The sequence below is a fragment of the Bolinopsis microptera genome, chromosome 11 (genome assembly GCF_026151205.1).
Source record: "Bolinopsis microptera isolate Bmic1 chromosome 11, MBARI_Bmic_1.0, whole genome shotgun sequence".
Lineage (NCBI taxonomy): Eukaryota > Metazoa > Ctenophora > Tentaculata > Lobata > Bolinopsidae > Bolinopsis > Bolinopsis microptera.
In genome coordinates, this window is record NC_087082.1 from 1,532,696 (window position 1) to 1,676,874 (window position 144,179).

The 144,179-nt window shown below is 39.7% G+C and overlaps 7 protein-coding genes and 2 long non-coding RNA genes across 11 annotated transcripts in view; all 9 read left to right on the forward strand.

Annotated features, from left to right (window-relative positions):
• Window positions 1-3,699: 3,699 nt before the first annotated feature.
• LOC134822643 (ras-related protein Rab-10-like) lies at window positions 3,700-12,704 on the forward strand. Its single transcript, XM_063833811.1, has 8 exons — window positions 3,700-3,839; window positions 8,173-8,253; window positions 9,028-9,149; window positions 9,758-9,835; window positions 10,251-10,337; window positions 11,140-11,205; window positions 11,709-11,753; window positions 12,358-12,704. Exons 1-8 carry the CDS (start codon window positions 3,755-3,757, stop codon window positions 12,430-12,432), a joined length of 639 nt encoding a protein of 212 aa, XP_063689881.1. The 5' UTR covers window positions 3,700-3,754; the 3' UTR covers window positions 12,433-12,704.
• Window positions 12,705-22,701: 9,997 nt separating this feature from the next.
• On the forward strand, window positions 22,702-44,896 carry LOC134823148 (uncharacterized). The gene is made up of 7 exons (XM_063834496.1): window positions 22,702-23,606; window positions 28,190-28,410; window positions 29,051-29,146; window positions 29,445-29,523; window positions 29,851-29,984; window positions 42,102-42,215; window positions 43,618-44,896. Exons 1-7 carry the CDS (start codon window positions 22,871-22,873, stop codon window positions 43,747-43,749), a joined length of 1,512 nt encoding a protein of 503 aa, XP_063690566.1. The 5' UTR covers window positions 22,702-22,870; the 3' UTR covers window positions 43,750-44,896.
• A 363-nt stretch (window positions 44,897-45,259) lies between these two features.
• On the forward strand, window positions 45,260-82,163 carry LOC134822976 (uncharacterized). The gene is made up of 4 exons (XR_010161244.1): window positions 45,260-45,482; window positions 58,766-58,835; window positions 80,880-81,075; window positions 81,419-82,163. It is a non-coding gene; the product is annotated as an uncharacterized LOC134822976 (long non-coding RNA).
• A 7,429-nt stretch (window positions 82,164-89,592) lies between these two features.
• Window positions 89,593-94,154, forward strand: LOC134823134 (uncharacterized). Its single transcript, XM_063834480.1, has 3 exons — window positions 89,593-90,421; window positions 91,435-92,281; window positions 94,118-94,154. The coding sequence occupies exons 1-3, from the start codon at window positions 89,593-89,595 to the stop codon at window positions 94,152-94,154; spliced, it is 1,713 nt and encodes a 570-aa protein (XP_063690550.1).
• A 1,675-nt stretch (window positions 94,155-95,829) lies between these two features.
• LOC134823135 (dynamin-1-like protein) lies at window positions 95,830-96,816 on the forward strand. Its single transcript, XM_063834481.1, has one exon. It carries the CDS (start codon window positions 95,830-95,832, stop codon window positions 96,814-96,816), a length of 987 nt encoding a protein of 328 aa, XP_063690551.1.
• Window positions 96,817-97,489: 673 nt separating this feature from the next.
• LOC134822967 (uncharacterized) lies at window positions 97,490-101,845 on the forward strand. Its single transcript, XR_010161242.1, has 2 exons — window positions 97,490-97,591; window positions 101,244-101,845. It is a non-coding gene; the product is annotated as an uncharacterized LOC134822967 (long non-coding RNA).
• Window positions 101,846-102,031: 186 nt separating this feature from the next.
• Window positions 102,032-144,179, forward strand: part of LOC134822752 (uncharacterized) — a 210,675-nt gene continuing 168,527 nt past the window's right edge. The window contains exons 1-3 of one of the 3 annotated variants that reach the window (XM_063833991.1): window positions 102,032-102,166; window positions 102,486-103,474; window positions 103,505-104,745. In XM_063833991.1, coding sequence (XP_063690061.1) covers window positions 102,063-102,166; window positions 102,486-103,474; window positions 103,505-104,166 — 1,755 coding nt within the window. In that variant the 5' untranslated portion in view covers window positions 102,032-102,062 and the 3' untranslated portion in view covers window positions 104,167-104,745. Of the gene's footprint in view, window positions 102,167-102,485; window positions 104,746-144,179 lie in introns of those variants that run through there. The other 2 variants (XR_010161219.1, XM_063833990.1) reach the window with 2 other exon arrangements.
• LOC134822760 (nuclear inhibitor of protein phosphatase 1-like) lies at window positions 105,084-111,823 on the forward strand. Its single transcript, XM_063834005.1, has 8 exons — window positions 105,084-105,216; window positions 105,488-105,585; window positions 105,736-105,852; window positions 106,018-106,197; window positions 106,495-106,727; window positions 110,453-110,574; window positions 111,136-111,224; window positions 111,405-111,823. Exons 1-8 carry the CDS (start codon window positions 105,128-105,130, stop codon window positions 111,500-111,502), a joined length of 1,026 nt encoding a protein of 341 aa, XP_063690075.1. The 5' UTR covers window positions 105,084-105,127; the 3' UTR covers window positions 111,503-111,823.
• Window positions 129,990-132,191, forward strand: LOC134822767 (nuclear inhibitor of protein phosphatase 1-like). The gene is made up of 3 exons (XM_063834014.1): window positions 129,990-130,802; window positions 131,500-131,588; window positions 131,775-132,191. The coding sequence occupies exons 1-3, from the start codon at window positions 130,753-130,755 to the stop codon at window positions 131,870-131,872; spliced, it is 237 nt and encodes a 78-aa protein (XP_063690084.1). The 5' UTR covers window positions 129,990-130,752; the 3' UTR covers window positions 131,873-132,191.

The following is a 144,179-nucleotide window of genomic DNA, read 5'->3' on the forward strand; positions in this document are numbered from 1 at the left end:
TATATTTTATTTATTTGTTTTCACTTCTACACGTTTAGGCAGTTGCTCTTGTGACCAGAGTTTTAGAGTTATATATATATATATACGGTCAAACTGAACAGTTTGGGGGAGCAGAAAATTATATAGTAAATGGGAATGTACAGTAAATCAGGATCTTTCTATTCGATTCCCGTCAAGTCACAGGGTTTCTTTCCACAAAGTATCTATATTATATTTTAAACTTGACGAAATCCCCTGGTAACGGGGACCATAAACCGACCCTTCTTTGTAGTCAATTTCAGCTCACGATTTTTAGCAGGGTTGTAGAAAAAGGAAACACATCTGTTAAAGCATTCTTAGAATTTTGATTTAGGCTTTATATTTTTTATAATTAACGTCGGGGTGAGGTAAAATGGTAAAATGAAGGTAAAATGAATGTTAGAATTATGGCGTAATTTTATCGAAGGTTTACCGCGCCGTTGCTTAGCAACAGCAAGAGATTGCATGTGTGCGAGCAACCACAAATTAGCAACGCGAGTCATGCTTTGTGATATTGATACGTTATGACTGGCTTACATTCTCTATGACTATTCCTAACTAAAGCGTATATTATTGCCCACGTTAAGGGGCCTGTTAATAATTTATTAAATTATTAGCTATTTTAGATTTAATAATAATATTCCTAACTTTGGTTGTTAAATAGATATTTTCAGGGAATCCGAATACTTGTATCGTTTCCGTCGTATTGTAAAACAAAATCCATAATTGCTACAGTACAGAGCTATAAAGTGATGAAGAGAAATTAAAAAATAACTGATTTTTAAAAATTTCCTCGAACAAAGCTTTCGACTAGCGGGTCTCTAGTTGGTAATAGTTGCCAAGCACTCAATTTCCAGTAAGGGGTAATTAAGGGAAGTAACAAGCCTGACGAGCTTGCTTGACATCAAGGACCCATTTATAATCTGTATTTCAAAAGATCACTTGAAAAGGAAGAGGTATGGTAAATCAGCAGCTAGTCAATGAAATAAGAAATTCAGTGATACACAAAATTTGATTAGTGTAAAAAAGTAATTGTTTTAATATATATAGCTTTTTATAACAAATGTGTAATTTGATTCAATAAAGTCTGTTATGATCTATCTAAATTGATATTGTTGTTAAAGGTTTAATATTACCGGAACAAGGAAAATGCTACCACTACCAAGTGCTAGTCCCGCTGCTATGAAAAAGAACATAACCATACTAGCTCTTCCCTGATTTTCTTTGTCCTGAAAATATCCTGGTGCATAGGTGAGATTTAGATTCACTAAATATCCACCAGTGAATGCAGTGATGAAACATATGACAGAGGGTACAACATCTGAAGTAAACCAAACTGGAATGGTTCTCGGCTGAATATTGGTCATCAAAGTAAGAGGAATGAGCACCAATCTTGCCAACGAAGCCCACACCATCATTTCTTTTTTGGGCCAGTTAACAAATTCTGTAAGTATTTTGCCAAAGTTGTCTCCTATTGTCCAAACTAGGTAGATGGTGACTGGCAGGAAGAACTTGTCTGTCCAGTCTGTACCTGTTTTAGGATCCACTGACTTGAGGTTAGTCAGAGTTGCAGGAAACACCAGGAGACTGCTTACTGTTACAAGCAATCCTGCTATGCACTGCGTCTGAATGACTTTAGCAATCTCTTTTAAGGACAGGACCTCTGTGTTTTCTGTGTTTTCATCCCGATCCCCCTTGTACTTCGTTTTTATGGTTCTTTCTTTAACCAGATCCAGGTTTAAGAAATAAATTGTCAGCGTGGTTCCTCCAACCAAGGTGAGTATTGTCATTACCATGAAGTAATAGAAAGCAGCACTGACCACATCAATTCCTGGGAAGGCTAAGGTCGAGAGTGCTACAGCGCTGCCAACAAGTCCAGCCAACCCCTTTCCCACATAATACGTTTTCAGTATGCCAGCTTCTATCATAGTACACAAGATGGAGTGAGAACTAGTTATCAAACCATGGCATGCTGCATTAATTGAGTACATAATCATAACTAAAATAAAAAACTCTTCAGGCCAGGAATCAGTGTTGATCTTTGCAAGTGCTGTTACCACAATTAGTGGAGCAGAAAATGCTACAGTAGCTACCAAAACAAGTTTTCTAGCAGAAAATCTTTGGGTCAAAAAGAACATTAAGAAGCTTCCCAATAAGTTTGAAAACACAGCACTGGCTTGGAGAAATAGAGAAAAGTTATTCTCGAAATAAGTCCCTGCTAATTTCTTCCTAAAAAAACCTTCTGCATTTAGGAGAATGTTCCAAGGCAGAAGAGAAAGGATTCCAAGTAGAAGAAAGATCAGCTTTATCCTCAAGATTCCTGCTTTTTCATCTTGTTCATCAACTAACTCAATGGCATCTATCTTATTGACGTCGGTTGGTGATTCTGATTCTGACAACACCCCAAGGACGACTGGTTGCAGCTCTATAACCCTCCCTTCCTTTGTTTCCGTTTCCAGCATTCTTCTATACGAAATAGTGGTTAAATAGGTTAAAGTGATGGAATTATCTTAAAATGATCGAAATAACGAAAATAAGTTTGATTTTAAGATAACATTTCACTGCTTGACTGCAGCTGCTCTCATCCCTTGCTCTCATGAAAAGTTGCTTTTCTAGTTTTGAAACTCTCATCAATATTCACCTCCCAAATATCCTAGAATCTCTGTAGTATCTCAGGTCCGGAATTTTCAAATCAATGCAATAGACATTAGACACTTAAGAATAAATTTCAAAAAACGTCAAAAGGTGGGGATTTGCAGAGTTCCTACATTGGACAGCCGAAATCGTGGAAACACTGTGTTTTAAGTTAAAACTAGGAGCATGAACTAACGATAACAAATGAAACTAACGCCAACGGTGGTTGCCCAAGTTTCATGAGCCCAATTCTCAATAGAATATTAGATTAGTCACTCCTTAAGGGTGAGTGGTAAATACAGGATCGAATGTACCTTGTAATCAACTGATCCTCTTTTTTGCCTAATAACTTACAGCAGTCTGATGAAAAAGTCATGGCTAACCATGATTGGAAGAATCGGGCTAATCTTTTAAACGGAAATTAAGCCGAATCTGGCAAATGAAAATTAAATAATTGGTGTTGGGCTAGATACAGGTAGGCTTTGTCATTATAAATATACGTCACATTGAAAGTTAGTGAAGGGTCATGCTCCGCTGTGACCATGTGTGATGTGTCCTCTTAATCTCATTGCTAGGAGAAGTGGAATGTGCTAGTTCCAGTTGAAATATACAACACAGTATATTATTTTTCTATCTTAAATAGTATGTGTAATGGGCAATTATATCCAAATGAGATGGTTAATGATTATTTGCGTACAAACTATACAACAAAATCAATCGATATTATTTAGGTATCTAGATGCTATCGCAGTATCTCTTAACATTATTAATTTAGGTATAAACCTGGAGATAAGAAGCTACTTTTAAGCTTTTTCTCGATTTCGGTCTTCGATATTTTATTCACAAAATACAAGTACAATTAAAGTATCGTGTACAAGAGATACAAATCGTCTTCTGAGATAATGACGAAACGACACTATCCAAGTATTAAATAACGGACATAATTTCATTGATAATAGCCCATTAAAATTAAATTTAAAGTAATCTTCACACTTTACGATTTGAGATGTAACCTTTCGTTGATTATATCCTGATAATATCTAATCTAGAATACTCAGTTTAGGATGTGAGATGATTCCTGCGTGTTGCAGCCTCAGTGGACATGATCAGTGAGTCGTACTACAGCGAGACCAAACTCATCAACGAAAAGAGGACTCATGATCATTTCTTCAAACTTCTCCTCATTGGTAAGATTTCAATTAATTTTTACAGCAACTTGGGTCAAGATTTATTTGATATGATTTTTTTAAAACAAGGTTTTCTAGATAAATTGGTGCGGTTTAAACAAATAAAAGATTCGGCGGCCATTTTCCAAACTAGTTCTGGCGTGAAGATTATCCTCAAATGTCGCCCAGAATGTTGCAACTTGCAGTACTACAATATACGAAATCTCGAGACTCTGTTAAAGTTTTGATATCTGGACTGGTTGTCACAAAATCATAACCAACTTGCAAAAAAAAGAGCTAATTATAGCTGATTGCTCCTTCACAAATTAATCTGTAGATGTTTTATGCCGTACTGATGTGAACACTGTGAACACTGTGTATCCCAATGGATGTGATCTTAATAATAAGCAAAGTCTCTCCATTGATCTGATCTGCTATCTACCGAAGTACCGAGCTATGAGTTTTAAATGCGGACCAAACTATTGTACAGCTATCTTGAACCCATTATATTAGTACTCACGTGTCATTTTGTGACAAACCCTCTCTCTTCTGATAAATGCCTTTATAGTTTATACCCTAGAATTTACAGGTAATTACATAATTGTTACACACGATCTAAAATTTGTTATGAACAGTAAAGATGGATGGGCCGAAAGTCTTGTCATTAAATATACATTTTTGTGGTTTGATAATTTACCGCTATGTATCGGCAGTACATGTTCTTATCTTTCAAAAGTTAAAGGTATTAGGACATGTGTTATAGATTGTTACTGATCGCACATTCTTCTAGAACTTTCCATAGGACATATTATATAATAACAACATATTATATAATACCAACACAGCCTTTTAAGATGCGAAATTTCTACACCCACGAAGAAACTAGAAAGACACACTCGATATCACAAGCTGAGTTACAGCCTCTTAATCAACCAAAACCCCGATTACAAAATATTGAGTTCAAATGGTGCACGAGATGGTTAGCAAAGTTCCTGTGAAGAAATTTGTGCCGAACAGATTTGCTATATGTGTATATAATGGGTCCCTAGAACTCTCAATTCACAGAGCAGTAGAACCCTCATATCTATAATAAGCAATAAGAACAGACGTCCTCAAAGCACGTAATTCTAAGATTAAGAAGAGAGATTTTAGCACCTTTAACATTTTAATTCTTGGGAATTTAATAATTTAGCCGTCTCTCTTCTCCTCTAGATGTCTAAACCCGTGCAAGACGTAATGGATTGTTCTTTCCTATTATTTACATCTTGGATTATATCCTGTTCTACTATAACTATGTATTATGATCATTCCAATCAGTCAATAAGTTTCACAAGACCAAAGTTTTGGCCCGCAACATGAAATACTGGGTGCTGAAATACCGGTAGTATCCAAGAAGAATAAAAACCATTATTGTGCAGTTAGTAGTAAGATAATGGGAATATTGATATTACCTGGAGCCTGGAGGGGGATATTTAAAACATATAAGTGATACGAAAGGATTTTATCAAGGATTTTATTAGCAGGAGCTTTCAAAATACTTGTGTAAATCGTCTTCAGCTCATATTGATATTAATCACACAATGCTCACGGAACCCTGTATAATTGAACACTTCCTCTCTCCTCCTCCCTTTTACTCTACCCTGTGTTGAGTGTGTGTCTTGGAAACAGACCAATGTCAGCCAAGTATGTAAATATCTTATTTCTGTGTAAATCTCTGAAATTCATCAAGAATGCCGTTTTCTGGCCGCCGAAAATAGTTGCAGAGAAGAGCAAACTGCTTTCAAATAAAAACCGCTCATGAATTTGATTTTGGCAGAGTTAGAAGGGCAATCAGTCACAATGGGGGATGCAATGATTAATGTCAGTATTCGAAATTTATGCAATACTGACATGGTCATTAATGATCATTAATGGTCATTAATGGTCATTTCATCCCCCACCTCCGTTACAATTTCTCTTAGAAATTTGCTGGTTGTGTTTGTGCTTAATATAACCAGCAAACCAAACGAAATACAATTGAACAACAATTAGTAACAGTACGTGCAGCGTACTTATATTGATTTACCAACACTGGTATTTTGTCAGGTAATAAATTCTGTACGTGACGTCGTCTAAGTGTTATTTTGGAATTTTTCAAAAGACCCACCCCCTTCAGCTTCGCGGTACTAACTGTTGAGAATTCACGGTACTAACTGTGTCTTGGTATATAAAATAAGATACCCACCCAAAATTGCTTTAAACAGCTCATTAAACATGACTTTTTAGTTTTAAAAGGATCCGATATTGAATGTAAACAATAAAACTAACAGTTGAGATATCTATGCTTAATTGAAATATACAGATTATACAATGCTAGCGGGCTGAAACATGCTGGGCCTTTTTAGTAGCAGGCTGCGCGTGCCCGCTGTAGCAAAAGAGCCCGCTGGTGGATATAAAGCTCGCATGGACACAACCGTTCAAAAGGTCATTATATTGGTGGTGATGGTATGTACTGAAACATGTTTGTACTACATGACACATCATCCAAGAACCAGTAGTTGAAATACATTTTAAAATAAATTAAACACTGCGAGTGGAAAAGTCAACAAAGGCCACTTTTTAAAATTATACAAAAGATCAATCACATTCTGTTTAATAAATAATACCCTTATTTACTAACTGTTTTTGGGCAAATTAGACCTAAGACCCACTATTTAGTACCATTTACTAACTGCTTTTGGGAAATGCGCAGCAGACCCACCACTTAGTACAAAAGTACTAACTGTGTTCTAGAAGAAAATATCATCCACCACCCCAACGTCACGTACAGTACTAAGCGCGCGATCCCCCCCCCCCCCCCCCCCCGCTAATTTCAAGCATTGCACTAGGGTTTACCCTTCAATTTAATAGAGCCGTTGTTGTTCAATTGTATTTCGTTTGGTTTCCTGTTATTAATTAATCATTTGAACACAACCAGCAATGAAATAATTATACAAATTTACTCAATACTGCTATGATACTACTATGAATTATGATAGTACTAGAACCGATTATAAGGAAGAGCGTATAAAAATCCAATAAGAACAAATAACATACCATGAAAATCAGCAGAGCATGAAATTGAAGGAAGATGTAAAATAACTGTCTAGTAAGCTAGTGAGCTAGTGTTATCCCGGCACTGGTATTCTTGTAACCGCGTGAAACCTACCATTGTTTCACATCATGGAATATTTCAACACTTTGAAATGTTGCAGGGTGATTGTCATGAAATAGAAATAGAAACGTATCTCTGTCACTGTTACTAGGTGGTTATATAATATATAATTATAACCTTTCACTTGAGGAACATCTTATTAATGATAGCATCTGATATTTCCTGATAGTATCTGATATCACCTGATAATGTCTGATATCACTGGGTTTAAAAAAAAGTTTACACTTCTTTCCTCTTAATAATACCTGCGACCCAGCCCTGCGAAACCGGATAAACTTTACAGAATTCCTCCCTGTCAAATACCTAAATATACAACAGCATGTAACTATCGCCTACTGTTACTGCTAATACCATACATTGCCAGACACATTATACCAGTATGCAATATGTTATACAGTCTAGGTATGCAGGAGATTTGCACCTGCGGTATTATCACATGAATATTGTGCCGGATACACCCAGCTCCATATTTAAAGCAGAGTAGCATGTGTCACGTGACTACCTACACAAACATATGGTGTGAGGGTGACGTGTTGGAGCGGTGGTAGGGTATTTTTTATTTCTTAACTCCTACGTACAAGTGTTGATTACTTATAGTGAGGGAATATATTAATTATTAATTCTGTATGATTTATTTAGGAGAAATATTTAAGTTTGTGATGATGCTTCATGCTGTCGTTATTGCGAATTTGAGGAGGGGTCAAAGTTAATAATCTACGGGGTTTTGTTAAAAGAAGATACCCTGTCCCTGTCCCTGTCCCTGTCCCTGTCCCTGTCCCTGTCCCTGTCCCTGTCCCTGTCCCTGTCCCTGTCCCTGTCCCTGTCCCTGTCCCTGTCCCTGTCCCTGTCCCTGTCCCTGTCCCTGTCCCTGTCCCTGTCCCTGTCCCTGTCCCTGTCCCTGTCCCTGTCCCTGTCCCTGTCCCTGTCCCTGTCCCTGTCCCTGTCCCTGTCCCTGTCCCTGTCCCTGTCCCTGTCCCTGTCCCTGTCCCTGTCCCTGTCCCTGTCCCTGTCCCTGTCCCTGTCCCTGTCCCTGTCCCTATCCCTCTCAAGATACCTCTACCTCTACCTCTACCTCTACCTCTACCTCTACCTCTGCCTCTACCTCTGCCTCTACCTCTACCTCTCCTTCTCACAGGCAAATAAACCAGGAATTTATTTCAGGTGACAGCGGAGTAGGTAAGACTTGTGTGCTCTACCGGTTCAGTGATGAGGCGTTCTACAGCGATTTCATGCCAACCATAGGTTAGTATAATAACACAACTTATTTCAATATTAATCAACTAATCAAGCTCAATTTAAATAATAGCAATTCCCGAAATTTTATATTTTAAATCATGGTATACAGGAAAAACGGTGGCATCAATTTCGCCATTAATTTGCGGCGAAGATCACAAAATGGTGCAAATTTGTCTTGGACAAAAACTAAGATTATCCCCACCCTTAGTAATTAGTATCATCACAATGAATCATTAGAATATGGTAAATATGTCCTTGTAATTGTGTGTTGTGCTGGTTTCAGAAAACTTATCAAAACTAGCTTAGACAATATCTCTAAATATAAACACAATGTTCTCAACGAAACAATTCAGGCGATGCAGAGTTCTCATGACACAGTTATCATAGGACATCACCACATTTGAATTGTAACATGAAATTTAAGGCTACAGTATCGCCTCTGGAAACTCCCAGGAATTGAAATCGTATTTTGAGATTCTAAAATCTCACACCCAAAAAAGTGTATAACCGGCAGAAAAACAAAATGCCCAGTTTGGCTGAAATATACACCAATGAAATCCAGTGAAACCAACCTAAAGAGAAAATATCTAAAGTTGAAATTGTATTTTTTTTTCAATTGTTTTTGTTCATTTTGTTGCAACCACCCTACCTCTAATATAAGTATTGACTTTAAGATAACACATATTATCTGTTATCTCAGGTATTGATTTTAAGATAACACCCACTATCTGTTATCTCAGGTATTGACTTCAAGATAACACATATTATTTGTTATCTCAGGTATTGACTTTAAGATAAAGACAGTAGAGCTGTATGGTAAGAGGATTAGACTGCAGCTCTGGGATACCAGCGGTCAAGAGAAGTTCAGAACAATAACACACTCCTATTACCGGGGCGCTCTGGTCAGTGTCATTAGTTAATTAATTAATTAGATAATTAGGGGTTAATTAGTAACATGGTTGTTAATCAGGTAATCAATTGTTAATAAGTTAATTAGTTTTTTTATTGGATGATTAGTTGAAGGATCAGACTGTAGGTCTGGGATACCAGACTGGAGCCAGATTGGTATGTACCGAGTATCTGGTACTCATCGGGAGGGAAATATAATTAATACTCTTCAACTAATTGAAAAGATAAGATCCAAAACGTGGCAATTATGATCCACAAATTGTGAAATATTTTTTTAAAAGAAGTACCGAGATAAGGTTATTAGATTAGAGTTGCGTGAGCCACCTGGGAATTCTAGTTCAGTACTGGTTTCTTATCAAGTACAGCTGATACCGTACAAGTTGTTACTTAGCTGGCTGGCTGTGGAGCACATACCAGGCATACCGGTGCTTATTTAACAGCTGTTTCTAGGCAAATATGTGAAATAATCGATAAAAACAGTTAATATTTCACGATCGATTGGCAATGTATTCGGTGTATGTTCACGTACACGTCTTTTTATTATTTATAACCAGTTACCATGACAACTAACCTTGCTAACACTCCCTCTCTCTCTTTGCAGGGTATATTCGTAGTGTATGATATAACGTGTAGACGATCCTTTGACAATCTTGATTTCTGGGTCTCCAACATCAAGGAAGTTAGTGTAGTTGTAAATTTTGGGGTTGTTACGTGATCATTTGGGGGCTGTTGTGCGATTTGTGAAGTGATAGTTTGACATAAATTGCTTATCAACGGCTTAAATTAGACGGATGAACATTGATATGAACATTGATATGAATATTGAATAACTAATTATTACTTATAATACCAGATAGCTGCTGCGCAAAATGAGCTATTTTGTCACTTTATAGTTCTGTTAATTTTAAGGAATAATTTTAGTTAAAAGTTTAACACTGCCAATGACATGAATCTCCTCTAATTATATTATGTTATGTATCCGTTTCAACGCCGAGAAGAGCAGTTACTTTAATAAAAGATATAACAAAGAAAATAATTATATTATTTATCATGTTTTTGAATCTGTTTCTGAAATAACAGAGGTGTGTTTTCAGCACGGTTCAGATTCAGCAGTGTTGTGTATTGTGGGTAACAAGTGTGACGCAGATACAAGACAAGTCACACTGGAAGAGGGACTCAAAGTAAGCCTATTTTTACGGCATTTTGTAATTAAGTTCGAACTTTGGAGCCACCCTATCATATTTAATTTATAAATTAGATCGAATTGTTATTGAGAATATTGTCTCATCTTGTTGGACTGTCAGCTATATACCACTACAGCTGTGAGAAAATGAATACAATTACTTGTGACAAGTCATGAATATTTGACGCGAGTGTAAACATGAAGTATCGCGGCTATGTGAAAGTATTTGGTTGCACCTTGTGAAATTTCACATCCTATTGCTACAACTTGCTACAACTTGCTACATTCTTGTCAAACGATCAGACACTTGTCACCACGCATGCCACACTCACATTTGTATTGGTGTACGTCAGCAAGGACTCGAAAGTTTCTTAAAATTGGTGTACTCAAGTATCAATTTCGGGTTGTGACCTGATTTCTGAGCGCAGAACTGGACAAGTTCGTCTTGTATACTGCATTTATAAATGCGTTATATACACACGAGTATGACGTTATTTTGAAATTAAACGTGTCTAAAGTAATTGCATTTCTTTTTAATCCTACCTCGACGACGTTGCATAATACAATCCTGTGTGTATTTCTGTCAACTGTATTTTTGCCGTATGAAATAGAGATACATGTAGATAAAAGTTACACACGCCATTTAGTATGTGTTGACTAATTTTACCAAAAGTCACAAATTTTCTGGAAGCCAAATACACGATCAATAACGAACATGTTATTTAATTAAAATTTGATTGTATCTTAGAATTTAAACTATGCCATCCCAAATGGAATCGATGCATTTTGTTTACTTTCAGTACGCACAGAAGCACAACTGCAACTTCTTCGAAACAAGCGCGCTAACAGACATCAACATCGACCAGGTTACTTTCGTTATTTAGTTTAGTTACTGATACAGATTTACTTATTATCTATCAGCTTTACTTACTATCTACATCGATTTAGTCTGTAATGTCTTGGGCTCTTGTTCAAATGACGTTATTTAAAGCGAATCATTAAGTTAGATTGTGTATGCAGATCATATTGGATTTACATGTTATTCGCCGGCTAACTGTTTAATGTCATAGTTTTATCTAATTCTTAGCTAGCGGCACTCTTTGAGGTTTTGATTAGTATAGAAATCAAATTTAATGACCCTCTGTGAATAACAGTCTGTACATTCTATTTAGTAGTTTCTTGATGATTGGCCTTGATCCAGTAGTGTCTATATCCGCCTATTCATCCCTGTGTGGCCACTAATTGTTTGATTGTTTACAATCGCTTAACTGTGCTTCAAGGTCATTAAGTCGGTGCTTCAAGGTCATTAAGTCATGATCATCTTTTCATTTATTAAGGTGCGATCTGGTCACAAATGGAATAATTTCAGGCATTCCAGTACATGACGGAAGCCGTTCTTCAAACAGCAAGCAAGGTGAGAAGTAAAGACTGGTTAGTAACTTGTGTAAATACACAAACTTGATTTGCTATCAAACTAATTAGTCAATCAACAGATTCGCTATACATCCGCAAAATATCTTTCGATTTTTGATAACATAAACGTACGCGGCAGAACAACTTTTGTTATATGTGACGCGCATAAAACGCGCATTTGATTGCGCGCTGTAAATCTTGCTGAATTTTAGCGGGCCCACGTGCGTGAACTAAAAGTCGGTAACTTGGCTTCCCGTCAATGCAATACAGCGGGAAACCTCGGAGCTCTTGCCGTAATTCAATTTTCAATTAGTGACTATGTGTTCTCAACTCTGCAAGTGAAACATCGATCCGACTCAACTGACCGGCGCTATTAACGCTCTTGAAAATAGCACGGGCTTCTTTGACAATCGCCAAATAAACGCATTGCACACCTTAATACCACTCATAGCAGAGAAATTCCTGAAATCTGATTCTTATCGACTGGTGATATTGTCCTAGTCACCGCAGCACATTGTTCCAAAGCAAGGACATGTGTAAGAGGCAACAAAAAACAGCTCGTGCACCAAAATCAGCAACAAACTCAGCCAATCTCACATTTTCAGAACCAAGCCAGCCACAGAGATAGCCGGATCATGTTATCCGGAACCAAGAAGAAGCAAGAGTGCTGTTCCGGTTAACTGGCGAAGATTAACCAGCTATGATACGATCAATTACTGATGAACGTTGCGGTGATTCCACTATGAGTACAAGTTCGCAGCAGAGCATTACACGATAACAATCCTAACGATCGTAAATTTCGCCGGTGATTCATTGAGATCTGTTGTAGGTTACTGTTTTCTGAGTTGTTGTAAGTTAAATTAAAGTATATTCAAAGTTAAATTGTATATGAGATCATATATGTCGAGTGCGTTCTTTTTTTGAACAGCGTTGTACTTATCATACTTTAAAATATTTGATGTTGAATAATGATAATTTCGCATTAAAATTTATGACTTATAAATGATTATATATGAATTATATTTATTCGTTTTCGTTTTGTACATTTCTGTAACATTCGCTGCTCGTCGCGGTTCGTATTTGCCGAATTTAAAATTTACATGACGGTCACATTTTGGAATACAATATAACGTTTCATAATTTTATACATGAAGATTGTATTTTGTATAATTGGTTTTTTAAACATTGGAGTTGTTTTATTCTATTGTGTCGTGGTATATTGTGAATGTAGTGATGGCTGAACATCAGAAACATTAAGCTAGCCAAAACAAACTTATCCTGCTATTTTAAAACTATTAGCATGGAAATTTATCATTAACATGATTTTTACTTTCCCCCGTAAACACTCACTAAGTTTCCTCTAATAGAGTGGAAGTTGGTACTGCGATCTTTAAGGCGTTAATTCAATAATATTATGCCTGTAGAATCTATTACGTAGTAATAATGGATAATATCTTCTTGTTGGTCGACAGTGTGATACCCCATTTTCAGGGCTTCTTGGGGGAACAAAAGTGCACCGTTATTGAGGATTCCCAGGCTATCAAGACAATATGAATTGACTACAATCTGCCAATCTCATATTTAAACTTACATTTGAGACAATGGTTGACTCGCCATGAACCAATATTCCCTCCCTCCCTTGATCCTCTGCCGGACTTATGAGATCTGTCGAGACTACACTTAAGAAACTACCAGTTGGTTGAGCTAGCTCACAGCATTCTGTAGAATACAACGGACTCTGCTTTACAAATACCATGTGTGACAGTAGTTTGCAGATTAGCCTCTTAATCAGATACTGTCACAATTCAAAGTACCAGCCTCCAGCTATCACCGGTGCCAGAGGGGCCACTTTACTCCAGAAATCAAATAGGAGCGCCAGCGTCCTGTTTGTTGCGGTTGACTTCACGAAATCTTAGAGTCACTTGTATCGCCAAAGAATGAGCGATGAAGATGGTGTTTCGGATGCTTTTCAGCACACTTAGTACAGAGAATCCTGTAGCATGTAGAAATACTGGGATGTAAGCGCAGGGTTGAGTGATTCCATGTTTTAATGAATGCTACTGATGCTAATTCTAGGTTAAAGAACGGACTTCACCCACTGTCAGTGTCAATCCTAAATCCACATGCCTGTTTTACATTATAATTGGATAGTATTAATATCATATCACTATCAGCATAAAAGCTATCATTAACTGTAACTGCTGGTTTGTTCCGCACCTGATATGATCTCACCTTACAAATTGAAACCGATTCTGCTGAAATTTCGCTTCAGACTCTCACGGGGCCTATCCTTTACTCCGCTTGGGACTCCAACCTCTAATGTATGTGAAGCATGCTCAGCTGCCTTCGCACCGCCTCGTTTGCGGTCACCTTGCCCAGATACGGCTCACTTTGCCTCTTCTTTCAGCACTGAAAACGTGACCAGAGCCCTCTGAGTCCTGAAACATAATGAATGCCGAGTTCTTTGGAGTCAACCTGGTCTGGAATTCGAAGTTTCACTCTATGCGATCATTTACGCACATGCTCACCGCACATAGGAAGCTATATAACGGGATATTTATCATTATGCATCAATCTTCGGGCGTAATAGACTTACAACTAAGTATAAGTTGGTTGATTAATCCAGGGTGCTAATAATAAATGGATAGCTGCGTGAAAGTCACGTCTTTCAGCGAGCATTGAGACAGCACCTTTAGAGAATATCAGCTGGTAAGTATATCTACCGTGCGGTTAACTTAAAGGATCTGCCACCGAGCACGCGGTATTTTTGAGGAATTAGTAGTGAAACGTGTATAACAAAAAGCTTAGTATAGAAGTGCTGTGGAAGTGTTAATAGTATCTATATCTGAAGTAGTGCCTTTAAACTTAGAGCTACGATCGTGTAGCGTTACCTAATTCACACTTTTGAATCAAGTTATACCTATTGTTGTTGGACTTCTTATTGTGCTCCGTACCAGGTGCAGCAGTGGCAACTCCGGCGGGTTCAGTTTAATACTGCTGGTAACTCGTTCATCCTTACTCAGTTTGTAGCTAGATATGATCTTGTAACTCCTAATACCTCCCTCAGTTTGTAGCTAGATATGATCTTGTAACTCCTAATACCTCCCTCAGTTTGTAGCTAGATATGATCTTGTAACTCCTAATACCTCCCTCAGTTTGTAGCTAGATATTATCTTGTAACTCCTAATACCTCCCTCAGTTTGTAGCTAGATATGATCTTGTAACTCCTAATACCTCCCTCAGTTTGTAGCTAGATATGATCTTGTAACTCCTAATACCTCCCTCAGTTTGTAGCTAGATATGATCTTGTAACTCCTAATACCTCCCTCAGTTTGTAGCTAGATATGATCTTGTAACTCCTAATACCTCCCTCAGTTTGTAGCTAGATATGATCTTGTAACTCCTAATACCTCCCTCAGTTTGTAGCTAGATATGATCTTGTAACTCCTAATACCTCCCTCAGTTTGTAGCTAGATATGATCTTGTAACTCCTAATACCTCCCTCAGTTTGTAGCTAGATATGATCTTGTAACTCCTAATACCTCCCTCAGTTTGTAGCTAGATATGATCTTGTAACTCCTAATACCTCCCTCAGTTTGTAGCTAGATATGATCTTGTAACTCCTAATACCTCCCTCAGTTTGTAGCTAGATATGATCTTGTAACTCCTAATACCTCCCTCAGTTTGTAGCTAGATATGATCTTGTAACTCCTAATACCTCCCTCAGTTTGTAGCTAGATATGATCTTGTAACTCCTAATACCTCCCTCAGTTTGTAGCTAGATATGATCTTGTAACTCCTAATACCTCCCTCAGTTTGTAGCTAGATATGATCTTGTAACTCCTAATACCTCCCTCAGTTTGTAGCTAGATATGATCTTGTAACTCCTAATACCTCCCTCAGTTTGTAGCTAGATATGATCTTGTAACTCCTAATACCTCCCTCAGTTTGTAGCTAGATATGATCTTGTAACTCCTAATACCTCCCTCAGTTTGCAGCTAGATATGATCTTGTAACTCCTAATACCTCCCTCAGTTTGTAGCTAGATATGATCTTGTAACTCCTAATACCTCCCTCAGTTTGCAGCTAGATATGATCTTGTAACTCCTAATACCTCCCTCAGTTTGTAGCTAGATATGATCTTGTAACTCCTAATACATCCCTCAGTTTGTAGCTAGATATGATCTTGTAACTCCTAATACCTCCCTCAGTTTGTAGCTAGATATGATCTTGTAACTCCTAATACCTCCCTCAGTTTGTAGCTAGATATGATCTTGTAACTCCTAATACCTCCCTCAGTTTGTAGCTAGATATGATCTTGTAACTCCTAATACCTCCCTCAGTTTGTAGCTAGATATGATCTTGTAACTCCTAATACCTCCCTCAGTTTGTAGCTAGATATGATCTTGTAACTCCTAATACCTCCCTTAGTTTGTAGCTAGATATGATCTTGTAACTCCTAATACCTCCCTCAGTTTGTAGCTAGATATGATCTTGTAACTCCTAATACCTCCCTCAGTTTGTAGCTAGATATGATCTTGTAACTCCTAATACCTTACTCAGTTTGTAGCTAGATATGATCTTGTAACTCCTAATACCTCCCTCAGTTTGTAGCTAGATATGATCTTGTAACTCCTAATACCTCCCTCAGTTTGTAGCTAGATATGATCTTGTAACTCCTAATACCTCCCTCAGTTTGTAGCTAGATATGATCTTGTAACTCCTAATACCTCCCTCAGTTTGTAGCTAGATATGATCTTGTAACTCCTAATACCTTACTCAGTTTGTAGCTAGATATGATCTTGTAACTCCTAATACCTTACTCAGTTTGTAGCTAGATATGATCTTGTAACTCCTAATACCTCCCTCAGTTTGTAGCTAGATATGATCTTGTAACTCCTAATACCTTACTCAGTTTGTAGCTAGATATGATCTTGTAACTCCTAATACCTTACTCAGTTTGTAGCTAGATATGATCTTGTAACTCCTAATACCTTACTAATACCTTAAAATACAAATACTCCGATAAAAGAATGGCAAAAGTACACTAATTATTTACTGTAATTGATTTGAGTTTAACATGTAACGGGGTGGATTCACCATGTTTATGTCTTGCCGGTGACTGTCGCGGATTTATTCGACGGAAAACAATATAAAATCTTCCCGGTAAATAAGTTTTGACTTTGAGTATTTGGATTAATATCTGAATTAACCAGTCTTGGAAAGAAAGATGGTAGCAGTGAATCGGGCACTCTAAATCCGGGTTCCACTTAAGTTCTAAATTTGTATTATTACTACCATGCAGTATCAGCGGTAGTTATTTTAACCGCAGATTCTAACCCCATCTTCAGTTTCCTGAATCGTTCACTCTTCTTTCTGCTGGTCATCTAGCAGGTACAAACCTCTCAATCAAAGGATTATTAATTTAGGGTGGCTTCACTGCTCACAAGCTATACAGCCCTCGTGATGGTGTTGCTGGTAAATACCGGGATACAGTGCCATATTATAAAGGAGGGGGTCGTGTTAAAACCAAGTTTTGGTGACGGTGACCCTCCGAACGCTGGATCACGTTTACCAACTTTAATGATTCACGTGTGTTTAATAAACCGTGACACAGGTGCTTGATGGCGGCTGTAAATCAACCATATCCCCTCAACCGTCATGTCTTTGGTAGGGTACATGTTACTATGGTAACTAGTAGTGTAACTATGGTAACATGTACTGATTCAGTTAGATAGACACAACCGACAAAGTGACAATGGTCTACTTCATACCAGGTGTCTAGAAGTAGATACGATTGGATAATATCTAATGCGCATATTGATATTTGTTCGTTTCTTTTATTGACGGAGTGGGAGTTGAATAAATCTTTATCGTTCATATAGTGCGTCATGAATTTAAAGTGATCAGCGCTCCTTGAAATTATAGCTGCAAGAAAACGCTAAACCTCCCCGATAATTTGCTTCCTGTCATCGAGGGATCTAACATTGAAGATTTGAAGGGTATAACGGCCACCGATAATTAATCATTCATTAATTTTCAACTAATCTTTAATCTTTGATTCGACATAATTTTGATTTTTAACAGCTTCTCCGAGATTTTCTTAGCGCACTGCTATGTATTCCGGTCTGGAGAACCTATAATTCCGGTCTACGAGCTCTATAAACACATTTCATTCTCCACAACACTCGGCCAATGGGGAGCGTCTATCTATTGTAATTATTCCGAAGCGTCCCCTGAAGCTAAATCATCAGAGTGAATTGCTGAGATTCTGCCCTCTGGCCTGTCAATTACTGCGACTTCCCCACAACTGTATACGTTAGTTGCAGTCGGCTTGGCTCCAGGATCCAACAGTCCGCTATTCCGATACTTGGACCCGCACAATCCCGACACCTGATCCAGGTAGGAAACGGACTGCTCTTTTGAAATGAGAGGGCTAATGTGTCAGTGAGAATATGTTGTACACGTGCACGCAGTGGATAGTGATACGCAATTGATCATCTCGTGTCACCTTCTCTTTTGTGATGCGATCATCCGATCATCTTCAGGGCTAGCAACAATTCGCTGCACCCCGTTTACCGAGGTCTTCACGGTGAAAGTTGTCCGGGAGAGATCAGGGAGGTATGCCGCAACGTCGCTCATCGCTCATTATTCTCAGAGTTAGACTGCAAAAAAAGCTTGGTCTCAACGCTTTCGAGTTAATAATGTTTGAAGTTATTATTATCATGGCATACGAGTTGTGTTATTAACAGAATTACTGCTAGATTTCTCCAGTACCGGTCCTCTACCGCAGATTCCCGCTTTTGGCAGTTACACAAATTTTAATCTAAATAATCTTAACGGTAACTCGCGGTTTATGGTATTGTCGGATTTAGAAAATAGATCCATAAAATTCGTAGCATCAAATAGGAGACCTTCAGACTTGCATTATGTCGTGTTATCATAAGTGAAATGTTGATCATACCTCTTCCACAGTGGTTGCTCTAGAAATACAGACAATTTTTCTGATATTTTCGATCGAATTCGAAAGAGTGGTTGTATAATTAGAGCGTAGCTGCAGGCGAAGGTTCACAAAGTTAATGAACTCGCCAAGAAATCTTCAAAACGTGGACATTTTCTAATTTCTTCATATTTATTTTAGGAAGGCTCCGTTGAACCCACCAAGCAATATTGTTACCTTATCGGCGCTTTTGTAAATAAGGAGCGGACAAAGAAATAGAAATAATTTCAGTTGTAGATAGATAATTAATATAACTATGTAATGATACAATGTTGAATAGCTTTTAATATCCTCAGCCGGGTTACAAGACAAAGAAATGGAAATAATTTCAGTTCTAAATGGATAATTAATGTAACTATCTAATGATATAATATTGAATGGGCATATTTTCGATATTAAGTCCTAAACACTGGGGGTCGTCGTAAATGTAGTTTCATCTGTGCGCTTCTTCGTTGTTTGATTAAAGTTTAAACTGCTTTTCGCAACCAAAAACATTTTAATTACGACTAATCACCGTATCCGGTGACTTGAAATTCTCAAAAAATGGCCAAAATTTTAGTTGAGCTATTCGCCCTGTTCTGCTAGGCTCATGATAAAGTGATAAGGACCATATCGTTTTTATTCGCTCACAGATTCGTCCGTCCAAAAAAGGGGCCAACTCACCAACTGGAGAGTTCAACAGGTTAGACTCTAGAAGTCGAAGTCTCACTGTAGGAAAGATATCTGTATAATCCAGTAGCTCATTATGTAGCGGTCTGTGATACCCTGACCATATCACAAGAAACCTCACTTTTCATCTTGTGTAACGAACATTATAGCTGCTCCCGGAACCAAGCCCCAATCATAATTGGAAATCACTGCCTCACTTCTTCCTACCTACTCTGAAATATCAAGAGATTAACTGACATTTTAACCGTAGCTCTAATCATAATTGTGAATCCCTACCCCAATTTTATTCTGCTTGATGAGCTCTAATCACAATTGGGAATCGCTACCTCACTTTGTAACTTCTCGGAAATCTGAAGAACTTAAATGTTACTTGAACCATAGTTTTAATGATAATTGGGAATCATTGCCTCACTTTTCATTCTCTGATGAGCACCTCTGATACTGATACCTTAATCTTAACTATTGTTGAGAATCACTGCCTCACTTCTTCCAGCCCCTACACAAAAGCGTGCGCACGCCTGCCCTGAAGTGGGATTATTTCATGCGGGGGGCTTTTGTCCGCGCACAATGTTTTGAATATCACCTAAAGTTATCTGTCCATCATGCGATTCTATTTCTAAAACCACCCTCCAACTAATCTGTGTTATAGTCACGTGTTCTGAACACACGTACTTTCACCCCCTGATCTGACTAACACACCAGCGGGGCTAGCGAAATGATTTCTAATTAAAGTGGAGGCCTTCTTCCTCATGAAGACAATATATCCCAACATTCGGCAGTAAACTATGGCCGGGTTACCTCCGCAAGACCTTACTTTAAGCTCAGTTCGAGGTTAAGCTGTTTTGCGACAGAACCGTGGGTTGACTGACTGAGAGAGCACACATATTCTGAGTGCGACAATATACGGGGAGCCTTACCCCGTTGTTAATGATTAAAGTTGTACCGATTAGTTGGGGAAGTAGCCGTGAAGCTAGCCGTGCCAGGAGCTGGCTGGCTCCCCAGAGCCAACTCCAACAATACGTGTGAAATTTCTAACATTCTATCATTTGTAAACCTCCTCGCCAATGATAACGAGCAGTCCGACATGAGTGCTGGAGGACATATCACCATCTTTGGGCAGTATTTATGCAGCGCACTTGTCTGAGAGCATTTTCAAAGTCATCTGTCATACGAAAATAATTCATATTTCTTTGTCAAAAATCACGAGTTTTGTCAAAACGTGTGGATATAAGTATAAGCGAGAATAGAATGGAACTGAATGACAAGAAGGGAATGTGTGACTGTGATACCCTTACCTTCGCCAGCTAGGACCCTTTTACAGGAACATGTTAACTTCAGTGAACGAGTTACATTAATAATATACCGCTGAGATTGTAAAGTGATGTTACGGGAACCTGCATGCGCCGATGAAATTCATGCATATTGAAATTGCGAAAGGTGGTTGAAGAGCAAAGGTTTATTTAAATATGACGACATAATGATTAGGTACACGTTGTTTTAGAAAGTAAAGTATGAATAGTTCCCGCCATTTTGTCAAATTCTATTCGTCCACATATCATCAGATTTCCAAAAGTAGCAGTACTATAAGTATAAAACAATGATGAGGTGCCCGGCATGGCGCTGGGCTGACAGTGACACAGTCAGTTGACTTCTCGCACGTACCACCCTGCTGACAAGGCCCTGACGTTAAACCGCAGCTAACAACAATCTGAGTACTGAATACTGAATCATACTCCTGGATAAACCGTTATGATGGCACTTCCATCGTCTGATCCGCGAGTCCTCTGGGAGTCCTCTGCAACCCGTGCTGGGTTGGTTTATGGCAGGTTACCGAGCGTTGGTGACAGCGGGTTGATGGGGGACGGGCCGGACTGGCGTACCTCGGGGACTAAGGATCGGGGTAAGCTGCTTGATCTGAGTCTGACACGTCCGGATTGTTAAAAACAGCCCGGTCCGTGAATTGAAACGTGAGGTAGTGAGCGTGCGTCTTTGTGTTTCATTATTAAAATGAACTCCGGCCGGAGGAGCGCTAGTTTTTGTGATGAGAGATATTCGTGTTGAGATTCCCGTGATCCAAGGATCGCTTTAATTACTCATAGCTGGCATAAATCGTGTAACTGCAATGATTGCCGTTTATGGATACCGACAAGGACAATTCTAAATGTCAAAAGCGGCACCTTTGTCCCGCTCAATCAGCGAGTCGGTTGAGTAGTGAGTTTATTTGTAAACAACTATTAAATCATAGCTGTACCAGTAACCTAATTACCCTCCAAAATTTAGCTGAATATCGAGTAGTGGTGTGATTGTACTTCGATCCGACAGAGAGAGATGTCGTAAACAAAAGTATGACAGAGTCTGAGGTGAAGTCATGATGTTCACTTAAAGCGTGTGTGTGATCAGTCTAACAGATTTTTATCTTTATATCCAGCCATCCATCTCTAAAGAATGCCACAAGTGCACTAAAGAAGCTTCTTGGCATTGCACTTAATTGCCAGATGCACTACATGTTTTAGTTTTACGGAACGTATCACGGGAGAGAATTAGTACGGGAATCATCATCTGTACTACAATAAAGTGAAAATACAGAGAGTCCCTCTAAAGAGTGCACGTGTGGCGGAAGCAAACAATAGTGTATTGAAGTGCAGGGCTTAGTAAAAGTGTAGAAACCCACCGCATGCTAGGTCGTGCACTTTTTCTTTTGATACTGTGCCGATGTAGTCCTACCCCACTCATCATTGCTTATTTCTGTGCACTTTCTGGTTCTGGTAATGTTAAGCAGATGTTTCATGTGGCCTGCTGTTGGTCATTTTGTTGATGATTTGTGAGGTCTTGCGATGAATCTTATCGAAAACGTGTCGCCACTTCTCATTTTGAACATGATCGCATCCGACTCGAATTTAAATCAATATAATTTTATGCAGTTCCATGATAAAAGTCCGGAGTACCTATCACTGCTTTTCTTCAGGCCTGCTAATCGATGGAACAATTGTTAGGCTTCTGATTCGATCATTGGTCACGTGATGCAATCACCCCGTCCAAATTAGTTTCCTGTCGAGCGATTTATAGTTCCCGGCAAAACGGTCTAATAAGCAGATCGGCCCTGCAAATATGCTCTCGCGCGCGCTCACCAGCACACAGTTACAAATTATCGTTCAATTAACGCATCACGTGGAGCGTGAGACGCGCACACGTGACATGTAACGTGATTCTCTAGTACTCGGCTACCAGTCTAGCGTTGCTGTGCTACGTCACGCAATAATTAACCAATCACCGTCCTCATACACTTTCAAATTCAGCAGCCTAAAGAAACCGGATAGCGCACAGTTGTCTTAGAAGCCTTTGGGTTGCTTTACTTAACAACACTGTTATTTTTGCTTGCAAACTATGCAAATTGTTTAGTTGGTTGGCTCCTAACGTTGGCAATAGAGTGTTAACTTGTCAAGTATAACATGAACGGCATTATGATAGAGTCTACACCAACCGAGACCATTCCCAAGTTCGAGACGTCCTCCTCTTGCAATGGAGGAACATACTATCCCTCAATGTACACCTCTCCCGAGCTCCAGCTCCAGGGGGCTTATCCTTCTCATCTGCAGAGCATGTTGCCCTCCCACAACCATCCAAACACCTACGGACTGATGTCGTATAACCAGAGCACCTCGCCTTACCACCACATGAACATGCCGGGGATGGTATCCCCTCTCTCCACCGTCCATTTGTCCTCCTCGCTCCAGCAGCTCAGCTATCCCGCCTCTCTTCAACAGAGCTCTATAGCCTCCCACGGCTATCCTACTTCCATCTCTGAGCCGAGCCCCATGTCCGTTACTGACTACCTGACGCCCATGAAACGCCCCCCTTCTTCGCTCTCCGATCCGGACAACGGGAGTATTCGACCTCCCGCCAAGCGGGCTGCTCAGATCTGTTTGAAGTGTCATCAGCCGAGGAAAGGACACGTCTGTCCCTTCAAAACTCGCACACCTCCAAAAACATACAGAGAGTTTCCTGTGGGCCAGGGGGATAAAGTGATCACGTGTTGCCCGAATTGCGGGATTCCCCTTTACTCAGGGAGCAAGTTCTGTCACAAATGCGGGTCAGTGAACGCTGTGAGCGGCCAAACAGCTCTGTCTCTCTTCACTACTCAGAGGGTCCCAAAACTTTCTCCCGAGGAAGCTCAGCAACTTGCCGGTTAGTTAGAAACTCCTCTTATCGAGTTAACACGACTCCCAAGTGTAATGAATTTATTTTTACGATACATCCTCTGTACTTTGGTATTTTAATTCCACTATCTTTACTTTCTATATTTTTACCCACATTTCTATATTTTTGCCCACATTTTTATGGCTTTTATTATTTTCACCGCAAGCCCTCCCTTTGTTTCAGTAACGTATCCGAATATTTTCCCACAAAATAGACTGTCGATAAATTACCACGGCTTTGCTCAGCAGTTCCTTTTTTCCCCACGTTGTCGCCAAAAAAATCGTGTATTAAATTTGATAATTCGTCCGCTGACTCCCCATAGTGCAGCTCTCAGACCAGATATCTCTCTCGTTTATACATAATCTCCCTCTCCTCCAGAAGTACAAGATATATAAAATGTACAATGTCACTGTTGTTAAAATAGAAGCCCAATAACGGAATTACTTCACTTATACTTGGAGCGTGTGGACGGGGTTCACCTGATTCAGGCCAGAGCCTCGTCAGTCAGCTGACCCCCGCTCCCACTTTGAATCCAACTTTTAGTCGATCTGGAGACCACCAAACTTTCAAGATTAACTGGAAATGGTTTTGGCTGTGTAGGGATTGATAGCGGGGTGAAGCTGTATAACTAGGATCGTGTTAGGGAGATAGGTGGTGGAGCTAGTAGGAGTTGTATGTAAGCGTGTGGATTGTGTGGAAGTGTGGTCGTTACAACAGACGCTAGCCTGGGGAATCCAACTTGTTTTCAATCTCTGTGTGCCTTAATTGCGGGGCTCATGTTACCTAGCAGTCAATGTACAATAATTGAACACATGATATATTGTCGGGGCCATCACATTATTCAATATACAGATATCTCTAATTTTTGGCCTTAGTAAACGCGGTGTATCTGCTCAAATCGTGCCTCAGCTCTGTAATTCCCCCGTGATATGCCGTACGCTAAGTCGCAATATTGCCACGTTCGACTAGAAAACTGGAATGAAATTTCCCGTTTTAGACAAAATCTCAAGATCTGACCGTTTGAGATAATCGGTTTCGGGCTGGCTTCTTTTCGTTATTTCGTCTAAGATGAGCAAATTTTTTAGACTCTCACGACCGATTTAATGGTTATTATATTCTTCAAATGCATATTTTTACCACTGCCGTATCCAATTTCACGTATTCTTATCTGAATCGCTGGATAATACTGCTATTTTGGCTGCTAGCCGGTCCGGATAATTTAGACCGAAAAGCTAACTTTGATATACCGGGAGAAAACCACGTTGTCGGCCCCCGTTATAGCGCCCAGTGCTTTGTCTCAATCCAACAGACAGCTTGCCCCTCCTAATTAGGGTCTCACGTTTTCGAACATCGCCCTACCATCATTGTCAATCCAATTCCTGAATTATTACACATTAAATGAGAATTGACGGGATGATTTTCGCATTGTGTTTTTTCCATTTTTCTTGAAGAGCGAGTGCCTCACGGGGACGGTAATTAGTTTAGAATGAAGTGGCACACTTGTCAAGGAGGCCCACTGGTCCTGTGCTAAACTAATCCACCCCTTAATTATGTGATCTCCAGCAAAAATCAATTGATCACGAAAATTAGAGCAGAGCTGGGTGTTTGTTCACGGGCCACTGCTGGGAGGGATGAGCTGCTGAGCGCAGTTAATGCACTGCAACAGCAGCCAAGTATAAAATTCGTTTACAACTTGACCAGCTTTAATTTGTCTGAAAAAAGATTCTCCCTCTCTCTCTCTCTCTCGCTGTGCAGCGACACGAGCGGCCGTATACCCACATGTGACATTTCTCTAGATGCTCGATACCATGAATAATATTATATCCCTACACACACTCTCTCTCTTTCACCGTATCATAATATTACGTTTCAATGTCTGCCCTTCAAAAACTGTTAAAAAAGCACAACATCTAGGGCTCGTCCCTGGGTGTCCTGCTGTTGGAAAGGTTTTAAAAAGCTGAACCGGGCTGCTGACCCAGATCAAAATAACAGGGGGAGTGGGGGAATGACTGTAACCGTCAAAACACGGTCTCACAAGATCACCTGATCATGTCTGTACCTGGTCTGTGGTAGGTAGGGAGGCGGTTATCATCATGTGTCTTCAGTTTACACTCTCAGTTTAAAAAACTTAAAGGTGAGAGATATAACAGTTACCCGGGGAAGAGATGGAACCCAGAATAAGAAAGTCCCGGGAAGCTAGAACCTGTGGTGGGGAGCAGGAATGTGGAGGTATGTGTTACCGGCAGTGGGCCTAGTTTTACAACCAGGGGCACACACACACACAGCTCGTCATGATTTTACACGAAAAGTTAGATGTGTTTGAAACACATTATTTTATCTGTGAGGAGTTGGGCCGGGCCAGAGAGGAGCTTGTTAGATCCCAATTAGACTGGACGCTCCATCTTAAGTATTAGGTTGCTCCTCCCCTCGGTGGCTCCACGAGGTTTGAGAGATAGAGAAATCCACCGTTCTAGAGAGAGAGAGAGAGAGAGAGGATATTTATATCAGGAGATTGAGAGTCGAATTGTGGGTTTATAAACTGTCTTTTTTTAATCTAAGGGCAATGTCTGGAAACAATGCGATTTGGTTTTGAAGTGTATCGTGATAGGGTTGCTAGGCGGGGGGAGTTTGAAGCCCTACCATGGTAACAACTTCTGCTTCTGAAAATTGAGCGGAATAACTGCAGGGCTCCTGGAAACTAATGAGATTTGGCTTTTGAGTTTTCTGTATCCAAAAAATAACCATCGAATTTTGATGTCTTCAAAGCTTTACTTCTAACATTCTCCTCAAATCTGTGGGATGAGTAGCTTGCCAATAACTCCCTGAATGTCATTTGACTCCTGTCAGATTGGATCTTGGTTTCGACACATTCTAACGAGATTACGATCAGTAGCCCCGATATGAGTAAATAGTTCGTAGATCAATCTCAATTAACACTTTGGTCTCCAACATTGATAAGGCAGCCACTGATTGAGCAAGTCATCGTCTACACAACCAGTTTGAGCCATACTGTTAGGAAAGTTGATATCTTGCCAGAAAAGTCTGTCCTAACCTCAAGAGAGATTTAGGAGAAAACAGGTATCATTATCAGCACAAAATAAAGTAGAATCAAACCGAACGGGGGCCACACACGACACAAACAGAAACACACAACAAACACTTTACCAGTGAGGAAATAATACCCTGAGCAAAGCCAACACAACCCACCCTACAACAACAACAAAACACACACTTAACTAACTCTCGGAGAAAAGTTAGAGTGGGTATAAATGCTGTATTTGCTCAGTCTAAATTTATATACCGCTGTGGCTGCTGCTGCTGCTGCTGCTGCTGCTGTCCGTAGAGTCTTCACTAAATGTTTGACATGACTGTCCGGGGTTTACAGGGCCGATAACCCCATTTAGTGACCTGCTCCGAGATCCACCCGTGTGGAATTAGTGGGACGTCAATAACTGTAGTTAAGGGGGGTACCGGAGCCTGGGGAGGATGTCGTAGTGGTGTGAGTTATACCGCCCCGGTCCTGACTAACTTGTTCACTGAGATATTTGGGCAGTAATTCTGCTCGTCCTCCACTAACCCTTGTTACAGGAAATCTTAGTAAATGTACTCTCTCTAACAGTGAATACTGATCAGCTCTAATATGTAAAGCATGATATATTTATATAGCGCCCGTACATTTGTATGTCGACAGGCTTTACTTACTTTCTCCAGACCGACTAATTTTTAAGCCAGGTAGCCCGGCCAATCCCTGACCACCTTGAAGACATGTGGGACTGCTGAGTCAGACACCATGGAGACCCGGTCTCTAATGTTAAGGGATTTCCTTGGATTTGTGACCTCATTTCAAAAATTTCTCCGCGAGCTTGGGAGCTTTCGTCCTGATTTGTTAAACGAACAATGAAGGTGTTTTGTACCGGCCACTCCTCCTCTCGTCTTATTATCTTTTTCGGGATGTTCAAACCCCAAGAGGGCAGCTTTATTGGAAAATTTCTTTACTCTAAATCAAGGTTCATCTTACTGTAGCTAAATATACCATATATATTTCTCGGAATCCTTCACCCACACCACATGGTATTTCCCGAGAGCGTTTGTTTTCTCTTTTTTGTACGGTTTGAAACCTTATCAGGCGTACCTTTCTAATTCCCCTTTCCCAGTTTCTAATTCTTGATACTTTGTTTCTCTAATTCCTGTGATTCTCTGTATTACAGCTCAAATCCCTCACTTCCCCCGGCTCTTAAGCTTGTGTAATTGGTGTAGTGTAATATTATCCCGTAATCCGGTCCCAACCCCTGCACTTAACCTCTCTATCTTGAGGCTTTCTACCCCGTATTCTCTGCTACTAATTATAATTAAAGACGATTTTATGAGATAATATCTCCATTGTATCGAGTAGAGACAGGCAGTGCACTGGACACTGCGACAATTACGAGAAAATTAATCCTGTGTGACGAAGATAATGACACACAAGCTGCTGTGTGAATGCAAACTGAACCGCAATTAATTTGAGAACTTTCTCTAATCCTGTAGCTGAGATATAATGCTTTTAATCTAAACACCCCTTCCTCCCTCAGCGAAAGTCCGGCAAAAAGAACTGGATCTAGCCCGGAATTCTGAGCTCCACAAGCAGTTACAGTGTAGAGAATGGCAGTTGAGAGCAACCTGCGAGAACATCGCTCCACCCTGCTTCAGGACCCTAGTGGTAGGGGGAGCCCACACCCTGTTCGACCTCTCTGGAACCTTGGCTGAGGCATTCGGATGGAGCATCGCTCAGTACAACTATCGCAGTGGACAGGTGAGAGTCGGTTAGAGTGGGAGAAGTTGGGGAAATGTCACGGAAGTAAAGTTTGTGGGGATGCATGTTATGGAATTTTGAAATTTTGAATAATTTCTCTCCTTATATGTTATATGTCAACTTGAAAGTTGTTGAAATTTGGCAGATTAACCCCCGCTGATTACGGTGAATCGTTGTGTATGTTGCCGACACATCCACATCTAAAATAAATTACAAACATCGCCAGCCCTGAAAAGTTACCATACCAATTTTAGAATTAGTAGCTTACTTATTTCCTTTAGTTTTTACAATTACCAGTTGTGATACTATCTATTCTGTATAACCACGCCATCTATTAATAGCGGTGTATTGAAAGGAACTTTTACGACTCTTTCACGTAATTAATGATGAAATAAGGCGAATTTTGGCCCTGTTTTTCTAGACTTTCCGTACCTTTCTGGGTACTCAATGACGGCTAAAGGCGGTAAAAATCAATTACCTCATAATTATTGCCCTAAATATTGTGGACATGTTGAGACCACCGTCTTCAATTAAAGCTCAGAAGAGTTGGCATGATATACATGATTATTCGTAATCATCGTAATATTTCAAACACTGTATTACGTGGGAGGCATGATTTTAAACAGACATTTCAATTCAGGGTACCATTATCCCGGGATCCTATTTCGTGACCTCGGACGGACTGACAGTGGGTGGGGCTCGACATAAGCCCTGTTTACTTGAGCGAAAAGTGAAGGTTTGTTATACTAAACTAATGTTTTATACAGGTGTTATTTGTACCACATTGCATGTTAACATTAACCATGTTTTTATTAAGTTTGTTAAATTGTAGTGAAGAATGCCAGGTCAGCTGTAGCAGGCACACTGTGTGTTGGCCACACTGCCAGATCTATAGAACATACTATCCATGATAATATAACATGATATAATATTCTGACCTCAGACTATCACCGGGCAATAATGTCTGATATTCTGATATATTCTGATACCACTTTTTTACCTGACACACTGTTAAAACGTTAAACCTTCTACAGGTAGTCCATCTGTTCCCTACAACAAACGATTGGGCCGTCTGGAAGCTGGGCGATTGGTCTTTCAACATACAAGTTGACGGTAGGACTTCTCCTCAAACCCCCCCTTTACTTTACTTTGTCCTATCATAGTGCCCTCTTTTGGGGTTTTACCCGAACCTAATTTGGGCCTGATCCAAGACCTACAAGTCTGTTAATTGGCGGGACCTTGTTGCTAAAACCCTATCAGCAACTAAATTACAGATTGAGCTGATGCCGCTTACTTCCCCACATGATGATAAACTTAATAAAATGCTAATATTATGCCAGATCCATTTCAAAAGTAACCGCATTTTTATGGCTGGTTTCAAACTAAAACCGCACTCAAACCCTACTCAAACCTCAACTAATCCCGCTGTATACTGCCCAGGTATCACGAAGTATAAACACGGTAAACTGCCCATGCCCCGCTGTGTGGACGGGGAGCGATCTCTGCTGCCCCTCACCATTTGCCCCACTCCACAAGCTCTCAAAGAAGTCCACAAACTACTTGCCGACCCCACAGTAAGCTCTCTATTTCTCTCTTTCTCTACATTTTTTACATGTTCCCAAGTTCCCCTTATTTACATATTTTTGTTATTTTATAAGCTCTAAATTTGATATTTACATCATTTTTAGATGTTTGCATCATAGCTCACCAGGATCGATGGCAGCAGAAATGTCGTGACCTTTTCATGATTAAAAGTAAAGTTAATTTGACGGTGAACTTTCTCACATACTGCCATGCTTTTACCGTCACTTGTAAGACACCCTCATTCTATTAGGCCAGCTCACTTTACCATGACCAATCATCCATGGAGACACAAACAATGTTATTATTACCGGAACACATCTCACTCACCTCTCAGTGGGAATCGGAATAAAAATTTGAAAAGTTTTCAATGCGTGTCAGACAGGTTATGATGTGACACACTGTAGTATGAGTGTGAAAACTGGTTGATATTTACACGTATCTCAGCTAGTGTCTCTCACCAGAAGGAGAAGGAGTCGTACTGTGGTAGGAGTCCACTCTCACTCGCATCTCCCTCACTAGATCTCAAATTACAAATGTGGAAAATGGGAAATGAGTGTGTGTGTGATTTGGTTGTTCATGTTGGGATCACCAGGGAGATGGTGTGTGTGATGGGTACTACACGTGTAGAGAACAGGGGTCAATGTAGCGACAAAGAGAGGCGAGAAAAAACAACAAAGCAATATTTCAACTCTCACTACACGTGACTCAAAGAGTTGGATTGGAATGCAAGGAGTTTTATTATAAATTCTATTGTTAGGGTATGATAAAATCAACAGAGCGTAGCACACAAAAGATGAGATGTTATAATTGAATAGATTTAGCATTTTATGTGTGTAATTCACCATTACATATATTTACTTGATGGACCTGCAGCAGGAGTGTCACCACGCCACTCACACAGCTATCGAATTATTTGAAATATTTTAAAATGTTGTAGAATATAGGAACGGTAATAAAGTGCACCGGTGCCCCATACCAGGATATCATTATCAGCTTCACATCCACTCACCAGATGCACATATAATATTCCCTCTAAAACCCTTCAACTCTGAATTTCCCATAGCCGCTGCCGATTGATAACATAACTTTCTTAAACACTGAAGTGGGCCTATAATTTGACAATTTTAATTCTCTCGACACCTCAAATTAAAATGTCAACACCCTAATTAGTGTACGAATATTTTGTTTGTAACTCTTTCCCTTACAGTCAGGTCCATTTATAGACGACCCACCAAAATGTAGCAATAATATACCCTCTCCTGCCCTGTCCTGTCCTGTCTCACTTACCGGGATCAACACTTAATGTTGCTCTGTGACCCAGGCATCGTTAATGGGCACATAATTGAGAAATAATAGCCACATAATTGACAGTTTATCGGTGGATGATTAAAGGGTTATGAGGGAGACTCTGCAGGGTTTGTTGTCATTCTTGTTAGAACACACTTAATCCCATCATCACGTGTCACTCATCTCATCTCGCTACATAAATTGTTTCAAATCTCTCTCTCAAATCTGTTTAAAAGCAGCTAAGTTGCATCTACCTGTATTGTTCCGGCACTGTGTCTTCCGAGTGTAATCCACCCTCTTCTCTGCTGTGCTCCATTGTTCCGAGTGTAATCCACCCTCTTCTCTCCTGCTGCTCTATTGTTCCGAGTGTAATCCACCCTCTTCTCTGCTGTGCTCTATTGTTCCGAGTGTAATCCACCCTCTTCTCTGCTTCTCCATTGTCTGACAACACGCGTCCAGCTACTCACACGTTTTTACATGAAGTGGAATTGTTTTTAGACACGAGTTAACCACAGACCAACAAGCATCCGACAAGCTTCTCGTCATTACTCATTATCGAGACACCATCACCTGTCTGATATCCAGGCTTCTCATTGGTCGGTTGGTGGGATTGTTGGATCTGGTTGGACGGTGGTGGGATTGTGGATTCTGGTTGGTTGCTGGTTCGTGTAGATAAACGTGATGTTTTAGTCGTCCAGCCCTACTATTAGTACTTATCAAACAAAATATAACTGTCATTATATGTAACTGATTAAATAATATTTGATTTCAATACACATATTTTTTGTCATAGCATGCAGGATTAAACTTGTATGAACTTGTATGTACATCGTACAATAGCTGAGATTTCTCCACTCACACCAGTAATCACAAGTAGGAACCTGAACTGAAGTTGTTCAAGGAACCCGAAATAAAGTTGGTCCCCCTCCAAGTCCCTCAATCCATACCAGTGTTACAACACATCAGTTACCACCCTGGTCAACAGTACCACCACACTCACATTCACACTCCGTCCTGGCACCATGTACCCAGGAAAGGGGGGCTGTGCTAGCCGGGGCTGGTAATCAAGACGTGTGCCCTTCCAGGATACACTTGTTAACCAAGCCCTATTATAAGTACTCGTATACTAGTATACTACTACTCCTCCTATTTTAGGGCATTAACCAAGTATAACATAGTTTTAAGTAGATCGTGGCCAGGTTAGACCGCAGCTGCAAGTAGAGTTGGAATTTTTTGAACCGCAACTAGAATCTTAAATTCACCTTCATCGCCATAGCAATGTCTGTGAAAGATTCACCTCATCGCCATAGCAATGTCTGTGAAAGGCACCGCTGGTATCGCGGCAAGACGTAAGTTACAGGCTTTATTCCATTATTTGTCATGATCCCAGTACTCGTATCCAAGTACTAGACCGACTATGACATCACTTTTCCTCGAGCACCAGCCGTCTCATTTCATTCCCAGACAAACGAACATTATGTTCCATCCTATATCTGTCAAAATACCTGAAACAATATGTTCGGAATATTACCCTCCTAGACAGCATCCAGGATTGATAATAAAACGAGAGGAGATCCCTGATCATAGAGATAAAATACACATTTCACTCTGAGTATAAAAAGAACAATAATTACATAGGTTATTGCCAGTGTCTGCTTCTGAAATGAGAGACCCAGCGGAACTGTTACTTCTCTCTGCTTTCTTTTCAAATCCTCTTTGAGACACCTCCCGATTATCCCACCTGATGACGGATTGTCCTCTAACAGTCGCCTCACCTCTGGTTTCACTGTTTTGTGTCTCTCTAAAACTCGGCCCTTTCTTTTGAACTGTGTCCCGTGGTAGTTAGCCTTGTAAAGGTTTCTAGTGGATAATATAAGTTATAAGCGGGATTGTAACTCCCTTAATTCTCCTTAATCCAGTGCCAATAAAATGGCATTTGTCTGGCAGAGTAGATCAGGGTGATTGCCCAATAATCCCCCTAAATGTTGCACTCAAAGAGGTGCTGTTCCCCTCTATTTTGTGGTGCAGTAGGCCTGAAGAGGATTGTGCGTGGTGGTGAGTTAGTGGTTGGTGGTGGAGATATTGTCTTGGTTCCAGTTCCACATGTCCTGGTAACTTGTCCCCAAATCGGGCTAAACCAAGTTGCAATCTTGTGTTAAAATGGTGTAGTTAGTGCACGAGGTGGCACTCTAACCGTCCGGCCCTTTTCGGGCACCTCCATCTCGCACCGAGGCTACTCGGCCGAATTAACCAAGAATTACAAACAATATCATCCGCTCTAAGTCTTGTCTACTTCACTCTAAACTGCATATGGTTCTCTAACTATCGGACTCCTCCAATAGGGCAACGAACGCGCGAAACACGTGGGCTGACGAGGTTGGTCACGTGAATGGGACCAGCCAATGGTGGAGCTGCATTTGTCATTTTAGCGAGCTTTTCTTCAAAACCGTATTAGTTGTTTGACCTGCGTACCTGCGGAACACATTGTGTCAAATTAGATCGGCTGTGGCTCCCATTGAGGAGGAGGAGGAACTTATTGAAATAATAACCCACCTTTTACTGGGGCTTTTCTTCGGGGAGGTGATGGAATATATACCGAACAAATGAGAATATAGGAGAAAACGAGAATATAATCCGTCTACTAAAATTGCTTCTGTAATGTTGCAGTTGTGATGTTCCACACTCCATAGTAGATCCGAACTTAAGTGAGTAATTAAGACGAATAGTCCCTAACTAGAGGTGCGTTTTAGGAGAAAACGTCCCCGGTTGTCATGAGGACACCGGTTAAAACGGTCCAACTAAAAAAGAGGCGAGGCCCAAGTTGCGCAACATAAGGGAGGTAGCGTGAGGCAAGATAAACCCGTAAAACAAAGCCAGTGAGGTTACACAAGGTGTGGCATAGGGACAAGGAATCACAAGGCAGGCTTGTTCTAAAACTGCGGGAAGGCATAAGATAAAGCAAGAACAGAAGCACACACAACGGCAAAGGTGGGAGCTAGCAGTACATAATGTTATATCCGGGGGGTACGTACCACTGAATTATAAGTTAACGTGTTAGAGGTCTTCACTCTCTCCGGACCGAGAGGGAGAATGATACCTCCATCCCTCGTTGTAGGCACTAATCCCGGACTAGCAGGTAGCCAGACTCTGTTTAAAAGGGGGGGGTGTCACGTCCGTCTATGTCCGCTTGTCTCATAGAATCAAAAAAGGACAGGACATAGGCGGACATAGGCGGACATAGGCGGACATAGGCGGACATAGGCGGACATAGACGGACATAGGCGGACATAGGCGGACATTAATGGACACCTAAATTGCTAAATAAAATGTTCAATTTTTGCTGTTATAGGGGGATCATGTTTTTTGTCCGTTCGGTACCCTATATTTTCAAAACGGACAAAAAATAGAGCGGACAAAAACGGACAAAAATGGACAAAAACGGGAAAAAATGGAAATAACATTTAGATGCTTCCTCCTCCTACTCTTCCTCCTCCTCCCCCTGGGTCTTCCTGATCTTCCTCAGTCCTCTTCCTCCTCCCCTCCTCAGTCCTCCTCCTACTCCTCCTCCTCGTCCTCAGTCCTCCTCATCAGTCCTCAACAGTCCTCCTCCTCCCCAGTCCTCCTCCTGGGTCCTCCTCCTCTTCATCCTCCTCCTCTTCCTCCTCAGTCCTCAGTCCTCCTCAGTCCTCCTCCTCATCCTCAGTCCTCCCCCAGTCCCCCTCCTCCTCCTCCTATTCAGTCCTCCTCCTCCTCCTTCTCAGTCCTCCTCAGTCCTCCTCCTCCTCCTCCTCCTCTTCCCTCTCAGTCATTCTCCTCAGCCATCCTCCTCAGTCCTCCTCAGTCCTCCTCCTCAGTCCTCCTCCTCCTGGGTCCTCCTCCTCCTCTTCATCCTCCTCCTCTTACTCCTCGGTCCTCAGTCCTCCTCCTCCTGGGTCCTCCTCCTCATCCTTCTCATCAGTCCTCCTCCTCCTGGGTCCTCTCCCAGTCCCCCTCCTTCTCCTCCTCCTATTCAGTCCTCCTCCTCCTCCTCCTCCTCAGTTCTCCTCAGTATTGAGGTTTAATGATGATATGGAATTTGAATTCTATATAAATTTACACTATGTGGTTGGGGCATTTTGCATAGTAAATATGGTTACTACTCCTATATATCATATTATTTGATTGGTATTCGATTTCTGATTATTTCTTATGAATATGATTATTATATCTCAATTTGGCTTTAGGTAGGGTGCCCCGCTAAAAGAACTGGATTCTTCCAGGAAGCATCCCGTGCACAGACCTTGGTCTACATAATATATATTAAATTATTAACCATTCATTCTGTATGTGCACGAAAATTTATTTCAATCAATCCTCCTTCTCATTTCTCCTAAGTCCTCCTCCTGAGTCCTCCTCCTCTTCCTTCTGAGTCCTCCTCCTGAGTCCTCCTCCTCCTCCCTCTCAGTCATCCTCCTCAGTCATCCTCCTCAGCCATCCTCCCCAGCCATCCTCCTCAGCCATCCTCCTCAGTACTCCTCAGTCCTCCTCCTTCTCAGTCATCGTCAGTCCTCCTCCTCAGTCCTCCTCCTCCTCCTGGGTCCTCCTCCTCCTCCTGGGTCCTCCTGGGTCTTCCTGATCCTCCCCAGTCCTCTTCCTCCTCCCCTCCTCAGTCCTCCTCCTACTCTTCCTCCTCGTCCTCAGTCATCCTCATCAGTCCTCAACAGTTCTCCTCCTCCCCAGTCCTCCTCCTCCTCCTGGGGCCTTTTCCTGGGTCCTCCTCCTGGGTCCTCCTCCTCCTGGGTCCTCCTTCTCCTCCCCTCCTCAGTCCTCCTCCTACTCTTCCTCCTCGTCCTCAGTCATCCTCAGATCAGTCCTCAACAGTTCTCCTCCTCCCCAGTCCTCCTCCTCCTCCTGGGGCCTTTTCCTGGGTCCTCCTCCTGGGTCCTCCTCCTCCTGGGTCCTCCTCCTCCTGGGTCCTCCTTCTCCTCCTCAGTCCTTCTCCTCCTCCTCCTCCTCCTCAGTCCTCTTCCTCCTCTTCCTCCTCCTCCTCCCTCTCAGTCATCCTCCTCAGCCATCCTCCTCAGTCCTCCTCCTCCTCCTGGGTCCTCCTCCTCCTCCTGGGGCCTTTTCCTGGGTCCTCCTCCTGGGTCCTCCTCCTCCTGGGTCCTCCTTCTCCTCTTCAGTCCTTCTCCTCCTCCTCCTCCTCAGTCCTCTTCCTCCTCTTCCTCCTCCTCCTCCCTCTCAGTCATCCTCCTCAGCCATCCTCCTCAGTCCTCCTCCTCCTCCTGGGTCCTCCTCCTCCTCCTGGGTCCTCCTGGGTCTTCCTGATCCTCCCCAGTCCTCTTCCTCCTCCCCTCCTCAGTCCTCCTCCTACTCTTCCTCCTCGTCCTCAGTCATCCTCATCAGTCCTCAACAGTTCTCCTCCTCCCCAGTCCTCCTCCTCCTCCTGGGGCCTTTTCCTGGGTCCTCCTCCTGGGTCCTCCTCCTCCTGGGTCCTCCTCCTCCTGGGTCCTCCTTCTCCTCCTCAGTCCTTCTCCTCCTCCTCCTCAGTCCTCTTCCTCCTCTTCCTCCTCCTCCTCCCTCTCAGTCATCCTCCTCAGCCATCCTCCTCAGTCCTCCTCCTCCTCCTCGGTCCTCCTCCTCCTCCTCCTCCTGGGTCCTCCTGGGTCTTCCTGATCCTCCCCAGTCCTCTTCCTCCTCCCCTCCTCAGTCCTCCTCCTACTCTTCCTCCTCGTCCTCAGTCATCCTCATCAGTCCTCAACAGTTCTCCTCCTCCCCAGTCCTCCTCCTCCTCCTGGGGCCTTTTCCTGGGTCCTCCTCCTGGGTCCTCCTCCTCCTGGGTCCTCCTCCTCCTGGGTCCTCCTTCTCCTCCTCAGTCCTTCTCCTCCCCTCCTCAGTCCTCCTCCTACTCTTCCTCCTCGTCCTCAGTCATCCTCATCAGTCCTCAACAGTTCTCCTCCTCCCCAGTCCTCCTCCTCCTCCTGGGGCCTTTTCCTGGGTCCTCCTCCTGGGTCCTCCTCCTCCTGGGTCCTCCTCCTCCTGGGTCCTCCTTCTCCTCCTCAGTCCTTCTCCTCCTCCTCCTCAGTCCTCTTCCTCCTCTTCCTCCTCCTCCCTCTCAGTCATCCTCCTCAGCCATCCTCCTCAGCCATCCTCCTCAGTCCTCCTCCTTCTCAGTCCTCCTCAGTCCTCCTCCTCAGTCCTCCTCCTCAGCCATCCTTCGCAGCCATCCTCCTCAGTACTCTTCAGTACTCTTCAGTCCTCAAAATCTTTGTCCGCTAATGTCCACCAATGTCCGCTAATGTCCACCAATGTCCATCCAAGTCCGCCAATGTCCGTCCGGGTCCGCCAATGTCCGTCCGAGTCCGCCAATGTCCGTCCGAGTCCGCCAATGTCCGTCCGAGTCCGCCAATGTCCGTCCGTGTCCGCCAATGTCCCAAAAAACACGTCCGTTGTCTCATAGAATCCAAAAAGGACAGGACATAGGCGGACATAGACGGACATGACACCCCCCCCCTTAAAACCTGCCAATTATTTTCTATCACACTTAACAAGTTTCTTTACTCAAGAACCTGTGTGTGCTGTAGAATATTCTGCTATTTTGCTTTCCTCCTCCCTCTCTTTTAGTTTAATGTACGGTTCTTGAAGCTCTCTCTCTCTTTCTCTCTCTTCTCAGTCCGACTGAGATGTGCACTTTCTGGTTTGTATTGCCAATCTGTATGGGGCCGCGCATTAGAGCTGATTACTTGAGTTAATTGATTCAGTAATCCGGGTTACTGAGCACCCATACGGCTTGTTCAGAGTTCTGACAATGTATGGGATATAATAACCCTATTGTGCTACCAAGCTTCCCCTAAACTCAGAGTAGATATTGTACCACGAGTCTCCGAGCCCAGAGTAGATATTGTACCACGAGTCTCCGAGCCCAGAGTAGATATTGTACCACGAGTCTCCGAGCCCAGAGTAGATATTGTACCACGAGTCTCCGAGCCCAGAGTAGATATTGTACCACGAGTCTCCGAGCCCAGAGTAGATATTGTACCACGAGTCTCCGAGCCCAGAGTAGATATTGTACCACGAGTCTCCGAGCCCAGAGTAGATATTGTACCACGAGTCTCCGAGCCCAGAGTAGATATTGTTCCACGACTATCAGGCTTAATCCGAATGTGTACCCGACTTAATCCGAATATGTACCCGACTTAATCTGGACATATACCCGGCTAGATCCGCTATTCCTCCTGACTTCCTCTACTTAGCTTTCAGAACGAATCCACATATTATCAGACTGAATTTATCCACAAATCTGCCTGACTTAATCAAGCCAGATTCTCGTTTTTCGGGAGAGTTCATGACACTCATCAAGCGTTATTAATTGACGGGAAAGTTTTTAGGGTTTTAATCAAAATTTCGGCATTCCTTTTAGAATGCCAGAAGAAGGATGAGTGTGTGCGCTGACCTTTTGATATTGAAAGACTTCGCTCGGCGGCGAAGAGGACGTTTTCCCTGATCTCCGGTCGGGGTTCAACCTTCATAGATCAATGTATAGACTTTCTGTCAGGGTAGTCATGTGCAGGAACCAGTTGTCAGCTTCATTGAGAATGGAGCTCGGGAGATGACGGATATAGAATTGGGTGAATGAGTTGGCTCTATTTGGTAGGGGAGAAAGTGGGGAAGGAAATGACAGGACCGGAAATTCACGGTTCCCATTTGATGACCGAACCAACATTTTTGCAGCCATTAAATTGCTCCTTTTGCGAATTATATTGACTGGATTGCCTACAGTGAATAATCATCATCCTGGTTCATTTATGATAAGTGATAATCATTGACAGGGGATGGATATGACTAGTTATTTGGATAGTAGAAGTGGTTTTTGTAATGGGAGTCACGATATCAGAGACGATATTGAGCTCCTTCTATTTTTGGTGATATCACTGCTATTTTAACTCCAAAAAAGTCACGTAAAGTTCTGTAGAATCTTGGCCGAACCCCGAACTTGATCAACCCCGGTCAAAACCAGTCGAGACTAAGAACGAGTCGATAAAATATTTTGATCTTGTTTTTTAGAGCGTGATCTAGTGAATGTTGATAAAAGCTGTGATAACGGTGCTAGGAGGTGATGAAGGATAGGATCAGGGAGTGTGAAATGAGGGGTCGACAGTAAACTGTATCGTATCTGGGTCTCCTTTGTGGAGTTGCAGAGTGGTAGGAGCACATTCTTCTATCCAGTTATACGGCTGTGTGTTTTTAACAGTTCCTGTCTGGCCTGTCCCGATGGGTTGGGGAATGGTGGGATGAGTCTCCCTCCCTCCCCCTCTCTCTCTCCCCCTCTCTCTCCAGTGGCTGGAGGGTGAGTCCTCTAGCCCGCACACCTCCGCCAGATGCCACGACCACCCTCACGTTTTACGCTGCAACGCCAGCACATCCCCTCACTGCCTCCTTTCAACATAGCTTGCTGTCATGTGACACGCTGGTCACGTGTGGAGTCCTCGTTGGCATGGCGACCTCCAAGCCACGTGACGCTGGTATCAAACAGGCAAATTTCAGCTCGAATCACGGTGTTTTATACATGTGTTCCCCACCAGCTGTAGCTTCTTTTTAGGAGGTTTTCACACCTCAAGTGAAAATGAGTTTTTAAATTAATCCCGAACTTACAGCTAAATTAAGCCCTTTCATTTATAATTAAGACTCGGATTAAAATGCGAATACATATGTCCAGTGCGTCTCTCTCAGTGCTTAACAATCTAAAATTCTATGATTTTATTCTCGGAGCTGCTTACCCGCTCTCAGAGAAAGCGAATTTTTGAAAAACATCCAAAGATCATCGTACCAAGCACGGGCGAGGATGTTGTCCATACCCTCCTACACTTCTGTTGAGGATGTTGTCCATACCCTCCTACACTTCTGTTCACAGCTTAAACTCCCCCCACCGTTCTGGTCTACAATCTCTTAATCCAAAAACTAAACCTCCGTCCTCATATCCGGTCGGATGTTGACAGTAACACTGGCGAAAGTAACACCCTAGTTTTTTGCCTTTCATCGTTACTGCCCATGACAAGCTCTCTGTCAACTGACCTGCTCGGGTGATCACGTGGGTGCTATTCCTGGCACTGGGGGAGCTGGCTTATACTCTATCATATGATCGAGAGTAAGGATCCAGTGGGAGGTTGTGGCCGGGCTTGTAGCTTAGCTGATGATAGCTGCCAATCAATACTTGATACGGTCAGCGCCAGGTCGTCCTGCATGTACAAGCTCTGAGAGCCGGTACTCTGCCGGCTGTAGAGAGGCAGTACGGGATACATATCAATCACATACAGCAGCAGCTGAGCTTATTTATATAAAACCTGTCCGTCTTCCCGGGTGTCCGGGTGTCCGGGTGTCCGGGTTTTATTATAGAGCAAGCTTCATCCTCCACAGAAAGGGCAGCTTGGTAATTCTCTCGCGGGGAGAGAGAATATAAGTATATATATATTTATATATAATATTATATAATTAAAACTTATTCAATGTGTCGATTTAGGGAGGTTGTTGACAGTTTTTCGTTGACACTGCCCTAGCTTAGTGTCGTGGAGATACATGGAAAATAGAGCTGGCAGGATAACTCGGGCTTGTGTCGGTGAGAGAAGGGTGAAGTGAGGGCAGTTAGAGGGCGATAAGTGTCTGATGATAAGTTGGAGCCCTTTTAAATGAGCACTATCACTAGCTGGCATGAGGACTTGTTGGAGATGCCCGTAAAACATGATCTTGTGAAGGTATCTTTGGGTTTTTAGTTTGGGTTTTGGTTTGGAGTCCGTCGCTTCAGGGCCTGTAGTACCAGGTTCTCAACAGTTATCAGATATAGAAATGTAGGTTGAAAAGTGGAAGTGTTACTGCCCTGACAGTGGTGCAGGGATATAGAGATAGAACTGCAAGTGTCATTGTTATCCTGGTGGGTAGAGCTAGTTTTAACAATAACAACAACTCTCTGTGGACGACATCCAGGCAGCACCCCTGACTCTAACACTAGAGGAACACGCTCGGAAAATTGTCACCTGTTTTAACTTCGTCTTCACAGCTGTTTAAAACAAGCCCCTGCAGGGTCGCGATTCTGCTGTTGCCAGGTATTGCCCACGTGATCCAACGTGAAGGGAAACACGTTGGGAAGTGCTGGGTAGAGCATGTGAAATGCACGCTCGTAGTGAGAGCTGCTGTCTGTGAGGATATTTTGAGGATTCCCACCACCCAGAGCAGCGGAATTTAAAACTTAAATTTGGGCAAGATTTTTGTGTGCCGACAGTTAAGACACTTGTTATAATTTCCCGCGAAAAATTATCGATATTATGTCAAGTATAAATCGTTGACTTAGCCGGATATTTAATAATGGTCAAATATTTTGCCGACCGATGATGAAATTTGGCAAATTTGGCATTGTATCACGGTAATGATTAATGAGGAAATATCACACCTCCCCCATACGAACTTGACGAACGGTTCAAAAACTTCGCACTTTAAGAACACCCATTATCCAAAATATTATCTCCCGTACTAAATCATTCCATCACTCCATTCATGGGCCACTTTCCCGCCATTTAACCAAAATTCACGGCTCCACAGCTTATCATTTGATCATCATGATGGAGTATAAGTGGTCATGGGGTCTAGAATGACATCAACTAATCGTGTAACACATGCATCTTCATAAAGTGTAAGGGGACTTCTTGGCTGAAAATAGAAATACCCTCTTCAGCTCTCCCTGGATCTAGAAACTCATTATCTGATATCAGAACCCCTTATCATTTGATACAGGAGTGATTGGTTCTTACATGTTACCGGGCACCATTGATGATAACATCCCCTTTTTTCAGCATCCCAGACACCAAGAAATGTTGGAGCACACGACGTTATCTGAAAATACTGCCTACAATCCGGATCAGTTCGACATGAACCTCCTCAACACTACCTTCAAAGGCGACAGACAGGTAACTCTAATGTTTCTTTTACCCTTTTTTCCTCGTTAACCACGTCTCAATTGGCTCCTTTCCCCTTATTTTCTTTTCCTTTTTGACCTAATATCCGCCTTTATTTCTGCTAGATCCCTTAAAACTCATGGCTTCGCCGTTGTGCAGATCAATTATAGATCAATAATCAATATACGTGTACCGTTTTCTTTTAGCTCATTTACCTACTTATCGGTTAAGAGCGTGCTTCAACTCATAATGAAATCATTGTCTGACCCTGGTTAATGTACATGCGCACATTATGTAATGGTCCACGGACTTCAAGTAGAATGGGTCGGCAGCCAACCTCACAGGTCACTTCTCCTCCTTCTTCTCTCGTTACCCCATTAATTATCATTAACAAGCTTAGTCCGACAAGGTCCCCTGCCTCTCGGCATAAAGGAGAGGTTTTCTTTGACAAAAGCTTCTTCCCGGACCGTTATGGAGGCCAGTGAGCAGTATTTAAGCTGCCGAATGGACCGTTTAGCTTGGCCGTGATGACAATACATTGTATGCTTGCATTGTACTGTAAAGCTCCCGAGACGGAGATAAATGGTATCACGTGACGGGCTGCTGACTGTTCATTACTCCCCCAGCACTCCAGTACTCCACTTATCAGACCAGAGGAGGGTGGTCAGGTGACCGTGTAATTGGGAGGCTCAGAGGATGTTTAGGACTCACTATTTGTAAACAAGCGGCTTGCTCTATTACACGGGGTTATTGTAGTGTCCGGCCCTTCAGCTTGCTTGGCAGCAGCCTTCAGTCGGACCTTGTTAACCAATTAGATCTATAAAGCAAGGGATGGAGCAGGTCATGCGCCCGCTCCCTCTCCACCCCTGGCACTGAGCACTCCTCAAATTATATGTGATCCTACAGATTTGGCAGGACGCGGGCGCTGCTCTCTACAGAGCTGCAGCTGCCAGCATCCACTAATCAGAGCACCATTACTGCGACTCTGCTTCCGTGATTTGCTGGAACTCTGAAGTGAGAAGCTATTCAAATAACAAAACAGGGATTGTAGGGTCTCATGTTTCGTCACTTCCTCTACGGCCAGGAATTAGCAAGTCATTTTGAAACGATACAGCATTTGACAGGCCGCTTCCCCACTACCCAATCCTGAAAACCGCTTGACAATTCTGCAATTTTTGTGAAACCTCTGATTATCCATAATAATGCTGGAGGATGTTAAAAGATTTGGTTGTGTGTTAAAAAATGAAAGCTTGGTTTTAAAATTAACCTCTCTCACTGGCTTCCCAATGACAAAGAAGTTTTAAGAGAACCAGAATAGTGCCCCAAGTAGCACTACTCAGTAGGTAACTACTTCTTACTCCTTTATCAAACTATCATGTGACTGTAATATTTCTTAACCGACCTCATGTTTCAGCTCCAGCTGTGGGTCAGCGCTAACACCAGTAAAGAGGAGTACAACCAAATCGTGTGCAACTGCTTGCGGAGGCCATTCTTCATTGATGGCAAATGCACGTGCGAGCGTTACTGCAGATGCCAGAGAGTGTAACGGTGAGGTGCGCGACTCCTCGTCGCACGTGCAACTTACTACATTCCACTGAACACTTCAACAAGATTGAGATTAGATGAGAGTTCAAGTTTAGGTGAAAGATGCGATACTCGAGCCGATTATTCTAGAACAAAATGGACTCCTACCATAAAGATGATAATATGTTGTAGTAGAGGAAATAGCTCGAATAATAATATAATGATGAGACATTTGAAATTTTTAAGGGATGACTCGACTTCTTTCATCAGATGAATTTAACGTTGCAAGGCAATAATATATATTTGGTTTACTTTTATAACTTTCACGTTATAAATTATATTTAAGCTAGCAACTCAAGTACTTACTGTGTAAATATGCGAATTCAATCTTTAAGAATTAATCCGTTTAAGTTGATATATTACTTTTGTTTTGAGATACACTTTCTGGGCTATTTCATTATAATAACCCCGAACGAAAGCAAGATTATCTTTTCGAAATTTATTTCTTTAAAATTTGGATGTATTAGAGGCTCTCTCCTAAAATATATTACCAGATCTAGTGAAGCTTAATTTAATTCCTTCTTATAGTTCTTATTTAAAATCAAGAAATTCTGTATTCTATGGAATGTGGATGTTCTAATTAGTTAGTTTGTTGAGTATTTAAATTGAATTTTATGAATTTCACGTACCAAAAATTTTATCCGAAAGTTTTAACGCTCATTTGTTTTTAGAAATAGTAGAAATAGGTCTAGTTTTCTGAGAATTGTGACCCTACGTTTCCAAGGCCAAATCTGCAGAAATGAAGAGATTAAATCTGCATTAAAATCTCCATGCTTTTTAGTCATTATCAAAATGATGACCGATTTATCTAGGGTAAATTCTCGCTCCTAATATTATATTTGCCTAAGAGATTAACTTTATTAGAATTTAGAACCGAACAACTTTAACCCTAACAGTTCTAACATATTGAATCGATGATTTTAATAACTTTATGAATTAGAACACCTTAACTTATATATTGTTATATTATTATTAATATTATCACGATTATCATTATTTTAGATACATTCCCAGAATTTGAGCTTGTTATATTCATATTATTTGATTGACTGTAACTAAGACGTAGCAGTTTTATAAGTTGTAGTAATGAACAATATATTAATTCAAATAAAAATCCACTTGTATCATTTTGAGTTATTATAACTTGGCCTAATAAACGTTCTCCGCAAATAATGAACTCGAAATGTCTTGTGTCATGAGGCCTGTAAAACGCTTGTTAAATATTTAAAATCTTATAAAGAAAATTCCTCACTTTTAACATGATATGACATGTCAATTATATCGCTTGAATTTTACAGTTATTTAGGCAAGAGATTCTTAGAATGTGTTAAAAATCCAACCACTGCTGTTGTTGGCACATTATTCGAATAATTCACTGCAGCTCTATTGAAATATACAGGCGGCACACTGTGCAGCAGCACACTTTTACCAGCCCACAACACTGTAATAGGTACACTAAAAATCATTGTTATAGGTAGGAGTACATGTCTGCTGCTCTGTGCTGGAAAGTGATAATGACGGAATAACATGCAGGAGAGCTCGAGCAGCTGGAGGAGAATTACCTCTCATTCTCCAGGAGGAACATTGTCCCTCTCTCTCCAGAGCCCACTTGATAGGGGGTACAAGTGGCGGAGTGTTACCGACCACACTGACAGGGCAATCTCTCTCTGTCTGACCTGAAGTAGACGGGACAAGGTTCGTGTCCTATTCTAATCAGGGGGTTGTCGCCTCCCCCCACTCACTAGCTCCCCCAATGTTACATAATACATGTGCATAATTTTAGAAATTTATTGTTAAATTGTTGGTGGTGGTGCGGTGAAAGGTATGGGGTTTGACCGGTGAAGTCGCGTGCCAGAAAGTTACTAAGCCGATCAATTGAAGTGCTAATCTGGGGTCAAGATAAGGAGAGCTGCTTTTAACACAGCATATTAGGTGGATATTCATCTCGGTAATCCAATAAGCGATTGTCCTAGGACAAATAGCCGCACAGTCCCAAATCTAGACGATCCTCGGTAAAAATTAGCGCATTCCCCCTTCTATGGGCACTCTTTTGGTCGGTCCTCCGTGATTTTATCGCAGCTCGGTTGGTAGTCTTGACACCAAGTCCCTCTAAGCTCCGTGTCTGTCCTCCGTTCAGCCAGTAGGGAACCAGTATTTAGATCAGCTGACCCCGAATCAGCCAATGTGGTGCCTTCAATTTGTTGACCATTCACAACCAATTTAAACCTTGTCTCTTTCGACCTAAGAACTAGACGATAGCAAATGTTTTGGGATTTGATTGCATTTAATCACCTATTAATATTAGGGCTGATAAGAAATTTGTCAAATATGTGATCCGGGTTTTTGAGTATTCGTTGGCCTGTGAAACCCAAATCGGATTTGGTGTCCTAATTGGACCATCATGTGAAAACGTGCCTCGCAATTATCTGAGTACTGCAAGTCCCCCAAATCGGTAACATGCTCCTGTTTTCCTGTCATCTCTAAAAATAAAGTTAGTTTGGAATTCATTTCAAAAACAAGTAATTGTACTCCTAGCCTAGGGCTCACAACACTAATGAATGACCTGAACCTCTTTATAATCGACACAGTGTATCTCTAAGTTAAACTGGAATTATAATGTGTGGTGGTATACCGGAAGAAGAGTTAACCTCAAATTTTGTAAACCCTAAAACTGTACTAGCATCCCACCGGCTGAAACCCTAGATACACAATGCTTTCACTCGAAGGACACCTAATTTTGCCACCTTCGTAAGGTTTTTTTGCGTTAAAGCTGATTTCAGGAGGGGAATTTCCTGTTGAATTACTATCGGTCAGATCTATTATATACTATTAAGCACGCTCGAAAAAATGCAGTCCTAACGCCGGAAGAACAACAGTTTCCCATGTTCCGTACCGGTACGGGGTTAGCATCGTGTGAGAATTGAAATCGTACAAACCACTAAATCAAGGCAGACCCCCTATACATATGTAGCGACCTTCAAATCCCCTGAGATACGCCGATGTTAAATACAAGGCCTAAGTATGGGTTTGTAATTGTAAAGGAGTAATTGTTACCAGCAGTAAATTAAGGACCATGGGGCAAGACACCCGAGCCGGACTAACTATGTAGTATTATTATCAGAAACCCGGCTGACTACAACAGCAGCTCTGGGCGGGAGTGTTGTCGGCTTGAACTCTCCCTTTAGAGGGTTTGGTACTTGCTGCTGCACTAGATGTAACGTACTCTACCTCGTCAGGTCTGTAATCCTGATTTACGGGAAGAAGCCGGACTGCCTAGCAAAAAGTGCTAAATATTTTCCTCCTCAGTTAGGTATTAATAAGGTTCCTCTGTCCTCCCCGCTGAAAAACTCCTCTCCTTTCAACGATATAGCCGATATTTCTTCCTCCCTCGTCGCACGGTTTGGTTGGACCAATCACAGCGCTTTAAAATGAGAGGGAGCCAACCAGAGCGCAGCACGCTCTCACCTGATCCATCCTCCGATCCTTCCTCTCGATGATCTTTATCTGCATTTTTGCTGGGTGTTGACAACAAGCTACCTGATTTCTTGTCCGTGATTGGGCCGCTCAGCGAGCGTGCTGGCCTGTGAGTGGCTCTCCTGCCCACGTGAGTGAGAGGAACTGCCATTGACCGGAGTCCGGTCACGTGTGCCAGGTTTTGGCTGGTGGTTGGAGGACCGTCCTTAGTGCAGTTTGACACGGCTTATCTAGATGTCAAGAGATCGACCTGCCTGGAAATGCTAGATTCCCGGGAAAACTTCTGCCAGTTTGAGGGTGTTTGTCCGACCACCACTCCATATCACCACCCGGTATGTGTGCACAGCACGACCTGGTTCCAAACATTGGATCACTGCTTTATTCCCTGTCAACTTCAGTCACACAACAATATAACAGTTACAGCAGACAATTTGAATATTTAAATAACTGTAAGAACACTCTCCAAAACTCTCCCCACCAGATCCCCACCAGCAACCCCGGATCCAGAGTTCCCATGCAACTCCGAGATCGCACATTCTGGGGTTCCACCGTTAAACTATCTCCTCAGTGCCCCCGGAGGGGCGCCATCTCCTCTCAGCGGCACGAATTGAGCTGCAATCCTTTGTTGGAGAGTTTTAAAGCGCCAGGTATCGGAACCCAGTAGGAGCGGCTCCAACCTCTGAGTAGTTCCCTGCAACCTGGTGGAGTCCAGGAGATAGAGTACCGGGTATGAAGGGTAGTTTAAACCCGCCACAATAGGGGGAACACAAACGGATTGTGGGAGTTTAAACTGACTACAATAGGTGGAAGTTAACAGGTCCTATGTCAGTGTTATCCTGTGCTGTCAGTATCTGAGCAGTTTTAACAGGTTAAATTGTAAATATATGTGTTGCTGCCGTATCAACACTACCCCATTTAGCCTGTTAAAATAATTACCGTCAGAGCCGATTGGGATATTACAGCCTTGCAGGTTTTCTGGCAGCTTTTCCTTTAGTGCAAAAAAGAATAATATAATATAAGCTGACTTTTGGTCGGGCTTTCTGGTAGCTTTTTTAGAAAAAAGAATACAACTTTTAGAAAGGTGAGGTTCTCACAGTCAACTGACAATAGGTTGGCACCTCAAAAAGATTCCCAAAGTCAAGAGACCTTTCAGAGATGAAGGGCTTGAAAAATTTAGTGCAGTCTAGAATCCTTATGTGCTTCTTTGGAACACTTAACATATTAGCATTTACCGGTAATTCCTGTCGAATGAAGAATCGTAATTATTAATTTGTCAGCTCTTTAACCAATTTTCGGCCCTTGATTCCCACAAAGGGAACCCCTGATTCACCCCCTGGTGGTCATGCCCGAGTATAAAAATTAAAATCCGAAAATTGAAAGACAATGGTTGACTGGGGCTCACACTCTTAGAACTAACACAGTGTAACAGTGCGCTTCGTCTACAAGTCACAATCTGTAGACTTGTCAAATGGTAACATCTCTGGTAACAATCACACTTTGGAAACATTTACAATGTTATATTATGCTTAAAAGAGGCTCTTAAAACCAACCAATTTTCACCTGCAGCAGCTAAAATATATAAATATATAGCGCAAGAGAGAGGATATAATATATGCCGAAGATCACAGACACTGTAAATCGTAACAGAGACCAGTAACCAGCCAATCTGATAATTTACAGATATTTTTCTGACAAGTTCTTGGCAACAAAAAAAACCCGGCAACAAAAATAATTCCCTCCGAGATATCAGGATAAAACACAAACCCTCCGGCAGCTCCACCCCCTATACAACAAAAACACGCGGCTCCTAACAAACAGTACCGTACACACAAACAAACAGTCACGTACACACAAACAACTAAATTACAAGTGATCCTTGTTATAGCCTCCCTGTTATAGCCGCTGTTGTATATTAACATTGAGACAAGTAACTGGAGAGTTGGTCTATCCTATACTCAGATATAGACTAGGAGAACCCAGGGGTGTTAGTGTGACCAGATAGACGATTTAATTTAACGCTAGGGGAGTTAGTAGTATTAGAGGAGAGAAGGGCAGCTTCTCTTCTCTCTCTCTCTCTCTTCTCTTCTCTCTTTATAGAGGCTGTGAGTAGAGAGAGAGAGAGAGAGAGACGGGATTTACTTTATGTCATGTAAAACTGAAAGGAACACTTTAGCCTGCTGTAAATGTTTGGTTTGTCTGGGTTTATTTTAGCTCTTTTTGTTGTTGTTGAGAATGATTTGGTGGCCGAGTTTGTTGTTTTGCAGGTGTGTTTTGTAACGTTTAACTGATGTTGTGACACATCCCTCTTGTATGATAATCATACGGAAACCAGACCAAAGACAGGGAATCCCCGGAATTGCTAAAGAAAGCCTCTTCAAGTGCTAACTCCATTCCCGGTCTAGTTAAATTCCTATCATTGAGAGCTGGAGAGATCCAGGTTAACTGCTGTTCTCGATAGTTCTATTTACCGAGCCGTGCATGATTCTACCTGTATCTCAAATGAACTTTCCCTCCCCACTTAAAGTGAACTTATACCGGTTTACGTCGCAACTCTATTTACCGATTACTTGTTTCCTTCTGGTCAGCGGGGGAGACATTAGCATTATTAGCATGCCTACTTTTCAGTTGTCATCCATTGTTAGCCCATTGTTTGCCGATCGAATCCGTGGTTTATGGTTCTGCTTCAACCATCCCTTTATCGGTAATCGAGGGAAAAGTTGGATGAAAATAGCATAATGCATATATTAGCATATATTAGCGGCGGTTAGGGGAGTTAGTGTGGCAATGGCTGAGCAGTTAGTCAGGCAATATAGAATTTACTATTGTGGTTAAGTAACATTTACCTTCTCTAATAATTAGAACAGAGTCCAAAAGCATCGCTTCTGTTACACCTTACAATTTACATGTATTTTATACTTTCCAAGCTATTTTCTCCACTCTCATCCCTGCGCATGATGTGCATTTGTGAAACAAGCGCTATGCACGCGTGTTTTTACACGATTGAGCAGGGACCAATCAGCGAACGATTACCTCGGATTTGACCAATGAGATCGGTTTATGGAAGTCACGTGATTGAGTAGCAGGGTTGGTTGGTACGGGCTCAGTAACGTGGCGGAAGTAGTGGGAGTTGTACTGCTTCCTTTCTCAAACCAGAATCTCCAAGTCATGTCTATACTACAAATTGATCGGTGTATCTGTCCCTCTGTAAAACAATAACCGATAACGATAGAAAATATCTCGTGTTTTTTGGGCAGATTTTCCACTTGAGGAGGGAGGAGTGTTTGCAACCGGGACTGTCTGCGTTTTCCTACCATGGTGTCGGCCCTATTCACGCTAATAGAGCGAGTTTTTGACCATTACAATGCCATACAAATGCTTTCCTCCTCCAAGCACACGCCGCGGGTCACGTGCCCAGTTTCCATGGTAACCTGCCCTGTTTCCCAAACCACGTGACATATGTCACGTGCTGTGAACTTGGATGAAAGTTCGTTACCCAGGCAACTGGTTGTAGCCTTGGAGACTGCTTCCACCACGCTACCACGGTGGTTGTCACGACCTTTTCACATAATTGCACGGTAATTCTGCATATCAGCTAAAATAGATTCATTCCTGGCTGGATTTATTTTTGGCGAAATTTCCACTCGTTTCTGAAGATCACGTGACATTTGGCTCAGTCACGGCTCAGAGCTTCTCGCTATAACTTTACCAATATTAACCGGTTAATATGAATAACTAGCGGGTTTCTAGTTATGAATACAATGAAGATGGATGTGAATAAGGCGTGATAATCACGTCAAAGTTACAATTCAGCGCTACATTTGTATCACGACCACTTTATACTAACTGCCATCTTACCTCCGGCCCGGCACTAGATAAGGGTTTTACCATCACACGTACCAGATAGCGAGATCTCGCTTGATGGGATTCCCAAGTTTTAGCTACCTGCTCCAACATGCACTATCATCATATCAGAAAAAGTGATCCAGCATCTCTGAATATTTGTTCATGACATGTTATTGCTGGATAACAGGAATCGTATGGTACGCTAAGTCTTACTTCCACTCCAGATCCGGAGAATATTCGTTAAAACTCCATTATAAAGCCTGTCAACATACCAGCTCATTGTTGATAGATGGAAGATTAGTTTTGTATGATCAACTCCCCGCAGCATCCCTCCACTCATCAGCTCAACAGCAGCTCTCATATGTAGAGCTACTTTTAGACAGATCGTTGATATTTCTTCACCAGCTTCAAAACTGCAAAACTCTCTCTCTCTCTCTCTCTCTCTCTCTCTCTCTCTCTCTCTCTCTCTCTCTCTCTCTCTCTCTCTCTCTCTCTCTCTCTCTCTCTCTCTCTCTCTCTCTCTCTCTCTCTCGCATGTCCTCTGGAGTGCTCTCCCCGCAGAGAGAGAGAGAGAGAGAGAGAGAGAGAGAGAGAGAGAGAGAGAGAGAGAGAGAGAGAGAGAGAGAGAGAGAGAGAGAGAGAGAGAGAGAGAGAGAGAGAGAGAGAGAGAGAGAGAGAGGAGAGAGAGAGAGAGAGAGAGAGAGAGAGAGAGAGAGAGAGAGAGAGAGAGAGAGAGAGAGAGAGAGAGAGAGAGAGAGAGAGAGAGAGAGAGAGAGAGAGAGAGAGAGAGAGAGAGAGAGAGAGAGAGAGAGAGAGAGAGAGAGAGAGAGAGAGAGAGAGAGAGAGAGAGAGAGAGAGAGAGAGAGAGAGAGAGAGAGAGAGAGAGAGAGAGAGAGAGAGAGAGAGAGAGAGAGAGAGAGAGAGAGAGAGAAAGAGAGAGAGAGAGTTGTTTGAGTTTTGCCGCGTAAAGAGGAGGAAGAAGAGGGGAAGATAAGGAAATACGGGGTGTTTAATAGGAAAGAAGCACTAGATGCAACTGGGAAGCTATAGCCGGCAGTTGATGGACTGCTAAATAGACCCTGATATGCGTGACGCTTATAAGTTTTTAGGATGATGACAGTCATATTGACTTAATCGATGAATGGAAAGTTTTAGATTATCATTAATTAGTCCAAGTGGTGTGTGAGGGGATGACCAGACCCTCACTAGCTGTATCCAGCCTGTTTTTCACTCTTCTAAGCTCTCCCGATATTTCAACAAGAGGAACTTTTCCGGGTTTGCTTTCTCGCTCAGACACTTGTTTGACTTGAGTGATGGCTAGTTACGGGGTGAAAACAATGCCCGTTAACTGCGTGCAATAAGTTTTGGTTTGTGAGAATTAGACCTCGGGAGTTAACCTTGTTTGACTGATGCAATGGCAACCAATTTTATGTCTGTGGCAACCAATTTTATGTCTGTGGCAACCAATTTTCCAGTAGTGGCAACTAATTTTTCCAGTAGTGGCAACTGATTTTCATGCTGTGGCAACTAATTTTGAGACATATGTGATTTACATGGTACCTTGTGATTTTCACAAGAATGTCCCAGCATTTACCATGATCCGATAATAACTCCAATTTCTTATTTGGCGGCCATATTTACCTCAGTTTCACGGAAGAGCGACCCACAAAAACAAAATGTGAGATAAAAATACCCGCGTGGCATTGTGTGGCAGCTGCTCAAAAAGTGATTAGCATTCCGCTCAAATTAACTAATAGGCTGTCAGACAGAGTTGGTAACAGAGATCCTGCCCCAGTTTCACGTACACTTCTTCGTCAACAACTGCTGACCCCCAACATTCCAACCACTGCTACCTCTGCCCTCTCTTTAGTTGGGGGCCCCGTTATTACCCCCTATAAACCAGACAATTGCTGCAGAATAATCCCTTGTCCCCTATTATAATATTAATAAAATTACGACCAGTCCCACGACGTTCCAGTCACGGACACGGACGTAAGGACGGGGGGAGCGAGGCTAGCTGATCCTAATGATTCTTATCTGAGAGAGGCTGGTGTTGTGAAGCTGAGGGAGCCTGACTGTCATTCTGATCACGTGACCAGGGGTCTTCTAGTACGCATACTCTTAGTTGTAAGGTATGGGGTAACGAATACCTACTCACATGTTCATGGTGGGAGCTGGTGACTTGGTGTTCTGGCACTATTCCAGTGGTTATTACTATGGTTACATTACCATATAAGGTGTTATGTGACCGGGGTGATGTTTAGGACAGTCTTAGGATCCCCCCTCCTGGTGGTTGTCTTGCTGAGCGATTACAGACAGAGCTAATCCCCGGCTCAGCGGACCGCAGTTTATAGGTGTTAATATCGACAGTTTTAGAGATAAGAATGGTCATGTGACCCGTGCTGGATGGTGATTGGTGGAGGAGGGAGGAGCTGCGCTGTGATTAGTTGTTGCTGAGGGGGATCAGGACAACTGCTGTCTGTATTGAATTGACTACAATGAGCATTTCATCCGGTCATCTTGAAGACCAGCTCCCTTTCCCAGCTTTTAAAGCTCGTGTCGCCGTCCAGTGGGCGGCTGCTGGGTACTTTAAAATACTTAATCTCTTACTTATCAAGCACGTGGTTATGATACATATTTCCCTTCACTTTTACTGTACTTTTTAATGACAGAGTTAATTGAAAAGTATCATTTTTAGCTGCTCGAAGCGGCGCTCATACAGCTTATGCAAACAGATAGTTTAGCTTTGTGAGGACCGCCTTGACAAGCGTTAAATTAGCGTGTCAAAGACTGCTCAACTCATTGAACGCACTGAATCGGTACCGTGCATCAATTGAAAACAACAGCTCTACTTAGCAGCTAATTTTCACGCCTTTATCTTCAAAGCAGCATAGAGTATGTAGTTAAAAGTGAAGCCCTCAAACTTGGTTAACATGGCCAACATTTTCACGCCCGCACTCATCGTCTTGTAACTCCAGTGACCAGCTATCCCAGATTTACAGAAAACTTATGGTCCTTGACGGGATTTAGAAAAACTCTAGGTGAAAACCATGATGGAAGAGAGGGTTAGTGTCCGTTTATATAGTTCGAAGAGCAGTAAAAAAAAATAGCTGAGCTTGCAACAGTATTTTTGCAGAGAGAGATACTAATCTTACTAACTTTTTCCTAATAATTAAACATGTAAATGAGGGTTAGAAGTACGCATTCCATCTTGATTAACCAGAGCTACCACCAGGAGTTATCGGGAGAGAAGTCCTTCAGCTGATTATTAGGCTAGAAACCGGCGACCATATTGGTAGAAGAAGAACCACAAAAACATATTACCAAACCTGGAAGTCCTTTATTTATTACGCTGGGGAAGAAGGCGTATAAGATCAAACCACTGAAAAATTTCTAAAACCATTGTAAGATTTCTAAAACCACTTAATGATTAGGTCACTAAAATAAAGGGTGGTTACAACATTCTGCTGCTTACGAAATTAGCATTCATGAGCCCTATGGTTGCTAAATTATGCACGGTTTTCCTCCCATGTAAACGGATTCATCTCAAATAAACCGACAAAGGAAAGCCCAACTTTTGAGGGTCCACTCCTATATTTAATCCGATTTTTTTACATTCTCATGTTTATTCCAAATGGAAGGGGAGATCATCACATAGTCTTTCTGGGAATTTTGTATGCTTAAAAAATGCCAATATTTATTCGAGTTTCACAGTTTCACTGTTCTCACTGCAAATCATAGCAAGACTGAAAAAATCTAGTTTTATAATATCCAAATTATTATGTCAATCCGATTCCAAATCAGAAATGATGTTTCCGAGTTGCCGTTTTGCATTGAAATTGGTTCAGTCAATATAAGTTGAATTTCAAGAAAATAATTTCTCTTTTACACATGAAAAACATGTTATACCTAATAATCGAAATAGTGGTCAGAAACCTGCACCTAATCTTCCTTGCACTCCTTTACCGAGCTTTGTACTTGCTTTTTAATATCATAACTGCAAGACATTTACACTACATAGGAGGGGAAATGAAATGGTTACCCCTGGTTTCAAGTAATAATACCAATAAAAATATCCACATAATTCTCACACCATGCATATCTGGAAAGCCATCAATTGAGCTGTCTTCATAACTCTCCACTACAATAAACACAGCTTGTCACTGACAATGTAAATTACTCCTAACCCATCCCCGCCCACCATACCAGCCAAGTTATAAAACCCCACTAATTCCTTCCTCCAGCTCACAGAAGACGCTCTATCATGTCTTAACCATAACACATGTAATCTCCTATTTGTCTGCGTCCACAACGTGTTGTTGGGATGAATTCCTGGAATTCTTGTGTCTGAGTCAGAGTTCAACTTGAAATGTGGTTGTTAATGTCTCAGTCAACAGCTGCCAAAATCCTACTGACAGTTGTGGAAAGATATTCTAGAACCATCTTTAGTCTTTCTTCGTAATTATTTGACCAATTAGATAGGGCAATTTTACTAATGCCGGCCAATCGTTACTTTTTCGGAAAGTTTTTGGATGTCTGTACATAGATTTTAATCCAAAAGTTCGTTTTTAAAGAAATTGTGTGAATAACAAAACTGAATGATTCTGTACTAGTAAATCGGTAAACATGACAAATTGATTTGTTATTTTACCACTTTACTGTGGTCTGAATAACCATGGTAACTGTCAAATGTGACTTTTGGTTGAGCTTTATGTCCCCTTGCGCGCTCAGCTCTTTTTAGGTCCTCTGTCTATTGGCATGTTGATGGAGGGTTAGCAGAAGGAAACAGAGGGCCCTGTTAAGAGCTTATCAGTTATAATAATTAACTGATTGTACTAATAAAATATATGAATAAAATATGTTAATAAACTATCACCATACTGAAGATAACCAAATACCGTGTAATATTATAATATTATGTATCCTCGCTCTATACATTTAAAGGTACACCAGACTCTTTTTTCGGGTCAGGAATCAGTCAAATCACACTTATCTAACCCAGTCACATCACACTAAATCAGTCACATCACACTGATCCGTTCTTTAGTACCGGACTGAAAATCTGACTTGTCATTTTTCTAACCCCTCCCTTAACTGTAACATTGGAAATCTTCTATCGAATATATTATTGAAACATTATGTTCTTGATTACAGGTATAACCCAACAGGGTTTCCCAAAAAGTACCTAGGTCGAATGGTTGTGTCCGTACCCAAATACCACCCCTCTAAATAACCAGACAGACCCCATCTTTCCATCCAATATTCCCTCCTCTATCCTGCAACTTGCCCCCTCTTTTGTCACATTGAACTCCACCCATTATCTAAACATAGCACGGCGTACTGGTCACATTGAACTCCACCCATTATCTAAACATAGCACGGCGTACTGGTAATATCTCCACCCATTATCTAAACATAGCACGGCGTACTGGTAATATCTCCGCCCATTATCTAAACATAGCACGGCGTACTGGTAATATCTCCACCCATTATCTAAACATAGCACGGCGTACTGGTAATATCTCCACCCATTATCTAAACATAGCACGGCGTACTGGTAATATCTCCACCCATTATCTAAACATAGCACGGCGTACTGGTAATATCTCCACCCATTATCTAAACATAGCACGGCGTACTGGTAATATCTCCACCCATTATCTAAACATAGCACGGCGTACTGGTAATATCTCCACCCATTATCTAAACATAGCACGGCGTACTGGTAATATCTCCACCCATTATCTAAACATAGCACGGCGTACTGGTAATATCTCCACCCATTATCTAAACATAGCACGGCGTACTGGTAATATCTCCACCCATTATCTAAACATAGCACGGCGTACTGGTAATATCTCCGCCCATTATCTAAACATAGCACGGCGTACTGGTAATATCTCCACCCATTATCTAAACATAGCACGGCGTACTGGTAATATCTCCACCCATTATCTAAACATAGCACGGCGTACTGGTAATATCTCCACCCATTATCTAAACATAGCACGGCGTACTGGTAATATCTCCGCCCATTATCTAAACATAGCACGGCGTACTGGTAACATCTCCGCCCATTATCTAAACATAGCACGGCGTACTGGTAACATCTCCGCCCATTATCTAAACATAGCACGGCGTACTGGTAATATCTCCGCCCATTATCTAAACATAGCACGGCGTACTGGTAATATCTCCACCCATTATCTAAACATAGCACGGCGTACTGGTAATATCTCCACCCATTATCTAAACATAGCACGGCGTACTGGTAATATCTCCACCCATTATCTAAACATAGCACGGCGTACTGGTAATATCTCCACCCATTATCTAAACATAGCACGGCGTACTGGTAATATCTCCACCCATTATCTAAACATAGCACGGCGTACTGGTAATATCTCCGCCCATTATCTAAACATAGCACGGCGTACTGGTAATATCTCCGCCCATTATCTAAACATAGCACGGCGTACTGGTAATATCTCCACCCATTATCTAAACATAGCACGGCGTACTGGTAATATCTCCACCCATTATCTAAACATAGCACGGCGTACTGGTAATATCTCCACCCATTATCTAAACATAGCACGGCGTACTGGTAATATCTCCACCCATTATCTAAACATAGCACGGCGTACTGGTAATATCTCCACCCATTATCTAAACATAGCACGGCGTACTGGTAATATCTCCACCCATTATCTAAACATAGCACGGCGTACTGGTAATATCTCCACCCATTATCTAAACATAGCACGGCGTACTGGTAATATCTCCACCCATTATCTAAACATAGCACGGCGTACTGGTAATATCTCCACCCATTATCTAAACATAGCACGGCGTACTGGTAATATCTCCACCCATTATCTAAACATAGCACGGCGTACTGGTAATATCTCCACCCATTATCTAAACATAGCACGGCGTACTGGTAATATCTCCACCCATTATCTAAACATAGCACGGCGTACTGGTAATATCTCCACCCATTATCTAAACATAGCACGGCGTACTGGTAATATCTCCACCCATTATCTAAACATAGCACGGCGTACTGGTAATATCTCACCCATATCTAAACATAGCACGGCGTACTGGTAATATCTCCACCCATTAATCTAAACATAGCACGGCGTACTGGTAATATCTCCACCCATTATCTAAACATAGCACGGCGTACTGGTAATATCTCCGCCGTGACCCGGCAGTGAGTTGTTTAGACGCCCTACAATTGCTGGGGTACAGACACGCAGAGTGCTCTAAAGTGTAAAACTGTAACTTTGTACCGAGCTGGAGTGAGAGAGAGAGAGGGGAGACGATCCCCGCTCAACTGCAATCAATCGTATTGTCTAACCCTCATGACAAATTGGAGGTATTGTTTAGGTAATCATGGCTTCTTCATTAAGGTACTAAAACTCGAGTATGAAGGCACAGGAAAAATAATGTGTGCGAATTATGGGAATCTTTTTCTGGTCGTTTTCTAATGAAAATTTCTGATATCACCCCAAGAATAGAGTCGGTCAAGCCCCTTTACGCTTTTGTGGCATCCGCCGGATTGAGGAATATTATTTTGGTATATCCGGTCATATTTACATTTACAACCAGCCGATAATATCGGTCTGCCTTGTCCTAAACGATTTCTGTTTTAGGTACAAGTGTTGGCCCGACAGAAGACTTGGTGAAGATGTCCTGAATACCTGCAGAACTCACTTTTATGTGGTAAGTACTGAGCAACTATTTGCTAAACACAGTCTTTGACCGGTTTTGTCTGGTCCAGGCGGGCAGCTCCCTTGTCCAGGGTCTCGCGGGCATTGTCTGAACTCACATTGGTAACGTCTGTAAATCTGTAATTTGGATATATTGTCGCTCTTCGTGGGCCGTCTTTTCTTATTGTATTGCCGCTACAAATGCCGATTTCTCTGGGTATCGAAACTCCGGGCTTCCCGGCAGTTTCCCCCCTTCTTTCGGAGTCTATTTGTTAAACGTATAGCACTTTAATTCGTTTACAATAGAATTAGCTATTGTCACGTTTTGCAATTTGCAAACATATCTAATCAATAATAAGTGATACTTTGAAAACGACGCTAATTCTCCCAACGAATCTTCTTCCCTACGGATCACTATCACCCAAATCGGGACCCTTTTTAACTCAGTAGAGTGTAAAACGGAACTTTTGCTGACAAAACCCCGCACCTGATTGGCGGATATGTGCCCACGTGACACGTTTATGTTGTTGTTATTGGCAGGAGCCCAAGTTTTAAAGAGTGGGGGTAGGCAGGAGGGAGGGTAGCGTGAAGCGGGTATATCATACTTGTCGGTGCAGACTACAAAGAGCGACATGAGGGTTGCTCCTCTTTGTAGGGGCCCCAATTCACGTGTCACAATAACGCTTGAATCGCAGAGTCGGTGTTCCCCAAAGCACTCCTTTCGCCCCAGCTTTCAGTGTCGAGATAGTGAAGAGGAGGAGAGGAGGAGAGGAGGAGAGGGGTGGTGTCACGTGCCCTGCAACTCTCCTCAACTCTCCGGGTAAGACAACCGTCACCTGCTCGGGGTTAGACTTGCTTTTGCCGACTGCACTGCCAGCCTGAGTTTCTGCCGGTCATGCTGGCGGTCTGGGAGAGTTCAGTGATAGAGGGAGTCAGACTTGTTCGTGTAGAGCTGGTAATGTGGAATAGGGTACCTGCTCACACTTCAACTATAGTGCTCCTAGCTTTAAATACGGTGCTCCTAGTGGTAGTGATAAGTTTACTGTTGCTGTCATCCTCCTCCTCCTCCTCCTCCTTCTCCTGGACCGAGCATTAGCCGATCTGATATTATATCGGTGGGGCAACATCAGATTAGCGATACCTCTAATTTAGCGACCAATATTACATCTACCCAGCTGTAATGTGTGTGCTTGTCACAACACATTACTTGCAAAACACGGTGGGCTCTATTGGTCGGCAAGGTCATCCTGAGCTGGGCAAGTTGAAGTTTCCCCTGCCCGCAAGAATATTTCGTTACAGTGGGATCACTGGTGGCCCAGAGGAAAAGGTACATACTTCCTCATTCCAGGGGGGATTTGTGGCCCGTAATAATAATCGGAGTTCACATTCTTCACAGTGTACTGTAGTAGTGTAGTAGTGGCGGGGACAGCAATTGATAGAGTTACTCGTGCGATTTAATCTAAATTCGCCGATTACTGGGTTATTCCTGGGTTACATACAACTGTTGAAGTGCGATCGAGACAATAGTCAATTGACTTTGAATGTCTGGGTTTTGTTTTTTCTGGTTTCCCATTGGATGTGAGAACCACGTGACCAGATTCGGGGCCTCTGATTGACAGTTGTTGACCAGTCTGGCGTGATTAGGCTACAATTTGGTTCCCTTTCCGATCGACCCGCATCGGCCTTTCAATCCCATTTTAAACTGTATCAAATTAAATTAGGGGGGAGAGGTGAACTTTGTATACTGGCAGGTGATTAAGGTGGTAAATATTTTGATTTGTTCAGTTAGCACTGGTCCTGTCTGTTAAGTATATACACTCAATTGCGTAATTCAATCAATGTCAATCGCTCGTGTGACGTCATCGAATCTCTGCTCACTGATTGGGTGGTTACTCTCACCTGACTACGTAAACTCATCCTATTGGTTGATATCTACCGGCCTCTATCCAAAACAAAAGAACCGAAAAGGCCCCACCACGTGGTTATTTAACGAGACCTAACAATTTCTCACCTGGATAAAGAGAAAATGTCAAATTGTTGACGTAATATGAACTGGTATCTGGGTTCTGAGACTGCGGAATGTCCAGTGCCTGGTACAGGGCAGCTTTCTTACCACAATGATATAGTGGTTACAAAAGACTTCAGCCGTGAGGTTGTTAAAACGATAACGTGGTTATGTTTTCGTTAATTGGATGGAACCTGGCTTAGGTAAATTCTTTCTTTTGATCTAGGGTTTTCGGCAGGGGAACAAAGTTTCCAGTAGAATCATTCTAGGATTACTGGAGTCTCGCTGCTGATTTTAAAACTTCGATCGAAAGAAACATTTTGCACTATTATCATCATTTTCAAGCATGAAAATTGAAAGCATATCCAAGCAGCGGGACCCTGATGAAAACAGTGCATACTCCTTGTGGTTTCTTGCACGCTTACATTTGTCCAGATCCAAGCATCTTCTAGCCAAAGTAATATCTGTTTTACTTGATTGTGACAATTCTGTGTCCACAAATCACGATTAAAACAATCAGACCAGCTGCCATGTTCAGCTTTTACACTGTCGGTGTCGCACACATTCAGACCACTCCTAGAGAAGCGAGTTCCGCACGTGGATAACGGACACTCGAACAAGGCTCGGCCGCAAATGTGGTTTTTTATCCGGATTTCTTTTAAAGCACCATCTATAGATTGGCTGCTTGACAGAGAGTTTGGCTGACAAAGACCTGTTACTCCTACATATGGGAGTTGTCGTGATCTATCTTGCAAGTCAGAAAGGTGTTATTGTAAGCGGACATATGAACAGTCGCTGAGCCTATTAAACAATTAATATTCTCGGGGTAAATATAATTCTCTGCATTCAGCAGAGTACTTCTAGTGAGAGACTTAAGCCAGTGAACTTGGTCAGACTTTTACTGGAATTGGTCCGGTTATGGCCACGCTGCGGCGAAAATCATCTTATCAGATCAGTTAATCTAATACCAGTTACAACCACTAGAAATGTTCCGTGGTGGTCGGGGCACTATTTTGGAAAGTAGCAGTTTATAATGTTGAGAACTTTCACTTTCTAGACACCACAAAGCACGTGACTGTCTTAATGTCCGTATTACCATATTGGGTATGCTATGACAGTCACGTGGCTTAACACGACCATATATGGGTATCAGGTGACTGTTATCACTCATCACGTGTGACTTAGGTTGTAAGTTATCTCGGTGTAGATTTGCAGAATCGCGTACAGCGCTTGTCACGTGGCCTGTAGACGGCTGGTACTGGAGTAATAGTTGTGGTTACCTTTGTAGTGGTGATCTTGTTGAATTCTCGTGCTGGACACGCTCATTTAAGTTAACTTTTTCAACGTGATTAGAAAATTAAAACGTGATAATTACTACGGTTGTTAGAGTAAACACTAGCTCCAGTACTCTTGCAAGAGTCCAAGTTGGATGTAAACTGTAAAGTGTTTGAATTATCATCGAAGATTAGCAAAGATATCGTATAACTATTAACTATTGCATTGGATATTGGTAAAATGTGGAGAGGGACAGCCTAGCCGAAAGGGCAAAACGCGCAGAAATTAAGAGCAAACAGTCTCAAAGCGAACTAGAGTGTCGCTGTAACTTTCAGTCTCAAGAATTACTAAACGTAGCCAGCTCTAAAAATCGTTGCATTTCATAGCACAGGACCCTGCAACAACAGCTTGCTCCACACAGTCACTTCTACAGAGAATTACTCTAAATCATTAAACTCCGGGTTAGAGCCACGATCAGAGATTATAGGGCCCCCAGAATTAGAGATCGGTTATTGTGGGTCACGTGGGGTTGGATCAGGCGATTTGATTGGAGGGTGTAGTGTAAACACTGGAGTGTGATTGGCCTGTGGTAAATGTTAAAGTCTAGAATTAGTGGGATGAGTCCGTTTGTATAATAACGTGAGATTTGCTGCCTTGTCACTTCTTAGCACAGTTTACTGTTTTGTAACTTTCTGTGCTTCTCTGACTGCTTGAGTTGTGTGCTTCTCTGACTGCTTGAGTTTCAACTTCGTGAGCTGTGGTGTAGAATTGTTTCCTTGCTTTCTTGTGGTGAAGCTTCAAGGCCCTCTGTCACCCCTTATAAACATGTTGTATTTAAAGAGGAAGTTTATCCGACTGTGTAATGTGTACACGCCAGAAAACTTCATGGACATTTTATGAGCTGTCTGCTAAGTCTTACTGTTTGAACTTTGAATTGTTTCCCAGCAAAGAAACTGCACGGTTCCCAATCTGAATAGTGAGACACTTAAAAGTAACAGTTTTGAGTTATAACACAAGGTTTCAATTGGTTCTAATTTATAACCACTACCAGATCTTTTATTCGCATATTTTTAGAACGACTACCAACACCATGATGCGTTTTCTGGGGCCCTATTTGGTGACGTAGTTCCCAAAAAAAGTCCCCAAAACAATCAATCCATGGATTGCATCAGTTTTCCCTCATCCAGCTGTTCACTCAGAATTCTATGTTACTCAATATAGAGCTGCTAATAACACATTCTGTCCAAGTATATAAAATTGGCTGAAACTATGTATTATAACTAAATTGCTTGAAACTATTATATATTTCAAAATCATAATAAACCCTTTGCATTGTCTATATTTTCATAATGACACGTGTATATATGCAAGATGCAATGAGAAACACATGAAACTACCGACCGTCATCTCCTAAATTGAGCTCCAATAACCATCTGAAGAATCGCCACGTTTAAACGAGAACTAAACATAGGACTTTGGAATTTTCTTAGCACGAGAGCACTCTGTAAAGAATCTATGGGGTTTATATTGTAATATGACGTGTACCTTGTCAGTGTAGTGCTTACTCAAAATAGATTCGACAGAAAGTTGGGGGAACTTTGCCAGCTCGACTTTAAATATTTAATATTCGTGCACTGTATGACGTAAACAGAAAAAAAGGGAAATTTTCAGGAGAAAAGTTACAGTTGATGTAAGCCGAGGGAACTTGTTAAGACTTACCAAATAATGTTACAAATAGGTGTATTTGACACGCTTTTTAGGGGTTTAACTTTATTTAAATACTAATTTAATTCCTATAGAACAAATTTTAAAGGTTTGTGGGAACAATTATTTTATAACTTGATTAAGTAAATATCTCCTCAATTTCAAGCTCACGCGAGTGAGTCACCTTGGTAAAAAGACCTTTTAAAAAAGCACTTTTGACAGGACAGGAATTTTCTTGCACATATTGAAAACATTATAAGCAATCATTTGTAGGGACTGTAAATTGTAACATTTACAACTTTTCTAAATCAGAAGCATACTCAACTTTAGGGGAGTGAACTAGCCTGGAACATTTTCCAACATTTCGTAGCCCACTTAATGGGTAATTGCTGTGCAAAGTTACTGTCAACTGCAAAAATGGTGAAATTGTTCGGATATTTAACAAACTTTGAACTTTTACTTTACCTCCATCTTTTCAAGATACCGCTTCCCGGTTGAGCACTGACATTATCCCCCAGTTTTGAGCTTACAAATTCTAGAAAAGGCCGGGAGAATATCTTTAGCTTGTACGTGGGATATCTATAACAGTATAACTGGAACATATTTATTACCTAGAGCAATTTATTAGATACTGACAAATATGATCTAATATTATGTATTGTGAAATCCTTCTGTGAAAGGAAGGGCAATAGCTTATGTCAATGATCTCGGTTTTGAACCAGTCTAACCTATATATATATAGACTTTTATATAGACTTTTATGTACCGCAAAAAGTCGGTAGAAAAAGACAAAGTTTACTTATTTTCTGGTAATGGTGGAAATATGGGGAAAATCGGTAAAAGTCGATAAAAAAGGCAACTTTACTTATCTTTGGAAAAATTTGGCTGTTTGATGACGTTGTGATGACGTCATTGCCTCGTCAATACAGGGTGAGGGGTTATGGAAACATATAATTGATATGATAAATATTTATTCAGAAGCTTATGAAAAACATGCGATTACCCTCAGCTAAGTTACTTAGTAGTTACTGTTACTAAGAAACATATTGGCTGGAGGTATAATGTTACCGCTCTAGGAGTGTTACTGATCTTGCCTTTCAAAAGCTCTTAGCAACACCTTGACCCCTGCTATTTCCGGCTGTATTGTCTGTAAATTGGGTTCTACAAAAGATCAAAGTGGAAATTCTGATATAATTGATAAAATTATATGCAATATATTCATCATCTGAGCCGTTCAAGCTTGACATTTTAGAAAATAGAAATCCCATATCAGATATTAAAATGTGCATTTAAGGAACCAAATTATCTTAAATTGAATGAAGTTTATTTCAATGATTGAGATGGATTATCAACCCTTGGATTGCATTAGGACGTCATATCAAATTAGCTGTGTAATGACCCCAATGACATGAATGTTAGGAATTCTCGGTATTGTATCTGATGGTTGGTATGGAATGAGGTATATCTAGTAGTGACCCGGATATGTTTACTTGGTGTTGTCATCGGTCAAATGAATGACCAAAAGCATGGTCGAAACTTCAAAGTTAACTTTACAGCTCCATGAACGAGCTTTGTAGGAGTGTTTCATGATCGAGCTGTACATTACGACCAGCTGATGCAACATGGGCAGGGATCTGTTGCCTAGAGTGATTCCTTGTGATACCGCCAGATTCTGCTGGTCATTCCTCGTGAAGGGTATGTTGCTTGGCACAAGGTCTTAAGCATTTAATTAGTAGATCTTGTTCGAAATATTACTTCGACACGAGGCGTCTTCCTGGCTATTTCATGTGACCACTGCAGTGGTAAGTAATCTTAATCTAACTTACTTAGGCTTTTAGTCCATGTTTTAGTCCATGTTTTAGTCCATGTTTTAGTCCAGCAGCAACTTCATTAATGCAGCAGCAACTCCATCTAAAATCAGAGTTTGTGGAATTCTAGAATTACATTGGCTTCGAGATGACTAAAAAGAGGCAGGTTGACAGCTATGATCATTATAGAGGCTTTAGTGTAGAGTTTAGGCACAGCTATCAGACATACAATGTACAATTTAATGTCACATACAATGACATTATGCTTGAAGCTCGTTTATTGATTCTTTGTAAATTGAAGCCTTTTCTTTTTACTGTTCCATCTAAACGTTAGTTCTGACACATTTTTTGCAGTCGGATGTTGAGATATAAATAATATTATTGAATAATGTATGAATAAATAACAATTTACAACACAAATTTAACAGCTCTCTCAGCAGATGGAATTCATTTTGTCAGACACCTACTTTACACAGGGTCTGTTCATTACGTAATTCAAGTCAGGTATCTTACGTAATTTTTTCTTAGTGAAATATAAGTTTGTGAAAAATTCCACGGACAAGAATAGAGTGTATAATATACGTGTACAGAATTCACGTTCGTTAGGAAAATAGAAACCCTCCAAAGCTGCCATTTTATTGATTTCCAGTATTATCATTTAGTATTATCAACTTGTTTCCAAATTAAGCTAATTCATTGTCTAAAAGGCTGAGAGGGCAATTGTTCGGCGACTGTCAGAATTGAGTGAAATTGCCCTGCCGCAGACGCTCCCAAGTCCTATTACCAAATCTTAGAGCAGCAATGCGACTGCAGCACACACGTGCTGTTGCAATCTTTAAGATTTTTCAAGTCCATTCGGTTCTGTGATTTAGTGATTATCGCCTGTAAATCCTACTGTCTTGTAATATTATGTAATACAAACTTTTCGATGTTAGGATGATACTTAATGCAGGATATTAAACGTACTCTAAAAGTTTGTCATAGATTTACTTTTAGTAATTCCGGGACGCTAAATCTCTCATCGAAGTCGTAGGCAGTTGTAAATTCCGACGATTAGCCGAGATTTTCTAGCAGCTCTATCATAAATACGTTTCATTTTGTTAGACTTTGGCGTACGTTTCATCAGTGTTAGCATATGATTATATTCTACAACTGACTCAATTTCGAATGATTCCTCCATATTTTAACTTCTAAAACAATAAAAAACATCTACTTACGGATATCAAATGCCCATAGTTTTTACTAATATTTACAATTTCCCCACGCCACGTGACGACCTATATTTATGTAACATCTGGCAATCTAAACTTGACTGCCATTCCGTAACACACCACCTCCTCATCATCATCTCCATCTTATCGGCGCTATATCGGAGAATACCTATTTGTATAGACCAATTGGCTGACAGTGATTAGTGAAGGTTTTTGAGCCAATTAGTGGAAGTTTTTGAGCCTGTCAAAACAGCTGGTTGACTTTGTCTCAAAAGAACAACTATATATATTGTTCAGACTGGACCGAGTATGTGTGAGCTCAATGACAATAGCATTTGAGATTTGACGAAGGCATGTTAGAATAGTGTCAATGTTACAGGTACTGGTAAGAGCTCTAACTCAAGACTCCACTACCTGACACAAGCACCACATAAGACCCACTCTCCCCTCTCCCACTTCACCCTAACCACCACTCTTCACAGTTCCGACCTCACATCTCTCCAAATAAGTGCGATAGTAATTTTATATTTTGCTAACAGCACTAACTAAAGTGTGGCCATTACTAGGAGAAGGCCGCGGAGCTTGCCCAAGCGTATAATTACAACCGTTTCAAGTGGTATCAGGTTCCGCTGTGTCCCGGGTCTAGTCGGGGAGTTGTGGCAGGTGCTGGGCTGTTGTCATGTGCAGAAATAGTGGCAAGGTTACCTGGTAGACCCCAGTGGTGAGACTTACAACTTCAATCAATTGAAGACGCATTACGTATTATATGTTTGTTGAACTATCATCATACAAGGGCCGGGATAATGATGGTTAATGTGACTGTACACACACACACACACACACACGCACAGACTCACAGTTGTGAGAATGAGAGAGAACACTCTCCTTCCTCCTTCCCCTTCCTCCTCCTCCGACACAACCAGGTCAGATCTGACGGCTAACCACCGTCACATCTGAAGATAACGACCTGAAGATACCCTCATTAGCCGACCAGCCGAGCATTTGCCGGATTGGAGTTTCTTTTTAATAGGAATCTCCCGCACTTACGATTGCAACTAGTCCGATGGGCTCTCCCGTAATTCTGGTTCCCAGACATGTCTGGGGAAGGAATTATTGGTCCGGGGCACCGTTTGGGATTATTCCGATTTTAATAGCAGCATTGTTGCAATTTACTCAATCTGGTAGCTGGTGCTGGGAATAAAGAGGCAGAATTCTTCGTGGTTTTAAATGTTGGGTGAGTTGACAAGTGGAAGTGACATAGTGATAAGTGATATCTAATGTGAATCAATGATTTAGATATTAGAAAACCCCCTTTTTCGGTTAATATATCAAGAGATGGTTAAATTTATCATGATCATATTTAAGTATTGAACACTTTATCGGGACTGCACTCGAAAAAATGACATCTTGGCTTCTCTTGCCTTAAAAAAGGTGTTTGTGACCGTAGTGTTCTTTAACGGTTATTAATAAATATTGACTATTGACAGCATCTTGAATAAATTTAGAAACTTTTATAAAGGTCAGACATTATTTAAATCTATCTATATATCTATCTATCTATCTATCTATCTATCTATCTATCTCTCTCTATCTCTGTCCCAGTTATGGTATGTTCTGAAGAACTGAAATTATAACTTCTGCTGGTTTTACCTCTCCGAAAATATTATTTAATGCTACATTTTCAACATTCTTTGATCGGTGAGCACTTTCAAGGTCATGAGTCTTATTGGTTAGAGAGTTAGAGTTAAAGTTAGTCAGTTCTATATTACTCATAAGAATAGACAGTTTCTTCTAGGTTTCCACCACATCAGAACTTCTCAGTAGTAACCTAGTAACCTAGTAACCTAGTAACCAGCTAGTAACCTAGTAACCTAGTAACCCAGTTCTATATAACTCATAAGAATAGACAGTTTCTTTTGGGTTTCCACCACATCAGAACTTCTCAGTGACGTCATAACACGTGTTATGACGTCACCACGTGTTTCCACCACATCAGAACTTCTCAGTTATATAATTCATGTTCATACAAGTTCAACTTTGTCATAAGTACCATAGTTCTCACAGGAATAATCAGTTTCCATCACATCAGAACTTTTCGAGCCCCTAATTTATGTCTGGATAAATTGGAAATATTCAACATGAGTGCTATTGTTTTTGGCATTTCCTCTTAGTTCCATTACATGAAACCTTCCGGTTCTATAAGTTAATAGTCTAAATAATAAATATAACACATAAGAATAAGCATTTTCCATCACATCAAACAGTCTCAGCTCCATGATAAACATCTGAAAAACATGTTTTCTTTTCTAGAAATAGAAAATATGTCATGATTGACTGCTCTGGGTGATTAAAAAGTTTCACTACAGTTTGTGGAGGTTAGTCGGAAGTATCCCTGACGCTACAGCACGTGGTGGATATTTTTACGTCTCTACAGCTCCCAACTCCCACCTGGTACTGCTCCTTCATCACATGATCTACAGCAATACGTCACGTGAGGTGTGTGACATGGTCACGTGGCACGTGAACTTTCCAACTGGCCAATCACAGCCGCAGAACAAATCCACACGTGCAGGGAACGCGCACCATCCAAAGTCCACTATCACTACCACGTGACTCGGCTCCACCAATCATAAGCTACCTTCTTCCAAGGACATGCTCGAGTGTTGTGCAGGTAGCGTCACGGTGGAATGGGCCCAGTGACCATGTGGTGCACTGCCAATTACTCCTGATCTCTCCAGTGCTCCCCATTATTAGATAACGTCCAGTTTTGGGGTCTCTTAAACTAAACAAAGGTCCCCGCATTATAACCATCAGCGGTTAAACTTTCCCGCCGATGGCGTGAAAAATTACCATCCACACAGGATCTAGATTAGTAAATCTTTTGCCCGCGCTAATTTTTCTCAATAAAAATTAATCCTAATTATGAAAGAGTAAAAGAAGATTTTTAACGGTAAAAACACGCTCAAGTTTTTGTCCAAGTAAGTCCCGTGAGGCGAGTATAATGATACTAAATAATGGTTCCTCTGTTTCCTAAGAAAAATTAGTGCTTTTCTTCTCTCAAACCACCGGTGCTCCATTGTTAAAGGTGACTCAACTATTTCTTAGTAATCATGGTTTGATTTAGAAAAAACAAACTCAAGACCTGAGACACCTCTTTGTCTGTGAAACACCATGATTTAGTCAACACTTGAATACGGTAACTTTTTGAGAAAATAATGTTGTATGTGCTCTCACATTCTTAAACAATGTTTCAAATTCCATTGTTTACAGATTAGAATGTGCACACTTTGATTCCACTAACGTCTCTGATTCAACTAACGTCTCCTCACTCCTCATCCTAACACAAAGCTCCAATATGTCACAACGACAGGCTCGACCACACTTTCTCTCAAAACGGTATCGTGTACTGGATTCGCAATCATCCAATTAGTACGGAGAAAAACGTCCGAACTGGATATTGTTAACATGATATTATACATACCCCGCTGAGGAGTAGTGCTTCTCATTTACTCTCCAGGTTGTTTCCTGCGCTCTCAAGTCCTGGTCACGTGGTCCCTGATCACCTGGTTCCTGAAACAGTATTCCCGTATCTGGGTTCCGTTTAAGAGGCGCCGGGGTGACCGATATCATGCTCACAAAACATGCCCATTCCTAAACACCGGTTCCAGGATTTTTAATGGGTTCCCTGTTTTAGGAAACTTGGGGCTTTCCCCATTTGTCAGAGATGAGAGGGGGAGAGCGGGACTGTGAAACTCATGGCTCTAGTTAATTGTGTTCAACAACTAATTGATATTCCGTCATCTCTATTCTCCCCGTTACAGGTAAACTGTGTTATAACAGGATATCACTGCAGAGTAATACTCCATTAAGAGCATGCTAGAAGAGGTAGTCTCCTCATCGTCTTATCACTTATTACTCATCATCCCCTCCCCGGCTACATTTCCCCCCTCCCCGGCTACATTCCCCCCTCCCCGGCTACATTTCCAACCTCCCCGGCTACATTTCCAACCTCCCCGGCTACATTTCCCCCCTCCCCGGCTACATTTCCCCCTCCCCGGCTACATTTCCCCCTCCCCGGCTACATTTCCCCCTCCCCGGCTACATTCCCCCTCCCCGGCTACATTTCCAACCTGACACACTGTCACCCACTGCACGTCTACTCGTAGGAAAGAGAGAGAGAGAGAACTGCAACCCTGTTTAAAGTAGATAATCCTGTGTAACTTGGAACACATCATCTCTCCTCTCTCTCTTATCTAAATCCAGATAATTAATCGGTGAGAGTCTACTCCTCGTTTTAATGCGAGAGTTCATTAAAAGCATTGAGCAGGTGCAGGTTATTGACCAGTAGATTATACCTGCTTGATTGTCCGCTTGATTGGCTAATCAACCCCTATTTTTGTGTGGTTAACTGGAGATGCTCACGTGAACACGTTACCATGGTCACGTGAACACGTTACTCAGTCCTAAATACCGAATCTTCCAATCGATTATCAATCAATCAAGTGGTCGTTTAGTACGAGGTAACAATCCGCGTCTAATCGTTTAGTTCATTCAGAACGCGGGTTATCGCCGTTCTAAACGACACTAATGCCAAAGAAACTGCTGGTCACGTGACCAGGTAAACGATCCGTACAACAGAGGGTTCACGCTTGTTACCCCTGACAATACCACGTGTAGTGAAGTGCACGTGCGGCAATCTGCCTCGTTAAAACCGACTAACGGCGCACAAAAACTTGGATGACAGTCACGAAACGATTACCCCGAAACGGTGTAGCGAATAAGTCGTAAGTGCCAGCTGACATCAGAGTGAACAGCAGATTAATAACGCACATACGAGGTGTCTTAGGAAATACCCTGACAACAGTATCAGTAGACACCACCCTGACAACAGTAGATATCACCCTAACAACAGTAGATATCACCCTAACAACAGTAGATATCACCCTAACAACAGTAGATATTACCCTGACAACAGTAAATATCACCATAACAACAGTAAATATTACCCTGACAACAGTAGATATCACCCTAACAACAGTAGATATCTGATATCTACTGTTGTTAGGGTGATATCTACTGTTGTCAGGGTAATATTTACTGTTGTTATGGTGATATCTACTGTTGTCAGGGTAATATCTACTGTTGTTAGGGTGATATCTACTGTTGTTAGGGTGATATCTGATATCACCCTAACAACAGTAGATATCACCCTAACAACAGTAGATATCACCATAACAACAGTAGATACCACCATAACAACAGTAGATATCACCCTAACAACAGTAGATATCACCCTAACAACAGTAGATATCACCCTAACAACATTAGATATTATCCTGACAAAAGTAGATATCACCCTAACAACAGTAGATATCACCCTAACAACAGTAGATATCACCCTAACAACAGTAGATATCACCCTAACAACAGTAGATATCACCCTGACAACAGTAGATATCACCCTAACAACAGTAGATATCACCCTAACAACAGTAGATATCACCCTAACAACAGTAGATATCACCCTAACAACAGTAGATATCACCCTAACAAGAGTAGATATCACCCTAACAACAGTAGATATCACCCTGGTGACGACTAGATATCACCCTGGTGACGACTAGATATCACCCTGGTGACGACTAGATATCACCCTGGTGACGACTAGATATCACCCTGGTGACGACTAGATATCACCCTGGTGACGACTAGATATCACCCTGGTGACGACTAGATATCACCCTGGTGACGACTAGATATCACCCTGGTGACGAGTAGTACAAGGACAGGTGTAACACGTGATCAGTCGTGCCCCTGATAAGGTGTACTAATCATTCTGAAGTACTGAGTACTAAGGGAGAGAGGGCCTCTGCACGTCCTTAGCCCCCACACTTAGCACCATTTAGCTGTCCCAATTATTGGACCCTGGTCCCACTCTCCTCCTGGCCCCCGAAACCCTGAGTAGTCATTTACAATCTCCTGAGTAGTCATTAACAGCAGGCTCGTGCCATGTTTTATACCGTTCTTACTAGTTATTGTATCATATATCTCCGGCAAAGGTAGAAACATTCTCTATTAGGAACACTCACCCCGACTAAGGGCGCTAATTGAACCCTGATCAGCTGTCAATCGGAGCTAATTGTTAGGAAGTTGTGATATCAGGGGTGCTCCGGACCTACTTCATAGCCCCTACAGCAAACAAGCTGGTTACTTGAAGTGGTTAACCAGTGCACCCTGCAGTGAGTTCCACGGAAACGGGGATCTGACGTCCAATGTATTACTTTTGTAATACTTTTGTAAGTGATAAAATATACTGCTTTTAACATTGGTTAAGGGTCATTAGCCGAATTTCAATGGTATCGGCAGTTCAGTGCTCTTCAGAAGAAACGATTAGAGATTTTAGAGATTTTTGCACGTTACTAAAGATTCAAAAAACGAGTTCTCTGACATTCTTATCCGTCTAACTAAAATGAGCTATTTTAAGTTAGGATGAAAAAGGGTGAAGTTCAAGTCTAACTTCTTGAATCAAAATCTCTTGTTTGATTGCGTCGAGCCTCCCAAATTACCAGTCCCCGTTCCTGGCGCTCACAACCGATCACCTGATTGAGTGTGAATTTGAGGTCATGTCACGAGAGAGCCCCCCTCTCTCCCTGGACATTGTAACGGTTATGTGAATCCTGTGTCCATGTTGCTGGTTGCTAAGCAACACGGAGGGTGCTGTGTTAGGAATCAAATAAATGCCGTGCACAGTGTGACGTTGTGGAGTGTTTGTCAGGAGCATTATACTTAGAGTGTCTGTAGAGACAGAAGAGAAGTCTGTGGATCTTGCCTCAATTCGCTCAAATAGATCGATCACGTCTGTTTGCGGGGTTTACAGGGGTTCTCAAGTTCGGATTTCTGGCTGATTTCTCGATTGTTGCGATTTCTAACTAGCCGTAACTCCGCTAATTCAGCGCTCTAACTTGGGAACGCATTAAAATTTGAGTCGGTAAATCTGAGATCTGCTTGATCCAGCCGGCATCCTCTGTCTGCCTCACTCTATCACACGCCCTTGCAAATCCTTCATTTCACCCCCAACACTCAAGCCTGTCACGTGATCATTCGTCCGCTGATTTCATTGGCTCTCTGCCAGTTGGACTGGAGTCTGATTGGTTTGGTTTATTCGATGAAATGTGTTGGCTTGTAACTGCAGTTAGCAGGCGAATTGCCGATATCACTATCGTCTTCAATCAATATCCCATTAACAAATCAATCAATATTAATTAATAAAATGAGGGTTGGTAGGGCTTCATTTCCGCCAGGTCAGCTGGTTAAGAGCTGGTTTGTTAAAAGCACAGGAATGCTTTCTTCCGGTTAAAATCAGCAAAATAAGAGTTCTTTGAGAGCTCATAATGTTCTGAAATGAAAATGTGAATTTTAGTCCACATATGGCCTCACCAATCTAAAAATAAATTAAACCTAACTGGTACCGTTGAGAAAGAAGCTTATGAAAAGAAAAATAAATGTCCGTCCACATGCACAAGATTGAGAGGGGTAAAGGGTCAAAGGGTGTGTCTTTTAACGGAATCTAGTTTCAAGGACTAAAAAGTTAGACGTGATACTTGCAAGGCTTGCAGGCCACAGGGGTTGTAAAATATAATGGTTAGCGGATAGTATAGTAACTATATAGTATAGTGACTATATTTACAGATATCTCCTTTAATCTTTACAGTTTAAAATATACAGTAATTTCTGGCTGTAACGATAGAGAATTAAGTTTATGATTGATTAGTAGGAGTCACGTGGGTGTTAATCCGGTGTTCTGATTGGCCAGTTACAGTTAATCTGGAGCACTGATTGGCGGTCATCCTGTGGAATTACAAAGGCTTAGTATTTTGAGTTAGTGGTCCGAGTGAAGATTAAAGGAGTATGTTACTAAATAATCTGCTCACTTCTTTCCCCTACACCCACCAACACGACCTTCTTTCTCTCGGTCATCCCTTACTGTTTTCTCCGTAGTTTCCTTTGCTGTAAAACTCGGTTTAAGCTCATTTTAAAGCGTTGTCAAAGTTTCTGGTAATGGTGGAGGTTACGATGGAAATTTCTGGTTGGCCCTTTTTATGACGTTGAAAGAATTCTTGTTTTCAATCGTGTTCTTAAGGCGCGTGGTGGGCATTGTAGCAATGTAAAAATTTGCCAACTCTACCGGAAAAAATTCCTGAATTAGATTAGAAAGAAATATTCATCTTATCTTTATCCGCTATAGGCCTATTGTAAAATTCAGAACCGGTAAAATTCAAAGTCTGAGTTGACCGAAATGTTGGTCAATATGTGGTCCGCTTCTTGTTCGACTGGATTACATTCCCAGGAATTCGGGGTATCAATATATTGACAAGTTACAAGCCACATTTCAGGATCTCTTCACGATTCATATTCATTAACGCCGATCAGTGAGAGAGCATTGGAATCCTCCCAATCGGGTAGCAGCTAGCCGCTGGTTAGAAAGTTGAAAATCTCATAAAATAGCTCCTCATGATCTGACTAGCAGCTGGTTAGAAAGTTGAAAATCTCATAAAATAGCTCCCCATGATCTGAATATAAACGTTAATTTCCATTTCACTGAACGGACTGCCGGTCAGTTAGCAGTACGTATTAGCTGCTGATTATAAACCCCCATTAGTAAACAGAACCCCGTGATCCTGCTGGATCGGCTCCCGATTAGTGTCCGTTCTCTTCAGACCTGTCTTGCTCTCATCCTAACCTAAATAGTGTCCAATCTAACGAGTTCTAACTCCGTCTCGTCATGCTGTTTAGTCAATAAAAGGCATAGTTCTCGTTCATAAGTCCTTGAACACCAGACTTACGACTGGCTGGGGGTATGGTTAACAATCTGTCTGACTGAACCCACCTAACCAGCAACAGTGGTACTCCGCGAGGTGTCTAGCTGTGTTTAGTAGCGGCGCTAGTAAGTGAGTGGTGGAGGCTATTTTGATACTCCTCCTACCCTCCCACCACACTACTTCACCCTGTCTACTACTTCTCCACGTTACTCTGACTCAAGTAATGAATTGGTTTAACTTCTTCTTCTTCCCCGCACCTCTCTGGCCGGTCAACCGCAGCATCACCAGATACCTGTGTAGTTTAATTGAATAATAATCGAGTAGTAATGGAGTGAAGATGAACCGCTATAAAAACCAAGCTGTGCTTCAAGAAACTTTTAAAATAATGTCCCTATCATTTGATTTCATGGGTACTGGACAGTCCTGTAATACACTACAATATAAAGTCACAATATAAAGCCAGTCAGGCATGCTTACATCTGGGAATTGCTGGTGTACAGAACGATCACTTGTCTTACAGAAACAGTATCGTTATGGTAGGACCTGGCTGTTATGGCAAATATAGAGCTGTCACTCTGTATAAATAGGAGGAGGGTGTTATGTCAGATCCAGATTTAGAGTAAGATCAATACAATTCTACCCTCAGTGACCAGTACTTTACCCACCCTGACCAGTACTCCCTGACCAGTACTCCCTGACCAGTACTCCCTGACCAGTACTATCCTCTAGTACCTACTGTAAATAACCCTGTACTTGTACCGGCTCGAGTGCTACACAGTGTTCTGTAGGGTACGGGGAGTGCTACACAGTGTTCTGTAGGGTACGGGGAGTGCTACACAGTGTTCTGTAGGGTACGGGGAGTGCTACACAGTGTTCTGTAGGGTACGGGGAGTGCTACACAGTGTTCTGTAGGGTACGGGGAGTGCTACACAGTGTTCTGTAGGGTACGGGGAGTGCTACACAGTGTTCTGTAGGGTACGGGGAGTGCTACACAGTGTTCTGTAGGGTACGGGGAGTGCTACACAGTGTTCTGTAGGGTACGGGGAGTGCTACACAGTGTTCTGTAGGGTACGGGGAGTGCTACACAGTGTTCTGTAGGGTACGGGGAGTGCTACACAGTGTTCTGTAGGGTACGGGGAGTGCTACACAGTGTTCTGTAGGGTACGGGGAGTGCTACACAGTGTTCTGTAGGGTACGGGGAGTGCTACACAGTGTTCTGTAGGGTACGGGGAGTGCTACACAGTGTTCTGTAGGGTACGGGGAGTGCTACACAGTGTTCTGTAGGGTACGGGGAGTGCTACACAGTGTTCTGTAGGGTACGGGGAGTGCTACACAGTGTTCTGTAGGGTACGGGGAGTGCTACACAGTGTTCTGTAGGGTACGGGGAGTGCTACACAGTGTTCTGTAGGGTACGGGGAGTGCTACACAGTGTTCTGTAGGGTACGGGGAGTGCTACACAGTGTTCTGTAGGGTACGGGGAGTGCTACACAGTGTTCTGTAGGGTACGGGGAGTGCTACACAGTGTTCTGTAGGGTACGGGGAGTGCTACACAGTGTTCTGTAGGGTACGGGGAGTGCTACACAGTGTTCTGTAGGGTACGGGGAGTGCTACACAGTGTTCTGTAGGGTACGGGGAGTGCTACACAGTGTTCTGTAGGGTACGGGGAGTGCTACACAGTGTTCTGTAGGGTACGGGGAGTGCTACACAGTGTTCTGTAGGGTACGGGGAGTGCTACACAGTGTTCTGTAGGGTACGGGGAGTGCTACACAGTGTTCTGTAGGGTACGGGGAGTGCTACACAGTGTTCTGTAGGGTACGGGGAGTGCTACACAGTGTTCTGTAGGGTACGGGGAGTGCTACACAGTGTTCTGTAGGGTACGGGGAGTGCTACACAGTGTTCTGTAGGGTACGGGGAGTGCTACACAGTGTTCTGTAGGGTACGGGGAGTGCTACACAGTGTTCTGTAGGGTACGGGGAGTGCTACACAGTGTTCTGTAGGGTACGGGGAGTGCTACACAGTGTTCTGTAGGGTACGGGGAGTGCTACACAGTGTTCTGTAGGGTACGGGGAGTGCTACACAGTGTTCTGTAGGGTACGGGGAGTGCTACACAGTGTTCTGTAGGGTACGGGGAGTGCTACACAGTGTTCTGTAGGGTACGGGGAGTGCTACACAGTGTTCTGTAGGGTACGGGGAGTGCTACACAGTGTTCTGTAGGGTACGGGGAGTGCTACACAGTGTTCTGTAGGGTACGGGGAGTGCTACACAGTGTTCTGTAGGGTACGGGGAGTGCTACACAGTGTTCTGTAGGGTACGGGGAGTGCTACACAGTGTTCTGTAGGGTACGGGGAGTGCTACACAGTGTTCTGTAGGGTACGGGGAGTGCTACACAGTGTTCTGTAGGGTACGGGGAGTGCTACACAGTGTTCTGTAGGGTACGGGGAGTGCTACACAGTGTTCTGTAGGGTACGGGGAGTGCTACACAGTGTTCTGTAGGGTACGGGGAGTGCTACACAGTGTTCTGTAGGGTACGGGGAGTGCTACACAGTGTTCTGTAGGGTACGGGGAGTGCTACACAGTGTTCTGTAGGGTACGGGGAGTGCTACACAGTGTTCTGTAGGGTACGGGGAGTGCTACACAGTGTTCTGTAGGGTACGGGGAGTGCTACACAGTGTTCTGTAGGGTACGGGGAGTGCTACACAGTGTTCTGTAGGGTACGGGGAGTGCTACACAGTGTTCTGTAGGGTACGGGGAGTGCTACACAGTGTTCTGTAGGGTACGGGGAGTGCTACACAGTGTTCTGTAGGGTACGGGGAGTGCTACACAGTGTTCTGTAGGGTACGGGGAGTGCTACACAGTGTTCTGTAGGGTACGGGGAGTGCTACACAGTGTTCTGTAGGGTACGGGGAGTGCTACACAGTGTTCTGTAGGGTACGGGGAGTGCTACACAGTGTTCTGTAGGGTACGGGGAGTGCTACACAGTGTTCTGTAGGGTACGGGGAGTGCTACACAGTGTTCTGTAGGGTACGGGGAGTGCTACACAGTGTTCTGTAGGGTACGGGGAGTGCTACACAGTGTTCTGTAGGGTACGGGGAGTGCTACACAGTGTTCTGTAGGGTACGGGGAGTGCTACACAGTGTTCTGTAGGGTACGGGGAGTGCTACACAGTGTTCTGTAGGGTACGGGGAGTGCTACACAGTGTTCTGTAGGGTACGGGGAGTGCTACACAGTGTTCTGTAGGGTACGGGGAGTGCTACACAGTGTTCTGTAGGGTACGGGGAGTGCTACACAGTGTTCTGTAGGGTACGGGGAGTGCTACACAGTGTTCTGTAGGGTACGGGGAGTGCTACACAGTGTTCTGTAGGGTACGGGGAGTGCTACACAGTGTTCTGTAGGGTACGGGGAGTGCTACACAGTGTTCTGTAGGGTACGGGGAGTGCTACACAGTGTTCTGTAGGGTACGGGGAGTGCTACACAGTGTTCTGTAGGGTACGGGGAGTGCTACACAGTGTTCTGTAGGGTACGGGGAGTGCTACACAGTGTTCTGTAGGGTACGGGGAGTGCTACACAGTGTTCTGTAGGGTACGGGGAGTGCTACACAGTGTTCTGTAGGGTACGGGGAGTGCTACACAGTGTTCTGTAGGGTACGGGGAGTGCTACACAGTGTTCTGTAGGGTACGGGGAGTGCTACACAGTGTTCTGTAGGGTACGGGGAGTGCTACACAGTGTTCTGTAGGGTACGGGGAGTGCTACACAGTGTTCTGTAGGGTACGGGGAGTGCTACACAGTGTTCTGTAGGGTACGGGGAGTGCTACACAGTGTTCTGTAGGGTACGGGGAGTGCTACACAGTGTTCTGTAGGGTACGGGGAGTGCTACACAGTGTTCTGTAGGGTACGGGACTGGGGCTGACTGAGGGTGTCAAGATTATTTTAAATTTTAAATCCAGTTCCCACTGAAGATTACTGTTCATTGTTCAGCACTAATTTTACCTCTCTATAATTTAGTCCACCCCGGATCATGACAGATCCACCGACCACGTGACCATGTGACCTTGTCACTCCATATTATTTATTTTTGTAAAATACCACAATTACCAACTGTCTCTGTCATAATATTATCATTACTAAAAGCAACTATCCGCGTGGTTTCGAAAAAACATCGTCATGACCTGAAAACCTCAGCTGTACCGTTTAAATTTGTTGCAGGGTTATCGGAATTTTCTAGTTTCGCCCACGTCCCACCTGTTGTACACGTGACCAGTTTCTCAGAAATCTATTTGCTGCTCTCGGTTTTGTTTACTGACTTATCCACCCGTTGAAAACATATCCAGGATTCCAGGGTACCCGGTTTTAACAGCTTTTCGCGGAATTAACTTGCCCAAAATACTCGTAATGATGATGTTAATGTTAAAATAACTTGGTCGATTGATAGTGTGTATATAAAGGGATGATTCAAAATGAGCCCAACTGAAATCAGTGCATTTTAAAATAGCTATAGATATAAATAAGCTGCAGATTGCCACTCAAATTTTGTAGATGTAATGTACATATTTAAACATATCTTATAATGATTGCAGTGTATTGTGGGCTTGGTGGCAGGCGGCAGCCATAATAATTGGCCTTCAGTTTCAAAATTCAGCGTATAAATTTGCTACTGGTACAAAAAAAGTATTTTAATTGTGACGCAAAATGGCAATTTTACGAAAGTTCAACATTTTGACTTACTTAAGGAAGAAATTGTAAATCATATTTTGCTATTCAGATCTTGATGTTTTACAAACAGAAAGGCCGTTTGATAATATGCCGCTTTTAAGTCCTCTCAAAGACCCCATAATTGTCTTCACCAATACGTGACAAGCGACCGACCATACCTTGGGCTTTGTGAACCATGATTTCTCCGGAAATAAGTTGCAATCATCAGAATTTCAGGTTGATTTGACCAGTTTTCACAAAACATGCATCCAGCTGACCATCCTACTTAAATCCACAGGATATGTCTTTAATTGGGAAGATTTTCTTAATTCGACTAACACAGCCCGCGCACGTGCAAGTTCTCGGAGTGTGCTGTTCTGATTGGTCACTGTGGATCACGTGGGCACATGTCAACCTCTTATTGGTACTAACGGTTGATTAGGAAGATCGCGTGCCGTTAACTTGATTAAAACAAACATCCGACTATCTAGCCCTCTCCATCAATCAGCGCCATCCTATCAATTATAATGTTTATCATTATTTCAGGCTCACGGCGTGCTGACTGACTGCCCACGTGGGTTGCCCACGTGACGTGTCATGTACCACGTGTCATAGTGTTCCTGACCTGATCACCCCACGTGACCGGACTAAAACCTGGCAATGGGCTGACAGGTGAAAATCCTGCACATCAGAAGCCATACTCGTCTACCCTTGATTGTAATTCGAATTAAAACATTAACAGGTATTTATTTTAATGAATTACGGGGAAGTTAAAACTATTGTTTCTAACATGGACCCCTCCCAAAGTTGCACGGAGGTCGGAGATTTTAACTTGTTTCTATTAATAATGGAGTGATAATCTAGTAATGATTCTCACGTATTTCATAATATACTTTCAAAGATATCGGGGTAAACTTTTTAACACTTTCCCCTTCTCCTCCATGACACTTGTGACACTTGCCATTTGGGAGGGGTCTATTTTACATATAATAACGGGTTTCTTACTCAATGCAAGTGATGAATAAATGGTAAATTTCAAACGGTGTGCGAAGTAGTAATTATCACTGATAAAACTATCATTTCAGATTTGGGAAACCGGAGAATAATACCAACTTTCTCTGAAGAAAATGGATCATAATGTGGGAGGAAATGTTTCGCTAGAAACTGTCTCTAAACTCTATAGTCTATAAGTATTTAGTATACGTCCTGACAATAAATTTGTACAAATTCTTATACCTTATTGAACGTATGATATATATAGCTGAATTGAATACGATTATTGGTTGTATATTCCAATTTTTGCGTTGAATCCCATTTTACCTAACCCTTCCTCTTTCTGCCCTATTGGTATGTAACGAGACTGTTTGTCTATGGGTATTAGACAATAGACGTGATTAAATTTTACAACATTATATTAACGGAGTGTCTGGAAAATGTCTAATAGAAAGTCTAGATTCATAATTTATATAGAATTATGCGTATTGAATTTATCCCATTATTTTCGGTTGACTGATTGCATTCTATAATTGTATCTGAATATTTATTTCTGATGCGGAGTCCTGCTATTATTATTAACATGTAAAAGAACTTTCTCCCGCTTTTGGCTCTACTGTGTTTCAAGCAATTGCCAATTATAGCGATTATTGAACTGTTTTAAAGAATAAAAAGAAGTGATTTACATTTTACTGTCACAAGATTTAATTGATGAAACCAATTTAACAATTATATTAGATACTGTCATACTTGTAAGTTACAATTTATTATCTGAAATGAAATGTTTTCTTTGGTTTCTTTCGTAAATGAATCATTTTCACGACTGCTAAATTAAAATATCAGATAGACATTATCAAAACATTTGTATTTGCACACCATAAGTCACAAACCATCCACTAAATATTTCTCATAATATTGAGCAGTTTAATTTGATGCCCAGTTCACTGTTGTATGCCGTCTTGTTTCGATCATACCTTTCGAGAATTTGGATCTCCTAAATGAAAGATAAAAAATAAAAGCAAAGCCATTCAGATATTGCGTAGAATAATATATAAGTAATATATAAATAATTAACAAATATTGATGTAACAAACAAGTATTACTTTTCTACATTCTCACGGCGTAACACCTGGAGCGCAAGACTCGTGTGCGCGGCTCCGTCTTTTCTCAGCCAACTATTAAAGAAGTATCATTATACTATAATTTATTGTGAGCTGAGCGATACGGGGCTTGCAACTGCTAAGCTAATACTTGAGCTATCCTAGTAGCCCAGTTCACAGTTGTATGCCGTCATACCATTCGAGAATTTGGATCTCCTAAATGAAAGATAAAAATAAAAGCCATTCAGACATTGCGCTATTGCAGATTGCAGTTAACGGGTGATACTCGTAAAATATCTGTTCCATATACAGGACCGTCGACGAGTCCAACTCGGCGCGCGTCCTGGTAGGTTGTAAACCTACAAGATTGCAGTTGCACTATTATTATTAATTTTTTAACTTATTAAATTTGTGGTTAACACTAATGTAGCTGTACCAAACGCAACACGGTTCTGTTCCAGTTTATACAAATGCAACTGTACTTTTCGGTTTAATGTTATAAAATGTAAGGTCAAAGGTGGAACTTCAAGCCTGAGAGCAATATGAATATGTTATGCATGAAGAATAATTTTTAAATATTTTGCGTTTCTACTGCAATTGCATTATATTTCTACATTCTAGCAGTTTTACTATCTGCACCACAATCTGTACGAAATATGAATTATTTAACTGTTAACATTACACTAATAAATCATTTGCCACTTAGGCACAATTATTTAAAAATTGAAAAATTCCAACGATACATCATATTCTTAATTACGTAATAACATTAATCATTAATAAAATAAGACAACTCGGTATTGAAATCAAAATAAACAAGCGCGGCGTTTTAAAATTCACTATACCATATATAATACATCTACCCAGAAAACCTTACTGGCTGGCGGGCTCGCTAGAGGTGGTTTAATTTAAACAAACGGTTTGTACTCGCGCGTGACATTGGACATTAAGTGATTTGCACGCGTGATCTGACACAGTCCAATCTTCAACATTCAAGCACCCATGAGCACGTGACACAATTCAGCCAATCAGACGACAAGAATCCACAAAGTTAAAGTTGCAAACTTTTGATCAGCCCAAAATGAGACTTTTCTGAAGATTTTGAAATAACTCGACAACTACGTTATTTTTACAAAACGTTATTTTTACAAAACGAACATTTTGAAAAACATTTTGAAAAAAAAACACCGAAAGTCTCTATCTCTTTTACTTTCAAAGTTAGGTCCCATCCAGTAAAGTTTTTTTGGGTACAAAATACTTTAAAATTGTTTAAAATTTAAAAGTGCAAGTTATAATTAAATTAAATTGTAGGTACGACGCGCCTGTTGGATACCAGTTGGATACCAGTAAAATAATGCATTGCGCTACAAATACCGTACCATCAACCATAAATTTGTAATATTAACACGCGCGCCGAGTTATTTCATTATTGATAACTTTGCTCTAACCAGAGCCCTCTCGCTTGCAGTAGCGCGCGACCGAGTAGCCATGTGTCTACGCGTACTGCGTGACGCGCTTGGCGGTCGCGCGCGCGCGACCGCCAAGCGCGTCACGCAGTACGCGTATACACATGGCTATGTGAATTGATAACTCATCGACGGTTAATTCTATATTTCAAATGATCACATGAAATGAATGTTGTGCGAGTATAATTTTTTATAAAAATGATACTCGCACAATATTGCATTCATTTGTGATTTGAAATATTCAATTAACCGTCGATGAGTTATTAATAATGAAATTACTCGGCGCGCGTGTTAATACGCGTACAATTTATGGTTGATGGTACGGTATTTGTAGCGCAATGCACAACTGGTATCCAACAGGCGCATTGTATCTTCAATCTAATTTAATTCTCACTTGCACTTGCACTTTTAAATTTTAAACAATTTTAAAGTATCTTTTGACCATTGTTAACGGTCTGGCCCGGCGCGCGCTACTTCGTAGCACTTGCCATCGAGAGAAGAAAGCGGGGCGCGCTACTTCGAAGAAATTTAAACGAGTAACATCCGTCAAAAGTATCTTGTACTCAAAAAAAGTTAAATTTTTTTGCCATATTATTGATTCACGATGTCAATCCTTTGCATCTCGCCGATCTGCATACATAAGTTGCGAGAAGCATTATTGGATGCGCGCGCGCGACCCAGTAGTGCATCGCGCTACAAGCCATATTACAACAAATAATAATATCATAATAAACATATTTAAAATTGAACATCCGATAATAAACTCGTGAAAATTAGATATGCACTATGTAAAATACTTTTTTATTATATATTAACGGGCGATACTCTTAAAATATTTGTTACAATTCGGCGCGCGTCTTGAACTATATATTACTCGAAAATTCATCTCAATCATAAATTTCTATCAGCACGGTGCTAGTCACTTATTATAATGACGGCGCCGAGCCTAAACTAATGAATTCAACAAAAAATTTTAAAGCAGAAGTGAAAGTTATTCTAAAAATATTTCATTAACTGACTTGTATTCTAAATGGTTAAATTTCATAAATCAATAGTCCATAATGTCTTGTTTCACGTTGTAGCCCTGCAGCGCACGAGTGCACGGCTTCCAGCTTCGTCGGTTTTTTTATTTTTATTTGAAAATTCAATTAATCATTATATATATAAATCAAGCGTTACATTTCAGCCATGCAAAATTACAATGACATATTTTGATTACTAAATGATAAATGGTACTGCAATATAAGTTGTTTAATGTTTGGCCGGATGACAACTAACGAGAAAAATAAACTTGATTATATAATAATTAATTCGGCTGAACCAACACATAGCAAGAGCCACATTAACGTTGGGGCCGTCTACCAAATTTGAATGACAAACATTAACAAGAAATCAAACATATCATAAATAATTATAAGGATTTTGTCCATTACAATTCCGTCACAACTGATAAAGAAAAAAGAAAAGGACAAGCAGATAGGAAATTGGACGGACAGAATTGTAACCAACAAAAACAAATTTCTGAGACTCATAAGACTGATGAGCTAATCTGGCCAGACTGTATCGGCTGCCCAGAGGTACTTGATCAGTTTGGCCTTAAAAGTAGAAATCCGCTCTGACTGCCGGATACATACTGGTAGACTATTCCATTTCAGCATAGATCTATGAAAAAAGCTATTTCGGAAGGCATCCGAGCAGGGCACAGTGGTACTCATGTAAGTTGAAGTATCTGACATATCAATTATTTGAGCATTGTGCCTAGTGTATCGGGTGCCCTCTGGACGGCATAGGACTATATATGTAGGGAGCGAAACTGGAATTATGCTATTCACTATTTTATAGAAGGTCATAAGATCGTTATAAATAAACTTCTGTTTAACAGGGAGAATATTTAGTTTCTTTTGCTCTGTAGCAAGTTTATCGTCATTATAACTGGAGTAAGGTTCACCATTGATCCATTTAATAGCCCTCTTTTGGATAGCAACAAACTGTTGAAGATGAGTTGCAGATTGAGGGGACCATATGACAGAACAATGTTCAAATATAGACCTAATTAACGCTAAATAGAACGATCTTTTCTGCCTTTTATCAGTAGTGAAATGACATGTTCTCTTAAGTAGTCCAAGTCTAGATGTAGCTTTGGAAACAAGCGCTTTACATTGTGCACCCCAATTAAACCTGGAGTTTATTGCGACTCCTAAATCTGACTGAGAGGGCACAAAGTCAATATCACTTCCAGAAAGTTTATAAAAGAAGGTATTGAATGGCAAGTTATCCAGCACGTTTCTTTGCAGGGACACAGAGAGGGCTTTGCACTTTTGTGGGTGGAACTTCATTCGATTTCTCACTGACCAATCATATAATCTATTGATGTCATTTTGGATTATGTGATGGTCAGGGTAACCAAGAATCTCCCTCCAAATTTTAGTGTCATCTGCATAAAGGGCGATATTGGTGCCTTCAGAGACACAGGAGAACATGTCATTTATAAATATTACAAACAATAAAGGGCCAAGTATAGAACCTTGAGGGACACCAGACCGAACTGGTAGAGAAGAAGACGTTTGGCCTCCTATCACTACTTGTTGTTGTCGCCCCTCAAGATAGGACTTAATAAATTTAAGCATTAGTCCATCGACATTAAAACACCATACTGAGGCAGTCAACCAACGCGCGGCTTTATTTTTATGATATGATATGTTTTGATTGTTATTAATAAATACCAAAATTTAAATTTGTTTTACTAAAAAAAAATTTGTTTTACTAAAAATATTCTTTAATTTACTTAAAATAAGATCATGCGAAACGCTATCAAAGGCTTTCGCAAAATCAAAATATATTATATCAGTCCTGGACCTGTTATTCAATGCAAGTGCAAGATTGTCCGTAAAAGGTATCATTTGGGTTGTGCATGAACGTTCATTAACAAAACCGTGTTGTCGGTCATCCAACAGATCAGAACACGCAGCGTATAATGCAGTCTTTATGCACCTTTCAAAGACTTTCATTACAAGAGATGTTAACGAGATAGGCCTGTAGTTCTCAACCGAAGACTTATCGCCCTTTTTGTGCACTGGTACTACAAGTGCCAGCTTCCAATCAGGGGGTATGCATCCGCTCGAGAAAGACAGGTTAAATAAAACACTAAGTGGGTATGCAAGGCTTTGGGCACAGTTTTTGAGGACTCTCCCATGAATCCCATCAGGGCCAGGGGCCTTGTTAGGATTTAACTTTTTAAGAATCAACAGAACATCTTCTCTACTAAACACAAGACTTGAAAAACAATCATCACGAAAATCTATGTCAATGCCATAATCGCTCTCTTGAGAAAACTGCTCATAAAAATATTCGTTAAAAAGGGCAGCTTGATCAGATGGATTGTTTCGAAAGCGATTATGATATTTGACAGTTTCAGGGATCCTGGTTGACTTTGATTTAGATTTAACGTAGGTCCAGAATTTCTTGGAGATAAGAGCATCATCGGAGTCATCCTCAACACTGAGTCTCATTCTTTCGTCCATCAAATTTTTAAATTTTGTGCGAAATGCACGAAACTTTTGTTTATGAGACTCAGAGTTGCTCCCCTTATGCCTTATTCTCCATTTCTCCTTATTTCGTAGGAGACGATCACATTCGGAGTCATACCATGGGGGCTGGAACTGAGACTTAATGGTCTTTTTAGGGATCCATCGGTCACAGGCTGCACCGAGAACTCCTCTGAATCGACTCCAGGCAAGATAAGGATCATTACACTCAAATATACTATCCCAATCGATGCTAAATAACTCAGAATTCAGGCCCCTAAAATTACCTTTACTATAATTAAAGATCTTTCTTTTAGGCTGCTTAATATACTTGGTCTTAATATCAATGTCAAATGTGATACAAAAGTGGTCGGACATACACATTTCGTTTTGATCTAAAACTTTAACATTCTTAATAAGGTTTTGAATGTTAGTGAACACAAGATCTAAGGTGTTGCCTGACTTGTGAGTAGGGGAGCTAATAAGTTGTGTATGTCCGAGGTCATCAGTGAGAACATTTACAAAGCTAGAATGTAGCTGGCAAGATGACTGACCATCTGGCCAGGAAATCGAAGCCAAATTAAAGTCACCTACCAGAATGTGCCTTTGCAATTTTCTGGCTGATGCTAAAGTAACAAAATGTTTCTTGAAAGATTCAAAATTATCTAAGCCAAGCGTTCCTACTCTATAAAATGTTGATATACAAAAGTTTCTTCCACACTGAGTCTTAATTATGATGGATAATAATTCAGCTTGAACACTAACTTTAGAGAACTTTAGCCACAAAAAACTTCGTGCAATGACAGGGGTTACGACGTGATACAAATAATTCCACGTTGGCATAAGAACATTTTAGTTGCACATGTTCTGAGACCAGAAATGGGACTGTACTTGGACTAAAAACGGCTCGCAAAAGGAACCAGTTGCCTGTAAGAGCTTTACTAGTACCCCAAATACCGCTCCTAAAGCACCATCACTTACCTGAGGACCCCAGGCTATTATGTTCATTAACATAAAGATTTGGCGGAATGACAGGCTGAGCGCGGCCCAGTAAACCATCACAAGCCTGATATATTACTTGTTATGTAATGTTAAACAATTGTTATCTTAACCAAATTCATAAAAGATTATGTTGCCAACTCTGAAGTGGTTTGTAAATGGGCCATTGCTAGCCCCAAGCGTTTTGGTCCTTCATTCCTGCCACTCAGCATTGCCTACTGTAAAGTAGAAATTTTTCTAAGACAATAGAGAAACTGACCCTGTCTCACTAAATTCCCCTAAATTCAACCACTTACCATAATAAAAATGCTAACAACCAAATAAAGTTTTTTAAATAAAGAATATTTCCTCAAGTTTACGTCTAGCTAACTAATTAGTGGTTTAAGCTCTTATTCTATTTATGATTAAAAAGGAATGTAAAATAAAACTTTTCGTTTCATTGAAAACTTTTCGTTTCATTGAACTTATGGCGCTTATTACAATAAATAAAACAACTTGTATCAGCAAAAATTTGCTCAAACATGAAAGCTTTCCCATGATGACCTAAAATTGTAATTAATTCTCTCCAACATTCTCTGTTTCGTAAACTTATGCAACATGCAACTCAATACTCAATACTCAGTTTATTATGGTCTAAGTTTTTAAAATTTGTACCATTTTTAAAGAATTTTTATATAGGGTCATTGCTATATATTATGTGTATATTGTTTGAATATTTTTCACATTTCTCTATTATTATGGTCTAACAGAAAATAAATTGCTTTTCCCATAAATCATAATTTCTATTTATCTTTGGTATTGGTCTTTATATGGGAAGAAGATACGAGAAGAAGATGTGTATAAACTCATCATGCTTGACTCCATAAAACTTCACTTTCTACACATATGTTAAGTTCAGAATGATCTCGACCATGACCACAGATCATGCAAAGTAGATTGAGATAACGAGCTTGATCCTTACTGGTTGGTAATCTTCCAACATCTATCTGCTGCTCAGGACATAACACATCACTTTGCAGTACTCACACATAAGAAAGTTACAGGATATTTAAATAGATCTTAAATATTTGTTATTAGATAAGATTGTACACAAGTAGACTTTTCTGTTAATAAAGCTGTTTATACTTGTTGAAATCCATTAACACCTGACTCAACTTCTACTCATAGTGTGACAGTAATGGATCGTTTCCTTGCAACCCTCAACAAACTCCAGGATGTCTTCACCACAGCCGGAGTGTCCTCCAAGGAGATAGACTTACCTCAGATAGTCGTAGTAGGTTCCCAATCTACTGGAAAGAGTTCTGTACTGGAGAACATTGCCAAGCAGAATTTCCTACCCCGGGGGATGGGGATAGTAACCAGACGACCTCTAGTCCTACAGATGATTCAAGCTGCCAGCAAGAAAGTTATCTCTGGTAAAACACATGATACCTGGGCGCAGTTCTTACATCAAGGAGATAAATTTTACACAAACATGGACTCTATACAAAAGGAGATTATTGATGATACAAACAAGAAATGTGGGTCTAACAAGGGTATCTCCAATGATCCAATACACCTGAAGCTATACTCTACCAGAATCCCCTCTTTAACACTAGTAGATCTCCCAGGTCTCACTAAGATACCTGTGGGAGACCAGCCCAGGGACATCGACCAGAGGATTGAGAGTCTTGTTAGATCTTACATTGTCAATGAGAACAGCATAATCCTAGCAGTGTCTGCAGGGAACGTTGATATTGCAAACTCAGACTCATTGAAACTTGCAAGAGAGGTCGATCCTACTGGATCCCGCACAATAGCTGTCATAACTAAATGTGACCTCATGGAGAACAACGATGAGTCAAGTGCTGTTCTAAACGGAACTTCTGTGGACGTGAAGCTGGGACTGATCGGAGTTATAAACAGAAACAACAAGCAGCTTACTGTGAAGACTCCTATTGAGAAGATCCTTGCTATTGAAGAGAACTATTTTCTGAGATACTACCCTGGTATAGCAGATAGAATGGGTACTGAGTACCTCACATCACAGCTGTGTGACATCCTCATTAGTCATCTAAAGAGATGTCTACCCATGCTTGCAGAAAAGATTAGTCAACAACAGGTTTTTCATCGGGAGATCCTTAAACTATTTTCACAACTACAATTAAATATATTTATTGAGTTTCAGGAAGCAATGTCAATGGCGGGCCAAAAGGGGCACGAGGCCCTGGCCAGTAAGAAGCTCCCACATCCAGAAACACGCCATCTTGCCAGGCAGCCTGGGAGGAAATTTTTTTTTGGGAGGAAAAACGGGAGAAAAAGAGGAAATTTTTGAGAAGTTACTCCTAAATTTCGAAATATTTTTTTGGAATGAAGACAAATTAATTGAGAAAATTTTTGAAGAAAATATTTCGATTGTATAAAAATCAAAGAGGAACATCCTGTCAGTTTTGGAACACAATGAAATATTCTGATTGGAGAATGCAGATTGCTGTTGTGAAGTTATCAAATTTACGTGAGTACTTGATTCTTTTCAATCCCAGTTTATTGCTGTCCTACAAATTTCTTTAATGCCAAATGCCGTCTAAAACACCCTATTTCGCAAAAAATTTCCGGGGGGCTGCGCCCCCAGACCCCTGCCACAGCTTGCTCGCTTAACTTGCTGCGCAGCTGGATTGGACACGTCGACTTGCTTTGCTCGCCGACAGCCCCCTCCCCAAACTTGCGAGCGAAGCGAGCGGGCCACAGAATTTAGAAAAAAATGCATCTGGGAGGAAATATAAAACTTTCTGGATGTGGGAAGAAGCTCAAGAAGACTCTAAAGCCAAAGAAGAACTCTGTTATACTTCCTGTATTTGAAGACGGCTCGTGTAAACAGTGTGGGAGTAATGACACTGTGAATGAATCGATTATCTGTAATGTCTGTGATGGGAGTCCATTTGTACAAATACCTTCCGTGCTAAGGTGAGGCCTATGATTGCAGATCAAGCTCGTTGGGGTTATTTTCTATTCGTATGTGAAGATTGCATTTCACTGGTAGATGACACCCGTTCTTCCAAAAACTTTTCTCCACCTGGTCCACCTGTACCATCTGTGGTAGATGCTCCTAAGTCCAACCCTGTGATGAGTCATGATAATGGTCATGATGAAGCTCCTGATATTCTCTCCAAAGTTGAGCATCTGATGAGGGCAAACAACTCTGCCCTTCTGGAATCATTTCGTGAGGAAATGCATAGCATTATTGTCGACAAGCTTGCTCTATGTGCTCCAGCCTCTGAACATTTGCTGGAAGAGCAAGTTTCTAATGTTAACAAAGAAAACTTGCAATCCCGGTCTCCAAGTGCACTGTCCTCTTACAGCAATTTTGCTGAAGCTCTTGTAGGTGGTGCTAGTTCTCCTCAGCCAAGTAAAGTGTCCGCTAACATAAATCAAATTGGCAAGGAAAGTAAAGAGATATTGGTGCTAGATAGTCCCCTTCCTTCTGCTGATATTTCATCTGCTCCAGATGTTCTATCTGAGTTGCTCTATGACACACGATTGATTGCTATGAAAACTAGCCTACTAGATTCACATAAGAAGATAACGCTAGTTTTTCCATCTTCATCTGATAGGCTGAAGGCTAAAAGTCTTATTGAAAACTCTGATGTCATTAAATTACTTGGTTTTCACATCACTCTCTCACAGAAAGCTCTCCCTAAGGTCACTGTGTCTAATATTCCCAGTCAGATATTCGAAACCATTGATCGCTCTGGTTTGCCCGCTGAAGATTTCCGGTTACAGACTAAAAAAGCTCTTCTAGATATTATTCCCTTGAAAAATCCTGGACTTAAACACTTGCTAGATAATGAGCATTTCTTTGAAATTGTGTACATAAATGTTGGACTAAGGTACACTACTGCTGGGATCAAGGTCTCTCCTCAGATTAGGAACCTATTGACAGGAGACGGCAAAATCTTCATTCTGAATAGTGCTTGTCCTGTAAAGGATAGATTCATCATCAAGCAGTGCTATAATTGTCAGAAGCTCCACCATATTTCCCAAAATTGTCCTGAGAAAGAAACTCTGGTTTGTATGTATTGCAGCGGTAGGCATAGAACATCAGACTGTCATTACAAGGAAGACCCTAGCAGACATAGATGTCGCAATTGCAGTCTGTCAAAAGATCCAAGAATCTCATCTCACTGTAACACTCACCATTCCAGCTCAGAGCAGTGCCCCATCATGCAACAGGCATTGAATCGGTATAAACAAAACATCCTTACTTCAAAAAACTAGCTACAAACTCTAAGTCAGAATGTCAGAGTATGAACTTTGCCCTGTTCAATTGCAGATCCATCTGCAATAAAACTGCTGGAGTCTTGCAATTGCTTGAAGACTTTGATACTGATATTTGCTGTGCTACAGAAACTTGGCTGAGAAAAGATGACAATGCTAAGTTTTCTGAGATGAAAGAACTTGGATATTCCATTCATAGCCAGCCAAGAGCTGGGCGGGGAGGAGGTGTTGCTGTTCTATATAAGAAAAGTCTTAAAGTGACTCCTCAGTAGTGCAAGCGATTCAAAACGTTTGAGTCTTGTGAATGTACATTCAAATCATCTTCTGGAGATATACTACGAATTGTTTCAATTTACCGTTCGCGTTCTGGCACCTCCACATCTCAGAGTGCTAACATCCCCCAATTTCTAACTGACTTTGAGCAACTCTTGGTTGATTTAGTTGATTTAGTAGACAAACCTGGAAAGCCCTTGATCATGGGTGATTTTAATATCCACATTGAAGACGAAAATGATTCAGTTGCACAAAGGTTTAATTCACTACTTAAGTCTTGTGGGTGGGTGCAACAAATTTCAGCTGCAACACACAGAGATGGGGGCATATTAGATCTTGTAATTACCAGGGATGGTTCTTTTACTCACGATTGCATTGAAGTTCTAGATCCTGTCATTACTGATTCTGGCACATCGTCTGACCACTACTTTGTTGCTTTTAATTGCAATGTATCTCCAGCACCCATAGGCACTCTAGAACCAATTACTTACAGAAACATTGCTTGCATAGACCTAGATGCTTTTGTTGAGGACATTCTTAAGTCAAAACTATGTGACACCGATTGCTTCAATGACCTTGATAGTGCAGTTGATATCTATGAGTCTGAGCTGAGCAGTATTTTGGACAAGCATGCTAAAGAAAAAACTTTCATCCCAAGAAAAGATCATAACGCTGAATGGTGGTCTACACACTGTCAACTAGCAAAAGCAATGAGAAGAAAGATTGAGAGACTGTATCAAAAGAATCATGATTGCCCAGATTATAAACAACTGTACAGGAAAGCATCAGAGAGAGCATCCTCAGTCATTGTATCCACAAGAGATCACTTCTACAAAACAAGGTTACAAGATAGTGCAGGTGATGCTAAAAAGACTTATTCCATCGTTAATAAGTTGCTCAATAAAGAAAAAGTTAGTACTACTACACCTTCTTGCTCTTCAAATCTTGAGAGTGCTAACAACTTTGCACAGTTCTTTAAATCAAAGGTCGACAACATATACAACAACATTTATTTAGAACAACAATCCCAAGATTCTCCTAACTCAGATGAATTTGTTCCTCTTTCTAATAGCCCAAAGATAGTACAATTCCGTCATGTGTCTGATGAAGAACTAGTAAGCATCATAAAGAATATGTCTAACAAATTCTGTGATCTTGACCCCATACCTACAAAGATTCTCATCAAGTGTCTCCCAGAACTCCTTCCTCTGATCTCATTTATAGTCAATGAATCATTAGTTAAAGGTGAGTTTCCTATAAAACTTAAGGAGGCTCTCATTCGTCCAAGTTTGAAGAAACGTGGCCTTGACGGTGAATCTCTATCTAACTATAGGCCTATTAGCAATCTCTCATTCTTGTCAAAAATCATTGAGAAGTGTGTATCTATACAGCTCACCAGTTATCTTGAGGATAACAACTTGCTTTCAAAAGTTCAGTCCGGCTATAGGAAGTTTCATAGCTGTGAAACTGCAACAACCAGAATCCATAACGACATCTTGATAACTATTGACAAGAAAACTAAAGTTGTTCTTTTACTTCTAGATTTGAGTGCTGCCTTTGATACTGTCAATCACCCAAGATTAATCAAGAAGCTAAGATCTGCTTATGGTATTACAGGCATAGCTCTTACATGGATCAGGTCCTACTTGGCTAACCGTTCATTTTGTGTCAAAGTCAAGGATTCGTCTTCCTCAGCAACTGTTCTTGAGATAGGTGTGCCACAAGGTTCAATCCTTGGCCCCCTGCTATTCATATTGTACACCAAAGATCTTGAGAACATTGCAAGTATGCATGGGTGCTGTATTCATTTGTATGCTGATGACACCCAGCTGTATTTCACTCTTGATTCTGATGACCCATCACAGCTAGAGCACAATATGGAACACTGTATGTCTGATATCAAGAAATGGATGACAAACAATTTCCTTCAACTGAATTCTTCTAAGACTGAAGTCATCGTTATATCCTCTAAATTTGACTCACAAAATATTCCAGCCTCTCTACAGATTGTTAAGGATCAAGAGCCACATGTTGTTAGTGGAACTGTGAAGAGTCTTGGGCTGTATTTGGACAGTTATCTTTCAATGAGTGATCAGATTACGTCAGTGGTTCAAGCATGTAATATTCAGATCAGAAATTTGTGGTTTATTGCATCAAAACTGTCTTTTAACCTTAAGATTCAGCTTGTTCATGCTCTAGTACTCTCTAGAATTGATTATTGCAATAGCGTATATTTTGGACTGAGCTCTTATGATTTAAGTCGTTTACAGAAGGTGCAAAATTCTGCTGTAAGATTTATTTTCGGGAGAGGAAGAAAGGCACACACTACTCCACTACTTAAGAAAGTTCATTTTCTACCAGTTAGATTTAGAATAGATTTTAAGATTGCCCTACTTGCCTACAAGTGTTTAAATAATATAGCTCCTCCTTACTTAAAAGAGTTGATATCTCCTAGGCAGCAAAGTTTTAAAAATGTACGTCTTGATAATGATTATTTTTACCTTAGTTTTCCGCCCTCTCCTAACTATGTAAACACAGAGAAAGCTTTTAGTCACTGTGCAGTTAAAGTATTTAATTCCTTGCCATACGACATAAGATCAGCTGAGTCAGTTACATCTTTCAAGACCAAACTTAAAACATACTTCTTTTCTCTAGCATTTGATTGATTTTGCATTTACATAGGTAAAATGAACTTGTCATGTCTAATTTTCAATTAAACTAAGCTCAGTTAATGTAAGAGCCGCTTTAGAAAGCACTGGAGTTTATCTCCAGGATTAAATTATATCGAGTTATATGATTTAGCTATAAGGCGGTTTATAAATGTTACATATTTATTATTATTAAGGACATAGGAGATGAACCTACTGATCCAAACCAGGCCATGATTATGCTTCTGTCTCATTTTGCTGATAGTTTAACTAAGTCTATCGAAGGGAAGTATACCTATACTGTTTTGAGACCCGACCCTAATGCTAGCCCTCCGAAGCGGAAAATCCCTACTGGATCCAAACTAAAGACTGTAAACGAAGTTGCTCTGATACCAGAGACAACCTCTGCAGGAGCTGAACTGTTTAATGTCTTTCAGGAGGACTGTACTAACAGATTATCTATGATTCCTGCTGACAAAAACCTTGAGAATCTAAAGAAAGTTATCAAAAGTACAAGTGGAGTACAACCTGCACTATTTATCCCTGATGGAGTTTTCAACACCCTGATTACAAAGCAACTTGACATGTTCGATCGGCCCTCTGAAAATGCCATCACTAAATCTCATCAGTGCATTGCAGAGGCTATTGATATGGTCGCTGCCAAAGCTATGATTCGGTACCCCAAACTAGAAAGAGAAGTCATCAACATATCCAAAGATTTCCTTTCAAAACAATCACGTGATGCTAAAGAGTTCATGGCAGAATATCTGGAAGTCGAGAAATCCTACATCAACACCAATCACCCAGAATTCATAGAAAGGTACCAAGTAGCTGCAGCCCTCTTTGCTGAACCCGACAAACAGGAAGAGAAACAGAAACAAAAACAGAACACTAACCTATTTGGCACCTACCATCAACCCGCCACAAAAGAGAATGTTCTTGACAAGCTGATGACCAAGTACAAGCGAGGAGAAGATGCTTCGAGTGAGGAGAGAGCAAACAAAGAGGCTGAGCTGATGGAGAAGCTACTGATCCACTACTTCTGTATTGTTAGGGCTCATCTGGTGGACATGATCCCTAAAATTGTGATGAAGTTCTTTGTCAGAAAACTAGCAACAAACTTGAACAGTATCTTGATTAAATCTCTCTACACAGAGGAAAAGATCAATGATTTGGTCCAGGAATCTGATCGGGTGACTAAAAGCGAAAAGCTTCATCTAAGATGATGAAAGTGCTGCTTGAGGCAGAAAAACTTGTCTCAGATATTGCCGTCGGGAGGAATGTAGATTGTAAAGTAGAATCTAATTATTAGACATATTCGTGCTCCAATATCTCTTCTTTCATTGAAATTATTTTTTGCTGATTTTCTACAATTTTTTTCTAACTATGTTAACTTTTGCTTTTCTTATTTAAGTAACTAGATTACGTCACTTTTAGTTTAACCTATATCTACCGTGTAACATGAACAGTTTACAGTTAGGTATTTTATATATATTTAATTCATATAGACGGTACAATGTACATAAATATGTAATAAATATAATATTATACATTTTTCCTTTTAAAAACTATCAAAAATGATTTTTTATATTGACATTATTTGATTGTAAATAAGTAAATAAACTATAAAGGGTAGAATTTTAAACTTTTTTCACTTAAATTTTACTTATTTACTGTTTTATTGTTCGAATATTTCACTTAAAGCCAGAGTCAGATTCTTTCTTCTGGATATTGCTCCTGCATTTATCCACAGGATACATAGTAATCACTAAACACAGGGACAAAGGAACAAAACCATTTTCTTATATTCAATCGAACAAACATTTTTCAATGTAGGTATTTCTAGGTGATAAAAATGATGGTCTAATAATCATGTTGAATAATATGAATAATTCCCCTAGATAGCAATATGGGGCCTATGCCAAGGCAGAGATACCCTTTTTTCATAGAATCACTGTGGGGTTGTTATTGGCATGTAGCTGATCCGGTCAAGTACAAATGGTGAGTTGATTATACTTTCAGACTGTCAAAGTAAACTTTAGTGTTAAATGCTTGGCAAGTTTCCATAAACGATATTTTATGATCGGCGCCGATAATCGCTTATTGAGCGCTTTTTCGGCGCTTTTTTAAAAAAAACCCGTTTACAATCGCTTTTTTTACGATTATAAACGGTTCAAAAAAAATCGCTTATAATCGACTATAATTGGTGTCATAATTCAAAAAAGCGCTTTTTTGAATTTAAAAGCGCTTATGGACACGTTCAAAAAAAGGTGGCACTAGAGATTGATTTTTTAAAATGCGTTTTAAAAATAGTCATTGTTCTTTGTTGGTTGATATATCTATCTATACCTTTAGAAATTCGATTAAATTTCATGATCCTGAAATCACGGAGTCTCTAGTGCTTATATCACAGGAGTTATCGTTATTTGTGTGCCAATGATTCAAATATCACACAATTAGAAATGCAAGATGAATCAACACTAGATAATCTGAAAAGTACTATTCACAAAGACGCCAAAATTGATATGGTGATTATAATGCATGTAAGGAATGGAATGTCTTATCTGAAATTGTTATTGGTGCCAAAATGATTCAAAAATCACAACTTAAACGTTGGAAATGAGCCTATTTTGAGCAGTGATTATTGAATCATCTTACGTTTTTATTGGCTTTCTATCATTTTTTAGGGTACAAAATAGTATTAAATAGTATTAAAACCAGTTAATATGATTCAAAAATCACATTTTCGTTAAAGGTGCGCTATTAAGTCACACTATAGTAAGTCTTAAATTAAGTGCACGATATGACAATTTATCTCCATTCTATGATTCTTATTATGTGATTTTTGAATCCATGTCTAAGCTTATACCATATTGAAGGCCTTTGAGTGATAATTTTTGATCTGGGTGCTTAAATGATTCAAAAATCACACAAATCTGGCTACCAAATATGTAATTTCCTTTAAAGTGTGATAATTGAATCATATGTAATGTTCAAGTTGTAATGACATTTTGAAAGGAAAGGTAATGAATCGATAATCACATTTCAAAAATCCGATTAAGTATTATATGTTACTGATATGATTCATTTGTCACATTATGGCGACAAAATTATCATGGCTTGAGTAGTAAACGTACTTGCCTAGTTTACTCAGTTTAAAATCAGCGTCTTGTGATTATTGATTCCACTATTACTCTAATAACGAACTTCTCCATGACCATAAACAAGTGTCACAACAAATTACTGCACATTTACTATGAATACCAACCTGATATAGAGCCAAAAAGTGATACATTCCCCTGATACAGCATAATTTCAATACATGCTCATTTATGTGATTTTTGACTCATTATGGCACTTTTAACCATCTAAATTCTCTAAATATTAGTTAGCACGATATAATTGTGATTGATAGAGTTCATTGTTACAATCGTTCCGTTGATATTCATATCACATTCACCATTCTAAAACACTTAGTCAGAATTAACCCTGTGTGTGATAATTGCATCGTAACTCCACATTTAACCGGTGATACTTTGCACTTTTAACACTCAACTATCTCAAAAAGGTTCAATAATCACATTGAGAAGCAGGACACACTCACAGAATGTAAATTCATCATTAGAGGTGCAAGAAATGAATATTTTGTGATTTCTGGCTCATATCTGCACAATTAACAGATATAAAGAGATGAATGACTTAATTATGTGATATTTGAATCTTTTTGGACCACATATTAAAATTTGGTTAACTTTCATAGCATACTCCTTGAGATACAAGTATTTTAAAATGCTTCACACAATTTTGGCAGTGAAAAATCAATCTCTAGTGCCACCTTTTTATGAACGTGTCCTTATAAGCGCTTTTAAGCGCTTACTAGCGTCACTGAGCGATTTGAAAGCGGTTTTCCAGTAGGATTGGCGCCAAAAACGGGTGGATAAGCGGTTGGCCGGATAAGCGATTCGTAGGCGCTTTTTTGAACCATTTATAAGCGATTATAAACGCTTATAATTGGGGTTCAATTTAGCTGTTTGTAAAGCGCAAATAAAGCGCTTATAAGCGCTTTTAAAATTGAGTCAGGAAAACGCTATATTACATCTTATAACCGCTTATAATCGATTATAAGCGTTTTTTTAGAAATCGCTTATTACGGCTAATTCATCGCTATTTCACCGCTTTTACCGCTTTTCCTATCATCCATGGCCAGGTGAGCAGGAATTAAAAAGCGCTTATAAGCGCTTTTTCGATGCTGCCCCTAACCTGGTCGGAACGGGGTAGTGCCCGGAATTTAAAAGCGCTTATAAGCGATTTCTCAATTCCCCTTAACCTGGTTGGAACTGGAAATCAGAGTGCCCGCTTATAAGTGCTTTTCTGAGCAACCTGGGGTGCACCGGCAGAGTCAGGATTAAAAAGCGCTTATGATCGCTTTTCTACCACTTTTCCTATCACCCATGGCCTGGTTGGCAGGAATTAGAAAGCGCTTATAAGCGCTTTTTCAATGCTGCCCCTAACCTGTTCGGAACGGGGGTGTGCCCGGAATTAAAAAGCACTTATAAACGATTTCTCAATTCTCTTCAACCTGGTCGGAACTGGAGAGTGCCCACTTGCATGTGCTTTTCTGAGCAACCTGGGGTGCACCGGCAGAGTCAGGATTTAAAAGCGCTTATAGGCGCTTATGATTGCTTTTCTACTGCTTTTCCCATCACCCATGGCCTGGTTGGCAAGAATTATAAAGCGCTTATAAGCGTTTTTTCAATGCTGCCCCTAACCTGGTCGGAACGGGGGAGTGCCTGGAATTAATAAGCGCTTATAAGCGATTTCTCAATTCCCCTTAATTAACCTGGTCGGAACTAGAAATCAGAGTGCCCGCTTATAAGTTCTTTTCTGTGCAACCTGGGGTGCACCGGCAGAGTCAGGATTTAAAAGCTTTTCTACCGCTTTTCCTATCGCCCATGGCCTGGTTGGCAGGAATTAGAAAGCGCTTATTTAAGCGCTTTTTCAATGCTGCCACTAACCTGGTCGCAACGTGGGAGTGCCCAGAATTAAAAGGCGCTTATAAGCACTTTTTCAATGCTGCCCCTAACCTGGTCGGAACGGGGGAGTGCTCGGAATTTAAAAGCGCTTATAGTTATAAGCGATTTCTCAATTCCCTTCAACCTGGTCGGAACTGGAGAGTGCCCACTCGTATGTGCTTTTCTGAGCAAACTGGGGTGCACCGGCAGAGTCAGGATTTAAAAGCGCTTATAGGCGCTTATGATCGCTTATCTACCGCTTTTCCCATCACCCATGGGCTGGTTGGCAGGAATTAGAAAGCGCTTATAAGCGCTTTTTTCAAATCGCTAAATTCAAAAAAGCGCTTTTTTGAATTATGACACCAATTATAGTCGATTATAAGCGATTTTTTTTGAACCGTTTATAATCGTAAAAAAAGCGATTGTAAACGGGTTTTTTTAAAAAAAGCGCCGAAAAAGCGCTCAATAAGCGATTATCGGCGCCGATCATAAAATATCGTTTATGGAAACTTGCCAAATGCTTTAATGTAAATTTGTAATTTGTAATTAAAGTTTAAATTTCCAAAAAACATCAATGGGTTCCAGTTAAAAGCAATATGACTGTCAGTAAGTTCAAAACCTAATCATTTTTAAAACTTCAGGTCACAAGCAAAGATATATGGTGCTATCACTCTGTCCGCACTAGTGGCAACTGAATATGTAACTCGGAACTTCATCTACACTTTTGATGAGTATCCCACCGAGGAGGTCCGAAGATCTTACGAGTTTCCTGCACCGCTGCGCAACAAGTACAAACAAATCTTTGGAGAGATGGATCATGATGGCAAATTCGTCGACCCAACTGAGTTTCACAAGGAAGGAAACAAGCTACGAGACTTTCCTGATGATCATGCTCATGGCCATCATTGATTTAATCAAGTGTATGAACTATGAAATGGTGAACTTGATGAGACCTTAATTTATTTGTGCAAGTTCTAACATTGCATAACTTTTATTAGGTCCTTAAGAATTAAGTTATTTTGAAAATATGAATGATTAAGGGAGTACCTATCCACGATCTAATGAATATTTCTGCCAAGCATAGTAATTTTCGTCATTTTGAGGTCCATCAAATTCTTGATTATAGTGAATAATGTTTTAGAGTATTTAATAACTTCTAGTCTGTAAATTATGATAGTTCATTACATTCAAAGATATTCTTTCTTTAAGTTTGTAGAATAATTAGTTTTCTTTACCAATTTTGTCTGTTGGGTAGAAATTGTCTACTCTACTGTTTGGAGACTGGGCCCACAAATTCACGACACGAAAATTAAAGCCTCAAAACTGAAGCCGCAAAACAGACAAATGAAACCGTTCAATAACATGGAAAACATGATTAATTGGTTTATGGCTATCTCTATATAATATCTCAATTATGACATCTACCACTAGGTTATGACCAAAAATGTTAATCAGACGAAATGGAAGAAGAAGATGAATGCACACTTCAATACTTTTCTGCAGATGTTGATAATATAGATTGTCCAAACTGGATCAATTTCGAAGAAGAATGCTATGAAGACAGGTTTTATCACGGTTCAAAGGCGATCATATAATATCATGTTTTATAGTTTTTGCATAATCTTGTTGATTTGTCGATAAGATCTAAATCAGACAAAGTTATGATTATTTGATTTACTCTACCTGAGGTGATTATATTAGCGACAAGAGAAACGCCATTGTCGGACGTGAGGAGAGTGAAGACTCCTCAAACTACATTAAATATATTCTTTCTTTAACGTCCTCAATAAATGTAATAGATAGATAGATTTGTAGTGTTGTAATTAGTTTAATTATTGTGCAGTATTGAGAAGTATTGTATCCTTATCGAACTCATATTTCAGGGAAGCTGACGTTAGGTGGTTTGCTTCATTGCAACCCCATCTTCGAACTCCAGAGTGCATCATAAGGTCAGAACAGCTGGAATCTCTAGAAACGTCTCCTGTTTTGGATATTTCAAAAACTCCTAATGTCAAACAGAGAAGTAGACCCAAAACAATGGTCAATGGTAAACCTCCCAAACTTTTATCTAACAAACTTCAGTTCTCTTCTAGTGATGATGACGAGATCTGTGAAATGCTACGTGCACACAACAAGCGAATTCAGCATAAAACTATCAAATTGCCTGCTTCAAACGAATCTACCAAATCAGCTTTAGAGCAATCAAAACCAAAAGTTGAAAATGAGAAAGCCACTTTCAAAGATGTTCCAAAAATTGCTTCAAAAACTGCTAAACGAAGAAGCTGTGCTCCATTACTTATGAAAAACAAATCGTCAAAGTACACAAGTGGCTTTCCAAGTTCTATTACTCTACCTGGGACTGTATCTGAGTCTAGCAAAGTGAATGTTGTGAGAGTGCCTGACAGTTCGGTCATTTCTTCTCAATCAAATGAACTCAAAGTCTCTAACTCTATCTCAGAGTCTAGCAAAGTGAATGCTGCGAGAGTGCCTAATAGTTCAGTCGTTTCTTCACAATCAAATGAACTCAAAGTCTCTAACTCTATCTCAGAGTCTAGCAAAGTGAATGCTGTGAGAGTGCCTCACAGTTCGGTCGTATCTCCTCGATCGAATGAACTCAAAGTAACAGACACTATTCCAGAGTCTAGCAAAGTGAATGCTGTTGAAATACCTCTCAGTTCAGCCATTTCTCCCCAATCATTTGAACTGAAAGTTTCTAAACATCCAAAAAATTCTGATCCTTTTGAAAATCGTGTTTCAAAATATTCATCGTCAGGTAAAGTTTTCAAACCTCATTCTCAATTTCAACCAGGGGCAGGAAATCCAAGGAAACCTGCTCCAACAAAGTCATCAAGCTCGACAGTTTCAAAGAACCCTGTTGTTCATAAATCTGTGGTTCAAAAACCTGTTGTTCATAAATCTGTGGTTCAAAAACCTGTTCTTCGTAATGCTGATAAAATTACCTCAAAATCCAAAGCTCCCGGAAAAAATCTGTCATCACAGAAAAACTCTGCAAAACCTACAAAAAATACAGTCGCCAGTAAACCTATCATAAAATCGAAAGCTGCTGCGTCGAAACGTCCTCAGTCTTCAAGTTCATTAGCAAACAAAGTTTCTTCAGTATCTTCAAAAACACAAACCAGCACAAAGAACCCCTTACCTAACAAGAAAGTTCCTCCTACTAAAGAATCAGGTAGGATGAAGCCTCTCCGTCAAACACAAAATCGATCTGATGGTCCATTTGGAGCGAGCAGTAACGTCATGTCTATAATAAACTCTAAAACGCCTGGTAAGGGTAAGCTGAAATCAAGAGCAAGTGAACTTAAACCTCGGTATTCTGTCGAAACACCCTCTCCTCCAAGAACCGCTACTTGTGAGTCCTCAGATGATGAGGATCTAGATGATTTCATCAGAACACGGCTGAAAGCTCACAACGCTAAAGTTGAAGCTAAGAAGGTTTCAAATAACAGAGTAGCCGGAAAATCCACAAAAACTGGAAGGCAAGTTTCACTACATTTAGGATCTCCGTCAAAACCTAAAATGAAACCAGTAAGACACAAGGATTAAGGTTTATGAAGTGTTTTTTATACTGCAAATGAGTTATATGATTTGTGATCACAATGCCTACTTCGGAGAGTCATTTTACTTTGACAAGATAATATGATGTAAGTAAAGTGTGCCTAAAAGGTCTAGTAGTGATATTCGTCCTGATGATATTAAAATGGAGAAACAAGTCGAACTGTTTATAATATACCCCAGAGGTGTATAAAACCGTTTTACCTGTCCACTGTTGACCTGATCTGCAGTTCTAGCTGTCAGTTTTTAAAATTGGCGTTTACCGTTATCTTATTTTCTATGCACTGTTGGCAATTACTAAATGGTTGAGATTAATCTATTACAGCCTGCAGTGCAGTGCAATTACACATGACGCATCTTAAATGTCGTATTATATTACTAAACGCTAAAAGTTGATAATGGTCTCATTAGTGACCTTAAGTGGTACGTTCATATTTTGGTTGTCAATCTTGCTTTTGTGAATATAGATACACTCTTTAAGTTATTTCTCTAATATGAGAGAAAACCCTTAATCTATCTGAGCTGAAAACATGGCACGTTTTTGTTATCTTGTTATATTTATTTTGTTAGTAGGTGCTTACTGTAAATGGTGAATGAGGCTCTGTACTGTTAAGTGTTATGTGACTTCAATAATAATTATGTATAATGATTGTTCAACATTTCAAAGGTATTGTATTCATTTCTATCAGTGCTGCAATGATTGACACGAGTGCAGTGATAATTCACTAGTATTGTTATCAAACACAATTATCTTATCAAGCGTTAGTAGATCAATCCTCAGTATGAAATATATGGTAAAACCCTAAAACCTTACGTGGCGTTTCTTGTTCAGTGCTTCATTGGTACAAGCCAAGTCATGGTGGAAAATCTGTTTAATAAGTTCCAATGAGAAATATAAATCTAGATAGCATGGTTTAATGAACAACCTCAGGATGACATAGTTAACACTGGTATGCAGCAGTCACGTGGTCGGGTAAAGCCCCCTAAGAGGAAGTTTGATAAGGAAGCTGAGAGAGTCAAAGCTTTTACTCCTCCTGATTGGTGAGATTATGTAAACTTTTAGCAAAGATTTTACCTAATTGTTTAGTTAAATTAGTCTCAAATTTCTAAGTAAGCGATGTTTCATGATGTCTTGAATCTGCATTCTAAGTTATGGAATGTTGCGTCCGTGAGTTTGTATTTAAATCAAGTAATGTGTGAGTGTGTTGTGCGAATGATCTAGAAGTAAAACTTCACTACTCTGCTCTAGAGAAACAAAAGTGTAGTACCTCAGAAGGTCTACTTCACCGATCTAGAACGTTTATTTCACTAGGGTTGGCAAACCTCCACCTGGACTACATTTAGATGTTCACAAAAGTGAGAAGCTGATCGAGAAGAAGATGATTGACGAAAAATCGTATTACTTGTTTGGTATGTCTTGATGCACTTTTAGGTAAATACTTTCTTGTTAATATTCGAACAATGCTGTGAATCCCTGAAAAAAGCAGAGATTTCAATCTGAATTGATATAATGACCATACGTTAGTCCGGGCTGTGAATCAGTGGACAACACATTTGCAGGAAGGAACGCAGATGTAGTTGATGTAACGATAGACCATGGCTCCGCCAGCAGGTATCACGCAGCCCTTGTTTATCACAAGATCCTGAAGAGGTCCTTTATTATAGACTTGAAAAGCAGTGAGTTCATCGATGGAATGTTACGTTTTTGTTGAAAAACTTGTTAACAAATGGAATTCAAACTATGGTGTACTTATCATTGAGTTGAGCCTACGAAAGAACCATTTTGAAGATCATAAAAATAGGAAATATCTTAAATTATGATTAAAATACCTGCAATTTCAGCTCACGGCTCGTTCATTGGTTCAATAAGACTAGAGCCACACACACCCAAACAGTTGCTAGTCGACCAGTGTATCCACTTTGGTGCTTCTTCTCGTACCTACACACTTCGTGAAAGACCCCAGGGAACTCAGGCTCTGTACTCCATACAGGGGGAGAACAAACAGCTGAAAGAACTTTTAGGTAAATATATTTACTTTAGAGCATTGTGTCGTTAGAGTTTATTGAAGATAATATGTTTGATGCTTTTAACAGCTGGTCCAATACAAAGACTTTATTACTCATAAATACATTTACATCCTCAATAAAATGATAGATTTGTAGTGTTGACTTATATTATTATTTTAAACTCTACCACTCATTGCTTTTCCATTCATTATGTCCCGGGTATAGTAGTATAGTAATTAGTACTCATTAACTCATAGGGCAGTTCCTATGTTAACATTTCAAGATACAAGTTTTAAAATAGTTCCACCCCAGGAATAGAAAACGAGAAGGAGCTAGACGACCTGACAGAATTCAACACAGCGCACAACAAGCGTGTAGTGATAGCAACTACAGGAGACAAGACAGAGCAGAGAAAAAGGAAACAAAGCGAGGGTGGGAACATATCTTTTAACGAGGAACAAGAAGTGATCAATCCGGAGGACGTGGACCCTTCCATTGGGAGGTTCAGGAACATGATTAGTTCCAGTATTGTTGTTGCTAGTGAGGTGAGTGGACCCTTCCATTAAGAGGTTCAGGAACATGATTAGTTCCAGTATTGTTGTTGCTAGTGAGGTGAGTGGTCCCTTCCATTGGGAGGTTCAGGAACATGATTAGTTCCAGTATTGTTGTTGCTAGTGAGGTGAGTGGTCCCTTCCATTGGGAGGTTCAGGAACATGATTAGTTCCAGTATTGTTGTTGCTAGTGAGGTGAGTGGACCCTTCCATTGGGAGGTTCAGGAACATGATTAGTTCCAGTATTGTTGTTGCTAGTGAGGTGAGTGGACCCTTCCATTGGGAGGTTCAGGAACATGATTAGTTCCAGTATTGTTGTTGCTAGTGAGGTAAGTGGACCCTTCCATTGGGAGGTTCAGGAACATGATTAGTTCCAGTATAATTGTTGTTGCTAGTGAGGTGAGTGGACCCTTCCATTGGGAGGTTCAGGAACATGATTAGTTCCAGTATTGTTGTTGCTAGTGAGGTGAGTGGACCCTTCCATTGGGAGGTTCAGGAACATGATTAGTTCCAGTATTGTTGTTGCTAGTGAGGTGAGTGGACTCTTCCATTGGGAGGTTCAGGAACATGATTAGTTCCAGTATTGTTGTTGCTAGTGAGGTGAGTGGACCCTTCCATTGGGAGGTTCAGGAACATGATTAGTTCCAGTATAATTGTTGTTGCTAGTGAGGTGAGTGGACCCTTCCATTGGGAGGTTCAGGAACATGATTAGTTCCAGTATTGTTGTTGCTAGTGAGGTGAGTGGTCCCTTCCATTGGGAGGTTCAGGAACATGATTAGTTCCAGTATTGTTGTTGCTAGTGAGGTGAGTGGTCCCTTCCATTGGGAGGTTCAGGAACATGATTAGTTCCAGTATTGTTGTTGCTAGTGAGGTGAGTGGACCCTTCCATTGGGAGGTTCAGGAACATGATTAGTTCCAGTATTGTTGTTGCTAGTGAGGTGAGTGGACCCTTCCATTGGGAGGTTCAGGAACATGATTAGTTCCAGTATTGTTGTTGCTAGTGAGGTGAGTGGACCCTTCCATTGGGAGGTTCAGGAACATGATTAGTTCCAGTATAATTGTTGTTGCTAGTGAGGTGAGTGGACCCTTCCATTGGGAGGTTCAGGATCATGATTAGTTCCAGTATTGTTGTTGCTAGTGAGGTGAGTGGACCCTTCCATTGGGAGGTTCAGGAACATGATTAGTTCCAGTATTGTTGTTGCTAGTGAGGTGAGTGGACTCTTCCATTGGGAGGTTCAGGAACATGATTAGTTCCAGTATTGTTGTTGCTAGTGAGGTGAGTGGACCCTTCCATTGGGAGGTTCAGGAACATGATTAGTTCCAGTATTGTTGTTGCTAGTGAGGTGAGAGCTGCAATTATTTCGGAAGATAATTTTTATTTTAGGGCTTTAAATGAAAGTAGATTCATAATCTGTACTGTTTATTATATTATTATGAGGATTCGGCGCTTTAATACTTTAAAAATAGACGGAAAATTTGCAAATTGCGAAATTGTTTTAGACCCTGGAGCTGGGCAGTATGTGATGCCTTTGGTAAATGATCGTGTGATGAGTCTTAACACGTGGATGTCTTGCTACCACACCTGTTGTTAGCTACTAAAGGGTCCCACACTGGTATCACAAGTCATGAGTTATAAATCTATAATTTATCAACTTAATATTTAAACATTAGGGTCGTTCACATAAATTACGTAATCAGCCGAGGGGGGAGGGGGGGGGGGTTATGAATAATTACACTATTGTAATTTTGACACAATAGCTATGACGTGTAAAACTGATTGCGGAGGGGGAGGGGGTTAGACATTGGCCAAACGTGATTACGTAATATGTGAACGGTCCCATTGAACCTATTCTTAATCGACCAGAAATTATTTAATTATTATTAAATTGTCAGCCACACTCTCACTTGGAAGTAATAATTACTATACGTTCGCTTACTGTACTAGAACTCTAGAAAAAACAATGACTCTACCAGGAGTCAGAACGTTTGTATAGCTTATTGAGTCGTTAGTAAGATTACCTGTAAACACTATATCACCTGGCACCTGCAGCTGCCAACTCAGCTTCGCACGTGCTCCAACTAGTAATTATATTATAGATCATGCAGTGAAGGTGGAGCTTTATAATGAGTTCTGGCCAGTTTAGTATCAGTGTGATGTTTTAGTTTGCGTTGGCAATTTCCATCTTTAGATTTCATCTCCTTTTTCGTTGGATACGTTGACAATTACCTTGGCAAGATACGAGAAATTTAATCCTGATCATATCTGATCAAGCGATAAAGCCAAATTGTGTCGTTCTTAAGCCACAGAACTGCTATTCTTATAAGACACCTATAATCCCTATAATACAATTGAATATTTGGTTTTAATAGTGATGGCAATTTTTGGAAACGTTACAGTCAGAAACAATGGTGTCAGTGAAATGTTTAGAACTGGAAATGATTGGGATGTATTCTTCAACTACTTCTTCGCAGCACTGTTTATCTGTTGTCTCATTATTGGAATAACGCTGTATCCTATTATTATCTGGTATCATTCAACACAGAAGAAATCCCTGCCAACAATCTTGTTCCTACTGATAAGCTCAATCGATTTATTTAAAAGTATCTACTCGCCGATTGCTCTGGTTCCTAAACTTCTGTCGTCAATAAATGATACAAGCTACTACGTAGATTTAAATCTAAGTTCCATATCTTGGACATCGTATGCTAACACTGCCTTCTTGATTGCATACGATTTGGAAATCGATTTGTTGATTTTACTTTGTGTTTTACGCTACATCCATATCAAAGACCCTATCGTTTCTGCCAGTAAAAGAAATATTGTTTGTGCTTTTTTCTTTATCGTGGGACTATTAAAGACATCTTCCAGAATAATTGAGGTTCAATGGAAGCCAGTCGCTTACTTTAGGATTTTCGATGGTGTTTCAACAGCAAATATAACGGTAGCAAGAACATTGCCGATGATAAGTCTTTCCCTAAACGGTTTACTTCTGCTATTTGGAGGCCTATTCAGCACACTTACGATAATTCATCTCAAAAATGCGGATACTGCATCATCAGAAGTGTCCAGTAGAAACATTGACAAAAGTATTCAAGCTATTGTTGCTATGAACGTTTTCAATGTTTTGATTTTGGTAATAAATGTTAGTTACTCCATTTATTTGAACATATTCAACAACAATAATTCGAGTTCGTTTTGGGACTTTGTTGAGTTTACTAACTATCGTGGACTGCCACTTTTACAGTCCTCATTTAATGCTGTCTCATTTCTTCTGATCAGCAGCTCATTCAAGGGTTTTGTCAGAACGTCATTACAATCGAGAAGAGTAAATCCAGTCATGATGCAGTCTGAAGTGGAATCAATTTAGAATTGTCACATTGCAGCTGCTTTGCGGTGAATTAGTGTTAGAGACATTATTAGATAATATTGGCTGACAGTAAAAAGAAAAAAGAAAAAAAAAGAAGAAAAAAGTAAAACTTAATATATATTATATTAATCATTATCGATACAAAAGAATTCAAAGATTAAACCGTCGTCAAAATGTCGTTGGATTTAAATAAGTGTAAGTATGTCGAGTTAAAGTTTTTTTAACTGGACCCTAATACCATTTAAATATTATGTATCCTATAATTGTACTATGTACAATGTACATTGTACTATGTACGGCTTTTAAGAAATTTCCAATTCCCTCCCCCGATAACATATCTCCCAACTTCAGAACACAGGAACTACGTTACTGTACGACAGTGGTAGAAGCAGTGAAGTCAAGGAGAATAGTCTCTACGCTAACATGCCTCCTCTCACCTCGCCCACTAAAACACCCACAAAACCCACTGCTAGGTACATTCTCCACATGTTCTGCATACTATACATTCTCCACATGTTTTGCATACTATACATTCTCCACAATATGTTCTGCATACTATACATTCTCCACAATATGTTATGCATACTATACATTCTCCACATGTTCTGCATACTATACATTCTCCACATGTTCTGCATACTATACATTCTCCATATGTTCTGCATACTAGATATACATTCTCCACATGTTCTGCATACTATACATTCTCCACAATATGTTCTGCATACTATACATTCTCCACAATATGTTCTGCATACTATACATTCTCCACATGTTCTGCATACTATACATTCTACACATGTTCTGCATACTATACATTCTCCACATGTTCTGCATACTATACATTCTCCACATGTTCTGCATACTATACATTCTCCACATGTTCTGCATACTCTACATTGCATTCTCCACATGTTCTGGCACATACTATACATTTTCAACATACCATTGACTTGAACGATTGAAAGGTTGATTTTGGGATATTTTTGAATGGATTACAATGAGGAGAAACTGTACAATATTACCTGTTTCAGTTACCTGCCGGTCGTGAACAGTGCCCCAGAACCAGTCGACCTGTCCCGGAATGTCAAACCTGTTGTTCCGGAACCCTTCCAACGACAAGGTTCGTTACTTTGAGATCTTTTACTTTTAAGGGCAGTAACAATAATTAATGATATATGTACTTTGTACTTTCAGTTACAGCTGCTTATTAAAAGCAATCCTTTCTGCTTTTTCTTTAATTGTACGAGAAATTATGTTGCCAATACCCACCAAATTAAATCTTAAATCTTTACTCTCGCAGAAAACGACGAGTCAGAGCCAAAACGAAAGAAGTACGCAAAAGAAAGTTGGCCCGGTCGCAAACAACAAGCTGCCAGCATTGCTCCACTATTATTCTGATATAACATTTGTGTCACTGACAGACATCTTATTATTGACATGATTTATTTATATAACCAGCTTTAAATGCTTTATTACTGCTTGAATTACACGGACATTTTACAATATATGTTTGTTCCCGTCTCTTCTTAACTTATTAGTTATTTGACTCCTATTTTGTAAGAGTTGAGCCACTTAAGCGTATTTAAAGGTTTAAAAATTAAAGGGCACCCTACTTCAGTTTTCAGAGCTTTGGTTAATTTAGGGGTTGGGTTATATTATTATCTAGGTTACTGTATAATGTGTATTAGTTAAGTATAGCAGCCATTTTAAAGAACTCAATTACCGACTTTTTATTCGTCAATGAATTTAAATTTAAACCACGACCAGGTTAGGATTCATTTCCTGGCACTTTAAAATAAAAATATATCGATCAATAAAAAGCCTATCATTCAGTTACCTACGTTTTGACAGAATTTGCAGGAACACTACTAGAGGTAAGTGATCTCTTTGAGAGAGTTGCAACTTATAATAAGTTCCACAGTTTTACAACATTCTGTTCTAACAAGGATCTAATGGTTTAGATCCTAAAAGGTAAAAAAACTTTGACAATACAGGACAGCAAGATACTATGCCATCATAGTTGTTGAGTGCCAATGGATCTACCAAAATAAGTTTCTCATTAGACCAAACAGATAGTTGTTACTAAAGATCCTAAAAGGTTTTAATTAAAAATCGTCAAATTTGACAGATCTTAATTCACAATACATATTACATAATATCAGGACTCAGCAGGATTAGTACTCCGTTATGATTAAAATTTTTGATTTGAGTTAAGTTATATTATATATTAAGACTATATAAGGAGATATTTGAAATATTATTTTGCGTCTGGAAATTGGAGCTACCCTAATGACCAGGACCCTATATATTTTATAGAACAAATTAACCCACAGACCACCAAAAATAGGACAGAAAATACGTTATTAACCAAAACTCATGAGGCTGTTGTCATCATTTAATGATTATCAAAACGATCTGCTCCAACAAGTCGGTTATAAATGTATATTATTTCTGTGGAACATTAGTTTTTAATCGCTCGTTCCAACGCTTAAAGGGCAGCAAGTCTACAAGCCCCACCAGTACCCCCTTTTATTTTATATCATTTAGAGTTCCTCCTACTTTTTCACAGTTTCTCCTATTCTCCTACTTTTCCGCTTTTTGAGTTTTTGCTATATCTTTCAATTAATGTAATAGATTTATAGTGTTGTATGTAATTACTTTTTATATATGGAAAAAATATATAAATATATTTTTTCCATGGGATTTCTAATCCTTTCATTTTTTTACTGTGTTTGCTGCTTTTTAACCTGTATTGTTTATGAGGTAGTTTTGTAATGTGTTAATTTTAAAAATACTCTTTTTTGGATTTCCATGCACTGAACTTCCGTTTGAGGTTAATTTAGGTGACAGCGTAAGTTTCAGACTGCCTATTGGGTGCTGCAACAGTAGTTTTTTAACTTTTTTGGCGTATTTTTTGTTGTTTATTCTTTTTTGTGTTAGTTTGAGCGTCATTGAGCAGAGTAGAAGCCGCCCCTCCCCCTAGACAGGTATTATGACCTATCATTGCCGGTGGGGCGCTGAGGAGTTGGACAGGGTCGGGCAGCAGCAGCTGGCTCTCCAGGAGGTACGAGTCGTCCCTTCCAGACAAATAGCCCCCGCCGGACCTTCCCTGAACATGGCTCCCACAGTCCGCTCCATAGACGTTCGTGTGTGAAATTGTGTTTGTTGTTAAATTTTGTTTGTGACCATATGTTATCATATTATTATTATTATAAAACAGGATCTTACCGACAAAAATGATTCTTAAAAATACCTTAATGCGGTAAACTGTACCCTTGAAAAAGATTTTCCCAACATCTGTTGCATGCAGCTATATCTCTAATTTCGTTCAATTCATGCAAGTTGTCCATTTGCAAATTTCTACTACTTAAATCACTTCTTAAAACCGATAACAAGTTCATTCTAGGTCTCCCCAATCTACCAATGAATAAATTATCTGATTCAATAGCAAAAGAGAGAGCCGTTTGGGCTGGGGTGTTCTCCATACTCCTGAGAATGTGTCCAAACATCTTCCACCGCTGGTGTTCAATACGCTTGGATAACTTTTCAACTTTGCACCTTTCATACAATGCTTTGTTGCTTATCATACCTTTAGGCCATTTGATGTTTAAAATGGACCTGAGGTGTCTACGATGGAGTGTGTCCATTTTCTCCATGGTTGCTTTCTTAGGACTCCAACTATTTGAGTTGTAAATCAATACAGATACAACTTGAGCATCATATAACCTCAGCTTTCTTTCAAGGGAAATTTTCTTACCGGACAACCATACTTTTCCAAAGTTCTTAAAAGCAATCTCAGCTAGGATTCTCCTTCTTTGAATGTCCTTCTCAGTACAGAGTAAGGAACCTAGTGACTTGTTACTTCGCCATGGTTCGTTATTAGCTAATGGCTGACCGTTTGTGTCTTTATCAGATTTTTTCGCCAGGTAGAAGGTACTGAATTCAGTTTTACTTTCATTTACTTGGAGGTTCCAGTCTTTGAGAATCTCCTTCACTGTAGGAAGGAAAATTCTCAGTTTCTCGATGTCCTCGTCAGCAAAGTCACAATCGTCTGAATATTCCCACTCAGTTGGAAAACCTAGTTCTGATACTGGTGGGTTTGGTCTCCCAGATACAGCTCTGAGGTGGTGTAAGGCTGCTGCAAGAATAAGTGTGAATAGCTTTCCAGATAAACTGTCACCTTGAAAGGCTCCGAGTAAACTTTCAAACTCTTCCGACAGTGAGGAGTTAACACGAACTCTAAGGAGAGTATTCGATAGAAGGTATTGAACTAAGCGAATGTCGTCCTCCGAACAACCAGCATCCTTCAAAACATTGATGATAGTGTCCCTTTTCATGGTATCAAAAGCTCTACTCATATCAATACCCATTTTGCTAAATGTCCATTTCTTCCTCATCACAACAGATATTAGCATTCTCTGAGCCCACACAATGTCAGAGCAGCTCCTACCTCTCTTGTAAGCACTCTGCCATGGCATGGTGTAGTTGTCAATTCTACTCTCAACCCGTTTTAAGGCAATTTGAGTGAGCATCTTCCTTGATCCGTTTAACAGTGTAAGTGGTCTAAGGCTTGTGAGGGGACCTTTAGGTTTACCGGGCTTCTGTAGAGGAGTCACAATACCTTGTCCTATTGAACTTATGTATTTGTTCCCACTAAATGACTCGTTAATTGCCTCAGCATACTTCTCAAAAGTGATTGGATGGGCGTACTTTATCAACTCATTCTGGAGATTATCTGGACCACTGGCACGGTTTGATTTGAGTTTACTTGCAGCAAGTTCAACTTCAACTGGTGTAATGGGGTTATCAAGTGGTTTTGGATCGCAGGTAAAAGGTTGCAGGCCAGCTTCAACTCCTTCTGTTAGTTGTTTTTCGAAGAAAGATTTCGCTGTGTTTGCTTTCCCTAAATCAGTACCAATAGGGTTGTTGTTGATATCATTGACCACTATGTTACCCGACTTTTTTATTCCAGCTAAAGATCTTGAAGCTTCAAACATCTTTCTAGCATCGTCAGTGTTATTTATTTCTTCTGCTAGAGCGTCAGCCTTCATGTTATTTATTTGCACAAGTCTCTTAGAAATGCTATTCTGAATCTTTCTTACTGCTCTCCTATCTCCACTAACATCACTACCATTTGGGGCTGATTTGATCTTTAGAGTCTGATCACGCTTTTTAGCAACTAATGAAGCTACTGTTAGATCACTGGAGAAATTTTGTTTAGAGGATTTCCCTTTCAGGGGTATAGTTTCTTCAGCACACGCACGTATGTCACTGAAAAGTTCATTCATTTTCTCATTTGGGTCATCTGGATAAGTTTTACCCGATAACCTTTCAGCAATCGCACTTTGATATTTCTGTCTGAGTTCTTTATCCCTGTAGAGAGTTGAACAGTCAAACTGAGTGCTATCTGATTTTTTGGTTTTGTGAATGAGAACATGATTTTTCAGCGTTAATCGAGTTACAACAGGTTTGTGATCAGATCGTAACTCAGCGCCTCCGTATGATCTGCTGTCCTTTATTAAAACCGTAGACCTCCTCCTGCAAAGCACATAGTCAAGTTGAGCGTATATAGGAGTATTTCTCTTAGTCCTGTGTTCACCAGTCCAAGTTAGTTTGTGCCTACTTGGATGATCAAACAAAGTATTGCATGCTGTTAGGTCTTCTTTAACCATAAATTCAAGCAAATGCTCCCCATTTTCATTTCTAGTCCCAATACCATGTCTACCTATCAAACCTTCCAGACCTAATTGTTCATCAACCCTAGTAGTTAGGGAATAATGCAAAATGTCTGGGAAAAAATTTGCGACAAGCTGATTTTTACAGGAATGTGTTGTCCATAGTGTCAGGAACCACCCCAAAGAGTTTCCAATCTGGATCTGTTGAGCAAAAAAAGTTACAGCCAATTTTCTTCAGGCGCGTATGTCAGCCTGAGGACCGCACTTGAAAAACTCGTAACTATCGTAATAAAGACCCCCAGGAGCACCATAGGGGGTGCAAAATGACCGCAATAGTGACATTATGTGGGGCGAATCAGTGTTTTAGGGTCGTCAGATCTTTACTTATTGAGATAATTTCATTTTTATAGGCTAACCTCTCAAAAATTTACAAAAATTTTGAAATTTTACTTAACTTTGGAAATTTAGCAAAATTGTTGTACAATTAAAACATTGTCTAGTTATCAGTATTCAAATTCTAAAATTTACTTTCAATTGTCAATTGATCCTTATATTAGTATAGTAAATAATATACATATCACATCAAATTCTGTAAAAAAAGGTCCTGAATTATAAGCATGGTGTCTTTGATTGGCAACTATTAGGTCACTTCTGGCTATCCCATTTCCTCAGAGTTGTTTGATTCTCCTGAATCGTCCTGTCTTTCGGGTGCATTAGTGCAACTTAATCCATGACATTGGCCACATGCAGGTATACATTTAAAGCCATACTTCCGGCAGGAACACCTTAAGTACTTACAAGGGTTCTCAACCTCCACCGAGCAATTGCAGCAAATGAGGTTGAGCATCCCTGCCGGGGCAATCGCAGCTTTAGTCGGAATTGGCCGGTAGTATCCTTCAGAACTCATCTCCCATCCATAATGTAGTGGATTTAGACTTGCAGTGTCGAGTGTCACCCAGTTATGGTACTGAAGATATGATCTTAATATATGCTCAGTTGCAGAGGATGTAGACGGTGGTAGCCTTGATGGGTTGAGTTTTTTCTTTGCTATCATTCTACTTACCAAAGCCATGTATACTGCTGACCGTGTCACATCCTGAGAAACTGTGAACAAACAGTAATATGCGTTTTATGTTGGCATCAAGAGCATTTACTATTTTACTGATCGAGTGTGAGCCGTTTCTGGTCGTCATCGCAATTTCATTGTGATTCTCAGTAAAATGATGAATAAGGAGGCAAAGTATATCAGTATCCTCTGCTTTTACCTCAACATCTTCGTAGAAGGACAAGTTTAAAGCTTTACTAGCTAGGTCATGGTATCAGCATCATCAGTAGCTACATGCACTTCAATTCCATGTTCTGTAAAAACGTTCGACAGAAGCTTTATAAGCTCATGCCTGTTCTTTGAGTTGCTGAACAGTTTTTTCATCGGAACTGTGCACACAGTAGTACTTTTAATAGCTATATCAGAGCAGTATGCCTTGATTCTTCGCTGATGCTCATGATCTTTTGTTGATCGGGCATAGCCATCAAACATAACAATCACTTTCCGCTGTTCGGATTTCGGAACTAGCTTAAGGTATTCATTAGCTATGTCGACGTATGTTTCAAAGCCTGTGAACGAGGTAACTTGATAGAGTAGCCATCCACCATCAATTATTAATGGGGAGGATGGGTTGCTAAATGTCACAGTACAATCAACAACATTCTTGAGGTATTGCCCAAGGGCTGCCTTGTTTGCCTTTCTCATCATCTGCTCATTGTTAAAAAGACTCATCGGCATTGCTGTGAGCTCATATTGCAAGCTTTCCTCCAGTGTAGACTCTCGTTCAGATGCGAAGACAAGCCGATTAAAAATTGTCAATGAGTCTATAACAATGTCTTTTTCGTTCACCCTCACTGTCCTCTTTAGAAGGGTCAAGTTTCCGACTTTCCCTTTAATTAACTCGAAACTTATCGATAAAGCTTTTGCCATCCAGCTCTTTCTGGAGGGCAGTACCAACTGAAATGCAATCTTCTGGGTTGACATTATCCTTCTCTTTCTGTGATATGAGACCCGTTGAGTACGATAGCATTTTAGTCTTGTCTTCAGATTCGTCGAAATCAGCTGTATCTTTAAACCAACACAACAGCTTGGTAAACACAGCAATATTTTTCTGTACCGAAGATTTGCTAAGATCTGAGTGATTAGCACTAGAGGCTTTTGTTGTTGTTCTTTTATTGGATAAGTCTGCAATAGCTTCATCGACACTCTCGTTTATCAACGCCATTTGATTGAGGGTTGCAGTCCATAACTTATGGGCAGATTCATGAGTTCGCATTCTCCCTCCAGACAAACCCCCTGATGACTTTGCAGCCTTCATTAGTCGCTGTTCGATCGACAGGTCTGTCCACACACCAGACCACTCGTGTTCATTATATCGAACTGTGTGCAGACCTACGACCTTGAACGTTTTGACTAGTGCCCCATACTGAATCTCAAGTACGGTAATCTGCTCAAGATACAGCCGTAGAGCTTTAGAGTACTGACCTCGACCTGCTGCTGCAAAGATAGGCAACATCTTAGCCACAATTGCGAGATGTAGATCGAAGTCATGTAACCGTTCTGCTCTTATAAAATCTTTTATTAAGCAAATGAAACCATGATAAGTTGTCCAAAGGGCAGCTGTGCGGCTGTTCGACGATAACATCTCGAACTTCTTTTTTATACTCTCTGATAGTCTGATAACTCTTGTACGACTCTGGTCTTGTGGTTTACACTGAGTTTTTCATTGCTACACTTGGCAATGTAGCTAGCCATATCTTCAAGATCCTCCTCTGCTATTTTGTCCTCAAATAAATAGCAGCAGAGAGCACAATCTATTAAAAAGTGGGCCCTCAGTGCTTTGTAATAGGATCCACCGTCCATTATGTGAGTTACATCCCCAGGGTAGACTAATCTCATAAGGTCTTCCAGTCCGGAGTCTGCCATGATATAACCCACACACCCCAAAAAGCTTTTCAGGGTGTGGAAGCCTCCCAGCCTAACAATAACTGGCATTCCTTTCTCGAGAACTATCCGACTAGCCTTCAACCAAAGTGGTAAATCGAAGGTGATTACCATCGGTTTGGTTGAGGCTGTCTTCAAGCACTCAATAAGTGTTGTATAGACTGTTGAGTAGCTGTCTGGGGGTTGATCGATTATCTGCAGGAACTCAATTTGTGATCTTGCCTTCACATTGGGCTTATGCAGCGATTTCATGAAACCTTTCCAATTGACGGGAGGATTGGCAGGGGTAAGTTTCATGAAAATGAGCCACGCTGCATAAAAAGCGGTGTCTCCAAGGCAAGAGGTATCATAAACAAACTTTCGCTGTAGTTTATCAAATGGCCTAAATGTGACTGTGCTTAGACCATTTTCTTTGAGCCATATCCGTACTCGGCTTCCATAACATCCCCACTACAAGAATTTTCGCAAAATTTCCAAATTTCAAAATTTTAGTAAATTTTTGAGAGGTTAGCCTATAAAAATGAAATTATCTCAATAAGTAAAGATCTGACGACCCTGAAACACTGATTCGCCCCACATAATGTCACTATTGCGGTCATTTTACACCCCCTATGGTACTCCTGGGGGTCTTTATTACGATAGTTACGGGTTTTTCAAGTGCGGTCCTCAGGCTGACATACGCGCCTAAAGAAAATTGGCTGTAACTTTTTTTGCTCAACAGATCCAGATTGGAAACTCTTTGGGGTGGTTCCTGACACTATGGACAACACATTCCTGTAAAAATCAGCTTGTCGCAAATTTTTTCCCAGATGGTCCTGTATTAATGTTAATTGTCCCTAACTATAGTTCGTTTACCCAGCTTTGAGTTAAAATCTCCGCAGTGGAACATTTCCCATTTTGATGGAGTAGATGATACATTGTGTAAATCTCTATAGAACTGAGACAGTTTGTCAGGCTGTTGTTGAGCACGAAGAGATGTGAGACCATAACTGTTGATGATTCTGAAATTCTTATTACTACCACCCTTGAGAGGAAAACAAAAATCAATATACCCAACTCTATCAGAGATCTGTTTGAAAGTTGTGATGAAAGGTTGCAGTTTAGGGCTAATAACAAATCCAATACCCCCATGACATTGTTCTTTCTGATCAAAAATTAACAGTCTGTAGTTGTTGTGAAGTATGATATCCACCTGATTAATGCACTTAGTTTCTTGTAGTCCCACAATGTCCATACCGTACCTTTTGCAGTCATTACCCAGTAACTCCCTCTTTAAAAGTCGTTCAGACCGAGTTTTATCATTAACCGCAGTGTCTGGACTACCCAAGCCCCTAACATTCCAAGAACAAACAGCGAAAACAAATAGCACAGCACACAGTGTTGATCCCATCTTGATTTTGGGCGTAGACCCTCCAGCCATAGCTGTATGTGGGTCGTCACTCCTACATTCTACCTAAAAATGTTATCATATGGGTCGTTTATGTCCCTGTAATTTATAACCTTCTAGAGGCTCAATACATTGGTTTTAGATAACAAACCAAAATATTTAACTCCACAAATCTTGTACGCAGATGCTTAAAATATATAGGGCCGGGCTACATTATTGGCTCACAATAGGGAGTCGATGAATCACTAACAATTAAACAACAAAGCTAATAATTCATGATAAAAGTAGACATAAAAGACCCACTCGTCTCTAATGCTCTAATGGGTTAATTACCTTAGTTTCCTGAAAAGGGTAATCATCTTTGTAAGATTTACTGTTATTTTGCTGGGGGAAATATTTCTTCTATTTCAGTGCTGTCTTTGCCGTTACATGCTGATAGTCTTTGTTGCCAGAAGAACTTGCACTTGCATAGTATATGGCATACAGTACGATATATCTAGACAGGCACGATGTATCTAGACATTTGGTGTCCAAGTTTGCATCTACCTCTTCCATAACCTCTGTGCAGTAGTCACATTGCAGTTTGATAGCGGACATTTCTCCATGTGGTAATTTGATAGGTGGATTTTTATAGGTGGATTTTCCATATATATATAATTTTAGCAGTGTGTCCTGTTGTCTTGTTGCTGTTATTTGGACTAATTCAGTCGCAGATTTGTTTAAATTTAATTTTCATGAATTCCTTGCTGTTGATCTTTAGATTGATCGACTATTTTAGTCTTGATAGGACAACTCTACTACTTTTAGATATCTGGTTTATAATAGTGATGGCAATCTTCGGAAACGCTACAGTCAGATACAATGATGATATGATCTCTTCATTAAGAGACGGGAACAATTGGGATGTATTCTTCAACTACTTCTTCGCAGCACTGTTTATCTGTTGTCTCATTGTTGGAATAACGCTGTATCCTATTATTATCTGGTATCATTCAACACAGAAGAAATCCCTGCCAACAATCTTGTTCCTACTGATAAGCTCAATCGATTTATTTAAAAGTATCTACTCGCCGATTGCTCTGGTTCCTAAACTTCTATCATCAGTTCATAATTCACCCCTTTACATTGAATTTGATCGAAGTTCCATATCTTGGACATCGTATGCTAACAGTGCCATCTTTACAGTATGCGATATGGAAATTGATTTGTTGGTTTTACTTTGTGTTTTACGCTACATCCATATCAAAGACCCTATCGTTTCTGCCAGAAAAAGAAATATTGTTTGTGCTTTTTTCTTTATCGTGGGACTATTAAAGATATCTTCCAGAATAATTGAGGTTCAATGGAAGCCAGTCGCCTTCTATAGGATTTTCGATGGTGTTTCAACAGCAAATATACTGGTAGCAAGAACATTGCCGATGATTAGTCTTTCTCTAAACTGTTTACTTCTGCTATTTGGAGGCCTATTCAGCACACTTACGATAATTCATCTCAAAAATACGGATACTGCATCATCAGAAATGTCCAGTAGAAACATTGACAAAAGTATTCAAGCTATTGGTGCTATGAACGTTTTCAATGTCTTGATTTTGGTAGTAAATGTTGGTTACTCCATTTATTTGAACATATTCAACAACAATAATTCGAGTTCGTTTTGGGACTTTATTGAGTTTACTAACTGTCATGGACTGCCACTTGTACAGTCCTCATTTAATGCGGTCTCATTTCTTCTGATCAGCAGCTCATTCAAGGTTTTTGTTAAAACGTTGCTAAATTTAAGAAGAGTAAATCCAAACTTTGGGGTAGCAGTTAATCAACAAACTTGCTCAATGGACAGAATCAGTTTACATGGACCATAAAACTATCATGCAGCTACTTCATGTGCATGGTGCATTAGTGTCACCGATATTAGATACTGGCATCACACTTGACAGTGAAAAGAAAAAGAACTTGAAAAATAACCGAAATATGGTCTGGTGGTGGGTATTCTAATTTTAATTCAGAACCCACGGATATCTGATTCAACAAACAAAAAGCACTCGATGGTTGGTACACTCTAGAATCTTAGAATAAGGAGCCTTCCAAACGGCCTTACCTGTCATTTTGTCGTCAACCTGGCTAGGTGTTGAATTCTGTAAAACGTAAGTATATTATTATTGTATTGAAGATGATTAGACTTTTCAATTAAGATGGCAATTGGAATCATAATATTAAAATACGATAAATTTCCCATAAACTTGTATCTTATATAATGTACGTTTCCAGAAAACGACGAGTCAGAGCCAAAACGGAAGAAGAACGCAAAAGAAAGTTGGCCGGTCGCAAACAACAAGCTGCCAGCATTGCTCCACTATTATTCTGATATAATATTTGTGTCACTGACAGACATCTTATTATTGACATGATTTATTTATATCAGTACTTGAATTACACAAGGGTCTATTTCAGAGCATCTTAAATCATCAACCATGTTGTTTCTGGTCTCTTCTTAACTTTTTGTATTTGAAATGGTACAATGTTAAAGGTTTTAGTCGTAAACGGTACACAAATCCAATTTATCTACCATAGCTTTATATTCATCTATCTAAATTAGGCCTTAGGGGAGGGGTTTAATTATTAAGTTTACTGTGTAATGTGTATTAGTTAACAACCATTTTAAAGAACAAAATTGAAAATTGCCGACTTTTAATTTGTTAATGTGATGATTAAATTTGAGCCATGACAAGGATCCGGGTCCTGGTTCATTGAAAACTGAAAATTAACTATTGATAAACCAACCAGGTGTGAAATATTTAATCATTTTCAAAATCAAGGTCAATGAACAGAAAATTGAAGATATTGTGTCTACACGGGTACAGACAAAGTGAGAGACTATATTGTGATTCTTGACTATATTGTGATTTTTGATTCATTAGCTTTCATTTCAAGACATAATTACAATTATTGAATCATTTTAGACCCACAGACCAAAACTTATCACTCTTAGGCCTTCGAAATTGTTTAACCGTCAACATGGATTCAAAGATCACATCACAAGAAATATAGAAAGGATAAAAATTGTCATACCGTGCACTATTATCTATTATTATGATCAAGATTCAAGCGTGACAGGGTAACTGTAATAGAGCACCGATGGCAATAACAAAAATGTGACTTTTGAATCATAGTAACTGGTTTTAATACTATTTAATACTATTTTGTACCCTAATAAATGATAAATAGCCAAGAAAAACGTTAAATGATTCATTAAACACAGCTTAAAATAGGCTTATTTTCAACGTTTAAGTTGTGATCATTGAATCATTTTGGTACCAATAACAATTTCAGATAAGAGATTCCATTCCTTACATGCATTATAGCCATCATATCAATTTTGGTGTATTTGTGAATAGCACTTTTCAGATTATCTAGTTTTGAATCATCTTGCATTTCTAATTGTGTGACTTTTTAATCATTGGCAGCTAAATAACGATAACCCATGTGATATTATAAGCAATAGAGACTCCGTGATTTCAGCATCATGAAATTTAATCGAATTTCTAAAGGTCTAGTTAGATATATACCAACCAACAAAGAGTAATGACTATTTTCTAAAACGCATTTAAAAAAATCAATCTCTAGTGCCACCTTTTTATGAACGTGTCCATATATTAAGACTGTACAGAGCTAGAGAGATATTTGAAATATTATTTTGCGTTTGGAGCTACCCTAATGACCAGGACCCTATATATTTAAAGAACAAATTAACGCACAGACCACACAAAATATGACAGAAAATACGTTATGAACCAAAACTCACGAGGCTGCTAAAATCATTTAATGATTATCAAAACGATCTGCTCCAACACGTCGGTTATAAATGTATATTATTTCTGTGGAAAATTAGTTTTTAATCGCTCGTTCCATCGCTTAAAGGGCAGCAAGTCTACAAGCCCCACCCGTACCCCCTTTTATTTTATATCATTTAGAGTTCCTCCTACTTTTTCACAATTTCTCCTATTCTCCTACTTTTCCGCTTTTTGCTATATCTCTAACTTTGTTTTCCAGGGTTTGGACTGGCTTTACCCGTTTAAATAATTTCCATCACATTACATAATACTCAATAAATGTAATAGATTTGTAGTGTTGTATGTAATTAGTTTTTATATTGTTCATGGGATTTCTAATCCTTTAATTTTTTACTGTGTTTGCTGCTTTTTAACCTGTATTGTTTATAAGGTAGTTTTGTAATGTGCTAATTTTAAAAATACTCTTTTTGGGATTTCCTCCTTTTCAGTCGTTTTCGTCTTCTTGATGTTTTCTTTTTTTCGATATTTTCCTTTCTCTGAATTTGTAAGGTTTTTATTTAGTTTAACCCATTAAGGAGGAGTGGGTCGTTTATGTCCCCTGTAATTTAGAACCTTATAGAGGTTCAATACATTGGTTTTAGATAACAAACCAAAATATTAAACTCCACAAATCTTGTACGCAGATGCTCAAAATATATAGGGCTACATTATTGACCTCACAATAGGGAGTCGATGAATCACTAACATTTAACAATTAAACAACAAAACTAATAATTCATGATAAAAGTAGACATAAACGACCCACTCGTCCCTAATGCTATAATGGGTTAATTAACTTAGTTTCCTGAAAAGGGTAATCATCTTTGTAAGATTTACTGTTATTTTGCTGGGGGTAAATATTTCTTCTATTTCAGTGCTGTCTTTGCCGTATGCTGATAGTCTTTGTTGCCAGAAGAACTTGCACTTGCATAGTATATGGCGTGCAGGCACTATATATCTGGACATTTGGTGTCCAAGTTTGCATCTGCCTCTTCCATTACCTCTGTGCAGTAGTCACATTGCAGTTTCATAGCAGACATTTTTCCATGTGTTAATTTGATTTGTCTTGTTGCTGTTATTTGGACTAATTCAGTCGCAGATTTGTTTAAATTTAATTTACATGAATTCCTTGCTGTTGATCGACTATTTTAGTCTTGATAGGACAACTCTACTACTGATGATATAATAGTGATGGCAATCTTCGGAAACGCTACAGTCAGAGACAATGATGATATGATCTTTTTATTAAGAGACGGGAACAATTGGGATGTATTCTTCAACTACTTCTTCGCAGCACTGTTTATCTGTTGTCTCATTATTGGAATAACGCTGTATCCTATTATTATCTGGTATCATTCAACACAGAAGAAATCCCTGCCAACAATCTTGTTCCTACTGATAAGCTCAATCGATTTATTTAAAAGCGTATTCTCCCCGTTTTCTCTGGTTCCTAAACTTCTATCATCAGTTCATAATTCACCCCTTTACATTGAATTTGATGGAAGTTCCATATCTTGGACATCGTATGCTAACAGTGCCATCTTTACAGTATGCGATATGGAAATCAATTTGTTGATTTTTCTTTGTGTTTTACGCTACATCCATATCAAAGACCCTATCGTTTCTGCCAGTAAAATAAATATTGTTTGTGCTTTTTTCTTTATCGTGGGACTATTAAAGATATCTTCCGGAATAATCGAGGTTCAATGGAAGCCAGTCGCTTACTTTAGGATTTTTGATGGTGTTTCAACAGCAAATATACCGGTAGCAAGAACATTGCCGATGATAAGTCTTTTTCTAAACTGTTTACTTCTGCTATTTGGAGGCCTATTCAGCACACTTACGATAATTCATCTCAAAAATGCGGATACTGCATCATCAGAAGTGTCCAGTAGAAACATTGACAAAAGTATTCAAGCTATTGGTGCTATGAACGTTTTCAATGTCTTGATTTTGGTAGTAAATGTTAGTTACTCCATTTATTTGAACATATTCAACAACAATAATTCGAGTTCGTTTTGGGACTTTGTTGAGTTTACTAACTGTCATGGACTGCCACTTGTACAGTCCTCATTTAATGCTGTCTCATTTCTTCTGATTAGCAGCTCATTCAAGGTTTTTGTTAAAACGTTGCTAAATTTAAGAAGAGTAAATCGAAACGTTGGGGTAGCAGTTAATCAACAAACTTGCTCAATGGACAGAATCAGTTTACATGGACCATAAAACTATCATGCAGCTACTTCATGGTGCATTAGTGTCACCGATATTAGATACTGGCATCACACTTGACAGTGAAAGAAAAAGAACTTGAAAAATAACCGAAATATGGTCTGGTGGTGGGTATTCCAATTTTAATTCAGAACCCACAGATATCTGATTCAACAAACAAAAAGCACTCAATGGTTGGTACACTCTAGAATCTTAGAATAAGGAGCCTTCCAAACGGCCTTATCTGTTATTTGTCGTCAACCTGGCTAGGTGTTGAATTTTGTAAAACGTAAGTATATTATTATTGTATTGAAGATGATTAGACTTTTCAATTAAGATGGCAATTGGAATCATAATATTAACTACGATAAATTTCCCAAAAACTTGTATCTTATATAATGTACGTTTCCAGAAAACGACGAGTCAGAGCCAAAAAGAAAGAAGTATGCAAAAGAAAGTTGGCCCGGTTGCAAACAACAAGCTGCCAGCATTGCTCCACTATTATTCTGATATAATATTTGTGTCACTGACAGACATCTTATTATTGACATGATTTATTTATATCACTACTTGAATTACACAAGGGTCTGTTTCAGAGCATCTGAAATCATCAACCATGTTGTTTCTGGTCTCTTCTTAACTTATTATATTTGAAATGGTACAATGTTAAAGGTTTTAGTCGTAAAAGGTACACAAATCCAGTTTATCTACCATAGCTTTATATTCATTTATCTAAATTAGGCCTTAGGGGAGGGGTTAAATTATTAAATTTACTGTGTAATGTGTATTAGTTAACAACCATTTTAAAGAACAAAATTGCCGACTTTTAATTTGTTAATGTGATGATTAAATTTGAGCCATGACAAGGATCCGGGTCCTGGTTCATTGAAAACTGAAAATTAACTATTGATAAACCAACCAGGTGTGAAATATTTAATCATTTTCAAAATCAAGGTCAATGAACAGAAAATTGAAGATATTGTGTCAACACGGGTACAGACAAAGTGAGAGACTATATTGTGATTCTAGACTATATTGTGATTTTTGATTCATTAGCTTTCATTTTAAGACATAATTACAATTATTGAATCATTTTAGACCCACAGACCAAAACTTATCACTCTTAGGCCTTCGAAATTGTTTAACCGTCAACATGGATTCAAAGATCACATCACAAGAAATGTAGAACGGATAAAAATTGTCATACCGTGCACTATTATCTATTATTATGATCAAGCGTGACAGGGTAACTGTAATAGAGCACCGATGGCAATAACAAAAATGTGACTTTTGAATCATAGTAACTGGTTTTAATACTATTTAATACTATTTTGTACCCTAATAAATGATAAATAGCCAAGAAAAACGTTAAATGATTCATTAAACACAGCTCAAAATAGGCTTATTTTCAACGTTTAAGTTGTGATCATTGAATCATTTTGGTACCAATAACAATTTCAGATTTAAAGAGATTCCATTCCTTACAGGCATTATAGCCATCAATTTTGGTGTATTTGTGAATAGTACTTTTCAGATTATCTAGTTTTGAATCATCTTGCATTTCTAATTGCGTGACTTTTGAATCATTGGCACTTAAATAACGATAACCCATCATGTGATATTATAAGCAATAGAGACTCCGTGATTTCAGCATCATGAAATTTAATCGAATTTCTAAAGGTCTAGTTAGATATACCAACCAAAAAAGAGTAATCATGACTATTTTCTAAAACGCATTTAAAAAATCAATCTCTAGTGCCACCTTTTTATGAACGTGTCCATATATTAAGACTGTACAGAGAGATATTTGAAATATTATTTTGCGTTTGGAGCTACCCTAATGACCAGGACCCTATATATTTTAAAGAACAAATTAACTCACAGACCACACAAAATAAGACAGAAAATACGTTATGAACCAAAACTCATGAGGCTGCTAAAATCATTTAACGATCTGCTCCAACACGTCGGTTATAAATGTATATTATTTCTGTGGAAAATTAGTTTTTAATCGCTCGTTCCAACGCTTAAAGGGCAGCAAGTCTACAAGCCCCACCCGTACCCCCTTTTATTATATATCATTTAGAGTTCCTCCTACTTTTTCACAATTTCTCCTATTCTCCTACTTTTCCGCTTTTTGCTATATCTCTAACTTTGTTTTCCAGGGTTTGGACTGGCTTTACCCGTTTAAATCATTTCCATCACATTACATAATACTCAATAAATGTAATAGATTTGTAGTGTTGTATGTAATTAGATTTTATATTGTTCATGGGATTTCTAATCCTTTAATTTTTTACTGTGTTTGCTGCTTTTTAACCTGTATTGTTTATAAGGTAGTTTTGTAATGTGTTAATTTTAAAAATACTCTTTTTGGGATTTCCTCCTTATCAGTCGTTTTCGTCTTCTTGATGTTTTCTTTTTTTCGATATTTTCCTTTCTCTGAATTTGTAAGGCTTTTATTTAGTTTAACCCATTAGGGACTCGACGAGTGGGTCGTTTATGTGTTTATGTCCCCTGGGCCCTGTAATTTAGAACCTTCTAGAGGTTCAATACATTGGTTTTAGATTACAAACCAAAGTATTAAACTCCACAAATCTTGTACGCAGATGCTCAAAATATATAGGGCTACATTGTTGACCTCACAATAGGGAGTCGATGAATTACTAACAATTAAACAACAAAGCTAATAATTCATGATAAAAGTAGACATAAACGACACACTCGTCCCTAATGCTCTAATGGGTTAATTACCTTAGTTTCCTGAAAAGGGTAATCATCTTTGTAAGATTTACTGTTATTTTGCTGGGGGAAATATTTCTTCTATTTCAGTGCTGTCTTTGCCGTATGCTGATAGTCTTTGTTGCCAGAAGAACTTGCACTTGCATAGTATATGGCGTGCAGGCACTATATATCTAGACATTTGGTGTCCAAGTTTGCATCTGCCTCTTCCATTACCTCTGTGCAGTAGTCACATTGCAGTTTGATAGCGGACATTTTTCCATGTGTTAATTTGATTTGTCTTGTTGCTGTTATTTGGACTAATTCAGTCGCAGATTTGTTTAAATTTAATTTACATGAATTCCTTGCTGTTGATCGACTATTTTAGTCTTGATAGGACAACTCTACTACTGATGATATAATAGTGATGGCAATCTTCGGAAACGCTACAGTCAGAGACAATGATGATATGATCTTTTTATTAAGAGACGGGAACAATTGGGATGTATTCTTCAACTACTTCTTCGCAGCACTGTTTATCTGTTGTCTCATTATTGGAATAACGCTGTATCCTATTATTATCTGGTATCATTCAACACAGAAGAAATCCCTGCCAACAATCTTGTTCCTACTGATAAGCTCAATCGATTTATTTAAAAGTATCTACTCGCCGATTGCTCTGGTTCCTAAACTTCTATCATCAGTTCATAATTCACCCCTTTACATTGTATTTGATCGAAGTTCCATATCTTGGACATCGTATGCTAACAGTGCCATCTTTACAGTATGCGATATGGAAATCAATTTGTTGGTTTTTCTTTGTGTTTTACGCTACATCCATATCAAAGACCCTATCGTTTCTGCCAGTAAAAGAAATATTGTTTGTGCTTTTTTCTTTATCGTGGGACTATTAAAGATATCCTCCGGAATAATCGAGGTTCAATGGAAGCCAGTCGCTTACTTTAGGATTTTTGATGGTGTTTCAACAGCAAATATACCGGTAGCAAGAACATTGCCGATGATAAGTCTTTTCTAAACTGTTTACTTTTGCTATTTGGAGGCCTATTCAGCACACTTACGATAATTCATCTCAAAAATGCGGATACTGCATCATCAGAAGTGTCCAGTAGAAACATTGACAAAAGTATTCAAGCTATTGTTGCTATGAACGTTTTCAATGTTTTGATTTTGGTAATAAATGTTAGTTACTCCATTTATTTGAACATATTCAACAACAATAATTCGAGTTCGTTTTGGGACTTTGTTGAGTTTACTAACTATCGTGGACTGCCACTTTTACAGTCCTCATTTAATGCTGTCTCATTTCTTCTGATCAGCAGCTCATTCAAGGGTTTTGTCAGAACGTCATTACAATCGAGAAGAGTAAATCCAGTCATGATGCAGTCTGAAGTGGAATCAATTTAGAATTGTCACATTGCAGCTGCTTTGCGGTGAATTAGTGTTAGAGACATTATTAGATAATATTGGCTGACAGTAAAAAGAAAAAAGAAAAAAAAAGAAGAAAAAAGTAAAACTTAATATATTAATCATTATCGATACAAAAGAATTCAAAGATTAAACCGTCGTCAAAATGTCGTTGGATTTAAATAAGTGTAAGTATGTCGAGTTAAAGTTTTTTTAACTGGACCCTAATACCATTTAAATATTATGTATCCTATAATTGTACTATGTACAATGTACATTGTACTATGTACGGCTTTTAAGAAATTTCCAATTCCCTCCCCCGATAACATATCTCCCAACTTCAGAACACAGGAACTACGTTACTGTACGACAGTGGCAGAAGCAGTGAAGTCAAGGAGAATAGTCTCTACGCTAACATGCCTCCTCTCACCTCGCCCACTAAAACACCCACAAAACCCACTGCTAGGTACATTCTCCACATGTTCTGCATACTATACATTCTCCACATGTTCTGCATACTATACATTCTCCACATGTTTTGCATACTATACATTCTCCACAATATGTTCTGCATACTATACATTCTCCACATGTTCTGCATACTATACATTCTCCACATGTTCTGCATACTATACATTCTCCACAATATGTTCTGCATACTATACATTCTCCACAATATGTTCTACATACTATACATTCTCCACAATATGTTCTGCATACTATACATTCTCCACATTTTCTGCATACTATACATTCTCCACATGTTCTGCATACTATACATTCTCCACAATATGTTCTGCATACTATACATTCTCCACATGTTCTGCATACTATACATTCTCCACATGTTCTGCATACTATACATTCTCCACATGTTCTGCATACTAGATATACATTCTCCACATGTTCTGCATACTATACATTCTCCACAATATGTTCTGCATACTATACATTCTCCACATGTTCTGCATACTATACATTCTCCACATGTTCTGCATACTATACATTCTCCACATGTTCTGCATACTATACATTCTCCACATGTTCTGGCACATACTATACATTTTCAACATACCATTGACTTGAACGATTGAAAGGTTGATTTTGGGATATTTTTGAATGGATTACAATGAAGAGAAACTGTACAATATTACCTGTTTCAGTTACCTGCCGGTCGTGAACAGTGCCCCAGAACCAGTCGACCTGTCCCGGAATGTCAAACCTGTTGTTCCGGAACCCTTCCAACGACAAGGTTCGTTACTTTGAGATCTTTTACTTTTAAGGGCAGTAACAATAATAAAGACTTAATGATATTTGTACTTTGTACTTTCAGTTACAGCTGCTTATCAAAGCAATCCTTTCTGCTTTTTCTTTAATTGTACGAGAAATTATGTTGCCAATACCCACCAAATTAAATCTTAAATCTTTACTCTCGCAGAAAACGACGAGTCAGAGCCAAAACGAAAGAAGTACGCAAAAGAAAGTTGGCCCGGTCGCAAACAACAAGCTGCCAGCATTGCTCCACTATTATTCTGATATAACATTTGTGTCACTGACAGACATCTTATTATTGACATGATTTATTTATATAACCAGCTTTAAATGCTTTATTACTGCTTGAATTACACGGACATTTTACAATATATGTTTGTTCCCGTATCTTCTTAACTTATTAGTTATTTGACTCCTATTTTGTAAGAGTTGAGCCACTTAAGCGTATTTAAAGGTTTAAAGGGAACCCTTCTTCAGTTTGCATATCAGAGCTTTGGTTAATTTAGGGGTTGGGTTATATTATTATCTAGGTTACTGTATAATGTGTATTAGTTAAGTATAGCAGCCATTTTAAAGAACTCAATTACCGACTTTTTATTCGTCAATGAATTTAAATTTTAAACCACGACCAGGTTAGGATTCATTTCCTGGAAATTTAAATTAAAAATATATCGATCAATAAAAAGCCTATCATTCAGTTGTACCCACGTTTTGACAGAATTTGCAGGAACACTACTAGAGGTAAGTGATCTCTTTGAGAGAGTTGCAACTTATAATAAGTTCCACAGTTTTACAACATTCTGTTCTAGCACCCGACAAGGATCTAATGGTTTAGATCCTAAAAGGTAAAAAACCTTTGACAATACAGGACAGCAAGATGCTATGTCATCATAGTTGTTGAGTGCCAATGGATCTACCAAAATAAGTTTCTCATTAGACCAAACAGATAGTTGTTACTAAAGAGTAAAGATCCTAAAAGGTTTTAATTAAAAATCGTCAAATTTGACAGATCTTAATTCACAATACATATTACATATCAGGACTCAGCAGGATTAGTACTCCGTTATGATTAAAATTTTTGATTTGAGTTAAGTTATATTATATATTAAGACTATATAAGGAGATATTTGAAATATTATTTTGCGTCTGGAAATTGGAGCTACCCTAATGACCAGGACCCTATATATTTTATAGAACAAATTAACCCACAGACCACCAAAAATAGGACAGAAAATACGTTATTAACCAAAACTCATGAGGCTGTTGTCATCATTTAATGATTATCAAAACGATCTGCTCCAACACGTCGGTTATAAATGTATATTATTTCTGTGGAACATTAGTTTTTAATCGCTCGTTCCAACGCTTAAAGGGCAGCAAGTCTACAAGCCCCACCCGTACCCCCTTTTATTTTATATCATTTAGAGTTCCTCCTACTTGTTCACAATTTCGCCTATTCTCCTACTTTTTGCCGCTTTTTGAGTTTTTGCTATATCTTTCAATAAATGTAATAGATTTATAGTGTTGTATGTAATTACTTTTTATATATGGAAAAAATATATAAATATATTTTTTCCATGGGATTTCTAATCCTTTCATTTTTTACTGTGTTTGCTGCTTTTTAACCTGTATTGTTTTTAAGGTACGGTGTTTTGTAATGTGTTAATTTTAAAAATACTCTTTTTTGGATTTCCATACACTGAACTTCCGTTTGAGGTTAATTTGGGTGACAGCGTAAGTTTCAGACTGCCTATTGGGTGCTGCAACAGTAGTTTTTAACTTTTTTGGCGTCTTTTTTGTTGTTTATCCTTTTTTGTGTTAGTCTGAGCGTCATTGAGCGGAGTAGAAGCCGTACCTCCCCCTAGACAGGTATTATGACCTATCATTGCCGGTTGGGCGCTGAGGAGTTGGACAGGGTCGGGCAGCAGCAGCTGGCTCTCCAGGAGGTGCGCGTCGTCCCTTCCAGACAAATAGCCCCCGCCGGAACTTCCCTGAACATGGCTCCCACAGTCCGCTCCATAGACGTTCGTGTGTGAAATTGTGTTTGTTGTTAAATTTTGTTTGTGACCATATGTTATCATATGGGTCGTTTATGTCCCTGTAATTTATAACCTTCTAGAGGCTCAATACATCGGTTTTATATAACAAACCAAAATATTTAACTCCACAAATCTTGTACGCAGATGCTCAAAATATATAGGGCCGGGCTACATTATTGACTCACAATAGGGAGTCGATGAATCACTAACAATTAAACAAAAAAGCCAATAATTCATGATAAAAGTAGACATAAACGACCCACTCGTCCCTAATGCTCTAATGGGTTAATTACCTTAGTTTCCTAAAAAGGGTAATCATCTTTGTAAGATTTACTGTTATTTTGCTGGGGAAATATTTCAGTGCTGTCTTTGCCGTATGCTGATAGTCTTTGTTGCCAGAAGAACTTGCACTTGCATAGTATATGGCATGCAGGCACGATATATCTAGACATTTGGTGTCCAAGTTTGCATCTGCCTCTTCCATTAGGTCTCTGTGCAGTAGTCACATTGCAGTTTGATAGCGGTAATTTTTCCATGTGGTAATTTGATAGATGGATTTTTATAGGTGGATTTTCCATGTAGATAATTTTAGCAGTGTGTCCTGTTGTCTTGTTGCTGTTATTTGGACTAATTCAGTCGCAGATTTGTTTAAAGTTAATTTTCATGAATTCCTTGCTGTTGATCTTTAAATTGATCGACTATTTTAGTCTTGATAGGACAACTCTACTACTTTTAGATATCTGGTTTATAATAGTGATGGCAATCTTTGGAAACGCTACAGTCAGATACAATGATGATATAATCTCTTCATTAAGAGACGGGAACAATTGGGATGTATTCTTCAACTACTTCTTCGCAGCACTGTTTATCTGTTGTCTCATTATTGGAATAACGCTGTATCCTATTATTATCTGGTATCATTCAACACAGAAGAAATCCCTGCCAACAATCTTGTTCCTACTGATAAGCTCAATCGATTTATTTAAAAGTATCTACTCGCCGATTGCTCTGGTTCCTAAACTTCTATCATCAGTTCATAATTCACCCCTTTACATTGTATTTGATCGAAGTTCCATATCTTGGACATCGTATGCTAACAGTGCCATCTTTACAGTATGCGATATGGAAATCGATTTGTTGGTTTTACTTTGTGTTTTACGCTACATCCATATCAAAGACCCTATCGTTTCTGCCAGTAAAATTAATATTGTTTGTGCTTTTTTCTTTATCGTGGGACTATTAAAGATATCTTCCGGAATAATCGAGGTTCAATGGAAGCCAGTCGCTTACTTTAGGATTTTTGATGGTGTTTCAACAGCAAATATACCGGTAGCAAGAACATTGCCGATGATTAGTCTTTTTCTAAACTGTTTACTTCTGCTATTTGGAGGCCTATTCAGCACACTTACGATAATTCATCTCAAAAATGCAGATACTGCATCATCAGAAGTGTCCAGTAGAAACATTGACAAAAGTATTCAAGCTATTGCTGCTATGAACGTTTTCAATGTCTTGATTTTGGTAGTGAGTGTCGGTTACTCCATTTATTTGAGCACATTTAACAGCAATAATTTGAGTTCGTTTTGGGACTTTGTTGAGTTTACTAACTGTCATGGACTGCCACTTGTACAGTCCTCATTTAATGCTGTCTCATTTCTTCTGATCAGCAGCTCATTCAAGGTTTTTGTTAAAACGTTGCTAAATTTAAAAAGAGTAAATCCAACCATTGAGGTTAATCAACAAACTTGCTCAATGGACAGAATCAGTTTACATGGACCATAAAACCATTATGCAGCTACTTCATGGTGCATTAGTGTCACAGACATTAGATACTGGCATCACACTCGACAGTGAAAAGAAAAAGAACTTGAAAAAGAATCGAAATATGGTATTAGCGGGTATTCCAATTTTAATTCAGAACCCACGGATATCTCATTCAACAAACAAAAAGCACTCAATGGTTGGTACACTCTAGAATCTTAGAATAAGGAGCCTTCCAAACAGCCTTATCTGTAATTTGTTGTCAACCGTACCTGGCTAGGTGTTGAATTCTGTGAAACGTAAGTATATTATTATTGTATTGAAGATGATTAGACTTTTCAATTAAGATGGCAATTGGAATCATAATATTAAAAAACGATAAATTTCCCATAAACTTGTATCTTATATAATGTACGCTTCCAGAAAACGACGAGTCAGAGCCAAAACGAAAGAAGTACCTTACGAGACATATTTATATGGTACGAAATTTGGGGATTTTTGGAAAAAATGGGAAAAAATCCCCATATTTTCGTACTGAATTTCTAAAATTTCGTACTGAATTACTGTATTTCTGAAAAAAATCCCCATATTTTCGTTCACCCATAATTTCGATCCCCGCTCATTATGATCCACATAAATATGTCTTGTAAGGTATACAAAAGAAAGTTGGCCCGGTCGCAAACAACAAGCTGCCAGCATTGCTCCACTATTATTCTGATATAATATTTGTGTCACTGACAGACATCTTATTATTGACATGATTATATCACTAGTTGAATTAAGCAAGGATCTATAGCCATAGTACATACATATTGCAATTGCAATGAAAACTGCAATAAAAAGCCGCTCACAGCTGTTGCGGCGCGGCTTTTTATTGCAGTTTTTATTGCAATTCAATTTCAATTGCAATATATATGTAATACGGCTTATTTCAGAGCATCTGAAATCATCAACCATGTTGTTTCTGGTCTCTTCTTAACTTATTGTATTTGAAATGGTACAATGTTAAAGGTTTTAGTCCCAAAAGGCACACAAATCCAGTTTATCTACCATAGCTTTATATTCATTTATCTAAATTAGGCCTTAGGGGAAGGGTTAAATTATTAAGTTTACTGTGTAATGTGTATTAGTTAACAACCATTTTAAAGAACAAAATTGCCGACTTTTAATTTGTTAATGTGATGATTAAATTTAAGCCATGACAAGGATCCGGGTCCTGGTTCATTGAAAACTGAAAAATTAACTATTGATAAACCTACCAGGTGTGAAATATTTAATCATTTTCAAAATCAAGGTCAATGAACAGAAAATTGAAGATATTGTGTCTACACGGGTACAGACAAAGTGAGAGACTATATTGTGATTTTTTCCTTTTCACCCTTTTGAAAAAAGGCAATAGTGAAAGGTTACGAATGGATGTTTTTGCAGAAAAACGTGGATTTTGGAGAACGAGATAGGTGGGTTTAAATATGTCGTGTGTCCGTTCGTTACCATGCAACGAAAAAGTTGGGCGCGTGCAAGGATTGCTTGCGGAGATGTGATGTATAGATAGCCTGTGATCTATGAATGCGCGGCGCGACTGTGTTTTAATGTATATGATGCATGGAATGTATAATTGTATAATATTACTATTAGGTAATACGCCCAATTTGTACGTGGCACGCATAGTGAATTGATTTGTACACGAGTCTAGTTTAAATTTGCTGATAATTTCTTGAATTACAGATACAAGTTAAGTTCTACGGCAATTGAACTGAATTTCAAGTGTTTCCCGTATTTGATGCATAATTTATCAATATTATTATCATGAAGATTGAAGTGAGCTGATTGGAGCTTATACTTAAATTTATAGTAAATGTGAAATGGAAATCTAGCGTCCGCCAAAACGAAACAACGGGCGCAATTCTTGTTGATTCATTAGCTTTCATTTCAAGACATAATTACAATTATTGAATCATTTTAGACCCACAGACCAAAACTTATCACTCTTAGGCCTTCGAAATTGTTTAACCGTCAACATGGATTCAAAGATCACATCACAAGAAATGTAGAACGGATAAAAATTGTCATACTGTGCACTATTATCTATTATTATGATCAATCGTGACAGGGTAACTGTAATAGAGCACCGATGGCAATAACAAAAATGTGACTTTTGAATCATAGTAACTGGTTTTAATACTATTTAATACTATTTTGTACCCTAATAAATGATAAATAGCCAAGAAAAACGTTAAATGATTCATTAAACACAGCTCAAAATAGGCTTATTTTCAACGTTTAAGTTGTGATCATTGAATCATTTTGGTACCAATAACAATTTCAGATAAGAGATTCCATTCCTTACATGCATTATAGCCATCATATCAATTTTGGTGTATTTGTGAATAGTACTTTTCAGATTATCTAGTTTTGAATAATCTTGCATTTCTAATTGTGTGACTTTTGAATCATTGGCACTTAAATAACGATACCCATGTGATATTATAAGCAATAGAGACTCCGTGATTTCAGCATCATGAAATTTAATCGAATTTCTAAAGGTCTAGTTAGATATACCAACCAACAAAGAGTAATGACTATTTTCTAAAACGCATTTAAAAAATCAATCTCTAGTGCCACCTTTTTATGAACGTGTCCATATATTAAGACTGTACAAAGAGATATTTGAAATATTATTTTGCGTTTGGAGCTACCCTAATGACCAGGACCCTATATATTTTAAAGAACAAATTAACTCACAGACCACACAAAATAAGACAGAAAATACGTTATGAACCAAAACTCATGAGGCTGATAAAATCATTTAATGATTATCAAAACGATCTGCTCCAACACGTCGGTTATAAATGTATATTATTTCTGCGGAAAATTAGTTTTTAATCGCTCGTTCCAACGCTTAAAGGGCAGCACGTCTACAAGCCCCACCCGTACCCCCTTTTATTTTATATCATTTAGAGTTCCTCCTACTTTTTCACAATTTCTCCTATTCTCCTACTTTTTGCCACTTTTTGCTATATCTCTAACTTTGTTTTCCAGGGTTTGGACTGGCTTTACCCGTTTAAAACGTTTCCATCACGTTACATAATACTCAATAAATGTAATAGATTTGTAGTGTTGTATGTAATTAGTTTTTATATTTTTGTTCATGGGATTTCTAATCCTTTAATTTTTTTACTGTGTTTGCTGCTTTTTAACCTGTATTGTTTATAAGGTAGTTTTGTAATGTGTTAATTTAAAAAATACTCTTTTTGGGATTTCCTCCTTTTCAGTCGTTTTCGTCTTCTTGATGTTTTCTTTTTTTCGATATTTTCCTTTCTCTGAATTTGTAAGGTTTTTATTTAGTTTGACCAATTAGGGACTCGACGAGTGGGTCGTTTATGTGTTTATGTCCCCTGGGCCCTGTAATTTAGAACCTTCTAGAGGTTCAATACATTGGTTTTAGATTACAAACCAAATTATTAAACTCCACAAATCTTGTACGCAGATGCTCAAAATATATAGGGCTACATTATTGACTCACAATAGGGAGTCGATGAATCACTACCAATTAAACAAAAAAGCCAATAATTCATGATAAAAGTAGACATAAACGACCCACTCGTCCCTAATGCTCTAATGGGTTAATTACCTTAGTTTCCTGAAAAGGGTAATCATCTTTGTAAGATTTACTGTTATTTTGCTAGGGGAAATATTTCTTCTATTTCAGTGCTGTCTTTCAGTGGCGTAACGTTGCCTGTTGGCGCCCCCCTGCCGAAAAAAGCGCCCCACAATTCAAACGACGATTTGGCGCCCCCCTAAGACGGCGCCTCCCTGCACAGCAGGGTCAGCAGGGCCTTTCGTTACGCAACTGCTGTCTTTGCCGTATGCTGATAGTCTTTGTTACCAGAAGAACTTGCACTTGCATAGTATATGGCATGCAGGCACGATATATCTAGACATTTGGTGCTCAAGTTTGCATCTGCCTCTTCCATTACCTCTGTGCAGTAGTCACATTGCAGTTTGATAGCGGACATCTTTCCATGTGGTAATTTGATAGGTGGGTTTTTATGGGTGGATTTTCCATATAGATAATTTTAGCAGTGTGTCCTGTTGTCTTGTTGCTGTTATTTGGACTAATTCAGTCGCAGATTTGTTTAAATTTAATTTTAATGAATTCCTTGCTGTTGATCTTTAAATTGATCGACTATTTTAGTCTTGATAGGACAACTCTACTATTTTTAGATATCTGGTTTATAATAGTGATGGCAATCTTCGGAAACGCTACAGTCAGATACAATGATGATATGATCTCTTCATTAAGAGACGGGAACAATTGGGATGTATTCTTCAACTACTTCTTCGCAGCACTGTTTATCTGTTGTCTCATTATTGGAATAACGCTGTATCCTATTATTATCTGGTATCATTCAACACAGAAGAAATCCCTGCCAACAATCTTGTTCCTACTGATAAGCTCAATCGATTTATTTAAAAGTATCTACTTGCCGATTGCTCTGGTTCCTAAACTTCTATCATCAGTTCATAATTCACCCCTTTACATTGAATTTGATCGAAGTTCCATATCTTGGACATCGTATGCTAACAGTGCCATCTTTACAGTATGCGATATTGAAATCGATTTGTTGGTTTTTCTTTGTGTTTTACGCTACATCCATATCAAAGACCCTATCGTTTCTGCCAGCAAAAGAAATATTGTTTGTGCTTTTTTCTTTATCGTGGGACTATTAAAGATATCTTCCGGAATAATCGAGGTTCAATGGAAGCCAGTCGCTTACTTTAGGATTTTTGATGGTGTTTCAACAGCAAATATACCGGTAGCAAGAACATTGCCGATGATTAGTCTTTTTCTAAACTGTTTACTTCTGGTATTTGGAGGCCTATTCAGCACACTTACGATAATTCATCTCAAAAATGCGGATACTGCATCATCAGAAGTGTCCAGTAGAAACATTGACAAAAGTATTCAAGCTATTGCTGCTATGAACGTTTTCAATGTCTTGATTTTGGTAGTGAGTGTCGGTTACTCCATTTATTTGAGCACATTTAACAGCTATAATTTGAGTTCGTTTTGGGACTTCGTTGAGTTTACTAACTGTCATGGACTGCCACTTGTACAGTCCTCATTTAATGCTGTCTCATTTCTTCTGATCAGCAGCTCATTCAAGGTTTTTGTTAATACGTTGCTAAATTTAAAAAGAGTAAATCCAAACATTGAGGTAGTAGTTAATCAACAAACTTGCTCAATGGACAGAATCAGTTTACATGGACCATAAAACCATTATGCAGCTACTTCATGGTGCATTAGTGTCACAGACATTAGATACTGGCATCACACTCGACAGTGAAAAGAAAAAGAACTTGAAAATAACCGAAATATGGTATTAGCGGGTATTCCAATTTTAATTCAGTACCCACGCCACGGATATCTGATTCAACAAACAAAAAGCATTTAATGGTTGATATGTAACTCTAGAATCTTAGAATAAGGAGCCTTCCAAACGGCCTTATCTGTTATTTGTCGTCAACCTGGCTAGGTGTTGAATTCTGTGAAACGTAAGTATATTATTATTGTATTGAAGATGATTAGACTTTTCAATTAAGATGGCAATTAGAATCATAATATTAAAAAACGATAAATTTCCCAAAAACTTGTATCTTATATAATGTACGTTTCCAGAAAACGACGAGTCAGAGCCAAAACGAAAGAAGTATGCATAAGAAAGTTGACCCAGTCGCAAACAACAAGCTGCCAGCATTGCTCCACTATTATTCTGATATAATATTTGTTTTATTTATTATTGACATGATTTATTTATATCACTACTTGAATTACACAAGGATCTATAGCTATAGTACATACATATTGCAATTGCAATGAAAAGCCGCGCAGTGACACGCTCATAACTGTTGCGGCGCAGCTTTTTATTGCAGTTTTTATTGCAATTCAATTGCAATTGCAATATGTATGTACTACGGCTTATTTCAGAGCATCTGAAATCATCAACCATGTTGTTTCTGGTCTCTTCTTAACTTATTGTATTTGAAATGGTATAATGTTAAAGGTTTTAGTCCCAAAAGGCACACAAATCCAGTTTATCTACCATAGCTTTATATTCATTTATCTAAATTAGGCCTTAGGGGAGGGGTTAAATTATTAAGTTTACTGTGTAATGTGTATTAGTTAAAAACCATTTTAAAGAACAAAATTGCCGACTTTTAATTTGTTAATGTGATGATTAAATTTGAGCCATGACAAGGATCCGGGTCCTGGTTCATTGAAAACTGAAAATTAACTATTGATAAACCAACCAGGTGTGAAATATTTAATCATTTTCAAAATCAAGGTCAATGAACAGAAAATTGAAGATATTGTGTCTACACGGGTACAGACAAAGTGAGAGACTATTATATTGTGATTCTTGACTATATTGTGATTTTTGATTCATAAGCTTTCATTTCAAGACATAATTACAATTATTGAATCATTTTAGACCCACAGACCAAAACTTATCACTCTTAGGCCTTCGAAATTGTTTAACCGTCAACATGGATTCAAAGATCACATCACAAGAAATGTAGAACGGATAAAAATTGTCATACCGTGCACTATTATCTATTATTATGATTAAGCGTGACAGGGTAACTGTAATAGAGCACCGATGGCAATAACAAAAATGTGACTTTTGAATCATAGTAACTGGTTTTAATACTATTTAATACTATTTTGTACCCTAATAAATGATAAATAGCCAAGAAAAACGTTAAATGATTCATTAAACACAGCTCAAAATAGGCTTATTTTCAACGTTTAAGTTGTGATCATTGAATCATTTTGGTACCAATAACAATTTCAGATAAGAGATTCCATTCCTTACATGCATTATAGCCATCATATCAATTTTGGTGTATTTGTGAATAGTACTTTTCAGATTATCTAGTTTTGAATCATCTTGCATTTCTAATTGCGTGACTTTTGAATCATTGGCACTTAAATAACGATAACCCATGTGATATTATAAGCAATAGAGACTCCGTGATTTCAGCATCATGAAATTTAATCGAATTTCTAAAGGTCTAGTTAGATATACCAACCAAAAAAGAGTAATGACTATTTTTTAAAACGCATTTAAAAAAATCAATCTCTAGTGCCAGTTGCCACCTTTTTATGAACGTGTCCATATATTAAGACTGTACAGAGAGATATTTGAAATATTATTTTGCGTTTGGAGCTACCCTAATGACCAGGACCCTATATAATTTAAAGAACAAATTAACCCACAGACCACACAAAATAAGACAGAAAATACGTTATGAACCAAAACTCATGAGGCTGCTAAAATCATTTAACGATCTGCTCCAACACGTCGGTTATAAATGTATATTATTTCTGTGGAAAATTAGTTTTTAATCGCTCGTTCCAACGCTTAAAGGGCAGCAAGTCTACAAGCCCCACCCGTACCCCCTTTTATTTTATATCATTTAGAGTTCCTCCTACTTTTTCACAATTTCTCCTATTCTCCTACTTTTCCGCTTTTTGCCGCTTTTTGCTATATCTCTAACTTTGTTTTCCAGGGTTTGGACTGGCTTTACCCGTCTAAATCATTTCCATCACATTACATAATACTCAATAAATGTAATAGATTTGTAGTGTTGTATGTAATTTGTTTTTATATTTTTGTTCATGGGATTTCTAATCCTTAAATTTTTTACTGTGTTTGCTGCTTTTTAACCTGTATTGTTTATAAGGTAGTTTTGTAATGTGTTAATTTAAAAAATACTCGTTTGGGATTTCCTCCTTTTCAGTCGTTTTCGTCTTCTTGATGTTTTCTTTTTTTCGATATTTTCCTTTCTCTGAATTTGTAAGGTTTTTATTTAGTTTAACCCATTAGGGACTCGACGAGTGGGTCGTTTATGTGTTTGTCCCCTGGGCCCTGTAATTTAGAACCTTCTAGAGGTTCAATACATTGGTTTTAGATAACAAACCAAAGTATTAAACTCCACAAATCTTGTACGCAGATGCTCAAAATATATAGGGCTACATTATTGACCTCACAATAGGGAGTCGATGAATTACTAAAAATTAAACAACAAAGCTAATAATTCATGATAAAATTAGACATATATACGACCCACTCGTCCCTAATGCTCTAATGGGTTAATTACCTTAGTTTCCTGAAAAGGGTAATCATCATTGTAAGATTTACTGTTATTTTGCTGGGGGTAATATTTCTTCTATTTCAGTGCTGTCTTTGCCGTATGCTGATAGTCTTTGTTGCCAGAAGAACTTGCACTTGCATAGTATATGGCATGCAGGCACTATATATCTAGACATGTGTTGTCCAAGTTTGCATCTGCCTCTTCCATTACCTCTGTGCAGCAGTCAAAGTGCAGTTTGATAGCGGACATTTTTCCATGTGGTAATTTGATTTGTCTTGTTGCTGTTATTTGGACTAATTCAGTCGCAGATTTGTTAAAATTTAATTTACATGAATTCCTTGCTGTTGATCTTTAAATTGATCGACTATTTTAGTCTTGATAGGACAACTCTATTTCTTTTAGATATCTGGTTTATATAATAGTGATGGCAATCTTCGGAAACGCTACAGTCAGATACAATGATGATATGATCTCTTCATTAAGAGACGGGAACAATTGGGATGTATTCTTCAACTACTTCTTCGCAGCACTGTTTATCTGTTGTCTCATTATTGGAATAACGCTGTATCATATTATTATCTGGTATCATTCAAAACAGAAGAAATCCCTGC

What these genes read in the sequence shown, in the direction of transcription:
- LOC134822643 (XM_063833811.1), top strand. Translation starts at nt 3,755, where the DNA reads ATGATCAGTGAGTCGTACTACAGCGAGACCAAACTCATCAACGAAAAG. An exon ending in CCTATTACCGGGGCGCTCTG is followed by an intron (nt 9,150 to 9,757) that starts GTCAGTGTCATT and finishes CTCTCTTTGCAG; the next exon opens with GGTATATTCGTAGTGTATGA. An exon ending in CAGACATCAACATCGACCAG is followed by an intron (nt 11,206 to 11,708) that starts GTTACTTTCGTT and finishes GAATAATTTCAG; the next exon opens with GCATTCCAGTACATGACGGA.
- LOC134823148 (XM_063834496.1), top strand. Translation starts at nt 22,871, where the DNA reads ATGAACGGCATTATGATAGAGTCTACACCAACCGAGACCATTCCCAAG. An exon ending in GGAAGCTCAGCAACTTGCCG is followed by an intron (nt 23,607 to 28,189) that starts GTTAGTTAGAAA and finishes TTCCTCCCTCAG; the next exon opens with CGAAAGTCCGGCAAAAAGAA. An exon ending in AACTACTTGCCGACCCCACA is followed by an intron (nt 29,985 to 42,101) that starts GTAAGCTCTCTA and finishes CCCTTTTTTCAG; the next exon opens with CATCCCAGACACCAAGAAAT.
- LOC134823134 (XM_063834480.1), top strand. Translation starts at nt 89,593, where the DNA reads ATGGATCGTTTCCTTGCAACCCTCAACAAACTCCAGGATGTCTTCACC. An exon ending in TGGTATAGCAGATAGAATGG is followed by an intron (nt 90,422 to 91,434) that starts GTACTGAGTACC and finishes TTTCACTGGTAG; the next exon opens with ATGACACCCGTTCTTCCAAA. An exon ending in TACATAAATGTTGGACTAAG is followed by an intron (nt 92,282 to 94,117) that starts GTACACTACTGC and finishes ATACCTACAAAG; the next exon opens with ATTCTCATCAAGTGTCTCCC.
- LOC134823135 (XM_063834481.1), top strand. Translation starts at nt 95,830, where the DNA reads ATGCTTCTGTCTCATTTTGCTGATAGTTTAACTAAGTCTATCGAAGGG.
- LOC134822760 (XM_063834005.1), top strand. Translation starts at nt 105,128, where the DNA reads ATGCAGCAGTCACGTGGTCGGGTAAAGCCCCCTAAGAGGAAGTTTGAT. An exon ending in TATTATAGACTTGAAAAGCA is followed by an intron (nt 105,853 to 106,017) that starts GTGAGTTCATCG and finishes CTGCAATTTCAG; the next exon opens with CTCACGGCTCGTTCATTGGT. An exon ending in GTATTGTTGTTGCTAGTGAG is followed by an intron (nt 106,728 to 110,452) that starts GTGAGTGGACCC and finishes TCCCAACTTCAG; the next exon opens with AACACAGGAACTACGTTACT.
- LOC134822767 (XM_063834014.1), top strand. Translation starts at nt 130,753, where the DNA reads ATGCCTCCTCTCACCTCGCCCACTAAAACACCCACAAAACCCACTGCT. An exon ending in CCCACAAAACCCACTGCTAG is followed by an intron (nt 130,803 to 131,499) that starts GTACATTCTCCA and finishes TACCTGTTTCAG; the next exon opens with TTACCTGCCGGTCGTGAACA. An exon ending in GGAACCCTTCCAACGACAAG is followed by an intron (nt 131,589 to 131,774) that starts GTTCGTTACTTT and finishes TTACTCTCGCAG; the next exon opens with AAAACGACGAGTCAGAGCCA.